This window comes from Anolis sagrei, chromosome 6 (assembly GCF_037176765.1).
Source record: "Anolis sagrei isolate rAnoSag1 chromosome 6, rAnoSag1.mat, whole genome shotgun sequence".
NCBI lineage: Eukaryota > Metazoa > Chordata > Lepidosauria > Squamata > Dactyloidae > Anolis > Anolis sagrei.
This window is the reverse complement of record NC_090026.1, coordinates 9,416,465-9,560,209: the sequence shown is the minus strand read 5'-3', so window position 1 is coordinate 9,560,209 and position 143,745 is coordinate 9,416,465. Positions and strand designations below refer to the sequence as shown.

The following is a 143,745-nucleotide window of genomic DNA, read 5'->3' as shown; positions in this document are numbered from 1 at the left end:
TATTTCTAACATCCATGGATTCTTTTCCTTTTTACCAGCTAATGGAGGAATTTCCCATAATCTGTACCACCATTTTGGTAAAGGTGGGAAGGAGCCATTTTATTCCTCACTACCTGTCTTTCAACTGTTGTTAAGAAGTCTGGTGGTGCAGTGGGTTAAACCACTGAGCTGCTGAACTTCCTCACTGAAAGGCTGCCAGTTTGAATCCAGAGAGCGGGGTGAGCTCCCGCTCTTAGCCCCGCTTCTGCCAACCTAGCAGTTAAAAAACATGCAAATGTGAGTAGATCAATAGGTACTGCTTCTGCGGGAAGGTAACGGCACTTCATGCAGTCATGTTGGCCACATGACCTTGGAAGTGTCCAAGGACAATGCCGGTGCTACGGCTAAGAAACTGAGATGACCACCACCCCTCAGAGTCAGACAAGGTACTGCTTCTGCGGGAAGGTAATGGCACTTCATGCAGTCATGTTGGCCACAAGACCTTGGAGGTGTCTACGGACAATGCCGGCTCTTCAGCTTAGAAAAGGAGATGAGCACCAACCTCAGAGTGAGACACAACTGGACTTGATGTCAGGGGGAACTTTTACCTTTACCAAATGAGACAAGATACCTGGCTACATTTGGTGACTTTTATTATTCATTTATAAGCAAAAAAAGAAAAAAGAAAGAAACAAAATTGAGAGAGATAAAAAGAAAAACCAAAATACATCTTTGAAAGTTGAGAATGGGGGGGGGGGGGGGGGAGGAAGGAGAAGAGGTGGTCGAAGGGACTCCGAGGGAAGGTGCGGTGGAAAAATGGGAACACCAAGAACAGGATACAGACCCAAGAAAAAGGAGGGATGTGGGGAAAGGAATGGGGTGACATTCCCACACTGTATGCAACCTCTTTACAGATGGGGAGGGGGTAACAAAACACTGCTTGGGAAGGAATGGGGCGTCCCTCCCCCGGACCAGAGCTCCCAATCCAATGCTGGCTCAGAAGACTTCCTTCTATGTACAGCGCACAGACTCCTCCTGCGATGGAGCCCCTTCCGAAAGCCGTCCAGCAAAGAACCCACAGAGAGCAGAGGGTGGGAAAGAGGAATGGCAAATGTACATCCTGACACGGCAGCCCCGTCAGGCTCTGGCCAGAAGGAAACAAAATTATATAAGAGATGCTGAAATCCCACATCAGGGGGGAATGGGTCCCCCGGTCCCTCTGAGGCTCCCACGCGGGGGTGAACGTGGCCCTTCCGATTATGATTCCAGAACCAAGGGGGAGAACAAAGACCCCTCCCCAGCAACTGGTGGGAGGGAAACCAGAGTAAATCAGTTTGTGTTAAGAAGGTCCCCCAGGAAGAGGGTCCCTTCACAGTCCGTCCCCCTGCCTTGGATCCAATGAGGGTGGTGAGGTGATGGCATGGAGATGACAATCCCCCTCCTGGCTCCGCGGGAGAGGAAGGGCAGGGGGGAACCAGGTGGCGTTACCTGCAACGTTAAAAGAAATGGGGAGAGACAAGGGTTAGGAAAGGAAGGCAACCACTTTCCAGCCTAAACCTTCCCACACAAGCAGACACACAACTCTATCCACACCTCTAGTTTGGAATAGCAGCATCCATTTCAGTCTCTGCTTAGAACGCTCTAATCCAAAAAGTTGCAGCGAGAAGGCCAGATATGTTTCTTAGCTTCAAATTATTGATGTCGCCTGAAAACCGAACCCTGCTCCTCTTACATAACAGTCTCAAATATGCTACAGGTTTCTTAACTTTTTATGAAGAAACAGACTAGCTTGGATAGTTCTTTGAATAACATCAACTTTCCACATTTGCAGGTTTTACTTTTATGGATCTGGTTACTAGGTTCTCTTTAAGAATCTCTAGATCCTCCAGTATGCTCTGTCTGGAAACTGATCACAGAAAATGTGCTGAAAGATCTGGGGAGAACACTTCTTTAGGCCTTTGAGGTCCTCCAGTATGATTATAGGACAGATATGGCCAGACCCAGACCCAGGGGTCAGGTGCGGCCCCTTGGGCTCTTTTCTCAGACCCTCCTCTCTCTCATCATCCTAGCCTTCCTTCCTTCTCTCCCTCTTTCTCCTTACCTTCCAGCCTTTCGTCCGTCCCTCCTCTCTGCCCTTCCTACTTTCTTTTGACGCTTCCTTACCTCCCTCTTTCTCCCTCCCTCCTTCCATTTTGTCTCTCCTTCCTTGCTTCCACCTTTCCTTTCTTCCTCCCTCCCTTCTCTTTCTCCTTCCTTCCACACCTCCTCCTTTCTCCCTCCCTCCTTTCCTTCCACCCTTTCATTCGTCCTTCCTTCCTCCCTTCCCTCCCTCTTTCTCCTTCCTTCCATTCCCTTCCATCTTTTCGTCCTTCCTTCCATTTTGTCTTTTCTTCCTTATTTCTTTCCTTCCTCCTTCCCTTCCTTACCTGCCTTTCTCCTTCAATCCTTCTCTTCCACCCTTTTGTCCTTCCTTCCCTTTCTCCTTCTTTCCTTCCATTTTGTCTCTCCTCCCTGACTTCCACCTTTCCTTTCTTCCTCCCTTCCTTCTCTCTTTCTCCTTCCCTTCCTTTCACGCCTCTTTCTTTCTCCCTCCCTCCTTTCCTTCCACCCTTTCGTCCTTCCTTCCCCCTTTCCTTCCTTCCATTCACTTCCACCTTTTCATCCTTCGTTCCTTCTCTTTTGTCTTTTCTTTCTCCTTCCTTTCCTTCCTCCTTCCATTCCTTACCTCCCTCTTTCTCCTTCCATCCTTCCCTTCCTCCCTTTTGTCATTCCTTCCTTCTCTGTTCCCTTACTCCATCCCTTCCTTCCATCACCAGGTAGCCAGTCCTCTTAGCAGGGAGCACTAGTTAGAAAGTTTGCCCATGCCAGTTATAGGGTCAATTCTAGACAGAAGCTGACAACATAGTTGTGCCAGAGGATCTAGAGATTCCTGTAGAGGTATCCTCTCAGGTTAAAAAAGAAGTATTTTTAATAATGATAATAATCATAATAAACAACTTTATTTATATCCTGCCTCCATCTCCCTAAAAGGGTCTCAGGGCGGCTTACAAGGCACTGCAAGTGCAGTATAAACATAAACAGTACATGAGTATAAAACAGTATCACATAAAAGTTATAAACAGCTACTACCAACACATAAAATACACAAATTAAAAACACATTAATTCCACACACACACACCCCCAATGTGGGAGTTTTGGAGTAAATGCAGAGGGCTACTGTAGGCTGATCATTTAGGAAGAGACTATCAACAATACAAATTTGTGGACATTTGTCTCATGTAAAGTCAAAGGGTGGGCTGAAAGAACAGCTTCAGAAGTCGAGACGATGTGGGGAACGGCTAGGAGATTTGCAAATTAATTTAGATGACCACTTGCAAGCCTTTACTTTTAAACACCAGACATAATAAACAATTTTACTAGAAAGCACGTGTTGCTTGTTTCCTCTATCTACCAAGTTTCTGTGATTCAGACACTCACATTGTTTGGGGAGTGAAGAGACCCGAAAGCTGGAAGCACTGAGAGGCCAAGGTCTGCGAAGCCAAGTTCAGTGCTGGGCTGAGAGCTGTGGGCAGAAAAAGAAAAGGCGTATTGTAGGATTTTAAAAAGAAATACTACTAAAACAAAACTGAAGACCTGACCAAGGACATTACATATACTTCTTAGCAAAGACTGCAAAAAGCAAAGAATCCCAAGGAAAGCACCCCCCCTCCAAAAAAAAATCCATTATCCTGAGTGCAGTTGCAGGATGTATGGTTTGCATACAGGACACTACATGTTTCATCCCAACTTAAAAAGTGGTGTTTAACCAGCAGAGTCTAGAGGGGAAAATCTTTCATGAAACACAGGGTTTTTCTTTTGTTCGGCTTCAGATGCAATCCAGTTGGCACTGTATTATTGGGCTATATGTGAAAATGGCAAATTTATTTATTTATTCACAACATTTATATGCTGCCCTTCTCACCCCGAAGGGGACTCAGAGCAGCTTACAAGTTATATGTAAATATATTATTAGTATAGCATAATATTAGTAAAATACATTCCCATAATTGTACTATGACATTATACTGTAATATTATTAGTAATATTACATGTAGTATAGTATAAATTAGCAATATTACATATGATATAAAATATATAATTATTATATTGTATTACTATTATATTGTAATACATTATAACATTATCAATATATTAGCACAGCACAATATTAGTATTATATATTACTATATTGTACTATACCACTATACTGTAATATTATTAGTAATATTACATATAATATAAAATATATAATTCTTGTATTGTATTATTAATTCTCTCAATAGAAAAGATTAGTGTGGGTTTCTCAGGGCTGGAACCCATGTTGTGCATACAATCTTTTCATCATGCGAAGTCTCATCTGGGACATTCGCAAACAATTCCCTCCAATCCAAACTGGCCCCTTTCTCCTCCTACCTGTCAGGGCTGCTGGGTTCAATGCTCCCAGGGGGATCGCTCCGTTGAGTTGTAGGGCAGCCTGAGCTGCAGCTGTGGTCGAAAGGGGGAGTCCAGAACCTGCTGGAATGGGGGGGGGGGGGGGGGGACAAGACAAATTAGCACAGGTGATACTTTTGACCTATCCTATATAGACACTCATGTATATGTCAAAAATTTTAGTAAACAATTCAACACCCAAAACCTGAGTTGGCATATCAACAGGTCGGAACCATCTCTAGGGGTTTTCTCTTGGATGCTCCCTTGAGAATCAAGATCTAAGGACGTGGCTCTATTGCAGGCCAGGCTGATGTCTACTAGCAGCAGTGCCTTGCTGGCAAATGCTGCCATTCAGTAACTCCCTTCCTACCCTTTGTCTACATGCCATTTACATGCTTCCTCTGGGTGGTTTTATTATACTGACTGTTATTTTTCCCAGAATTTTAAAATTTACAGTTGCTTCTTGAGGAATTGCAAACTTCCTTGTTCATTAAATGAAACCGAATTCAAAATGGAGCACAATTTAAAACCATCTTAACGGATTAGAGAGAGATGATTGGCCAAAAATCACAAAATGAAGTTCAACAGGGAAAAATGCAAGATACTCCACTTAGGCAGAAAAAAAGGAAATGCAAAGATACAGAATGGCTCGACAGTAGTACGTGTGAAAAAGATCTTGGGCGTACTTGTGGACAGGAAGGTGAACATGACCCAACAATGCGATGCGGCAGCTAAAAAAGCCAACGGGATTGTGGCCCGCATCAATAGGAGCCTAGTGTTTAGATCCAGGGAAGTCTAGCTACCCCTCTGTTCTGCCTTGGTCAGACCACACCTGGAATCACAGTGTGTCCAATTCAGGGCACCGCAATTTATGGGAGATGCTGACTCTAAGCTAGATTGTGTCTAGAGGAAGGCGACTCAAAGGATAAAGGGTCTGGAGAACATGCACTATGAGGAGCGGCTTAAAAAGCTGGGCATGTTTGGCTTGCAGAGAGAAGACTGAGAGGAGACATGACGAGGCCCATGGATCAAGATGTGTGAGGAAGTCAAAAGGAGGAGGAAACAGGCTTGTTTTCTGCCGCTCTAGAGGCTAGGATGCAGAACAATGACTTCAAACTACAGGAAAGGAGATTCCATCTGAACATGAGGAAGAACTTCCTAACTGTGAGAGCTGTTCAGTAGTGGAACTCTCTGTCCCAGACTGTGGTGGAGGCTCCTTCTTTGGAGGCTTTATAACAGAGGCTGGGTGGCTATCTGTCAGGGGTGCTTTGAATGTGATTTTTCTGCTTCTTGGCAGAATGGGGTTCAACTGGATGGCCCATGAGGTCTCTTAATACACTAGGATTCTATGATCCTACTAGCTGTTCCCTGCCACGCATTGCTGTGGCCCAGTCTGTGAAAATGTGTTTTGTGTGTATATATATTTGTGTATATGTGCAATGTATTTTTTTAATTTTTGGCTTTTTAAGTCATTTCCGCTGTTTTTTCCAGTGTTTTTATAAGTGATGGTCACTCATTGGCCTAATAGAGGTACTGTGTTCAAATTTGGTGCTGATTTGCCCAGTGGTTTTTGAGTTATGTTAATCCCACAAACGAACATTACATTTTTATTCATATAGATGTAACAATGAGTCACTTCAGAGAAAAGTTCCCACAGATATAATGCGAGGAGTCTTTTCCAGCTTTCCCTTCCTTCAGCTTCTATCAGGACACCCACCTTCTGCCAGTTTGGCCATGAGCTGCAGCTGGGAGCCAGTGGCGCCAAGATTCAGGCCAGATCGGTCGGGTTCGTCAGCTCCATCAGGGAAGGTGATATCGGTGGTGCCATCCAGGCGTTCAGTGACTTGCCCCACCCGCATGGGCCGTCCGGCCAATTCGAAACCGTTCAGTTGCTCTAGGGCACGCCGGGCGCATTCTGCCTCTGAGAACTGAGGGACAAAGATTTCATGTCCTCAATCAGTTATGCAATTTAAGAGGAAAGTATTAAAGACACCCCCCTGACCTCTTCCAATACATACTGTGATGAAGCCGTAGCCCTTGGACTGCCCAGTATCCTGGTCACGCATCAGAACAATGCTGTCAATCTGCAGGCAGAGGAAAAGAGCCCAAAGGTTAAAACTCCGGAGGCTCCCATGCTCACCCCACCATTTATTTCTCTTGGTGAACCCCAACCTTGCCAAAGGGCTCAAAGATCCCTCGCAGCATCTCTTTGGTGATGTTGCAGTGAAGGGAGCCAACGTAGAGCCTCATGGGACCCCCGCTGCCTTTCTGAAGGTTGTTTGCCATTGCAGCTAGTCGGTTCTTTTCCGCCTAAAGCCACAGATACAGAGGGAAAAGCAGAGAGATTAGGGTCAATCATTATTGTATGGCAACTAATTAAAAAGTTATTATTTCAAAAATTATTCACCTTAATTGAAGACATTTAAGAAGTCAAAACAAAACAGCCATAATCCAGAGAAGCCAACTTATGCATTTTGAAACCCATTTTCTTTTCCTAATATAAATGTGTGGGCAGATAAATATATACAGGTACGTATTTTTAATCCTAAGATTTAATGTTACATGGTTTGCGTTCCTTCCCTAAAACCCAGCTTCCATTTTTTCTCAATATGCCCATGTCTACATTGCTTTCAATCCTATCTCACACAACTACCTCAAGCCAACACCCTTCCTGCCTGAAACCTACTCTTCTTAGTACACCCCCTTTCCTTACCCCCTCCCTGGACCCCCATATAGCAAGACAGTTTATATGCTGACTCTTACCTGGGAGGCCTGGACAATGATGGGCACGCCAAGGAGACGCTGCCCTGTCAGCCCAATGGCCAATGGGACTGACTGGATCTCACAGAACTCCACATAGGCAATGCCCTTGGATCGGCGGGAGTTTCGGTCAGAGATGATCCGCACATCACGCACCTGCCAAAGGGGAGAAGGCACACCAAGTAAATGACGGGGCAGCTAGAGGAGCTAGTTAACAGCAGAATGCTAATACTTGTTCCTGATCAGAGGTAACACAATGAACGGAACATACAAGTGAAATCAGAAATCTAAGTCTGAAGGAGTAAAGTAGGGACAGGAAACCTGTAACTCTCCACTTGTTTCTTTACTAAAAACCATCTCTGAATGTAGGCAATACCAGTTGGAAAAGGATGTAAGCCACCACCCTGCAATTTCTGGAAGCCCACTAGTCACCCACCTTGGGGGTGCTTTGAATGCAATTTTCCTGCTTCTTGGCAGAATGGGGTTGGGCGGGATGGCCCACGGGGTCTCTTCCAACTCTAGGATTCTAAGATAGGTACAGTCCAGTCGTGTCTGACTGTGGGGGTTGGTGCTCATCTCCATTTCTAAGCCAAAGAGCTGGCGTTGTCCATAGACACCTCCAAGGCCATGTGGCCAGCATGACTGCATGGAGCGCCATTACCTTCTCGCCAGAGCGGTACCTATTGATCTACTCACATTTGCATGTTTTCAAACTGCTAGGATAACTAGGCAAAAGGCAAATCTGGAGGGAGAGAGGCCATACTGAGGATTCTCAGGTGGCCTTTGAACTACATCTTCTAGGGCAGTGGTTCTCAACCTGGGGTCCCCAGATGTTTTTGGCCTACAACTCCCAGAAATCTCAGCCAGTTTATCAGCTGTTGGGTTTTCTGGGAGTTGTAGGCCAAAAACATCTGGGGACCCCAGGTTGAGAACCACTGTTCTAGGGTATTCTTTCCTGAATTGGCCTGACATGGCCCTTTGCTAGTCACATCACAACTAGGCTAATGCAATATGCTCTACAGATGGCTACCCTTGCTGAGTTTCCAGGAGGTTCAACTGATAAAAATATAGCAGGGTGCTGACTGAGTTACACTATTAGGATCCTAGCACTCCTAGAGGATTTCCATTTGCTTTGTTTGGGAGTTGGGTTTTAACCCTCTGCAAAGTCTGGGGCCTGTTCATCCAAAGGAGCTGCCTGATTCGTTATAAGCCTCCCTTTCTGTTAAGTAAGATCTTCAGGAGAGGCCGTCTTGAACATACCATTACCTGTGGAGACCCACTTGACCGCCACGGGTAGAGGGTTTTCTCCTGTCTTGTTCCCAGACTGTGGAATGCACTCCCCTTGGAGCGGTGGATCAGGCCCCACTCTCGCTGCCTTTAGGAAGGGTGTGAAGATGCATCTTTTCAATTTGGCCTTGCAAACTGTTTGGTTTATTATAACGACTTTTAATGGCATTACTGTTTTAATTGCTTTAAAGATGCTTTTTAAGCCGCCTTGAAAGCTTTTTCATTAATCTAATTAATTTTGGTGGGACGGCTGGATAAAAAACACAACACAGCAATGCACCGACAAACGTTACCTTGCCAACGGCAGAGAAAAAGTCCTCAAGGTCACGTGGGCGAATACGGGCAGCCAACTGCATGCAGAAGACTGTGCGGGCATCGCGCTCTTCTGGGCTCAAGCTGCCTAAGGGCTCTCTGTGGGAGACAGAAGGGGTTACTCAGGTGGAAAGAGAGCTTAAACCTGGGAAAAGGCACATAACGTTGCTTTGGTCAAACAAATAACCACTCCCAAGCTAATGAGAACACTTACCGGAGGGGGCTCTTCTCTCTGTAGAGGGGGCTCTTGCTGTGTCCAAAGCGCCGCCTATTGAGGAAGGGAAGCAATATAAATCAGCCCTTTTCAACTTTGCACAACATGCCTTAGCCACCAAACAAATTCAAGGATGGGGGGAGGGGGATAACAGGAGAGAAAGCTTCTTGAACATGGCCGAACAGTGCAAAAAACTCACAGCAACCCAGAAAACTATACTATGTAGATTCCACCTCTCTCATCAACCCAGAGTATGGAACATAGGGGCAAAACATCCCACTTCAATTCTGGCACAATACAGTAGTACAGTGGTTCTCAGTCTGGGGTCCCCAGATATTTTTGGCCTTCAACTCCCTGAAATCCTAACAGCTGGTAAACTGGCTGGGATTTCTGGGAGTTGTAGGCCAAAAACATCTGGGGACCCCAGGTTGAGAACCACTGCAGTAGTACTGTCAGAAAACCATGGAAGACAAGACCTAAAGTCAACTGTTTCTGACTAAAGCCAAAATGAATTATTTCATCTCAGGTAACACCTGCTAACTGCCAATATAGTCTCGTGACCCGTGTGTCCCTTACCCAGGGGGTGGGGGGCTGCGATAGCGCACTCTCTCATCCCGTCGGCGCTCTCTGCTGCGGGACCTGCTGCCTCGCCTCCGATCCCGGCTGCGGCTCCTGTGGCGGCTTCTGCTCCGATGACGGCTGCGGCGATCCCGGCTGCGGCTGCGCCTACGATGGCGGTCTCGGTCCCGGCTGCGGCTAGAAAAGAGCCAGAGAATGAGATTCTTCAGATGGTATCCAAAAAACTCGTTTAGGTTTTGTATATACATTATATACATAGCCCGTAAGTGATTTTACATTATTTTAATAATTCTGTACACAGAACAAAAATTATATACGTTGATCCACCAGAAAAATCAAGGGTGTCACTATTTCAGTCAGCCATGTGAGCAATTTTGCATTTTGGGGGATTTCAAATTTTGGAATTCCAAATAGAAAATGCCCAGTGCCTGTTTACTAAATGTTATGAGGCCAGTTTTCCCCAACTTTGGTGCACTCTAAGGATGCTGAGACTACAACTCCCATATGCCCAAACCCAGGAACCTCCCTTGCTTTCTCCGCCCATCCTTCTCTCAAGATTCAACCATTATCTGCCCTAAGTCCCCTCGGGGAGATAGGGCAGAATATAAATAAAGTTTTATTATTACCTGTGTCTGTGGTCACGGCTCCTGCTCCGACTCTTGCTCCGCTTCTTTTTGCTGCAACCAGAAAGGAAAGAGATGAGGAGAGGGCGATGGGAGGAAAAGAAGAAAGAGAGGGTTGAAAGAAGCCCCACCCCAACTCACCTACTGCTTTCTCCACTGCTGCTGGGGGCACTGTCTTTCTTTGTTTCCTTTCCTTGCTGCTCCTCCTGAGGTGGCTGAGAAAAAAAAGGAGGGCTCAGAGGAAAAGAGGCTCAGAATGCTAGTTTCCCCCACAGCCACCCCCTTCTTTTCCTAAAGATCAATCTGTGTCCTGTTCCCCAGTTCCACCACTCCCGATCGCTTTCATACGTTACCTGTGCTGTGGGGGGATCGGCTGGTGATTTTGAGGGTCCTGGCTGGGCCTGGAGCAAACACAGGAGGGGTGGGCCCAGCAGGAAAGGTTCACTGAGACACACAGGGAGAGGGGACATACACACATACACTCCGCACCCCCAGCCCATTCAGACCAAAGAAAACCCCAACCAATGACCCGATTCTCTCTGATCATCCACTACAGTGCAGTGCATGTAAGGGAGATGGGAAAATTATGGGAAGGACAATTCAAAAGACAACTCTAATAGCAAAGTTTATATTGACCATAATATGAAGAGTAAAGCAGCCGGTTTTTCTACTTTCTTGTAAAGAAAAATGTTCTTAAAATCTCATCTTTTATATCTCGGATGAAGCAACAGCTAGGTTCGAGTAATGAAGGCACCTTGCAGTAGCAAATATAAAAACCTACGTCGTTCAATATGCAACGGAAGGGCCACAGTGCCATCTACAGGTCGAATCCAGGGCTCCTTCACAGGAAGATTATCCACTTAGAGGAGTTTTAAAGGCATCCCAAAATCGTTAATTCTTAAAATTGTGTACTTTCAGAGGTACTTCTGCATAAGGTGAGTAGTGTTAGGTTGAGAAATACGATGGCACTGAAACCACTGCATGACAGGTGGGAAAAAGCCTCAGTAACATTCCAGTGTGTTGGTGCATATTTAGAAAAACTATTCATAACATTGGAATGTTATGAATGGTTTTACTAAATATGCACCCACACACATAAAGCAAGGCTGTTTTCTAAATGATTTTTGGGACTTTTTTTCTTTTTAAATACAGTTAATCAAACCTGGTTATACACGTTTTTGAACTAGATGCTATTTTGTCATCTTAAAAATCCCACTGTAAAAAAAGCGGAGTTTCAGCCATTGTACAGCATTCTTAAAATACAAGTGAGTGCTCCCCTACTATTAAAGAATGGTCTTTGAGACACATTGATTTGGAAAACATTCTTTCTAATTTTTTAAAAGATTAAATCAGAACTAGTAAAATATCACAAATACAAATATATATTCTCAAGCAGATAATTTTACCTTAATATGGAAATGCATGGTTGTTGTTGTTGTTTTTTTTTTGTTGCTTTTTTTAGGTTATTGTTTTGTATTTTGTTTACAACTCCAGGACTTCATACAGAATATTCTGCCGTGAACACAAGTCTAAATGGGTTTAAGTGAACCATACAAGAGCAAAAGAGAAAGCTTTTCACTGGGAAATGGCACACAGTGCTTGTGTTTCCATAAACAGGTTACAAATAGAATTTGCTTCCAAATAAATTTAGTCCAGAATGTCTGTAGAGCAGCCCACTTAGGGAACAATTAACATATATGCACAAAACATACTTTATATTGTTGCAGTGTTTGGATTTATGCTGGTAAGAGGGGGAGACAATGGCTCAGAAATTGACACATTCTTCGAGTAATGTGAAGGGAACAAGGAACTATGACAAGTAACTAGAAAATATTTTGATCAATTTCTTCATGGGAAATTCTCTCTGGAGCTCTATTTTTCTCTAGTGAAGGCCAGATTTTTTTGTTAAGAGGCCAAATTCCCAGGTTTCCATAAAAGATACTGGATTTTTATGCTCATCATATTTTGGCTGCATGGCTGAAACTTTTCACACAGGTTAGGCGCTGTCGTTTCAGAATTCTAATCCTCACCTCTTCTTTCTTGTAAGGTGCCTCTAGCATGGCCTCTATGACAATGTCAAAGTCGTCCGCAGCCATGCCGTCTTCGTGGCCCTGAAAAGAGGAAGAAAAGGAAAAAAAATGTTGAAACCAGGTATTCTACCTTCCCAAAAGCAAAAAAAGAAAAAAAAGCGCCTGACGGTGGTTACTCACTGGGTCCTGGGATGGATGGGGGAACGCCGGATCCATGGCTGGCCCAAACAGGTGGGCTCCCCACCACCCCGAGATGCAGGGGCTGCTAGTGAAGATGGGTGTCAGGCAGGAGAAGAATTTGATCACAGCCTGGAGGAGATGGAGGCATGAGTGAAATTGAGAAGCAGGCAGAGTAGGAGGGGGGTTAGACTGTAGATGTTGCTTGGCTACAAATGCATTCTAAATCCCAGAACAAAGCCTGTTCTAGAGCTCTGCTGGAAACCAACTGAAGCCCAACCACCGACCTCTGGGATTCTGGAACAGCCAAACACAAGCATACAAGCTCCTTTGTCTGCCAGCTTCCCACAAACTGCCCTGTCCTCTATCTTCTATCCTAGAGAAAACTCTTTTATATTCAAGAGATCCTATTACTCACCGGGCCTACAAGCCACATCACCTCTGGGGACTTAACACGCTAAAACATCCCTCAGAGTCCAGAACAGAGGTACTCAAATCTCTTTCACTAGACTACAGTATGCCTCCTAGATGTCTTTGAAAAATACTGTTCATGATTTGCTTTGATCAGAAACCACATTGGAATCCCAGGTGCTGTATGCTTTATTTCAAAAGAAGGAACAAGCAAATCCATCTCTTGCATATTCATTCCTAAGAAAACCCTACAAAAAGGGGTCACCAACTTGAATGCACATACGCAACATGCATTTAGTAGCAATAGGAGTCCTTAACAAAGCAAATGAAACCTTCTTAAGAAAGACTAGCCAGATAGTATTGGTTTTAGATTTTGTCCTGGGAAATCATCTTAAAACTTTTAAAACACTGGCCTTCTTCCACCCTCACTCTACCCATGTGAGCCATTAGCAGTCCCCTCTTACACAACAAAGAATGTGGAAACCCTACCCATGATCCCATGTATGCTCCATGTGCTCTGGTTTGAAAACTGATATATCATACAAACATTGGCAATAGAAGGACCAAAACTGGGAATCTCTTGTTTCCTGGCTAAAATCAGCAGCCAATTAGCTAGTCAAGGAATTGGGACAAGAAAAAGAAGCCTTTGTGGTCAAAATCAATGTATATTCCCTTCCCTTTTGAAACGTTCTCTGTTAGAACACTTTCAAATGCTACAATACTAGACCCCTGTAGCTGAAAGGAACAAATGCTATGCTCCCCCCCCCCACAACCCACTCTCCCGCCCTCATGAACCACTGCAATAGGCAGATGTCAAAATAGGATCAAGCAGTCTAAAGGTTAAGAAGAAGCTGGTTATTTGGGATAAGAATGATTAATACCATTTGCACACTGCCACAAAGATGCATGGATAGCAAGACATTGCTAGTGAACACATGGGAGTTTTATGAACTGTTTACATTGGTATTCCCACGTGGACATATAACAAGGAAATATTTACAATGCTCCTAAACAAAAGCTATCAAGCAGTGCCACATTTTATAAAAAGGCTGTCTCTAAGCAATTAATTTTACCACTTTTCAGAAGTTCCTACTACCTCTAGCTTTGAGTCTCCAATAAAAGGAATGGGCAACCAAACAGCCCTTATTTCAGAACAGCAACATAAAATTTCTTGGGGCACAGCAGGAACCCTAACTAAGTAATCTCTTTCCACCTTTCAGTGATTTATTCAGACAGAAAGAATTATGGAGAAGGTTGCACAAGGGACTTCTTGACCTCTCTTGAAATTGTTCCTAAGAGTTTTATAATAAGACATGAAAGGGCACACATTATACTGGAGACAAGCATCAGGACACCAAAGAGCCAGATATAGCTTGCACAAATGTCTCATGCGTAAGCTTATTACCTTCAAGTCACCTGTTGACTTATGGCAACCTGATGTATTTCTTAACATAGGCAAGGAATGCTCAAAGATGGTTTTGTCAGTGCCTTTCTCTGAAATAGAGCTTACAGCATCTGAAATTCTTTGGTAGTGTCCCACCCAAATATTAACCAAGGTTGGCCCTGTTAGGTTCCAAAATCAGATGGGATGCAGTGCCTTTAGAATATTCAAGCCATTAGTTCATTAATCCTATAGGTTCTCAAAGAAAAGTCTTTTCAGAATCCTCAAATATAGGGTTTTACCCTTACGCTTTTATCTGCTTAAATAAACCAGATGATAGAAAAATGTCAAAAGCCATGCAACTTAAGAGCACATGAAGATTTGCTTAGGTTATGAGTTCTTTTGACACAAATGGCCTTTTGAAATCTCCCAGCCTTAGCAAGATCTCATAATCCAGGATAAAGCTGTATTCTGATGCAGCAAGACCTGTTGTATTTGGTAATTAGCATTCCAGACCAAATATAGATATTGATCTTCTTGCTACAGTACCACTTTCATGCCTAGTTATAAACTTTAGGACACTACAGACAGGAGCTAGCAGGCACTGGAGTCAGATAGCTATCAAAACCAGAAGACAGGATCCAACTAAACAATGCTGCAAAACATCACATTTTAGAGGGGGAAAAAGAAAGTCAGTGGCTCTTCAAAGTTTTTTTGGAACTACGTTTTCCCTCAAGTTCAACACCACCTGGAGGGTCAAAGAATCCGTAACCTAAAGATCAAAATACATTCAAAGCCTGTAACAATCTTGCCATGTTAAGACTTTACTCCTTTCCCAACAACTCTAAATTCTAGATGAGCATTTTTCTCTGCTCAAATCAATTAACTACAGTTGCAAAGTTTCTGTGCTTACATGCACCATGCAAGTATCTCTCCCAAATGCCTGGAGGTGTCCTTAACACTGAAACAAACATTCAACTTCAACTTCCTCAACTGTTTACTAGACTTTGATCAGGGAAGTCACATGGGCCCATTCCGTGCCTTATGCTGTTCTGACTAGTAGGCCTTAGGGCCCAAACTGGGAAAAAGAAGGCATATACATTAAATAAATAACTAGGATCACAATACCAGTCAGACATTTTCATAGCAGGCAGTGTAGTCCCAACAAATCAGAGTAGTCTCTGATAAAGGAAGTCTCCCTAAAATAAGGTCTCAGTTCCACATTTTTCCTAATATAAACCCAGGAGCCTTATGAACTCCTATCTAACCAAGCCCAAAGACCACATCTCCAGAGAACTCTACCCTTCCCAAACAAGCTTCTTACACAATTCTTTCCCGATTCCAAATTACTGAGTTCGGCCTCCATATCCATGGATTATGTACTAATGGATTCAACCACTCATGGTTTGAAAATATTGCCAACAAAGATCCACAGTGAGTCCTGGAACCAAACCACTGGATACCAAGAGTCCTTCAATGTATTTTGTTCTTTCCATGGGTCTCTCAATGCACAATGAGGGTCCAGTACTACCCCTCACTATCTACACAACCCAACCAAAAAAAAATAATCTTGATGTCTTGGTTTTTAGGCCTGTTCCTGGGGTTATTTGGGGTGCTGCTTCATAAAATTGCATTGGATAGACTGCATCAGTTCGTTTCTTAGATATGCTTATTATGGTTTTCTATGGGGAGAGGATGACTGGTATATGATATGTTTTGAATCTCAAAACCTAGATGGGGGAAACTGGTGAATTTTGGGAATCAACCAGTCAAATATACCCAGAAACAGATCTAACATTTGAGGCACCAAAATGTGTGTTGGCCAGTGTTATTTTATATATTATTAAAATTTTATATATTTAATTATATTCTGCTTTCCTCTCTCAAATCACTCAAAGCAGTTTAAAAAACGCTAAAAACAAAACAAATTACAACTGAAAAGCTACAGAGTAAATTGAGTGGGAACCATGTAGAATTTGGATGAAAACCAGACCAGTCTAACAGTTGACTTTGTTTTTTGAAAACAAGCTTTATGGATCTTAGGGCTGAACATAAATGCCTGAAATAGGCTTTGAAATTATATGAGAAATGCCTGGTGACATCTCAGGGCCCTTCCACACAGCCCTATATCCCAGAATATCAAAGCAGAAAATCCCACAATGTTTGCTTTGAACTGGGTTATCTGAGTCCACACTCAGATAATGTGGGATTTTCTGCATTAAAATTCTGGGATAGAGGGCTGTGTGGAAGGGCCCTCATTATCACACATTATGTGGGCTCGGATAACCCAGTTCAAAGCAAATATTGTGAGATTTTCTGCCTTGATATTCTGGGATATAGGGCTGTGTGGAAGGGCCCAAGGATTCTTCTTGAGAGGAATAATGTTTTCCTACCAAGAAAAAAGTGATAAATAATTATATGAAAGAAATTGCAGGGAGCTAGGATTTCATGGGCCTGAACACAATAGGAAAGGCAGCTTTGTTTTGTGCTTTGGCCTGCAAGCTTTTTTTCTCCAAAGGAAGTAAACAGAGGGCCCTTCCACACAGCCATATAACCCAAAATATCAAGGAAGATAATCCACAATATCTGCTTTGAAATGGGTTATCCGAGACCACACTGCCAAATAACCCAGTTATTTAATGTTGTTCAAAATGTATATGGCTCTACACTGATCATCTAATGCAGTTAAACAGTGTTACATGGTAGTGTAGATTTAGACATAGACTACTCTTTTCTTCACCGTCACAATTTTAGCTAAATCATATGGTTTTCTAAAGCTAATACAGAGTGAGTATCCCTTATCTGAAATTCCTGCAGACCAGAAGTGTACTTAGAACAGGGGTCCTCAAACTTTTAAAACAGAGGGCCAGGTCATAGTCCCCAAAATTGTTGGAGGGCCAGATTACAATTTGAAAAAAGCACGAATGAATTCCTATGTACACTGCACATATCTTATTTGTAGTGCAAAAACACTTTAAAACAATACACGAATTAAAACAAAAAACAATTTTAGCAAATATAAACTTCTTAGTATTTCAGTGGGATGTGGGGCTGCTTTTGGCTGATGAGACAGGATGTTGTTGTTATTGTGTAGTTTCAGACTTAGATTGACCCTGAGTGAGGGCCGGGTAAATTACCTTGGAGGGCCACATCCAGCCCCCGGGCCTTAGTTTGAGGACCCCTGACTTAGAATATCCCCCACAAAAAAATTAAAGCATAAACATGAAACTTTTAAATATACACATTGCCTAAAGGTCGTTTTATACCCAGTTCAATAACCCAGCTCAAAGCAGAGAATGTGGGATTTTCTACAGCTGTGTGGAAGGGATCCGAGCATAAACTTGTAACTTCTAAATATATACATATTGCCTAAAGGTCATTTTATACCCAATTCAAAGCAGAGAATGTGGGATTTTCTACAGCGGTGTGGAAGGTATCTGAGCATAAACTTGTAACTTTTAAATATATACACATTGCCTAAATGTCATTTTATACCCAGCTCAAAGCAGAGAATGTGGGATTTTCTACAGTGGTGTGGAAGGGATCTGAACATAAACTTGTAACTTTTAAATATATACACCTTGCCTAAAGGTGTATATATTTAATTGGGTATATTTATACCCAGTTCAATAACCCAGCTCAAAGCAGAGAATGTGGGGTTTTCTACAGCTGTGTAGAAGGGATCTGAGCATAAACTTGTAACTTTTAAACATATACACCTTGCCTAAAGGTCATTTATACCCAGTTCAAAGCAAAGAATGTGGGATTTTCTACAGCTGTGTGGAAGGGATAATAACCCAGTTCAAAGCAGAAAATGTGGGATTTTCTAGGGATCTGAGCCACCGAGGAAAGGAGGACAAAACTGGGGCCTAAAGAGGGAGATGCCATCTTGATCTTGGCGGCCAAGGAGGCCTCTCGCGTGGGTTTCTCTCCCAATCGTCGTCACGTTGGAAGCAGCAATGGAGTCCCCCACGTTTTACCCCATCCCTGCCATTTTGTTTGTGGTTAGGCTCCTGGATCTCCTCGCCAAAGTATAATAATAATAACCCTTGCACGTTTTACCCCATCCCTGCCATTTTGTTTGGTTAGGCGCCTGGATCTTCTCGCCTTGCATGACAAAACAACACATTCACATACACAACAAGGAAGGAAGGAAAGAAAGAAGGTAGGCCATCTTCCCCCTCCCATTCTCCCATTCCCCGCCATGTTCAATCTCCAAGGCACCATCTTGTTACCTGGCTTCAAACCCATTAGAGGATAAGAAAAAAAAACCAACAACACACCTCCCTGAAGGGAAATTATTCCGGTCAGGAGGCGATTATGACGCCTACCTGGTCTCCTTGGCTCTCCTCCTCCCTTCCCTCCCTCCTTTACAACAGCAGAGGGAGGGGGCGCTGAAAAGAGAAGAGACAAGGAAGCGCGAAACCACGCCCCCTTATCCCAAAGCTCCGCCCCCTCGGCGCATCGCTCTTCCAAAGCCCGCGCTCCCCCCCTCCGCTGTAAAAAAAAGTATCTGAGAACATTCGAATCCCCTCGCGGTGACGTCATCACCGCGGCCATGACGCACCGCCATTACCGCTCGGTCACTTATCTCCTTCATCACACTCACCCGCCTCCCGCTTCCTTTCGGCAGCCTTTCTCAGCCCGCCTCGGCTTCGGGCCTTCGCGTCCCCGCTTCAGAAGCGGCAGCCAACAGCAGCCGTAGCGGTCCCAGCGACCCTAAGATGGCGGCCTCCCTTCTCCTTCCCCCTCCCTTCGCCTTCTTTTCCGTGAGGGCTGTACTGCGCATGCGGGAAGGGCCTCCGCTGTGCTGATTGGCCGAGCGGGGAAGAGGGCGGGGGAAAGCCAGACGTGTGGATTGGAAAGCCAGGCGGTGATTGGTTCGGCGTCCACGTCGTTCAACTCCGAGGTTCTCTTTCTCCCTCTGCAGATGACCCAAATGATAAAAGACGGAGGCGGGCTCTGCTGATATCTGATTGGACGATCCAATCGAGGGACTTTAAAGCCGTCTATTGATTGGGTGAGAGAAGAGAAAGCCTAAAGCAGGTATTTGCTACAGCGATTATTATTGGCTGACGTTGAGGAAGCGTCGTCTTCGCTACAGCTGATGTTGAGGATGCGTCTCAACCAAGCTGTACTTCTTTTTGTCACACAATGCAAACGAAATTCTGATTGGTTGAAGCTCTGATTGTTGTGGATAGCTTAACGTTTTGTCACACAATGCAAACGAAATTCTGATTGGTTGAATCTCTGATTGCTACGTTCGGTGAGGCGGGACTAAGCGTCTCAACCAAACGGTACTTCTTTTTGTCACACAATGCAAACCAATTTCTGATTGGTTGAAGCTCTGATTGTTGTGCACGACTTTACATTCGGTGAGGCGGGACTAAGCGTCTTCTCTTTTGTCACACAATGCAAACGGAGCTCTGATTGGTTGACTTGTTGTTGTGGTGTTGTTGTTGAGAAAAAGGCTTTTTTTTTCCATCTCCGAGGCGAGAGGGCGAAGGTCACCGCGCGCTGTTCCCATGGCAACAGCAGACAGGCTCTTCCTACTGCTAGGCCAGACTTGCTCTCGCAGGAACCAATCGCTGGCAGATAAAGAAGAGGCCTAGCAGCCGCTTAAGCGGCTGAGGGGGAAAAGGAAGGGGCCTGAGGCTGTGAGGAATGGTGGGAGTTGGAGTCCAAAACACATGGAAGGCCAGAGTTTTTCCTTCCCTGTTACAGAGGCTGGCCAGCCAACCATAAACACTTCAATCTCTTCTGAAGGTTGAGTTTGGCACTATGGATGAAAAGTCTGAGAGACCCCTCAGTGTGAGAAGGCCTCAGTGGGTAAAAGGCCTCAGTGTGAGGTAGACCTCGGTATGAGTAAGCTTGGTGTGAGAAGCTTAAGCAGCTGAGGGGGGAAAGGAAGGTGTCTGAGGCTGAGGAATGGTGGGAGTTGGAGTCCAAAACACTTGGAGGACCAGACTTTGTCCTTGCCTGTTACAGAGGCTGGCCAGCCAACCATAAACATTTCAATCTCTTCTGAAGGTTGAGTTTGGCCTCAGTGTGAGGTAGACCTCAGTGTTAGTAGGCCTTGGTATGAGTAAGCTTGGTGTGAGAAGCTTAAGCAACTCAGGGGGAAAAGGAATCTCTTCTGAAGGTTGAGTTTGGCACTATGGATGAAAAGTCTGAGACAACCCTCAGTGTGAGAAGACCTCAGTGGGTATAAGACCTCAGTGTGATGTAAGCCTCAGTGTTAGTAGGCCTCGGTATGAGTAAGCTTGGTGTGAGAAGCTTAAGCGGCTGAGGGGGGAAAGGAAGGGGCCTGAGGCTGTGAGGAATGGTGGGAGTTGGAGTCCAAAACGCCTAGAGGGCCAGAGTTTGTCCTTCCCTGTTACAGAGGCTGGTCAGCCAGCCATAAACACTTCAATCTCTTCTGAAGGTTGAGTTTGGCACTAAGGATGAAAAGTCTCAGAGAACCCTCAGTGTGAGAAGGCCTCAGTGGGTAAAAGGCCTCAGTGTGAGATAGGCCTCGGTATGAGTAAGCTTGGTGTGAGAAGCTTAAGCGACTGAGGGGGAAAAGGAAGGGGCCTGAGGCTGTGAGGAATAGTGGGAGTTGGGAGTCCGAAACACTCAGAGGGTCAGAGTTTGTCCTTGCCTGTTACAGAGGCTGGTCAGCCAGCCATAAACACTTCAATATCTTCTGAAGGTTGAGTTTGGCACTATGGATGAAAATATGGATGAAAGGTCTGAGAGAACCCTCAGTGTGAGAAGGCCTCAGTGGGTAAAAAGCCTCAGTGTGAGGTAGACCTCAGTGTAAGGTAGGCCTCTGTGTGAGTAAGCCTGGTGTGAGAAGCTTAAGTGGCTGAGGGGGAAAAGGAAGGGGCCTGAGGCTGTGAAGAATGGTGGGAGTTGGAGTCCAAAACACCTGGAGGGCCAGAGTTTGTCATTCCCTGTTACAGAGGCTGGCCAGCTAGCCATAAAAATGTTAATCTCTTCTGAAGGTTGAGTTTGGCACTAAGGATGAAAAGTCTGAGAGAATCTTCAGTGTGAGAAAGCCTCAGTGGGTAAAAGGCCTTAGTGGTAGGTAGACCTCAGTGTTAGTAGGCCTCAGTATGAGTCACCTTGGTGTGAGAAGCTTAAGCAGCTGAGGGGGAAAAGGAAGGGGCCTGAGGCTGTGAGGAATGGTGGGAGTTGGAGTCCAAAACGCCTGAAGGGCCGAAGTTTGTCCTTGCCTGTTACAGAGGCTGGCCAGCCAGCCATAAACACTTCAATCTCTTCTGAAGGTTGAGTTTGGCAGTATGGATGAAAGGTCTGAGAGAACCCTCAGTGTGAGAAGGCCTTAGTGTGAGGTAGACCTCAGTGTTAGTAGGCCTTGGTATGAGTAAGCTTGGTTAAGAAGCTTAAGTGGCTGAGGGGAGGAAAGGAAGGGGCCTGAGGCTGTGAGGAATGGTGGGAGTTGGAGTCCAAAACGTCTGAAGGGCCTAAGTTTGCCCAGGCCTGGGATATAACTCTCAAGCCAGAAACTACATTCATATGGAATCTACTAATCTTAATATGTGCCAGTTAGTTGAGAGTCTATTGTATATTGTTTTTATCCCAGTCTCCAAGATGCCTGCCATAGATGCTGGCGAAACGTCAGGAGAAAATGCTTCTGGAACATGGCCATACAGCCTAGAAAACTCACAGCAACCCAGCTGCATCTGTGTTAGATGCATGGGAAATTGTGTATCCTGAGGTTTCTCTTGGGTTCCAAGGAATAAAAGAATAAAGCAACTTGGCTTGAGGGAAGCTGGTGGGCTGCAATTTTTCAAGCCGAGGGGTCCTGGAGAAAGAAGCTATTTAATCATAACTTAGAAGGAATTGAATGTACATTGGGCTGGAAGAGCTGGCCATGAAAGGAAAATCCTGAAGCAACCGCTTCCTTTTTATATAAACGTATTGTTTCTGCTTTTTGGGGAGGGGGACCTCCTTGGAGATCCCTGATTGAGAACACTTCTTGAAATCCAAGACCTCTGGGTCCCACTTTGTCTTACTGGGAGGAAGATTTTACATGTTGGATACAGGGCAGTGGATAAGAAACATGCATCTTGGGTTTTGTTCTTATGTTGTTTTGCTGGTTTCAGGCAAGGCTGTCTTGTATGCTCTTGGGAATCTAACAAAAGACTCGGTCTCGTGCAGGAAAGAAAGCACTAGGCTATTACTATTTTTTACAGGCAATAATTCACTTAAAATGTGCACTACTTTAAAATGAGTCTTGTGGTATCACTGAGACAAGTGGGACATTGTAGCCTTAGGTTTTTGATTGTACAATCTTCTTCCTCAAATGCATCAAGTAAACATCTTCTTTGACCAGCATTGTGGCTGAATGCTAACCAGAATGGCTTGTTTAAATCTGGCCATGTCTTAGCCCAGGCATGAGCAAACTCTGGCCCTCCTCCAAGGATTTTGGACTCCAACTCCCACCATTCCTAACAGGCTCAGGCCCGCTTAAGTGGCTGACGGGGAAAAGGAAGGGGCTGTTAGGAATGGTGGGAGTTGGAGTCCAAAATCCCTGGAAGAGGGCCAAAGTTTGCCCAGGCCTGGGATATAGTATTAAGCTTATTTTGAATAGTCACTCTCAAGCCACCAGAAACTACATTTATACAGAATCTACCAATCCTAATATGTGCCAGTTAGTTGAGAGTTTGTTGTATATATTTTTATGTCAGTCTCCAGGTACACAGGCACAGCGCTGCTGCGAGTTTAAACCAGCTTGCAATTTGTTTCTCTGTCATGCCTTTGAAATCTCATTAAAGGTGTGTGAGAGAGAGCGCAGAAGATTTAGCCATGAAATCTAGAGTCTGGAGGACGGTTCAGAAAGCATTAGGCAAGGACTGTTCTGGCAAATTGGGCCAATGGTTCAGAAAATCTTACAAAAGGCCTCAAGTCTGTGTGTTGTGGAAGGCTTTCATGGCTGGAATCAGTGTGTTGTTGTGCATTTTCTGGGCTGTATGGCCATGTTCCAGAAGCATTCTCTCCTAACGTTTCGCCCACATCTATGGCAAGCATCCTCAGAGGTTGAGGGGTCTGTTAGAAATTAGGCAAGTGATGTTTATATATCTGTGGAATGTCCAGGGTGGGAGAAAGAACATGAAAAGCACTGCAAACTATTTCAACCTAAGATGTCAGCCGTAGCAGAGCACCTGATGAACCAACCTGGACACAGCATATCATTAGAGAACACAGAAATGTTGAACCATTCTAACAACTACCATGTCAGACTACACAGAGAAGCTATTGAAATCCACAAGCATGTAGACAATTGCAACAGAGAGGAGGAATCCAATAAAATGAACAAAACCTGGCTACCAGTATTAAAAAAAAACCCCTAAAATCAGGACAGCAAATAAAGAAAAAAGCAGGGGAAATCCAGACATGAATCAATCAGGGCCAGCTAACACCTTCCAACAAAGGATTCCCTCAGGCAGCAACCAGGCTGGCTTTGAAGCTGCAAGGCCATTAAATGCTAATCAAGGTGGCCATTTGCAATGTTCACACTTGTCTCAAACATATAAGAGTTCTTTCTTCCACCCTGGACATTCCAGATATATAAACCTCACTTACCTAGTTTCCAACAGACCCTTCAACTGTCTGCCATAGATGTGGGTGAAACATGAAGAGATAATGCTTCTGGAACATGGCCATGCAACCAGGAAAATGCACAGCAACCTGGCCTCAAGCCTCCTGATCATAAAACTGGACGAGACCCAGAGGGCCATCCTGTCATTGCAGGAACATACAGAGCCCTCCTGACAAATGGCCACCCAGCCTCTGCTTAAAACCCCCCCGAGAAGGAGACTCCTCCACAATGAAGAGCAGGCAGGATTTTTCCTTTTAATATTTATGTGTTGTTGGGTAATTCCATGCTTACGTTGCTGTTACTGTTATTTTTTGTTAGTGTTGTGACTCTGTATGTTTTGATGTTGTTGTTTGGAAACTGCCGGGGAGATAGAGTGGTATATAAATAAAGTATTATTATTATTATTATAATCCCAAGGCAGCATATTCCACTGCTGAACAGCTGTTATTGAAATGAAGCTCTTCCTCATGTTTAGGTGGAATCTCTTCCTGTAATCTGAATCCTTTCCTCCATTATGCCCTTGTCTCCAGGGCAGCAGAAAAGAAGCTTGCCCCTCCAGTCATGTATTTAAACATAGCTATGTCCCTTCTTAGCCATCTCTTTTCCAAACCGAACATCCCCAGATCCCTAAGCCCCTCTTGTTGGCCGCAATAGTCAAGAGGCATCCTACGTGGAACTTCTATTTACCTCTCATGGCTAAATTGCACTGCTAATAATAGGTTAGACAACAAGAGATCTTTCTATAAATAAATATGAGAGTGATAAATTAGACACACGGGGTGAGCAAATATTGTTAGCTGAGAAACACTCCTGTCTGGTTAAACACAAGCCCTTTGTTTAAAGAAAAAAAAAGTTACCAAAAACAAGGGCATGTAGGTAAACACCTGGCACGAAAGATGCACAGTTTACGCATATAGAAAGTAGGACAATAGCCAATTAGAAGATAGGAAACAATAGCCAATTAGCAACCTCACGCAAGTGCTTAAAAATACTAATAAAAAGATTCAGTAAGAATTCACAAAGCTTTGTTCCTCTTTGTGCAAATAATACATAACGTTCTTGTTTCTTCCTCCCTAACCTGTCTCTTTTTTGGATTGAGACCGGGACAGTTTTGGGTTACCAAAGGCTTAAAGGGCCACTAAAATGTAAGTCTCCCAATATTTCTATTTTTTTTTTAACATGACTTAAATGAACATTATGTGTCAGTGGACTCAAGAAAAACTGTATCCCTTTTCATGCACATCTGTAACCAAAACCTTACTTCTCCATTGACAGCAGGTCCAAATACACATTTCAGTCACTTTATTGAAATGCCACAAATCAGAAGAACATAGGAGGAAGAATCCAAGCAAAGGACCTTCCTCTGACCTATACCCAACAGACGCTGGGAGATCTTTTGCCTCTGTATTGAGTCTTTCATGCTATTCCAAAATGCCTCTTTTGCATCTCAGTGTTAGAGGCAAGGGGAAATACTGTTCAAAGGGAACGAATAGGACTTCTGTTCACAGTCCAATGGTGTAGGAACGTCCTGTGGGATTGTGGATGACAGAGCACATAGGGGAGATGACGGCCCACTCGTACCAAACCTTCTTGGAAGTGCTGCAACGCCAGAAGGCCACCTGGATGCGCTCACCTGCCTGGATGTTCATGGGGTGCTGTGGGCAAAAGAGTGTCATGAGCAGAGATACTATGTACTGGGCAAGAATACAACATCCAACACAGCTTTCCAATCTGCAGAAACCCTGGTACTTAATACAAACTCTACACCTGAGAGTCCTAAGTAGACTCTTCTTTGTTCATGACAATTTAAGTTTAAGAAAAAACACAATTATAGTTCTATAATTTTTTTTATTCTGCTTTCCCTACTCCAGCATGCCTTGCTTTTATCACTCAAGTAAAACTAATTTGTAAGAATCCTTCCTCCAAATATTCCAACTAACTAGCACATAGCAAAAGGAGGAAGAAACAAAGAGATACCAAATGGTGAAAACAAAACACAGCTATGCATAAAGCATGGCAGAAATAATGGAAGGGAAATACATGGCATGACTCAAATTTTATATTGTTTTGTGCATATAAATATGTGTATTTTTATTAATGTTTATGGTTATGTTTTAGAGGTGGATAAAAAAAATAACATTTACTATTGTTATTATTTGACACATAACAAGATTAGTATTTATTTATTTACACTTTTTCTATCCCGCCCATATCAGCCTGAAGGCGACTCAGGTCGGCATACAACGTCGGCACAATTCGATGCCATATATAAAATACATACATTGATAAAAAGCAATAAAGAAACTGTACAGTACATTTAGAGACATAAAAACAATGAATAATAAAAAAAATTAAAAACTATGTCCTCTCGTTCAAATTAATACACAGCAAACAAGATCACCATGCTGGCTTTTGTATTTGACCACACATCAGACACTTCCCAAATGTCTAGGACTGTGTGATGTATTGGCGAATAATGTGTACAGATCCGAGTAGGGTGGCCTTTTGCAGCTGACAGATGGTAATTTTGTCAGCACAAATTGTTTTTAAGTGTAGGCCAAGGTCTTTAGACACCACCCAGTGTGCTGGTCAGGACTAGGACCACCTTGACTGGCTTGTGCCAGAGTCTTTGCAGCTTGATCTTTAAATCCTCATATCGTGTAAGCTTTTCCATTATTATTATTATTGAGATGAGAGAAACATACATAGCTGCCATTATCTCAGAAGATAATACAGAGGCAAGCTATAATTTTACCACAATATGAGATTTGCTGGGTAAAAAAAAAGTTACAACCAGGATGTAACTGTTAATGCAGGACTGAGTAAACAAGAAGAAGGATTTAAGAAGCCCTTACCTTGATTGGGAAAAAAATAGGGAACCACGAAAACATGCCTGGTGAGTGGGTTTCAGGCCGAATACCTAGGTGATGAAAACATGAAAAGCACATGTTTTGAATCATCTGGACTATGTCATGTCCTCTTATTCCTCAACCTGAAAGCTTTTTCTTTCTTATTAAACTTACTGAGAATGACGTCGCCATATAATGTGGTCTCAAAGTAGCCAGCAAAACCATGAAGCACTGTGTTCACATCTACCTGGAATTCTAGCGTCTGGTAGCGGTTGTTGTCTTTAACAGGACCTACATAATGGAAAAGATATGATGAGAGGGTGGGATCAGGCAAAGTTATAGTCCTATAAGGATGGCATCTATGAAAAACACACCCTGTATTTTGTAGGACTAAAGGATTTAGTCTGACTATCCATTGTGTGTGAACACATATTATGTAGCAAAGGAGGTGGTTTTTTTAAAGCATCTAGAAGTCTCTGCCCCACCCACATCCACAGGTATAATCAAACCGAGTCCTAACCATAGCAATGAACATGCAGTTGGCTCCACTGCAGCATTTTTCTTACCTGGGCTGGGATGCCTAAAGGTGAAGCAGGCCTTTGGGGGTGCTAACTGGTGGAAGTTGTGAAGCCGAACAACATATGGCATTTCAAACTGAGCCTGTAGAGAAGAACAGACAGGAATTTAAATATATATATGAGAAAGACATATTTCTAAAACTCATCTTTAGGGGAAAATCTCTTATAGGGGATTTATCATTATTTTCTACCTTCAAGCTTCCATTGGAGTGGGAAAATACAGCACAACAATACCTACTTATAAGATAAATTAAATTAAAGTTATAGCTTTATTTCAACCACTGATTCGAAGATTACAGTCAAATTTAGAATAGCTTGCTTCAATTCATTGATCTCCCCTGTTGTTATGGTCTGTTTCACCCAACACTCTAGGTTTTCAATCTGACTCCTTCACAAATGCATCAATGTCAAGGTGTTTTGTGCAAGTTATTGATCTGCAAGTACTCTCAAAGCTGGGAAGAATTTGTATGAAGAACGGGCCATTCTAATCACTGTTGCTTTTGCTTTTTGATAAACAAGTTTCATAGAGCTGCGCATTTAAGACCGAAATAGTCTTGAAAGAGTCTGAGTGATGCCAGGTGACACCTCAGAACTGAAAGCAGAAAGAAAGAAGGATAGGTGAAGTCAAAGAGGATTTCCAGAAATTGGCATGCATAGATCTTTGCACCCTCCTCTGTTCAAAAGAAAAAGAATCAATTCTGCAAAATCTATACATATCTAATTAGTCTGCACACCTTTGCTGGGTTTATGTTTACTTATTTTAAAAGATCGCATGCACTCACGGTGCTATAAAAATAAGTGCTAACACCAACATAAAGGCATACTTTCCTGGTTTGCATGATTCACAGTAATCTCTGCCAATATGGTGGCATAATAATAATCATAATCATATTAATACTTTATTTGTAATCCATCCTATCTCGGATAGTGTGGTTTTAATAATGTATATTAGTCTTTATATGATTTTAAATTCACGTTTTAATGTACATGTTTATTTTCTGTCTGTTGTGTATATGGCATCGAATTGTTGCTTTTGTAAGGCTGCTCTGAGTCCCTTTGGGGGTGAGAAGGGTGGGGTATAAATACTGTAAATAAATAATAAATAAATATCTCCACAAGGAGAGTTCAGTACAGATATATTGATCTGTAACTACTACTTCATTCCAATGCCTCCAGAGGGGCATCTGTCTAGGAAAGCCAGAATTATATTGAGAAATGATAAAAACACGAGGGTAACGAAGTACAAACCTCAAAGCCTTTTTGTGGCCATCGATGCCCCCAGAGTCTACTTTCTGATCTGGAAGCTTCCAGAGTATTTAACTGTATTACCCTATACAGTGATAACACTTTGATACCATCTCTACTGCCATGGCTCCATCCTATGGAAAACTAGGATTTGTAGTTTTCTAAGGTACCAGGATGTAGTTCTGGTGAGGTACCTTTCAAAGTAATAATTCTGTTCCACCTCCATGAGATTTTCTTGCAACACTGAATACTGAAAACTTCACTTAGGCGATCCCTCGTAGTCCGAGGATGATGGTCCTCCAAGTTCGGTGTCCTGGCGCTGGGTCCGTAGGTGACTGTGGAGCCCTATTCTTGATCTGCATCTTCTTCCGCAGTGAGGGCATTGGTTTCCAGGTGGAAGGCGGCCTCGGTTGGGGGTGGCTTGATGCGCCTTCCTCTTGGCACATTTTTCTCTTGCACCCTCCATTCGCGCCTCTTCAAATTCTGCAGCACTGCTGGTCACAGCTGACCTCCAGTTGGAGCGCTCAAGGGCCAGGGCTTCCCAGTTCTCAGTGTCTATGCCAGAGTGTTTGAGGTTGGCTTTGAGCCCACCTTTAAATCTCTTTTCCTGTCCACCAACATTCCGTTTTCCGTTCTTGAGTTCAGTGTAGAGCAACTGCTTTGGGAGACGGTGGTTGGGCATCTGGACAACGTGACTGGTCCAGCAGAGTTGATGGCAGAGGACCATCGCTTCAATGCTGGTGGTCTTTGCTTCTTCCAGCACGCTGACGTTTGTCCGCCTGTCTTCCCAAGAGATTTGCAGCATATTCCGGAGGCAGTGCTGATGGAATCATTCCAGGAGTTGCATGTGACGTCTGTAGACAGTCCACGTTTTGCAGGCATATAGCAGGGTTGGGAGGACAATAACTTTATAACTGAAAACTATTCACATCTAGAATTCATGTATTGTGTATATCTTGTGTTTACTTGGTAATTCTGCCTGCTTCTAGTCTGTGGATGCCTTGTTTGTTTGTTTATTTATTTACAGTATTTATATTCCGCCCTTCTCACCCCGCAGGGAACTCAGGGCGGATTACAATGTACACATATATGGCAAACATTCAATGCCAAAGACAAACAACAGATATAGACAAACAGTCAGAGGCTATTTAACTTTTTCTGGCCGCCAGGGGAGCTGTTGCTTTCATCGTCCATCTGTGATGCTGATGAACTACTTCTGCATTCCCCGCATGCTTTTGCTGGAGTGCTTTGCTGGAGTCTTTTTTATGGCCCCGTAAATTTTGTTAAATTAGCCTCCCCACACATAGGTGGTACCTAATTTTCCTACTTGGCAGATGCAACCGTCTTTCGGGTTGCAAAGGTCGACAACAAGCTACACAATTGGTTGGAAACTCACCCTGACCTGGGCTGGCTTCGAACTCATGACCTTGTGGTCAGAAGTGATCTTAATGCAGCTGACATTCAGACAGCTGCGCCACAGTCCCTTCTTCCCTAGATATGTGAGAGCCCAATTTTGGGGGTGTGGGGGGGGTGTGGGTGGGAAGAAACAGCTTTTTTCTGGAACATTTGAAAGAAAGGGATTGCAGAATATTTTATTTTAGGCTGATAAACAAACTGTTCATATTCATATGTTCACTCCCTCAAAATCTGTATTTCTAAATACTCGGCTGAAATTTTAAGTTACCGCAGTGCTAAAAATTTGGGGACTGAAGTATAAACCGTTTCAAAATTAATTACACTTTAAGAGCAAACACAATGATACAATCTTCTCCTTTGAGCATATTAATATGCTGCCTTGTGAGTCATAAATGGTTTTAAACTGAAATCAGTAGACAGAAAATCTGGCTGAGTGTACTTGTGACAAGAATCCGTTATTTCCGAAGGAATTTACATAGAGTTGAGACATTTTAAAAACTGAAATCAAACCAATTTTGCAGCACCTAAAAGATTTAACAGATGATTAACAGGACACATTGGGTGGGCTAGAATTTTCTTGGTACAAACATATGCTGCAATAAATGGTGAGCCTTTCAAATGTGGCTTTCTTTAGATTCAAATGCTTGATCTTAAAGGCCTGCAAAGTCCTTGTGTGTACATATCTGATAATGGAATATTTCAAGGCTTTTTACAAACCCTGTTTGCATCTATTCACTGTTGATGGTTGGGAATAGTTCTTTCTTCCATTTTTGTAATTTTGAGAGCTCATAAGTAATCACAAAGGACCCTGCTTTTACTGAAGCATACAAATGTGATTATTCTTTAACACAGAACAGCTTCAGAGCTCCAAAGGTGTCAAGCGGTAAACCGTGTATAGAGAAAGCCTCACCTCTGGATCGCGGTCTTTTTCACGACAGGCACGAACTTCATTGTAGAGCTTTGAGGAGGAGATTGGGCCCAAGAAGGAGGTATAGTCACAGGGAATACTGACACCCCCCTCTGCGTAAGGACAGAAGGGAAAAGACACAAGGCAGTTAGAAATATCTGAATACAACTTGAGGATCCTTTAAAACAGGGCTTCTATCCACAAAGGACCATCTAACCAGTCTGCTTTATGTTTTAATACACCACCTTCCCTAGGTATGTGAGAGCCCAATGGGGAAAAATGGGAAGAAGCAGCTTTTTTTCTGGAAAATTTGAAAGAAAGGGATTGCAGAATAATTTATTTTAGGCTGATAAACGAACTGTTCATATTCATGTGTTCACTCCCTCAAAATTATTTATCAGACTAGCTTGGGTACCCGGCATTACCCGGGTTATCTGAAAGTCAATTTTGTAGTTGTACAAAATGCATAAGGTTGTGGGTAAACTACAACTCCCATCATGCCAGGTTAACCCCAAGAAACTCCATCAGTACCTAAAGTTTGTTATGTTGGGGCAAGTTTGCTCTGGATGCATCATTGGTGGGATCCAGTGTGCTCTCTGGCTGTAGGGTAAACTACAACTCCCACTATGGTGAGTTAGTCCCCTCAAATCCCTCCAGTAGGTTGAATTAGTCATGGGAGTTCTGTGTTCCAAGTTTGGTCCAAGTCCATCATCTGTGGAGGTCACAGTTTCCCTGGTTGTGGGTGGACAACAACTCCCAGAAAGAACAGTCAGTTCCCCTCAACCTCTCCAGTAATCAAATCTCAGCATGTCCATGGTTTGAAGGCAACCATGAGGCTGATATGGTCCCTAGATGAAAATTAGTTTGACACCCCTACTGTAAAGGATCCCTGCTGTTCCGGAAGCTCTGCCCTCACCTTTTAGACAGTGATCTGCCCCATCCAGACACTCGGGGGAAAGCTCGTTGTCAGCAAAGGATCCCAGCAGTTCCGACACCATGAGATCCGCCTTCTCTGGAGCCTCCCATTCCCGCATGTCACCAGAAACCACGGTCACCTGGGAGCCCCACTCCTCATACTGCCAGCTCTCCAGTCTATGGGGGGAGAAACAAAAGTGAAAGAAGCAGTCAAGATCCAGGGGCTGATCTCTTCAACCTAAGCAAGGGTTTATGCCCTCACTAAAACATTGCTAAAATAGTAGATGTGGCTCTTAATGAGACATGCCGCATTATCACGGGGTGTCTGCACCCTACACCACTGGAGAAATTACACCGTTTAGCCAGTATTACACCTGACATCCACCGGGAAATAGCAGCCAAAAGTGAAACGACCAAGGCAGTGACATCTCCAGCTCATCCCTTGTTTGGGTATCAGCCAGCACGTCAACAATTTAAATCAAGAAATAGTTTTCTAAGATCTACAGAGACACTTGCTGGAACACCTCAGCAAGCGAGAGTCCAAAAGTGGCAGGCTCAAACCCAGAGCCTCAATCAATGGCTGACACCAGATGAGAGACTCCCCCCTGGGCACACAGAAGACTGGGCGACTTGGAAGGCGCTGAACAGACTGCGCTCTGGCACCACGAGATGGAGAGCCAATCTTAAGAAATGGGGCTACAAAGTGGAATCCACGACATGCGAGTGTGGAGAAGAGCAGACCACTGACCACCTGCTGCAATGCAACCTGAGCCCTGCTACATGCACAATGGAGGACCTTATTGCGGCAACACCAGAGGCACTCCAAGTGGCCAGATACTGGTCAAAGGACATTTAATCAACTACCAAGCTTGCAAATTTTGTGTTTTGTCTGTTTGTTTTATTCTGTTAGAAATATAATACAATTGTCTGGTTGCCCCTGACATGATAAATAAATGCCCTCACTACATAATTGGCATATCCATCAATTAAAAACATCAAACACAACTTTCCAATCAGCAAAACATCAGGGATTTTGGTTTCCTCGGACATCTCCCACCATGCTTCCTACTCAGGGGCATTTTGTCCAAGGCGGCTCCAAGCGAGCAATGAAAACTGCGAGCTCATATTTCCTAGTTATCAACCAGTAACCATAGCGACAACACAATTACTACAAAGGTATGATCTTTTGTCCTTAAGATTCAAGAGTTGGCTCTCCTGTAACTGTCACTTAGCAGTGGCCATTCTGCCCAGCTGCAAAGCAGGAGAAAAGAGAAGTCAGGCCAGCTACTTTCCTCACAGAAATACCATCTGCCTTTGACCGGGGGGAGGAGAAGCAGAACTCTTGATTTGGGGGCTTGTACACAGAGGTGATGGTGATGTTATTAAGCTCTACTATTAGAACCTTGATATTGTTTTCTTCAGTGTTGTGGGCACTGCTGACTTGGAGGCCTGGTTTGACAAAGACGGCACTTCCATACTGCGCACGTGGTCTTTCCGCTACTAAGACTATTCCTGGGACTTTTGGTCGTTTCTGTTGTTCATCCCTGTGTGTTTCTTGGACACACAGCACATCGCATTTCTTATCTTGGCACAGTTCATAGAGCAGTTGTTCTTTGGCAGCTGACATGCCTTCAATGTTGATTGAGATTATTGTCATGGTTGGTCCTGAAAAAGTCCGTTGGTTGTTTTGCTTGCTTGCTTGCATGCTGCAAGTCGCTTCTGGTTGCTTCTGGATCGAGAGAATCAGCCGTCTATGAAGACGTTGTGGAACACATCTCACCACACTAAAACAGTGGATGTGGCTCTTAATGAGACATGCGCATTATCACAGGGTGTCTGCGCCCTACACCACTGGAGAAATTACACTGCTTAGCCGGCATTGCACCACCTGACATCCGCCGGGAAGTAGCAGCCAATAGTGAAAGGACCAAGGCAGGGACATCTCCATCTCATCCCTTGTTTGGGTATCAGCCAGCACGTCAACGACTTAAATCACGAAATAGTTTTCTAAGATCTACAGAGATACTCGCAGGAACACCTCAGCAAGCAAGAGTCCAAAAGTGGCAAGCTAAAACCTAGAACCTCAACCAATGGCTGATACCAAATGAGAGACTCCCCCCTGGGCACACAGAAGTCTGGGCAACTTGGAAGGCGCTGAACAGACTACGCTCAGGCACCACGAGATGCAGAGCTAACTTTAAGAAATGGGGCTACAAAGTGGAATCCACGACATGCGAGTGGGGAGAAGAGCAAACTACAGATCACCTGCTGCAATGCAACCTGAGCCCTGCCACATGCACAACGGAGGACCTTCTTATAGTAACACCAGAGACACTCCAAGTGGCCAGATACTGGTCAAAGGACATGTAATATAATGCCAATTTTCTCATCTTTGTGTCTTTTAAAAATACATTACAACTGTACCCTTGGTTCACTCCTTATACGATAAATAAAAGTAAATTATTATTATTATTATTATTATTATTTACACAAAAGCACAGTATGTCACAGCAAATGAGATCTATATGCTGGATTTCGTATCACAAAATCACAAGTCGGATTATTATTATTATTATTATTATTATTCCTTTCCCGCCTCTCCTCACGGTTCGAGGTGGGTTATAACATTGTAAAACACACATTCACCTAAAACAGTCTTTGAAATACACATTTTAAAACATATTTCCACAAATTAAATATTAAAATACACAAGTCAGAAACTAAATATAAGATGCAAGTTTAAAAATTCATCTTTAAAAATAAGCTGTGATCCTGTGAATTACTTTTTTAACAGAAGATCTAATACTAAAAATAGGAACAACATGGACTGCAAAAGGAGAAGTCCCAACACCACCAAAAAAAAGTACAATGTGTTTCAGCAAATGTGTTATTTAAAACGTACAATATGCACACGTGAAACTAGGTCAGGTAAGCCTTGCATAACATAACAAATTTGAATATTTTAGAACAGTCTTCTAAAATATTCAAAAAGCTTCTTCTAAAATGAATGCAGGGATAACTTTTTTAGCCTCTACTTTTGTTACAATTTTCATTTTGATGGCTAAAAGTATAGAATCATCTATCTATGTATCTTTACATACTGGAGGTAGCTAGTGGGGCAGGCTTAGCTGTTCGATCCCTTTGGCTTCTCTGTAAGGAATTCTGGAGGCAGCTGCTGTTTACTTTGCCTATTGTGGACAGGCACATTAAAAGTACAATAAGGTCAATTAGCATAGCATTATTTCCCAATTTAGGTTTTATTGAAATGCTTCCTACAAGTCCTCTTCTGCAACCCAATATTGAAATCTGTGTCTCTCCAACCTTCCATTCTCATGCTCTGCATATAGATGCTGCTAAAAAAACTTCCAGCTAAAGAATGAGGAGGGGGGAAAGCCATGTTGGGTGGGAACAAAATGACCTATTTTGGCTGAGGTTTTGTTAAATGTAAATAGAAACATACAACAACAACAACAACAACAACAACAACAACCAAAACTTTATTTACATACTGCTCTATCTCCCCAAGGGGACTCAGAGCAGTTTCCACGTGACATAATCAATACATACAAACAGAACAGCATGAACATAAAATTAACAAGACAAAATAAACATTAAAAACCACAATAGCACATATATTTGAAATAATCCTGCCTGTTAAAACATAGAGCTGGTAGAGCTCCCCTTGCTCATAGAGTCAGACACATGGTTTTGAGTGAAGTGGCAATTGTGTTGCTGTGAGTTTTCCGGGCTGTATGGCCATGTTCCAAAAGCATTCTCTCCTGACGTTTTGCCCACATCTATGGCAGGCATCTTCAGAGTTTGTGAGGTCTGTTGGAGACTAGGCAAGTGGGGTTTGTGTATCTGTGGAAGGTCCAGAGTGGGAGAAAGAACTCTTTGTCTGTTGGAGGCAACTGTGAATGTTACAATTGGCCACCTTGATTAGCACTGAATAGTCTTGCAGCTTCAAAGACTGGCTACTTCCTGTCTGGGGGAAATCTTTTGTTAGGGGCTGTTAGCAGGCCCTGGTTGTTTCTTCTCTGGAATTCTCCTGGTTTTTGAGTGTTGTTCTTTATTTACTGTCCTGATTTTGGAGTTTTTCAATACTGGTAGCCAGATTTTGTTTATTTTCTGTTGAAATTGTTTAATTTCTGTTGAATTTGTTTAATTTCTGATGAATTTTTTGTTTAATTTCTGTTGAAATTTTTGTTTAATTTCTGTTGAAATTTTTGTTTAATTTCTGTTGAAATTTTTGTTTAATTTCTGTTGAAATTTTTGTTTAATTTCTGTTGAAATTGTCCACTTGCTTGTGGATTTCAATGGCTTCTCTATGTAGTCTGACATGGTGGTTCTTAGAGTGGGCCAGCATTCAACAAAGAATTCACCCAGGCAGGAAGCAGCCGGGCTTTGAAGCTGGAAGGTCATTCAATGCTAATTGCAACATTCACACTTGCCTCCAACAGACAAGAGTTCTTTCTCCTACCCTGGACATCATTCCACAAATATGCTTACTTGTCCAAACGCATCCACCCCTACTTCCCACCTCATAATCTGAGATCATCCGGGGCCCTGCTCTCACTCTCGTCAACAGCACAGATGCATCTGGCGGGGACAAGAGACAGGGCCTTCTTGGCCGTAGCACCCCGCCTATGGAACACACTCCCAAATGAGGTAAGATCCGCTCCCTCCCTCCTGGCTGTTAGAAAAAAATTAAAATCATGGTTTTGGGACAAGGCCTTTGGGCAGTAGAAGTAAATGTATGCAGCATTTCGGAAAACCAATGACCGGAATGGCGATTCAATAGACGAGACTGTTTTATTGTTTTAATTATTGTTTATTGCTTCTGGATGTACTGTTTTTAACTTGATTTATGTCTAATTGTAGTGTATAATTGTAATTGTTTGTACTGGCATTTTGCCAGTACAAACAATGGCATTTTGCCATTACTTATATGTAAACCGTTTGAGTCCCCCTCGGGGTGAGAAAAGCGGTATACAAGTACTGTAAATAAATAAATGAAATAAATAATTATATAAACCCCACTTGCCTAGTTTCCAACACTCACAATATCTGAGAATGCCTGCCATTGATGTGGGCGAAACATCAGGAGAGAATGCTTCAGGAACATGGCCATATAGCCTGGAAAACTCCAGCCACCCAGTAATATCAGCCATTAAAGCCTTCGACAACATGGAGTGACAATTGTTTTGTCACAAAGCCATTACCACAGTAAATTCCTTTTAGTTCCTTTCCTCTGCAGAAAGCGATGCACGAGGGAAGGATTGACGACGGGAGCCGGAAAGTACTCACGTCACAACGGCATTGGGGTTTTTCTCTACAGCATAAATCTTGATGTGCCGGTTGGCCTGCCGGGCAGCTCGAAGGGAGGCGTTCACAAGGGGGCCCCGGCCTGCCCCCAGAACCATCACAACCCTGAGGATCAGGAGGAGAAAGAAATAAAACGGAGAGAAAGGCGTAAGACCCCAAAGGGGATAAAAATCAACGGGACACTTTGAAAGCTTGTTTTCAAGCTGCGTTGCATCCTGCTGGGAACAACGCTTCTAAAATTCACATCCCAGCTGGAGAGAGTTATAGCCACGTCCCCAGAAAATACATCAGCACTCGCCATAAACTAAGCTCATCTACATACTGCAAGTAAATGAAGTGCTGATAATGAGTCGCCTCGCGATATGCAGATGGGCCGCGGTTTATGGCAATCGCTGATGTGCTTAATGTGCGTCATAAAAGAAGGCGATTACTTCAAATCGGTAACCAATTCCTGATAGGCTAGGGTGGCTTCATTTTAACAACCGTGTGCATCCCAATCTTGCTGGTGTTTATTTGGAGGAAAGTCCACTGTATTCAACAGAGTTAATTTCAATTGAGATGGACATATTCACATCTTCTCAATGAGGTAGAAGACTACAGATGCCTCTTAAAATGGCAACACACGTTCCTTACGCTTTCATTATTTGCGCTCGTTATTTTCACATAAGGTGCATCCGTTTAAAAGTCAGACAAATGACATCATTAAAGAAGAAAATGGGAATGCATTTATCAAAGAACACATTTTGCTGGATGTTTAGTTTTCCTTTTACGAACCTACACGAACCCTTCGATCTTCTGGAGAGGCCCTTCTCTCGCTCCCGCCCCCATTGCAAGTGCAACTTGTGGGGATGAGGGAGAGGGCCTTCTCCGTGGTGGCCCCTCGGCTCTGGAACTCGCTCCCAGAGAAATTAGGCAAGCCCTCACCCCGCCAGTCTTTAGGAAGGGTCTGAAAACTTGGTTATTCCAGTGTACCTTCAATGAATGAGTGATAATCCCTGATCTTGACCAAGCCCTGTATAAAATGTCCCCAGAAGCACTTTATTCTATTTTCTAGTGCAATTAAACCTTACTTTCATCCCTCTGATCCTCTTCTAGATACACTACAAGGCCTGCTTATCCAGTGTTTAAAACTTTTAATCATTGCAACTTGCTCTGCCCACTGTGATTACTGTGATTTTATATTGTTTGGTGTGTTCATTTATATTGTTTTGTATTTTATTTTTTAATTTTCATTATATTTTACTGTATGTATTTATCTTGTATATTTGCTTTGCTGTACTGTTGGGCTTGGCCTCATGTAAGCCACCTCGAGTCCCCGAGTGGCGGGGTATAATAATAATAATAATAATAATTATTATTATTATTATTATTGTATTGTCAAAGGCTTTCATGGCCGGAACCACTGGGTTGTTGTAGGTTTTTTCGGGCTATACGGCCATAGTCTAGAGGCATTCTCTCCTGACGTTTCGCCTGCATCTATGGCAAGCATCCTCAGAGGTAGTGAGGTCTGAGATGCAGGCGAAACTTCAGGAGAGAATGCCTCTAGACCATGGCCATATAGCCCAAAAAAACCTACAACAACTCTATTATTATTATTATTATTATTATTATTATTATTATTATTATTATGTCAAAGGACTCCCAGAAGAATCAGCAGTAAATCTATTCCTGTTCTTATTGGAAGGCAATGCAAGACTATCTGGAGTTGCACCTACACTTCAGAATGAATGAACCCTTTAACTGCCATAGCTGAATGCTATGGGGTCCTGAGAGCTGTAGTTTTACAAGCTCGTTACCTTCATTGCTTCACCAAACTACAACTCTGAATATTCTGTATCACTGAATGCAGTTTAAGTGGTGTCAAACCGCATTCATACTACAATGTATATGCACCCGAAGATAGAAATATATATACATCTTCCTAAGTAAACATGAATTTCAGAGAGTGCCCGTTTAATTAATTAAAAACCAATAGGAGCAGTAATGTTAAGCAACCATCATTATATTCCCATTAAGATGACATTATTAGTCAAAGAGGCATGAATTACCCTATTATGAAGGTTAAAATTGTTGAGCAAGTGGGCTTATTAACAAAAGACCCTCCTCATAAGTGTACAGCAGAGTAACTTATTAACACCAGTAATCCAAAGCCTAAATGATTTCGGCACAGTTTACCGGTCCAAATATATCTCCCTCTACAAACCACCAAGAACTTTAAGATCATATATAATATAATAATATACATATGCATATAATATACATATAATAGCTATAATATTATAATGTAATACGATACTAATGATAACAATACAATATTATAATTATGTATTTTATATTACATGTAATATTACTAATAATATTACATTATAATGGTGTAGTACAATATAGTAATGTATAATACTGATACTGTAGTATGCTAATAATATAATATATTGTATATACATATAATATTTATATTATAATGTAATACAATATACTACTACTACTACTACTAATACAATGTTATATTTTATATTACATGTAATATTACTAATAATATTACAATATAATGGTGTCGTACAATATAGTAATGTATAATACTGATACCGTAGTATGCTAATAATATAATATATTGTATATACATATAATATTTATATTATAATGTAATACAATATACTACTACTACTACTACTACTAATAATAATAATAATAATACAATGTTATATTTTATATTACATGTAATATTACTAATAATATTACAATATAATGGTATAGTACAATATAGTAATATATAATACTGATATTGTACTATGCTAATAATATAATCTATTGTATGTACATATACCTTGTAAGCCGCTCTGAGTCTCCTTTGGGGTGAGAAGGGCAGTATATAAATGTAAATAAGTAAATATAAATAATCCGGGGAGGCTCTGCTCTCAGTCCCACCACCATCGCAATTGGTGGGGACAAGAGACAGGGCCTTCTCTGTGGTGGTCCCTTGGCTATGGAACTCTCTCCCTAATGAGGTCGCCCCCTCTCTCCTTACCTTCCAGAAGAAACTTATACCCTGGCTATGGGATCAAGCATTTGCAGAATAAACCAATTATTTAGCAATAATGTAGTATTGTGTAGTACTGGTGTTGTGGATGATGTAATAGTACTATGCTAGTTATGTATTATGTAGTATGTTGTATGTACTTGTGAGCCGCTCTGAGTCCCCTTCGGGGTGAGAAGGGCGGCATATAAATGTTGTAAATAAATAAATAAATGAATAAATTTACTGGTGAAAACAACATTTGATTTGACCACAATGGATTGATTCGGGACAACGATTTTAACTTGGCAAACTTTTTAATGTATATTTATAATTGTTTAATGTAGTTAAACTGCATTTTATGCTATGTTTTATTGTGTCAATAGTGGCCTGTTGGAAGTCGTCCTGAGCCCCTCTTCGGAGGTTGAGAAGGACAGGATAGAAATGTTCTAAATAAATAAATAAAGTGTAAAAAGAACAAAAACACATAAATTGATGTTATCTCTTTCATTGGAGGCTTTTCTTTGTAGTAAAATAATATGATTGCACTATTTATAAGGTTTTATAACACAAATAAACAAATACATAGTAGCTTTACACACAGCATCCTTCACACTGGAGTTTTCTTACATGAGGCTTCTCTCACACAGCCTCACACTCGTCAGGATGACACTAGTTTTGGCCCACTGACTCTAACAGGCTTTGGCCTACTAACTCTTTCAGTGCTTGACTCACACTTTTGTAATCAAAATTACCTAGTTAATTTTTTAATATTTCTGACAAAAATGTGGCAAGCAAAAGGAAGTGCCAAAGTGTCTCCGAAATCTTATAATCCTTTGCAAATAATAATAATAATAATAATAATAATAATAATAATAATAATAAACAATTTTTATTTATACCCCTTTACCATCTCCCCAAGGGACTTGGTGTGGTTTACATGAGGCCAAGCCCGCAGTATATCAATAAACAAAAGCAATAACAAAAACAATCAATACAATACAATTAGTATAAATCACATAAACAAAAATAAACAATAAACAATAACCAGTAACACACAAGCATTTAAAAACCCATGGCCAGGCCAAATGTAATAGTTTAAAATTAAAAAAATTAATGCTGGGCATAAACAAGGTAGGATATAACTGGTACAGGGTTTTCAAAGAGAGATGAGGGAACGCAATCAGTCCTAAATCAGTGGTAAAGTGCATTTTGAGGGCATATTGCTGAGAGTTTTCCTTATTCTGGGAAGGCACACTGGAACAACCACGTTTTCAGGCTCATCCTAAAGACTGCCAGAGTTGGGGCATGTCTGATGTCCTTGGGAAGTGAGTTCCAGAGTTGGGGAGCCACCACCGAGAAGGCCTTCTCCCTCGTCCCCACCAATCTCGCTTGCAAAGGAGGTGGGAGCATGAGCAGGGCCTCTCCAGATGATCGAAGAGATCGTGTGGGTTCGTACACAGAAATGCGGTCACACAGGTAGGCGGGTGCCAAACCGTTCAGGGCTTTGTAGGTATTAACCTGCACCTTGAATTGGGACCGGAAAATGAACGGCAGCCAGTGGAGCTCCTGAAACAGGAGGGTTGACTGCTCTCTGTAAGATGCACTAGTTAGTAACCTGGCTGCCGCGCGTTGTACCAATTGAAATTTCCAGGCAAAGCAAACAGTTGGGATTAGAACCTAGTATGTACTCACTGGACGTTGGTTTCTTTCTCCTCCTCAGGCACACGGTCTAACAGGCACTTGTATATAGCCTGGAGGAGGAAAAAATACAGATTGGGATATATTTGCAGAAGCTGGCTTGTTGTTCCAAACAATCCCTGTAAATAAATCCTAAAGGAGTGCCTTATTAGGTTTTGTGGTCCCAAACAGTTCTGAGGAATGTGCATTCCCCGTGAAACCGGACAGGTTACCAGCAAGATATTGCCCCATCTTTCTAACGCCGTCTTCCTCAGACAACCTGTTGCCCCCTTGCATCCCCTCCACTCATACTTATTTCATCTATGCTGTTAAGAACCCCTCCCTTCATGCACCCAATTGCTGCTTCTTGCTCCGTTCTCAGAGATGCTAGACACATCTCAGCAAACCTGACCCACACTTTTCCAAATACACACTCACTTGTTGGTACAGAGAGTACTTAAAGGGGTCCTTCTCAAACACCTCGTACGTCTGGGCCTCCAAATTGTCCATCAAGGGCTACACAGAGAAAGCACCAAGAAGTTGATTTGTAGAAGGAAAATACAGAGGAAAAGAAGAACAGTGCAATACCAGAATTAATCCCATCTGATTGAATATTATTCCCATTTCACAGATGGGAAAAATCAAATGGCTCAAGATCATTTCACAGCAGAAGTTGGCCTTGAATCCAGACCTTGACAGAGAGGTGACTGACCTGAAGAGGGGACTGGAGGTAGTCTTCATAGCCTTTTGCAAAGAGTTCATAGGCCGAGGGAGGCGGGCGATTCTGGCTGAGATATTCCAGGTACTGCAGGTAAGAGCAAAACTCCTTCTCCGGGTGATGATGAGCACCCGTGATGATGAACTGTACCTCAAGCTGATGAGTAGGAGAAAAAAGGGGTCAGTCCAACCTAAGATCACCTCCCTGTGACACACCAATAATGATACTATCAACTACCATTGTGTTGTTGTTGTATGCCTTCAAGTCATTTCTGACTTATGGTGACCTGGAGGCAAACTATCATGGAGGTTTCTTGGAAAGATATGTTCAGACAGACTTGCCAAAAATAGGTTTCCACAGTAAGCAGGGATGTCTGTAATAATAATAATAATAATAATAATAATTTATTGTTGTTGTTGTTATTATTATTATTATTATTATTATTATTACAGAATCATAGAGTTGGAAGAGACCTCATGGGCAATCCAGTCCAACACCCTGCCAAGAAGCAGAAAAATCTCATTCAAAGCACTCCTGACAGATGGGCATCCAGCCTCATAGAATCAAAGAGTTGGAAGAGACCTCATGGGCCATCCAGTCCAACCCTCTGCCAAGAAGCAGGAATATTGCATTCAAATCACCCCTGACAGATGGCCATCCAGCCTCTGTTTAAAAGCTTCCAAGGAAGGAGCCTCCACCACACTCCGGGGCAGAGAGTTCCACTGCTGAACAGCTCTCACAGTCAGGAAGTTCTTCCTCGTGTTCAGATGGAATCTCCTCTCTTGTAGTTTGAAGCCATTGTTCCGCGTCCTAGTCTCCAAGGAAGCAGAAAACAAGCTTGCTCCCTCTTCCCTATGACTTCCCCTCGCATCTTGATCCTTGGTCCTCATCATGTCTCCTCTCCGCACCGGGACTGTGGAGCAGCTGTCTGAGTGTCAGCTGCATTAAGATCACTTCAGACCGCAAGGTCATGAGTTCGAAGCCAGTGCAGGTTGGAGTGAGCTTCCGACCAATTGTGTAGCTCGTTGTTGACCTTTGCAACCCGAAAGACAGTTGCATCTGTCAAGTAGGAAAATTAGGTACCACCTATGTGTGGGGAGGCTAATTTAACAAAATTTACGAGGCCATAAAAAAAACTCCAGCAAAAGCATGCGGGGAATGTGGAAGTACTTCATCAGTGTCGCAGATGGATGATGAAAGCGACAGCTCCTCTGGCGGCCAGAAAAACTTAAATAGCCTCTGACTGTTTGTTTATTTCTGTTGTGTGTCTTTGGCATTGAATGTTTGCCATATATGTGTACATTGCAATCCGCCCTGAGTCCCCTGCGGGGTGAGAAGGGCGGAATATAAATACTGTAAATAAGTAATTCTCTTCTGCGGGCTAAACATGCCCAGCTCCATGTTGATGAGGTTGAGGACAGCTTTCTTTATGTGGGTTTCCATAGCAAGCAGTGATTCAAACCCTGGCTTCCAGAGCAGTAGTGCAACGCTCAAACCACTATACATTACCGGCTTTCCCCTGCTTCTATAATGCTATACAAAGAACCCATTTGACAAGTTCTTACCCCAGGGATTTATAATCTAAAAATAGACACAGGGAAACATCAGAAAACGGGGAGGGAAACAGACCGGAATAAAAAGGCAAAGACTACAAGATTAGTTGAATTACACGTACTTTAAAAATAATTACACCTTACAAAAGGATGTTGGGGAAAATCTGTCTGATGAATTTCATGGCTCCTTGCCTCAACCTCACTGATCCCATGTTACTTGGGAGTTAGCTAGCAGGCAGCTGCCCTAGTCCTGCTTCTCCTTATTCTTCTTGATAGACAGATATAATACATTCTTTTTAAGCAGATTTAATTTATTGAAAGCACTACAATAGCTTCTACAGAGCTGTTTTGCAGTTTTGTCTTTCTGGAAAGACATTTCTTTCCAGGTAAGAGAAACAACATCCCAGAGAGGCTCTGGCTCTCTTTTCACCACCAGATAATGTAGTTCTTCCAGAGCTGTTGTTATATCATCTTGGACAGAGATGCTGGTGCCTCCCTCAACTACAGGATTTCACAGGAGGGAACCATGGCAGATAATAATAATAATAATAATAATAATAATAATAATAATAAACCTTTATTTATACCCCGCTAACATCTCCCGAAGGACTCGGTGCGGCTTACAAGAGGCCGAGGCCCAACACATCAAAAAACAACAGCATAACAAATACAACAATAAATAAACTCATAAAACAGGCAATAAACATTAAAACAATAGCAATTAACATTAGACAATAAGACATGACACATTTAAAACTAAGGCCGGGCCAATGTAATGATTAAAATTTTAAAATGCTGGGCATGACAGGTGAAATAGATAGAATTTTAGAGATAAGTGCGATGTGCAGACAATCTTAAATCTCTAGTAAAGTGCATTTGGGACATGATGCTTGGAGTTTCCTATTCTGGGAAGGCACACTGGAAGAGCCAGGTCTTCAAGCTCTTCCTAAAGACTGCCAATGTTGGGGCTTGTCTGATGTCCTTGGGGAGAGAGTTCCAGAGTCGGGGAGCCACCACAGAGAAGGCCCTGTCCCTCGTCCCCGCCAATCGCGCTTGCGACACAGGTGGGATCGTGAGCAGGGCCTCTCCAGATGATCGGAGAGATCGTGTGGGTTCATATACGGAGATGTGGTCACACAGATAGGCGGGTCCCAAACCTTGAATTAAAATGAAGTAGTGCTAAAAATGAAGTAGTGCTATAACTGCCTAGTGCAGTGTTTCTCAACCTGGGGAGGTTGCGAGGGAGTTTCAGAGGAGTCACCAAAGACCACGAGAAAACATAAATTTCTGATGGTCTTAGGAATCCTTTCGATAGAGAAGGCTGAAGATCTCTCCACCTGTCCTTCTCTTCCTTTTTGGAAACAGGCAGTGAATCCTCCCACCAAAAGCCCTCCTCCGCTGTGATTGGCCGGCCTCTCAGCCAAGGGGAGGGCTGTTTCTGAGACTCCAAGCAGGGAGGGGAGAGCAGATGTGCTAGGCGCATGGCAGCATGGTGTGAATGTGCAGGTGAGGGAGAGCGTGTGAAGCTCAAGGGAGTTTCATGCCAGTGAGTCCCTTCAAGGCATGGGGTTTCTATGTGTGAAGTTTGGCTCAATTCTATCCTTGGTGAAGTTCAAAATGCTCTTTGATTGTAGGTGAATTATAAATCCCAGGAATGTCATCTCCCACATCTCAAGGTCTATTTCCCCCAAACTCCATCAGTGTTCACATTTGGGCATATTGAGTATTTGTGCCAAGTTTGGTCCAAATCCATCATTGTTTGAGTCCACAGTGCTCTCTGGATGTAGGTGAACTACAACTCCCAAACTCAAGGTCAATACACACCAACCCCTTCCAGTATTTTCTGTTGATCATGGGAGTTCTGTGTCCCAAGCTTGGTTCAATTCCATCATTGGTGGAGCTCAGAATGCTCTTTGATTGTAGGTGGACTATAAATCAACTCCCCACCCGCCCAATCCCACTGGTATTCAAATTTGGGCATATTGGGTATTTGTGCCAAATTTGGTCCAGTGAATGAAAATACATCCTGCATACCAGATATTTATATTATAATTCATAACAATAGGAAAATGATAGATATGAAGTAGCAACGAAAAATATTCTATGGTTGGGGGTCACCACAACATGAGGAACTGTATTAAGGGGTCATGGCATTGGGAAGGTTGAGAAACACTGGTCTAGTGTGAATGAACCCCTTAGTGGCCAAGGTATCTCAACAGAACCACTCTCACACAAGCTGCAAAATAAAAGAAGAGGAAACAGGCAAGGAAGAGGCTGACCTTGAGGAGGCGAAAGATGAGGCGCTGATGCATTTTGGAAAGAACAGGGAAGCCTTTCTTATTGGTCAGGAAGATGCTGGTGGGCAATATGGCAGCTTTGATGGGCTCTCCCAGCCAGCGGTCCATGACATGGTTGGAAGGTAAGTCAGCTCCCACTTCTAAGGCTGAGGAAAAGGGCCAAAAAGGAAGTGGCGTCAAAAGGAAAGGAGGGGGGCCAGTCTCCCCACAGCAAGGTTGTTATGGGGTGTGAGCCCACAACATCTCCATTGTGATATTCTCAGTTTTGGCATGGCAGCACTCACCCACAGCAACACGTTTGTTATAGTCACACAGTGTCCGGAAGTTGTGCCACCTGTGAAAATAAGAAGCTCATTTGGACAAACAGGAAAGCAAGGAATATCAGGAACAAGCTATTTATATTTGTTTTCTAGAGAGTCAGTAATCACTGACATACTGGAAGTATATTTGGGGCGGATTGGGGTTGTATGAGCAGTTTTGCAGTGGGTTAGGCCCATTTGAGGTGCTTCTCAATAACAACAACGAAACTTTATTTATATACCGCTCTATCTCCCCAAGGGGACTCAGAGTGGTTTCCAAGTAGCATCATCAATACATACAAAGAAAACAGCATAAATAATGGATTCTGATTTTACTGTTGAGGCACTAATGATTGTTATTCTGATGTTAATGATTTATGTTACAATTGTTTTTAATTGCCCTATACTTGTCTCATGATGTTTTGTATCGATGTTGTTCTCCGCTTTGAGTCGCCTGAGGGCTGAGAAAAGCGGTATATAAATAAAGTAAATAAAATAAATAAATAAATAAACATAAAATTAACAAGACAATATAAGCATAAAAAATCACAATAGCACATATATATCTATTTAAAATAATACTGCCTGTTCAAGGCAATTTAAAAGGCCAGGCCAAGGCTAGTGCAATTTGTTAGAGCAGTGGTTCTCAACCTGGGGTCCCCAGATGTTTTTGGCCTACAACTCCGAGAAATCCTAGCCAGTTTACCAGCTGTTTGGATTTCTGGGAGTTGAAGGCCAAAAGCATCTGGGGACCCCAGGTTGAGAACCACTGTGTTAGAGGGTTCCTTGCTACTTCACAGTTTGCTTATCGCAGACTCGCTGTTTCGCTGGTTTTTTTTAAAAAAGGAAAAAGAATTTAAGTAGTGAGAGAACATTGAGGATGCATTCTGGAGCCCAAGCAGCAACAAGAGGCTCAGGCGGTGGCGAGGAGGAGGAAGAGGAAGGTAAGGAGGGCAAGGAGAGAAGGTGAGAGGGCACCCCTACTTTATGGAATTTCATTTATCGCAGGTGGTCCTGGAACGCAACACCTGCGATAAGTGAAGGACCACTGTACTGTTAAAAAAATTAAGATCTTCAGGAACTGCACATTCTTCCCAGTTTATTCCATCAACTTTCGCTTTCTGCTGCTTTAAGCTTGGAGCTGGATAAAACAAAAATGGACAATTATGGACTTAATTTTGCAATTGCTTTCTGCTCACTGGAACCTGAAGAGCATGACTAGAAAACGGTATTACTCGGTGGCTTTGCTCAGCCCCCCATTGCCTTCACTCACCATTGCCACGTCTTTTCCTCGCCTGCGCACTCCTCTTCTGCCTCCTGTATGGCCTCGTTTTCAATCACATCATCCCTCAAGTCTTCCGGGGCCAACAATGGCACTCGCATCCAGAACTGTGGGAAAGGAAGCAAAGGAGCAGATCTATGAGACAGGAGGAAGAGCTTTTAGCTATATACATAGAATCATAGAATTGGAAGAGACCTCATGGGCCATCCAGCCCAACCCCCTGCCAAGAAGCAGGAATATTGCATTCAAAGCACCCCTGACAGATGGCCATCTAGCCTCTTTTTAAAAACCTCCAAAGAAGGAGCCTCCACCGCACTCCGGGGCAGAGAGTTCCACTGCCACGCTGAACCTTACAGTAGACTGCAAATTAATCTGTATATATTTTTGAAGGTTTTCTTTCAGATCTGTTGCTATGTTGATCCCCTTGTAGAAGGAAAAGGAGCTGTGCAGTATGATGCAACACCCCAAAACAGTTATTTCAGATGGGGTCTGCAAGCTCCCTCTAAATATGTTGGACTACAATCCCCACAGCCAGCTAATTTAGTGGAAGAATTCTGAAGTTGTGTTAAGTTCAGTATAGATTTCAGATTTTTTTCCCCTTCCAGATTGCCTAATAAACCAAAGTTTTGTTTACATGACAAGACTAATTTTATACAAAAATCTCAGAACCTATTACTCTGTGATTCCATACCCATATCTGCCTGATGAACATATCTGTACATTCACCATTTGGAAATAAATCCATAATGGAAATGGAACTAGGTGTCTACTCAGAGTAAGGGGAATAGCTAAGTTGATATCCCACAACATTCAATATAGGTGAGGTACCACACATACCATGGATGTATGATGTCCAGTACTGATATGGTTACACAGAACATGCGCCAAATTAGGGTTGTCTGCCTGGGTCAAGGGTATGAGGAAGGCTGGGAGCCCCAAGTATGCACCAAAATTCAGTTCCTCCAACATGGCCTGCAAAGAATAGGAAAAAAACCAAGTCTTCATATGCTGACATATATTACAAACAACAAAGCCTACATTGAATTTCATCTGGGACATTTTTGAAAATAATGAATTGTTCCACACTAGACTGGATCCAGACTCAGTCATACTCCAGGTAACTCCTCTGATACAAACTTGGACGTCAGGGGGGGAAAAAAAACCTTGAGTAATGCTAAGTCTCGATCCAACTTGTTGTGTTTAATTCTAGATAACCCAATCTGACTAGACAGAGACAGATAAAGTTGAGGAAGGATGAAGATATTACCAGTATACATTCCTAAACTATGAAAGATCTATAAGAAGATCACAAAAACTGTAGAAAGCATTCCCTCCCTCCTGAAATGTCCTTGTTTATAAACGTCTTTACAGATGTATGCCGTTTGCAAAGAGTGAGACAAAGGAAGACCCTCCTCTTCCAAAGAATACAACCAAACGTGTTTACAATGCAAGACCAACACCTTTCAAGCTTTCCCATGCCAGGCTCACTCACCGCCTCCGAATTCCTGCGAACCTTCTCGACTTTGGAATCTGTTCGGATCCATGGGGACAGTTTGCCCACAATCAGTGTATTCCAGTCTAGATGGGAGCAAGTTTACAACGGGATTAGCCAAACATCATTAGGCGTAAGTGAGTTACAGCCAAACGCTATGATGAAAATATGGCATGCCCTTTCAACCAAAGTAATTGTCTTTTTTTAAAAAAAACAACAGAATGATTTATGTACCAGAGAGTAAGAAAGCAGACAAAAGCATTCTAAGTCACATCCACATGACTGAGAACCAAACATTTACTGATTTTAAAAAATCAGTATATTTACAGGGCTTGCTAAACTGGCTGATTTATTTTTTTTTATGAAGCACAACTGAAGCATCTCCTTCAGAGTCCATTGTAAGAACTATAAAACAGATTTGTGTAAATGTCTAAAAACAGCCACTTAGGTGGCATTCAGAATTTTTCCACTGATGCCAACTTTTTCGGGACCCCAACGTTGACCCAAGGGGACCCCACAGTTTCAGAAGCAGTAGTTTCAACTGGCAGAAAATAAAATAGACAACTATGGATTATAGGATTTTAATGTTTATATTAATCTGTTTTTAACTCCATGTTTTAACGTCTAAATGTTGTTACATTTAGTTGTTGTTTTATGTTGGGAGACAATGCCTGGCTCGAGAGCAGTACGTGTGAAAAAGATCTTGGGGTCCTCGTGGACAACAAGTTAAACATGAGCCAACAATGTGATGTGGCAGCAAAAAAAGCCAATGGTATTTTGGCCTGCGTCAATAGAAGCATAGTGTCTAGATCTAGGGAAGTCATACTACCCCTCTATTCTGCTTTGGTTAGACCACACCTGGAATATTGTGTCCAGTTCTGGGCACCACAATTCAAGAGAGATATTGACAAGCTGGAATGTGTCCAGAAGAGGGCGACTAAAATGATCAAGTGTCTGGAGAACAAGCCCTATGAAGAGCGGCTTAAGGAGCTGGGCATGTTTAGCCTGAAGAAGAGAAGGCTGAGAGGAGATATGATAGCCATGTATAAATACATGAGAGGAACTCACAGGGAGGAGGGAACAAGCTTGTTTTCTGCTTCCCTGGAGACTAGGACGTGGAATAATTGCTTCCAACTACAAGAGAGGAGATTCCATCTGAACATGAGGAAGAACTTCCTGACTGTGAGAGCCGTTCAGCAGTGGAACTCTCTGCTCCAGAATGTAGTGGAGGCTCCTTCTTTGGAAGCTTTTAAACAGAGGCATCCAGGCCATCTGTCAGGGGTGATTTGAATGCAATATTCCTTCTTCTTCGCAGGGGGTTGGACTGGATGGCCCATGAGGTCTCTTCCAACTCTATGATTCTATGTTAGGTTTTCATATGTTTATGAGGCATTAAATTTTGCTGTGAATATGTTGGAAACCGCTTTGAGTCCCCCACTGGGGTGAGGACAGCAGTATACAAATAAAATAAATAAATAAATAGATAAACTAAAATGTGGCCACCACATTAAATACACTCTTGTTTAATGTTGGCTGTGAATGCTAGCCAAATAATAATAATAATTTTATTTCTTACCCGCCTCTCCTCATGGCTCGAAGCGGGTTACATCGCCAAAACACATAATCATTCAAAAATACTCCATAAAATACATATATTAAAAATATTTCCATAAAATACGTATTAAAATACACAAAACAAAGCATTGAGCTCTGGAGTCAAATAGGAATAGAATTTCTCACCTCTCCCTGAGAGCAAGAGGTCAGAACGGGTTTGGGGGCCTGGCCGTTTTTTAGCTGGTTCTTGGAAAAACTCCCTCTTGTATCGTGGGTGGAAAATGGGCATGCAGAGGAAATCAAACCTGTTGGAAAAGGTATGAGATAAAGTTGGCTGGAAGAAACAGAATGGTTGAAGATCCTTCTGTTATGAGACCAAAAACTAAGGACGCCTATCCTCCAACGTTGCAGATGTAGGCCTTCTTCTCTGTTGAGCGTCTTCTCTATTCATGGCCATTTCTTGTCATTTGTCCTGTTAGAGACCATGAAACTGAACTCCCATGCCCTTCAACACATTAGATTACATCTTTCCTCTGTTGTCTCTCCCCTCTTTTGTGACTAAATACTTTGCATGTTATTATTTAATAGGCCAATTAGATTGTAATCCACCTTGACCACTTCTAAGTGTGGAAAGATGAGATAAAACCACTTTGAATAAATAAACTAATTGTCTATTCGGTTTTTCTGCTTAACTATTCATCAATTAATTAAACCATCAATCAATTAGAATCAAAATATGATGTATCAGTACAGATTTCACTTTATTCCCCACGCTCCCATTCAATTACTGTATCTTCATAGCGGTGATAAAGATTATCTCTGTTGAATTCTTGAGGGTTTCTATAGAGAAGAGAATTTTGTATGTAAATTCAAAGTGCTGGCGTTGGCCTTTAAAGCCCTAAACGGTTCCGGCCCAAGCTACCTATCCAACCGCATCTCTGCCTATGAACCCACCAGGACTTTGAGATCTTCCAGGGAGACCCTGCTCTCAATCCCGCCTGCTTCTCAAGCTCGGCTGGCGGGGATGAGATAGGGCCTTCTCGGTGGTGGCTCCTCGGCTGTGGAACGCCCTTCCTACGGACATTAGACTAGCACCATCTCTAATGGTATTCCGCAAAAAAGTGAAGACCTGGCTGTTTGAGCAGGCGTTCGAATAATTAGTGCAATGATTGGTTAATGAACACTGGAATGGAACAATGGATGACGAATCTGGAACATGTTTTTGATGATGAGATGACAGTGAATGGGTATTGTAGTAACTGTTTATTAATTGTGTAACGTGTTAGGTTGTTAACTGTTTTTATACTGTAGCACTGAATTTTTGCTGTTCGTATTTGTTGTGAACCGCTGTGAGTCGCCTTCGGGCTGAGAACAGCCGTATAGAAGTAAGGTAAATAAATAAATAAATAAATAAATAGTGACTATCTTAAGCGGGAATTGCCTCCAGAGATCTATGGAAATGTTCACCTGCTGGAAAAGTTAGTTCCTGCCTTTCTTTTTTCTTCCCCTCCAAGCCATCAATATGCAAGAACACATCATGCTTTTGATATAGTCCCAGAAAATATATGCCATAATAAATCTTCTTTTGACATGCAAGAAGGCTCTTGATTGCTTTCACTGCGTGAGATTAACAGAGTTACTTCCCTGGAAACCTTCACCATAAACTTCTGGACTAACTCCAATTATGAATCCCAACTAGCATAAACTCACCAAATTAGCGGAAATTAGGGGGTACTTCATACTATTATAAATTCTGCTTATTTAACAGATTTACTCTAGATGGGGGAGAAAATTGAATTGAGGCAACTTTGGGTGCCTACTTTGCAATACTGTCACAGTGATGGATCTCTTCTCGCAGCCCAGTTGGGATTTTGCAGCTACAGGAATTTGGTGGAGAGCTGTACAATACACAAAGCTTTCTGGATCTGTTATTACATTGGGTGGGAGGGGGGGGGAGGATACAGTTTTGTTTGTATTGCTTCTCTTCTTGGAAGCTGCTCTGAGTTGAATGGAAGCATTTCAGAACTGGGTCTTTCCCATTCCATTAAGCACCACCAGAGCTTCTATTTATCTTCCGGCCCAGCTTATCTATCCAAATGCATCTCTCCCTATGAACCTTCTAGGAATTTAAGATCATCTGGGGAGGCCTTGCTCTCGATCCCGCCTGCCTCACAGGCATGTATGGTGGGGACAAGAGACAGGGCCTTCTCAGTGGTGACCCCTCGGCTGTGGAACTCCCTTCCCAGGGATATTACATCGGCCCCCTCCCTCCTGACCTTTCAGAAAAGAGTGAAGACCTGGCTCTTTGAGCAAGCGTTTGGAGTTTAACAAACATGGAATGGCTAAGGCGATGTAAACGGATGAGGAATGGGATAGGAAGACATTATTTTTTAATGGATTTTTATAGTTTTTATAGTTTTCATGGATTTTATATGTATTTATTATGTGATTTAACAGTAATTGCTTTTAACTGATACACATGTGCGTGTATATATGTATATGTATATGTGTGTGTGGTGTGTGTATATGTATATATGTGTGTGTATGTATGTGTGTGTGTGTGTGTATGTGTGTATTTATTTATTTATTTATTTCCAGCATATAAAATGACTGGGCGTATAAGACGACCCCCAACTTTTCCAGTTAAAATATGGAGTTTGGGATATACTCGCCATATAAGACTACCCCTCTTCAATATGGTAATTTTCCTATTACTGTACCTCCTTCTCTGCCTCTCAGATCTTGCACATGCGCACCTGCATGATCTTACACCTGCACCACTTCACTGCAGTTTTCAGGAGAGAGATCTGAGAGGTAGAGGAGGAGGTACGGTAATAGGATACAAGGGTGGGCCAGACAGGTAAAAGAGGTGTGTTTTTCTGTGCCCAGAGCCACTCTATCTCTTTTTTCCATACCCTGGGCGCCCCAGATGCCTGCAGCTTGCTCCACCCTTCACTTACACGTTCCCGATGAGGCGCCCTTTCACCTCACCATCGGGACCACATTAAGTTCACGAATCCTGATGGATGGATTTTCTTCTACCATACTTGTACAGCGTCGCCCTTAATGCTTTCATACAGTCATTGCATACGGCAGGGACGCGGCCACTGCCATTTTTGAGCTCCCCCACAATTTGCAGCAACCACAGATTCTCCAATCCGGATTGGAAGTTTCAGCACCCGCTCTATAAGACGACTCCCAGCATATAAGACGACCCCCATGCATAAGGCTACTCCAGCGTATAAGACGACTCCCGCGTATAAGACTACTCCTGCATATAAGACGACCCCTGACTTTTGAGAAAATGTTCTTGGGTTAAAAAGTAGTCTAATACACCAGAATATACAGTACATAGGTGGTTGATTGATTGATTGTGATTGATTGTACATATGTGGCATCTAATTGTTGCTGGTTTGTACGCCGCCCTGAGTTGCCTTCGGGCTGAAATGGGTGGGATAAAAATGACGTAAATAAATAAATAATATATCTGAAGTAACTGCAGGAGAAAGAGCAATAAAATCAGGAACAGGTTCTCTGCCATGGGATAAAGAAGCATCCGTCTTTCACACTTGACGTCTTCTATGAGATATCATATATAAGACAGGAGCAGAGAAAGTTATTCCTGCTGGTGGAGTAGAAGTTCAGAACTACTATCATTTTATGACAATTGTATCCTGCAGAAACCTAGAACACGCTTTCTTTATAAGCAAAGGGTACACTGGCAAAGGGGTTAACTGGATCCCGAGACCACAAGCCTTGTCCTGGAATAAGAGAGGCAAGTACATATCGCAGGAGGCAATCACATGTAAACACATAATTATCTTTGGCAGACTAATAAAAGATTCTACTTCCAAAATCCCACTGTGAGCTCTTCTATTATAACTTTAGCAAAGCTGAACACACAAGGTTGTGACTTTTATCACCAGCATCATTAAAAATAATAATGACAGGTTACCTAGTGTCAATCCAGTTACTTTCTGCTGGCACCAACAGTCTTAAGACTCCCTAACCGCTTGCCCAGAGGAGGCAATGCCTTTACTGCCAGGGAAGACAAGCTGCGTTCCTCATAACAATCTGACTGGTTAATGTGGGAACAGAATGCAGGGTTTACAATGGGCTTCAATCGGATCTAACAAAGCTGGGTTCTTAAGGCTTTAAGACCATGTCTTAGTGTGCAGTTACAGCATAGAAGTAACGTAGTTTGATGCCACTTTCACTGTCCTGGCTCAATGCTATGGAATCCTGGGAGCTGTAGTTTGACAAAGTCTTTAGCCTTCTCTGCCAAAGAGTACTTTTGCCTCACTAAACCACAACTCTCAGAATTCTATAGTAGTGATCTATGAGTGAAAGTGGTGTCAAACTGCATTAATTCTACACTGAAGATGCACCCTTAACTGATATTTTCTATATCCACAGAGAGCAGTGAAAGAAGAAATCAAGCAGGTCTGTCAACAAAGTCTGAAGAAAGATTCCTCTGCAGAATGGACCTTCTTCCATTACACCTCTGTGAAGTTTGGCCTTTGGAGCTCTCCAATCTTTGCACTTATTTAAAAACACAGGAGCCTTGCTGGGAAAATACGGGGTTAAATATCCTTAGCTGAAAGGCTTGGGCCCAAAAGTGTTTTCGATTATATATACATACTACCGCATATACTCAAGTGTTGCTCAAGTATAAATTTTCTTTCTGGCTATGTCTTTCCTTCCTCCCATAATAATAATAATTTTATACTCCCCTGCCTCTCCTTGCAGCTTGAGACGGGTTACAACATTGTTAAACCTGCCATCAGGTGCTCTGCTATGGCTGACTTCTCAGTTTGAAGTAGTCTGCAGTGCCTTTCATGTTCCTTGATTTGTGTTTGGGCGCTGTGTTTGGTGGTCCCTATGTAGACTTGTCCACAGCTGCATGAAAGGCACTGCAGACTATTTCAACCAGAGAAGTCAGCCATAGCAGAGCACCTGATAAACCAGCCTGGACACAGCATATTATTTGAGAACACAGAAATGCTGGACCACTCTCACAACCACCATGTCAGACTACACAGAGAAGCCATTGAAATCCACAAGCATGTGGACAATTTCAACAGAAAGGAGGAGACCATGAAAATGAACAACATCTGGCCACCAGTATTAAAAAACTCTAAAATTTAAACAGCAAAACAACAGAGAGACCAAAACAACCAGACACATCTTAACACCTCTCAACAAAAGAGTTTCCCAGGCTCAGCCAGGCCTTCAAATGCTAATGAAGGTGGTCAGTTGAAACATTCACACCTAGCTCCAGCAGAGAAGAGCTCTTTGCTCCACCCCAGTCATTCCACAGATATATAAACCCATTTTCCTAACTCCAACAGACCTCACTACCTCTGAGGATGCTTGCCATAGATGCAGGCAAAAGGTCAGGAGAAAATGCTTCTAGAACATGGCCATATAGCCCAAAAAAACCCACAAGAATCTAATAAGGTGTCTGTGTATATATGGGTTTTGCACATGCATTATAATGCATTTTTTTGTTTTGTTGGCTTTTTAAGCCTCTTCTATGTTTTTCAGTGTTTTTATGAGTGATGGTCACTCACTGGCCTGATAGGTATCTTGTGTCCAAATTTGGTGTCAATTTGTCCAGTGGTTTTTGAGTTATGTTAATCCCACAAAGGAACATTATATTTTTATTTATATAGAAGACTAGCTGCCCCCCTGCCACGCTGTTGCTGTGGCCCAGTCTGGTGATCTGGAAAATAAAATAATGAGAAAGTATTGGTTTCTAATATATGTAATTCCTTTATGCTTGTGGGTAAGTAGTATTTCTTGGTGTTTCTTCATCAGTGTTGATGTGGAGAATGTCTGGTTTGCCCACCCTGGAACATGCAACATATCATAGTCCTTCTTTAAGGGTCCCTTTCAAATCTATGATACTATATCTGTGTGTATGTGTGTGTGAATATCATATCTATCTATCTATCTATCTATCTATCTATCTATATCTTTGACTGGATGGCTCTTTGTCAGGAGGGCTTTGATTACGTTTTCTTGCCCTAGTGAAGGGAGTTGGACTGGATGGCCTTAAGTATTATCTGATAATCATGGGAGTTCTGTTTGGGAAATTTTCCCCAATTCTGTCATTGGTGGGTTTCAGAATGCTTTGACTGTAGGTGAACTATAAATCCCAGTAACTACAAAACCCAAATGTCAAGGTCTATTTTCCCCAAACTCCATCTGTGGTCATATTTGGGCATATCATAGAATCGTAAAATCAAAAAGTTGGAAGAGACCTCATGGGCCATCCAGTCCAACCCCATTCTGCCAAGAAGCAGGAATATTGCATTCAAATCACCCCTGACAGATGGCCATCCAGCCTCTGCTTTAAAGCTTCCAAAGAAGGAGCCTCCACCACACTCGGGGGCAGAGAGTTCCACTGCTGAACGGCTCTCATGTTCAGATGGAATCTCCTCTCTTGTAGTTTGAAGCCATTGTTTTGTATCCTAGTCTCCAGGGAAGCAGAAAACAAGCTTGCTCCCTCCTCCCTGTGGCTTCCTCTCACATATTTATACATGGCTATCATATCCCCTCTCAGCCTTCTCTTCTTCAGACTAAACATGCTCAGCTCGTTAAGCCACTCCTCATAGGGCTTGTTCTCCAGACCCTTGATCCTTTTAATCGCCCTCCTCTGGCTTGTCAATATCTCTCTTGAATTGTGGTGCCCAGAATTGGACACAATATTCCAGGTGTGGTCTAACCAAAGCTGAATAGAGGGGTAGCATTACTTCCCTAGATCTATACACTAGGCTCCTCTTGATGCAGGCCAAAATCCCATCGGCTTTTTTTTGCTGCCACATCACATTGTTGGCCCATGTTTAACTTGTTGTCCACAAGGACTCCAAGATCTTTTTCGCACTGCTCTCGAGCCAGGCATTGTCACCCATTCTGTATCCTTGCATTTCATTTTTTTCTGCCTAAGTGGAGTATCTTGCATTTGTCACTGTTGAGCTTAGTTTTAGCCCATCTCTCTCATCTGTTCAGATCGTTTTGAATCCTGCTGCTGTCCTCTGGAGTATTGGCTATCCCTCCCAATTTGGTGTCGTCTGCCAACTTGATGATCCTGCCTTCTAACCCTTCCTCTAAAACATTAATAAAGATGTTGAACAGGACCATACTCAGGACGGAACCCTGCTTATATGGCACTCCCGAGGAAATACTGGGGAGCAGCCATTGGGTTCGTTCCCTTAACCAATTACAGATCCACCTAACCATAGTTTTGTCTAGCCCACATTTGACTAGTATGTTTGCCAGAAGGAAATGGGAGAACTTTTTGAAGGCCTTACTGAAATCCAGTTACGCTACATCCATGGCATTCCCTGCATCTACCCAGCTTGTAACTCTCTCAAAAAAAGAGATAAGATTAGTCTGACATGAATTATTTTTGATAAATCCATGTTGACGATCAACAAAGTGGAATAATAATCTTTTCATTCTTTTCAACGTGTTGCCTTAGAAGAACTTTGGTGGGGCCAAGGGCAAGGACCCAGCCAGGAAGACAAACACAAAAGTCCCCTCCCTCAGTGATTTCATCCTCTGATGAAGAGGACCTGTTGGAAGGGGCACTGTAAGCACTAGCAGCACATGATCATCAAGTTTGATCATCAAGCATGATCATCAAGTTTGCAGACGACACCAAATTGGGAGGGATAGCCAATAGTCCAGAGGACAGGAGCAGGATTCAAAGGGATCTTGACAGATTAGAGAGATGGGCCAAAACTAACAAAATGAAGTTCAACAGTGACAAATGCAAGATACTCCACTTTGGCAGAAAAAATGAAATGCAAAGATACAGAATGGGTGACGCCTGGCTCGAGAGCAGTACGTGTGAAAAAGATCTTGGAGTCCTCGTGGACAACAAGTTAAACATGAGCCAACAATGTCATGGGGCGGCAAAAAAAGCCAATGGGATTTTGGCCTGCATCAATAGGAGCATAGTGTCTAGATCTAAGGAAGTAATGCTACCCCTCTATTCTGCTTTGGTTAGACCACATCTGGAATATTGTGTCCAATTCTGGGCACCACAATTCAAGAGAGATATTGACAAGCTGGAATGGGTCCAGAGGAGGGCAACTAAAATGATCAAGGGTCTGGAGAACAAGCCCTATGAGGAGCGGCTTAGGGAACTGGGCATGTTTAGCCTGAAGAAGAGAAGGCTGAGAGGAGATATGATAGCCATGTATAAATATGTGAGAGGAAGCCACAGGGAGGAGGGAGCAAGCTTGTTTTCTGCTTCCTTGGAGACTAGGACGCGGAACAATGGCTTCAAACTACAAGAAAGGAGATTCCATCTGAACATGAGGAAGAACTTCCTGACTGTGAGAGCCGTTCAGCAGTGGAACTTTCTGCCCCGGAGTGTGGTGGAGGCTCCTTCTTTGGAAGCTTTTAAGCAGAGGCTGGATGGCCATTTGTCAGGGGTGATTTGAATGCAATATTCCTGCTTCTTGACAGAATGGGGTTGGACTGGATGGCCCATGAGGTCTCTTCCAACTCTTTGATTCTATGATTCTATGTGCACAGTTTAGAAGGTGTGCGGGAGGGCCTGTTCGCAGAGCACTTAATGCTTTTTTTCCAGAATCTTGCCTGGTATTGACGTGAAGCTGACAGGACAGTAATTGTTTGAGTCATCCTTTTGCCCTTCTTGAAGACAGATAGGGACCACATTTGCGCTCCTCCAATCTGCTGGGACATATCTGCGTGTGGACTCCGATAACAAAGCAGATATTGTGGGATTGTCTACCTTGATATTCTGGGATTATAGATCCACCTAGCCAATTACAGATCCTTTCTTTCCTCACCTCCTATCTTTTCCCCTTTTCTTTCTCTCTCTCTTTTCCTGTTTTCCTTCTTTTTTGCTTCCTTCCCTTCCCTTTACACACATGTCACTTAGCAGCAACCAAGCTACTTCACTCTTTTCCTTTCCCAGTGACATTATAGGGCTAGCAACAGATTGATAGATGATAGAGCAGGCCTGGGCCAACTTTGGGCCCTCTAGGAGTTTTGGACTCCAACTCCCATCATTCCTAACAGCCTCAGGCCCTTTTATTTTCTCCCTCAGCCGCTTAAGCGGCTGAGGGAGAAAATAAAAAGGCCTGAGGCTGTTAGGAATGATGGGAGTTGGAGTCCAAAACACCTGGAGGGCCCAAATTGGCCCAGGCCTGTTCTATAGTATGAAGCCACGTGGTTCTCCTCCTCACCCCTGCCGGGCGACCGCCCCCAGAGTGCTGGCCACTTCCGGGACGCAGTTGAGGTCTCTCCCGCAAGAGACGCGAGCCGCCGCCGAGCCGGGCCCGACCGAAGGCGCCGCCGCTGTGTTCGCCGCCATGTCCCGCCACACAGAGAAGCCAGAACCGTGAGCCCGCGCCCACTCTAGCACTTTAACCAATCCGCGGCCGTTTTACAGAAAGCAGCCAATCCAATGAGGCCTTTCAAAGCCAGAGTGGAGGGGGCGGAGTCAGCACCGGCCTAGCTAAACCAATCAAAATCCGAGCCGGAGTCAGTGACTGAGAGAGCATGAGGTAAAGGTTCTATTTCCCATCATGCACTCGGGAGGGGGAAAAAAGGCACATGACGGTGGAAGACTACACTTCCCAGGATGCATCGCGAAGCAGGCAACGCTATGGAATGCCTTATAAGGGAGGAGGTGGAATGCTCTGTTTGTGTCTGAGGGCCAGTGGCGCAATGGATAACGCGTCTGACTACGGATCAGAAGATTCTAGGTTCGACTCCTGGCTGGCTCGAAACAGACTTAACTTTTCTTCATTGGAAACTTTAGCAAGAGTAATTAAGATTCTGACCTTCTGATCTTCCAAACACATATTAACAGTTAAACTACAAGGAGGTTGAGTGCATTCTTAAAAGGGGGGTTACCACATTTACAATGTATTTCAAATGAATTTATTTCCAATTTTATTTATTTATTTACACTGAATTTATTTCCAATTTTATTTATTCATAATTTATTTACAATTTTATTTACTTATTTATTTACAAAATATTTACAATGAATTTATTTCCAATTTTATTTATTTATTTAAAATTTATTTACAATGAATCTATTTACAATTTTATTTATTTATTTATTTACAATGTGTTTAGAAAGAATTTATTTACAATTTTATTCATTTGTTTATTTACAATTTATATACAATAAATCTATTTATAATTTATTTATTTATTTATTTACAATTTTTGTATTTATTTATTTACAATTTACTTATTTACAATTTTATTTATTTATTTACAATTTATTTATTTATTTATTTACAATTTATTTACAATTAATTTATTTACAATTAATTTATTTACAATTTATTTATTTATTTACAATATATTTACAATGAATTTATTTACAATTTTATTTATTTATTTATTTACAATGAATTTATTTATAATTTTAGTTATTTACTTATTTACAATGCATTTATTTACAATTTTATTTATTTATTTACAATATATTTACAATTAATTTATTTACAATTTTATTTATTTATTTATTTAAAATTTATTTACAATTTTATTTATTTATTTATTTAAAACTTATTTACAATGAATTGAGAATGAAATTCTTGTTTATTCACATTTGGTAATACAGTTTATCCCTTATCTGAAATGCTTGGGATACAAAGTGTTTTGGATTTTGTTTTTTTACATATACAAGATAATAATAATAAGAAGAAGAAGAACTCAAGAATGGAAAATGGAACGTTGGTGAACAGGAAAAGAGATTTAAAGATGGGCTCAAAGCCAACCTTAAAAACTCTGGCATAGACACTGAGAACTGGGAAGCCCTGGCCCTTGAGCGCTCCAGCTGGAGGTCAGCTGTGACCAGCAGTGCTGCAGAATTCGAAGAAGCATGAATGGAGGTTGAAAGGGAGAAACGTGCCAAGAGGAAGGCGTGTCAACCCAACCCAGACCAGGACCGCCTTCCACCTGGAAACCAATGCCCTCACTGCGGGAGGAGATACAGATCAAGAAGAGGGCTCCACAGTCACCTACGGACCCACCTTGGAGGATTATCCTACTCGGACAGCGAGGGATGGCCTAAGTAAGTAAGTAAGAAGAAGAGTTCAAACTACTCTGGGACTTCCGAATTCAGACAGACAAGAGTTTTGGAACACAACACTCCATACCTCACGATCGTGTTAAGAAACAAAGTATGGATCATCAATGTAATCCTGGGTGATAGCAGGATTGAAGGGAAACAACTGGAAAAGTTGGAAAAGCTGACACGATATGAGGATTTAAAGATCGAACTGCAAAGAGTCTGGCACAAGCCAGTCAAGGGGGTCCCAGTGGTGATCGGCACACTGGGTGCAGTGCTTCAAGACCTTGGCCTGCACTTAAAAACAATCGCCACTGACAAAATAACCATCTGTCAGCTGCAAAAGGCCACCTTACTGGGATCTGCACACATTATTTCTATTTATTTAGGGCATTTATATCCCGTCCTATCTCATCTCCGCAGAGGGACTCAGGGAGGCTAACAACCGGCACAGCACAGTGCCCACAATAAGAAAAGCATAAATATACATAATATAATATAATAAAAACAGTTTAGTACCATTTAATATTTGTATTGTTGACTGGAATCACTGGGTTGTAGGTTTTTTCAGGTTATATGGCCATGTTCTAGAGGCATTCTCTCCTGACGTTTCGCCTGCATCTATGGCAAGCATCCTCAGAGGTTGTGAGGTTGGAACTAGGAAAATTGGGTTTATATATCTGTGGAATGACCAGGGTGGGACAAAGAACTCTTGTCTGCTGGAGCTAGGTGTGAATGTTTCAACTGACTGCCTTGATTAGCATTTGATGGCCTGAATCTGGAACTTCCAGATTCAGATTTGCAACCATAAAATTATTTTTGTTCCTACTTCATAACTGTAATTTTCCTACTATTATGAATTGTAATGTAAATATCTGATATGCAGGATATATTAATTAACTGGATGGAATTCGGCACAAATACCCGATAGGCCCAAATTTGAATACTGGTGAGGTTGGAGTGGGGATTGATTTTGTCAATTGGGAGTTGTAGCTGCTGGGATTTATAGTTAGCCTACAATCGAAGAGCATTCTGAACTCCACCAACAATGGAATTTAACCAAACTTGGCACATAGAACTCCCATGACCAACAGAAAATACAGAAAGGGTTCAGTGGCTTTGACCTTGAGTTTTGGATTTGTAGTTCACCTACATTCAGGGAGCACTGTGGACTCAAATAATGATCGATCGGACCAAACTTGGCACAAATACTCAATGTGCCCAAATGTGAACACTGGTGGAGTTTGGGAGGAAATAGACCTTGACATTTGGGAGTTGTAGTTGCTCGGGTTTATAGTTCCCCTACAATCAAAGAGCAGTGTGAACTCCACCAACAATAGAATTGTTGCCCAGCTTACCTGTCTGAACATATCTCCCTCTATGAATGTTCTGTTGCGTGCTGGACCTGTAAAGAATTTCCTTTTAGAACAGGACGTGCAACCTTTGCCCAGCGGGAAGCCAGGGGGCCCAAGGAGAAGTTCTCAGAGGTTTTCCACCACAAATGATCTTTAGATGGCTTGTGAAGTATAACAAAGTATTTTATTAATGAAGAATCAAACAGAAACTTCTCTTGTCTTCAATAAAGCTAAACAAATGATTCCAGACTTTAATGCAACTGGTAGCTTCCTAAACTTGCCCATGAAGGACAGGCAACTGCCTTCAATAACTTCTTCTTTACTTTAAAGGAAAATCCCCTTTTTAACTTCTCCCTGGCTGACTGTAATCTAACCCTTACTGATGTGGGCTCCGCTACCGGGTTGAACTGCTTCTCGAACGCCGAGTGAACCTACCAGTAAAGGTTTAGATGTTCTCCAGCTGGAGTTCTTTGGTCTTTAGGGCTGTTTCCCTGAAAATCTTTGGAGACTCTTAAGACTGTTCTCCCGGAAAGTCTTAAGGGTTGAAGCTTTTGTACAGGGGAAGCTTGCACACGTCCTGTACATTAGCTTTCCTTGCTGAGACTAACTAAAATTGGCTCCCTTCCCGATGATGGACAGGTGACTTGCCCTACGACTGCAACCAAAGAAAGCCACCTATCTGCAGAGTCCCTGCAACCTTGGACTGCAAGCAACATCTAATACAAAGTAAATACAGTTGGAGCTCCTGGTATAGCTGTACCAGCACAATGAACCATCTCAGAGATTAAGGTAATTTGGGGAGGCCCTGCTCTTGGTTCCACCTTCCTCGCAAGTGTGATTGGTGGGGACGAGAAACAGGGCCTTCTCAGTACTTACTTACTTATTTAGCGATCCCTCGTTGGACGAGTAAGATGGTCTTCCATTATGGGTTTTCCTGTGGGTCCGCGTGTGGCTGCGGCGCCCTATTCTTGCTCTGCATCTTCTTCCGCAGTGTGGACATTGGTTTCCAGGTGGAAGGCGGTCCCGGTCGGGGTTGGCTTGATGCGCCTTCCTCCTGGCACGTTTCTCTCTTTCACCCTCCACTCGTGCCTCCTCAAATTCTGCAGCACTGCTGGTCACAGCTGACCTCCAGCTGGAGCAGTCAAGGGCCAGGACTTCCCAGTTCTCAGTGTCTATGCCAGAGTTTTTAAGGGGCCATCTTTAAATCTCTTTTCCTGTCCTCTAACATTCCGTTTTCTGTTCTTAAGTTCAGAGTAGAGCAACTGCTTTGGGAGACGGTGGTCAGGCATCCGGACAACGTGTCCGGCCCAGCGGAGTTGATGTTGGAGGACCATCGCTTCAATGCTGGTGGTCTTTGCTTCTTCCAGCACGCTGACGTTTGTCCGCTTGTCTTCCCAGGAGATTTGCAGGATTTTCCGGAGGCAGCGCTGATGGAATCGTTCCAGGAGTTGCATGTGACGTCTGTAGACAGTCCACGTTTCACAGGCATATAGCAGGGTTGGGAGGACAATAGCTTTATAGAGAAGCACCTTGGTCTCCCTACGGATGCCTTCTCAGTGGTGGGTCTTTGACTATGGAACCCCCACCAACAATAGAATTGGGCAAAATTTCCCACACAGAACCCCCATGACCAACAGAAAATACTGTGTTTTCTGATGGTCTTTGGTGACCCCCCGACACCTCCTCGTGACCCCCCTCAATGGTCCCGATCCCCAGGTTGAGAAACACTGATCTAGCCCAACTACATAGAATTCAGGAATGTAGATAACTAAAGCATTCCTTTAAAAGATACCATTTGTTTGAAGACCTTCAAATATGGAGAGTTCACCACACTCCAAGGAAATATATTTTTTCTGCTGAACAGTCCTTACAACAACAACAAAAACAACAATAAAAAAACCAAACTTCTGAATGTTTAGGCAGAATCTTCCCCCCCCCCCCCCCCTAATTTGAATCCATTATGTGGTGTACAGATTCAAAGATTTCTGCATGGAAAAATTACATCTGAGCAACCTTTTAAAAACTCCCCAGTTTTCCGTATTTGAATCAAACATCTGAACCTTCCTTTTGGAGGTCAGGGTCGTCCTTCCGATTCCCAGGCAATGAATATTTGATCGCAAACCCAAGAAAAACCCTTTAGCAAGTGCAGAAGCTGAGACAGAACACTCGCTCTCTTTGATCCCGCAAGAATTCATATTTAAGTAATGCGGGCAGAATATCCTTATTTATTTTTCTTCCATTGTGCAGGAGCTGAGCGTGTTATCGTTAGGAAAAAAGCATCTCCTCCAAAGGATCTTTTTAAAGAAGCGCAGTTAGTCTCATCAATATGCATTAAAACAGTTTTAGTCATTTAAAAGCAAAAATAAAAGGAATGAAGGAAAAGCAAGTTTATGAAAGACATTAGCTCTGCCAAGCTACTTAACTCAGCAATCTATAGCAAGTCTCTGTTACTAAGTAAAACATTCGCCTCCTTTTTTTCTTTTTTTTGCAAGTGTGTGCTTGCCTACAAATTTGTACAAAACGTGTGCAGCGTGGGCTGTTTTGAACATATTTTTATCATATAGTTAGCACACTCTAAAGAAACTTGATTTAACACAAGTCTGGAACCAACTGGATATTTTATTCATTGTTCCACTGAAGATTTGGGCAAAAAATTAAATCTACACAATACTATTATTCAGGGATAAGTCAGTTTTTCGGATCCTTGGAAGCTAATGCCATGCTCTAGAGAAGTTGGTCTAATAAGAGCCGTAAACAAGCTTTGGCGGAGGGTCAAAACACAGTTAGAACCATATTTTGTTGGAAGAACACATTCCAACCAACAAAACACAGCACTTGGAGTGCAAGAGCGTAGCCTGTTCAGTGTCTTCCAGGTCATCCACTCTGTCAGATGTCAGGTGGTGTGCCCAGGAGGGAGTTTCTCATCTGGTCTCAGCCACTGATTGAAGTGCTGGGTTTTAGCCTGCCACTTTTGGACTCTCGCTTGCTGAGGTGTTCCTGCAAGTATCTTTGTAGATTTTAGGAACCGGTTTCTTTATTCAAGGCATTGGCAGGCAGGCTGATGGCCAAACAGAGGTTGGGTGAGAGATGTCAATGGCTTGGTCCTTTCATTAATAAATAATAATGGGTTGTTGTAGGTTTTTTAGGGCTATATGGCAAGCAACATCACCTCACTACCTCTGAGGATGCTTGCCATAGATGCAGGCGAAACGTCAGGAGAGAATGCCTTTAGAACATGGCCATATAGCCCAAAAAAGCCTACAACAATCCAGTGATTCTGGCCACGACAGCCTTTGACGATAATAATAATAATAACAACAACAACAACACTTTATATATATTCCCTCCTCGCCCCGAAGGGGACTCGGGGCGGATCACAGTACACATGCATGGCAAACATTCAATGCCATTTTTGTATAGACCAGGGGACCTCAAACTTTTTAAACAGAGGGCCAGGTCACAATCCCTCAAACTATTGGAGGACCGGAATATAATTTGGAAAAAACAAACAAACATGAATTCCTATGCACACTGTACATATCTTATTTGTATTGCAAAAACATTTAAAAACATTACAATAATTAAAATGAAGAACAATGTAAATAAAAATAAACTTATTAATATTTTAATAGGAAGTGTGGGCCTGCTTTTGGCTGATGAGATAGTATTGTTGTTGTTGTTGACAGAAGAACAACAATCCTATCTCATCAGAGACAGACAGAACAGAAGGAGGTGTGTTATTTTGACTCAGTGTCCAGCTGTTTTGGTCCCATGGAAGGTTGACTTGAATCCAGCCACAGGGGGTGCTGTTGCTCCATCCTCTGTTACGAGGAGCCATCAGGACTTCCTCCTTCCTTTTGGTCACCCAGCATTTTCACTGCTGGCTGCTACTTCCCAGTAGATGTGAGATGGTGCAATATAATATATCCAGTGGTGTGGGGCATAGACATAATGTGATAATGCAGCATGTCTCTTTAAGAGAAGCATCCATTGTTTTAAGACGGCGATATGTATTCCATACTGGGCATGCTTATTCAGCAGCAGAGTAGCAAAGCGCAAGGGCAATATATATAGGCTTTGTTTGAAAGGTTTCTTGATTGAACATGTATCCCTGAAGCCTATATATTGGGATCTATCAGTCTTACGACTCTTATGTTTGAGAGCGGTTGCTCCTTTTCACTTTGCTTAATGCCACTGTATTGAACTGTATACTGGAAATTATATACTATATGCTCTTTGGATATTATACTTTTAAGTTTGCATTAGCCTCGGCCCGGCCTTTTAATTGCTCTGAATAGGCAGGATTATTTTTTAATACATAAGTGTTATTGTGATAATTTTATGCTTATGTTGTTTTGTTAATTTTATGTCATGCTGTTTACTCTGTATGTTTTGGTGATGTTACTTGGAAACCACGCTGAGTAACCCTTGGGGAGATAAAGCGGTATATAAATAAAATTTTATTTATTATTTTATTATTTATACTCAAAATTATATACTATATGCTCTTTGGATATTATTGTTGTGGCTCAGCTTGATTCTGAGCCTGAAACCGAACTCTCTTGTGAGCCTGAAATGTTTCCTGATGAAGAGGATGATGGGATTCCGATTTCTGGGCCTGTTCCTATGCCTTTTTCTGTGCCTTGTTCAGACAGTGCACCAGAGGAGTCAACAAGTCAGTTCTCATGGGAAAAGAATGCCAGCGAATTAGATAACAACCAGGTGCAGAGGCCTTCACTTGCTCAGCCTTCTCATGCTGATACTGATAGAGAAGAGAGCCTTGATAGTGATTTAATGAGCAGGCAGAAACGTTTAGATTGGCGGGTCAGGAGGAGTTCGCGGTTAGCCAGCAAGATAGAAGCCAGGTCGGTGAAAGGTCACCGTAATGCTTTCATGTTGGCAAAAGCGTAATGTTTTCATGTTGGCAAAAAGATATTTAGGCTTCTGGTTAACAAAGGGAAGGTGTCAGTTCAATGTGGCTTTTTGCATGAAAGCTTCTATGGAATAACCTTGGCTTTAAAGCAGCACGCTTTGGGCTTCCTGAATCGGAATTCTTGGGGCTTGCGTTTCACTGTTTTTACCATGGACTCTTGGTTGACCATTGCTTAAAGGACTATATTTTATGTTCTTACCTGAGGATCTTTGGAACTGTGTTTTGCATTTCACCTTTGTCTTTGGAACTTTGCATTGCTTATGCTATGCTTTGACTTTTTCCTCAATTTATTTATTTATTTATTTCAAGCGCTTCTACCCCGCCCTTCTCAACCACCTGGGGGGGGGGGGGGACTCAGGGCGGCTTACAAAAGGCACAATTCGATGCCTAACAGTTCACAAAATACAATATAACAACAACAATTATAACTAGTTAAAACAATCAAATTAATACAATAGCAGCAATAAAATCATCTTGTGGTCAACGTTCACCAATTCATAAATCCATAGTCCATCCAGCATTGTCATAGTCCTTTCCTATTCTGCTCGTCATTGTCCTTTATCCATCTGCCAGCTTACCCAAAGGCCTGGTCCCATATCCAGGTTTTTAACTTCCTTCTGAAAGAGAGGAGGGATGTTGATGACCTAATTTCCCTGGGGAGTGCATTCCATAGGCAAGGGGCCACCACTGAGAAGGCCCTGTCCCTCGTCCCCACCAGTCTCACTTGTGATAAAGGTGGGGCCGAGAGCAGAGCCTCGCCAGAGGATCTTAAACTCCGAGGTGGGATGTAGAAGGAGATACGTTTGGACAAGTACGCTGGGCCGGAGCTGTATAGGGTTTTGTAGGTCAAAACCAGCACGTTGAATTGTGCTCGGAACTGGATCGGCAGCCAGTGGAGCTGACATAACAGGGGGGTGGGTATGATGCTCCGGTGAGTAATCTAGCCGTTGGACTAACTGAAGTTTCCGAACAGTCTTCAAAGGCAATAAACTATAAAATCTACAGCTCTTGTGTGGCGGTGTTTGGGAGTAAGGTGAAGCCTACTCTGAGTTGCAACAATTAGATTTTCTCCTTACATATATTGCTTTGTGTTTGTTCTGACATCCAACAAGTATTCTGGGACAGGGTATAGGAGGCAGGAAACCAAACCTTAGTCCAATGGGAAGAAAGAAATAAGAATATGTGAACAAAATGATTGTTTTGCTACATGCTTTATTATATAAAGTGACCATTACACATAAATTGGACAGTATTCAATTGATATAGAGCATCATTTTTCCCAACCCAACCCTCATAGTGACCTCAGTCTTTGTTGAATTCCTTCAGCATCCATTGCCTGTTGTGAATGGTGCCCTTAAGTTGGGCATACTCTTTTACCAATTCCTCAAACGCAGAGCCCAGCATCTCATAGTCGGAAAGGATCTTGCGGGACGTGGCTAGGTTTTGCTCCTCTTGGCTTAGCTTCGCCTGCAAATCGTCCCTGGAAAAATAATAGCTTGCATGAGCTGGGGGAAAGATAGGCATTTGCCAAAACAACCACTATGAAAGGGACCTTTCTTCCTTTCTTCCCTATCCATTTGGCTTCTTTGCACTGTCTATCCAGAATGATCTTCTCAGAGATTGCAAAAAAAAAAAGGACGGATAGCTACTGAAGTGTTGCCATGCCCAGACTTTCAGCTTACGGATTCTGCAATCATCCTGAGTGGGCACCAGAAGAAGAAGAAAACCCCACATAGTCCTTTCCCTTTAATCTGTCACAGAAGCTCCAGTTAGCCAGAAGGAGCCTTTTTGCAGTCACCTCCACATATCACATCTAAGCCTCAAGAACAAAGATGGAATTCGATATGCCGGTCGGCACAAAACCCCGCAAACAAACAGATTGAGAAACGGAGTGTATTGGGCCTCAAAATTCAATACCGGGCTTCCATTTTCTTTAACCTGACTCCTCGTACTACCCCCTGGTGAGGATGTGAGTCACCAGAAAGCTCTATGAAAGCTGACTCTCGCTGACTTAAAGTACCTCAGAGATTTTTTTTAAAGCACTGCCTTGACAACAAAACACCATTTGCTGCTAATCACCTTCCAGCTGCTATCGGTATTCACACCTGCCACAACATTCGGGCCCCTGGGAACCCCTGCTCTCAATGCGTAGCTTTATCACCAGGAGCAAAATCCAATCGCACGTCTGGGCAGAAAAAAACCTTTATTGCATCAACACAATGTCATTAAAAGACAAGCTTTCAAGTCTGCAAAAGTACAAGCATTGTCCAGCGGTGAAAGGACCACTAAGTAATAACCAGGGTTTGCCTTTAATTGACTGTTTCTCCCAGAGCACGAGTTAGATTCAATCTCCCGCTTTTATGAAATGGGGATAGCTTAGCTACCTTCCCTAAAGTGTTGTCGAAGGCTTTCATGGCCGGAATTACTGGGTTGTTGTGAGTTTTCTGGGCTGTATGGCCATGTTCCAGAAGCATGGAAGATGGCCATGCAGCCCAGAATGGAACATGGCCATACAGGCCAGGATATAACACAGCTGGTTTATCACCAGTAGCAATAAGATCACACCAATCAAAAGGTTGGTAGTTTGAAGCCTGGGTCAGAGTGAGCACCCAACCTTCAGCCCAGCTTACTATCCACCTAAGCAATTAAAAAACAGCTGTGGCCTGTGGGGAGGCCCTGCTCTCGATCCCGCCTGCAACACAGGCACGTTTGACGGGGACGAGGGACAGGGCCTTCTCAGTGGTGGCCCCTCGGCTGTAGAACGCCCTTCCTATGGACATTAGATCAGCCACCTCATTAATGGTATTTTGGAGAAAAGTGAAAACCTGGTTATTTGAACAGGCGTTTGGATAGGCAGTGCAATGAATATAGGAAAATGGAACTACGGATGACGAGCTGGATCATGACTCTAGTTATGAGATGCTAATGAGTTGTTTACTGATGTGTAATTACTTAGTATATTATTGTGTTGTTTTTAAATGGTTTGTATGATGCAAACATTGACTTTTTGCTCCTGCTGTTGTTAAGTCACTTAAGGGCTGAGAAACTGCGGTATACAAATAAAGTAATGTAAAGTAAATAAATAAATAATAGCAACAATAATAATAATCTATATAAATAAAAAGGGTCCCCAGTGGCGCAGTGGGTTAAAGCACTAAGCTGGTGAACTTGTTGACCGAAAGGTCGCAGGTTCGAATCCGGGTAGCGGCATGAACTTACTCACATTTGCATGTTTTCAAACTGCTAGGTTGGCAGAAGCTGGGGCTAACAATGGGAGCTCATTCCACTCCCTAGATTCAAACTGCCAAACTTTCGGTTAGCAAGTTCAGCAGCTCAGCAGTTTGACTTGCTGTGCTACCAGGGGCCCTTCCAAAAGGTTATGCCTTTCCAAAAGCCTTAGAAACCTATGGATTGCCTTGGGCAGGCCACACTCTCTCAGCCTCAGACAAAAGCAAAGACAAACTTGTCTCTGAACAATTTTTGTCAAGAAAACCCCACCATAAGTCAGAAACAGCTTGAAGACACAACAATAATAAAATAGCCAAAAGACACAAGAATCATGGAAATGAAATTTGCTATGTTCTGAAGAAAGCTAAAATATTTTTTCTGTCGGTTACTAGTTAAACAAAGGCATTCAAAAATGAAATAGCAGAAGATAGAACCCCCGTGTTTCTATTATTTGCAGGAAGCCTCTAGACGTTTATCAATCAGATGAATGTACAAATGGAAGCTGAAGGGATAGTTAAAGGAGTTTATCAGTGCCAACAAAGGATTTCCCAGGTAGCAATCAGCCAGGCTTTGAAGCTACAAGCCCATTCAATGCTAATCAAGGTGGGCAACTGCAGCATTCACACTTGTCTCGAGTAGACAAACGTTCTGGATATTATTCCACAGATATATAAACCTCACTTGCCTGGGTTCCAACAGACCTCACAATCTGTGAAGATGCCTACCATAGATGTGGATGAAACATCAGGAGAGAATGCTTCTGGAACATGGCCATACAGCCTGGAAAACTCACAGCAACCTACCTTCCCTAATGTTTCTGCTTCTGATTGCTTTGAATGAACACAATGGAGGGTTCACCGAGTGACTGGCAACACTTTGTCCAGAGCAAAGGCAAGGAAAATGCAACCCTTGGGATGCACACAGTCCCTGAAACCCTCCGAAGCCCCCCAAAGCCCTCCCAACTTCCACATGTTTTTGTTTTTAGATTTCCCAGGTCAATTTTCAGACTATTATCAACTCAAACAGCAAAATGTCCCCTAAGTGCCCACAGTTAACACAGCCATCAGAACCATCACCAAAAGTCCCCAGTGCCCCAGAAACCATGAAAATAATGGCTGAAATCAACCAAAAGTGGGATCTCAAAGAGACATCGCATCTGTTCTGGTGTGACTAGGATATATGGGTATGGCCTGGGAGGGGAAAAGTTCCTTGGATGTGGTTTAGAAAAAAAAGAGAGTTGTTTCTATCTACAGCTGAGATAGAACTGGATATCAGCGTATCTCAGACCAAGTCTTCAGGTATGCAAGCTCGGTCTAACTACATTTCTAGATTGAACTGGGATGAGTCTGGGACAATGGCGTCATTCAGCTGGTTTTACTGGCTTGCCAGAACTAGTTGTTGAAATATGCAAAGGCTGGGAAGGTTGAAAGGGAAGTTAAGGGTAGCAAAGGGAAGGAGGAGAAAAAGTCCAGTGCAAAGGAGGAAGATGGAAAGGGAAAAGGGCAGGAAGAAGAAAAGGACAAGATCAGGCATGGGCAGGAGAAATCCAAACAGGTTAACTTATGCATGTGTGAGATACATCTATATAAATAAAAATGTAATGTTCGTTTGTGGTATTCACAGAACTCGGAAACCACTGGGGGAATTGACACCAAATTTGGACACAATACACCTAACAGCCCAATGTATGTCCTTCACTCCAAAATTTTGATTTTCTCGTTTGAGAGTTGTAGTTGCTGGGATTTATAGTTCACCTACAATCAAAGAGCATTCTGAACCCCACCAACGATGGAATTGAACCAAACTTGGCACACAGAGCTCCCATGACCAACAGAAAATACTGGAAGGGTTGGGTGGGCAGTGTCCTTTGGTTTTGGAGTTGTAGTTCACCTACATCCAGAGAGCACTGTGGACTCAAACAATGTTGGATTTGGACCAAACTCTACACGAATACTCAATATGCCCAAATGTGAATACTGGTGAAATTTGTGGAAAATAGAATCTTGACATTTGGGAGTTGTAGTTCCTGGGATTTGTAGTTCACCTGGAGCCATAGGAGCAAGGGTTGTGAACAGCAATCACCAGATGGCACTGTGGGTGCTCACCATGTATTTAAGTAGGGGTGCAAAGTATAATTGAGGTCCAGAAATTATGTATAACAGTTGTACAAATTTGGTTCATTCAAACCATGTGGGTGTTCTGTCTTTAAAATCCAGTATGCTTCTCTCCGTAGAAGTTTATTGTGGAAATCAATTTGTAGTTCACCTACAATCACAGAGCATTCTGAACCCCACCAACGATAGAATTGGGCCAAAACTCCCACACAGAACAGCCATGTGGGCCACAGCAACGCGTGGCAGGGGATGGCTAGTGGATAATAATAATAATAATAATTATTATTATTATTATTTATACCCCGCTACCATCTCCCCAAGGGACTCGGTGCGGCTTACATGAGGCCGAGCCCAAAGTACATCAACAGTAAAAACAATAAGAAAATAATCAATACAAACAAAATTAAAATAAATCTCAAAAACGAAAATAGACAATAACAATAAGCATTTAAAACCTATGGTTGGGCCAATGTAATCATTTAAAATTTAAAAAATAATGCTGGGCATGGACAAGGTAGGATATAACTGGGATAGAGTTTCCAGGTAGAGATGGGCGTGCAGTCAATCATAAATCAGTGATAAAGTGCATTTAGGGACAGACAGACATTATTGTTACCAGTATATTTACTTTCCTCTCTTAATCGAGACTCAAAGCAGACAGAATAGACCAGCTTTGAACCCTCCAGGTGCTTTGGACTTCAACTCCCACAATTCCTAACAGCCGGTGGGAGTTTTCCTGTCTGTACGGCCATGATCCAGAAGCATTCTCTCCTGACATTTCACCCACATCTATGACAGGGATCATCAGAGGTTGGGAGGTCTGTTGGAAACTAGGCAAGTGAGGATTATATATCTGTGGAGTAATGTCCAGGGTGGGACAGGCCCTTTGCTTAAGTGGCTGAGGGGGAAAAAGAAAGGGCCTGAGGCTGCTAAGAATTGTGGGAGTTGATGTCCAAAACACCTGGAGGGCCAAAGTGTGTCCTTGCCTGGACTAGATCCATTGGAGCTACCAGGGATGCAAATGGCTGTTAATTATTTTGAATGACATTTCTGTCCTATCCACCTCCCAAAGGGACAAGAAGTCCTGGAAGACATGACAGCCATCATTTTTATGATGTCTCAGTGGTCGGAATAGTTATTAGCTGATACTGATTTCTTTTTTATGGACCATGCAGTTGTTACTTTTTGTTGTATAATAAACCAGGTTCAATGTGTTGTTGAAAGCTTTCATGGCCGGAATCACTGGGTTGTTGCTGTGTATGTTTTCTGGGCTGTGTGGCCATGTCCCGGAAGCATTATTTATTTACAACATTTATATGCCGCCCTTCTCACCCCAAAGGGGACTCCGAGCCGCTAACAAGATATATATACATACAATATATTAAATTATTAGCATGGTACAATATCAGTATTATAGATTACTATATTGTACTACACTGTTATATTGTAATATTATTAGTAATATTACATGTAATCTATATAAATAAAAATGTAATGTTCGCTTGTGGGATTAACATAACTCAAAAACCACTGGATGAACTGACACCAAATTTGGACAGAATACACCTATCAGGCCAATGAGTGTCCATCACCCCTAAAACACACACAAAAAACCCACCAGAATGGACTTAAAACCCCCCAAAATAAACCATATATACATATACACTTATACACATGCACACATACATACATAAACACACACACATATATACACACAAGCACGCACAAATATACACATACATATACACAAGCACACATAATATTTACATATACATATGCACACTTACACACATATACATATAGACATACATACACACATATATACACAAGCGCACACATAAACACAATATACATATACACATATAAACACAGAAATACACAAATATATACACACTTATACACACAAATATACACACACATATACACCCATCTATCTATATCTAGCCAGCTGCGCCACACCGGGATTGTGGCGCAGCTGGCTGAGTGTCAGCTGCATTAAGATCACTCTGACCAAGAGGTCATGAGTTCGAAGCCAGCCTGGGTTGGAGTGGGTTTCCAATCAATTGTGTGTAGCCTGTTGTTGACTTTTGCAACCCGAAAGACAGTTGCATCTGTCACGTAGGAAAATAAGGTACCACCTTAAAGTGTGGGGAGGCTAAATTAACTGATTTATGAGGCCATAAAAGACTCCAACAAAGCATTCCAGCGGGGAAGCATGCGGGAATGCGGAAATGCTTCATCAGCGTCGCAGATGGACGATGAAAGTGACAGCTCTCCTGGTGGCCAGAAAAAGTTAAATAGCCTCTGTGTAGGTCTGTATATGTTTGTGTGTCAAAAATTGGCATTGAATGTTTGCCATATATGTGTACACTGTAATCCGCCCTGAGTCCCCTGTGGGGTGAGAAGGGCAGAATATAAAAGCTGTAATATATATATACACATATACGCAAATGTACATGCACACATAAACACATATATATACACACACAAAACATATACACAGACTGGGCCACAGCAACGCGTGGCAGGGGACGACTAGTATAAAATATATAATTATAATATTTTTATTAGTAGTAGTATTATATTGTATTACATTATATTATATTATATTATTAGTAAAGTACAGGAGACAAGATGGAACTGTCTTCATCTGTAGCCTCCTCTCTCTTCACTCTCACCAGAGAGTGGGGGGGGGGGGGGCTCCCAACTGATGATATAAGCAGGAGACAAGATGAAACATCATTCTCTCCTGATGTTTCACTAACATCTATGGCAGGAATCCTCAGAGGTTGGGAGGGTGCCTGCCATAAATGTGGGTGAACCGTCAGGAGGGAATGATTCTGGAACATGGTCATACAGCCTGGAAAACTCACAGCAACCCAAACAAAGGTTCCTAGCCCAACCCCCACCCCCCCATTCACACAAACACCAGCTTACCTTATCATTCGATGCACATCCACTTTCTCAGGGGTGTATGTTTCCAAAAGGATGCTCAGTTCCTCAAGCCTACGAGAGAGTTAATTGAAGGAAGAGATTGAACAAGTTCTGTTTCTATTACACTTCAAACACTCAGCATCTCGACTGCCCTTCAATGACAAATGGCTGATCAGCTCCGGCACTGAAGAGTCCTTAAGAGTCCTGACCTAACTCTTAAAATTAAAATGCCATTGATTCACTGTGGCTCCCTCTCGTGAATGACAGGCGACCTCTGATTACCTCTCTGTGCTTAAATACAAGCACTAACACTTACTAGAAGAATGTAAGGAGGCAGCTGATCACTCCCACATAAACACAACTTTCGCTTGTTGGGATTCAACCCCACACTGCCCAAGTCTCAAGTCCTCAACGAGGAGCAGTTAGTTAGTTTAGTATGGTTTCCCTTCCCGCATGTTTCCTGAATGGCAGCTGGAATATGTTTACTTCTTCTCTCCTCTCTATTTCTGTTCTCATTCCGATTGATTGTTTAAAAATCAATACTTTTCTACTACAAGCTTTTTGAATTGGACTTCTGCTTTCTTACACTTTAGGATGGAGAGTATGTGCTGTGTGCTTTGAGATCTCTCTCTGCTTGTGTGTCAGGAGAGATGTACTGCTTGGATGATTTTCCCTCTCTCTGAAACCTCAGAAGAGATGGGTGTTCGAGTAGCTCAGACTCAGTTCTTGATTATTAAGAAATGCAGTCATTCCTTATTATCTATATAAATAAAAATGTAATGTTCGTTTGTGGGATTAACAGAACTCAAAAACCACTGGACAAATTGGCACCAAATTTGAACACAAGACACTTAACAACCCAATCTATGTCCTTCACTCGAAAAATTGATTTTGTCATTTGGGAGTTGTAGTTGCTGGGATTTATAGTTCACCTACAATCAAAGAGCAATCTGAACCCCACCAACAATGGAATTAAACCAAACTTGGCACACAGTTCTCCCATGACCAACAGAAAATACTGGAAGGGTGTGGTGAGCAGTGTCCTTTGGTTTTGGAATTGTAGTTCACCTACATCCAAAGATCACTGTGAACTCAAGAAATGATGGATCTGGACCAAACTCTACACAAAAACTCAATATGCCCAAATATGAATACTGGTGGAGTTTGGGGAAAATAGAATCTTGACATTTGGGAGTTGTAGTTGCTGGGATTTATACTTCACCTACAATCAAAGAGCAATCTGAACCCCACCAACAATGGAAATGAACCAAACTTTGCACACAGTTCTCCCATGACCAATAGAAAGTACTGGAAGGGTTTGGTGGGCAGTGTCCTTTGGTTTTGGAATTGTAGTTCACCTACATCCAAAGATCACTGTGGACTCAAGAAATGATGGATCTGGACCAAACTCTACACAAATACTCAGTATGCCCAAATGTGAACACTGGTGGAATTTGGGGAAAATAGAATCTTGACATTTGGGAGATGTAGATGCTGGGGTTTATAGTTCACCTACAATCACAGAGCATTCTGAACCCCACCAACGGTAGAATTGGGACAAACCTCCCACACAGAACCCCCATGTGGGCCACAGCAATGCGTGGCGGGGGACGGCTAGTTGTAGATAAACCTTTTGTGATTTTTTAAAGATTGCACTCTGCATGTCTGCCTCCTAAGCTCTGAATTCTTTACAGCCACATCAAACGGCACTTCATGCTCTGCTCACTAATGAGCTGATGCTCAACTTTTGTATCCTTTTTGTTTTTGGATGCTCTGCTTTGTTTAGGGTACTTTTTCCATAACATTGCTAAGTTTGGGTTCCCACCTTATCTTAAGAAACATGGCACTGCACTTGATCTCTAGGTAGTGGGTGTTGAGACGGTCCAGTTCAGACTGGGTGCCGAGGCGATACTCGCGGGCCAAGCGTTTCAGCATGGCTACACAACGTAACAGGACCTGTAACGAATGGGGGGAAAGAGTTATGAGCATGGTCCTTGGACATTTCCTGTTATAGCAGAAAGGAAACCTCTGCTCAAGCAGAAAAAAATCAAGACATGGCTACTTGAGCAAGCATTTGCAAATACTGAGTAACAGACATAGGAATTGGAACAACTACATCAGGGGTCCTCAAACTTTTTAAACAGAGGGCCAGGTCACAGTCCCTCAAACTGTTGGAGGGCCGGGTTATAATTTGAAAAAAGCATGAATGAATTCCTGAGCACACTGCACATATCTTATTTGTAGTGCAAAAGACACTTAAAAACAATACAATAATTAAAATAAAGAACAATTTTAACAAATATAAACTTATTAGTATTTCAATGAGAAGTATGGGCCTACTTTTGGCTGATGAGATATGATTGTTGTTGTTGCTGTGTGCTTTCAAGTCGTTTCAGACTTAGGTTGACCCTGAGTGAGGGCCGGGTAAGTGACCTTGGAGTGACCCTATGTTTTATTGTTATTGTTATGATTTTATGGATGTTCATGCTTTTTTATATTGTACTTGTGCTTCTATGGTATTGAATTTTGCCTTATAAACCGCCTCGAGTCAGCAGAAGGCTGAGAGGGGCGGTATACAAATACAGTAAATAATAATAATAATAATAATAATAATAACTATTATTATTATTATTATTATCATCATTTGGAGAAGATGTTCCAGCTGTACTTCATAAAAAGAAAAATGGAGCCTCCGATGGCGCAGTGGGTTAAACCCCTGTGCCGACAGGACTGAAGATCGACAGGTCGCAGGTTCAAATCAGGGGTGAGGCGGATGAGCTCCCTCTGTCAGCTCCAGCTCCCCAAGTGGGGACATGAGAGAAGCCTCCCACAAGGATGATAAAAACATCAAATCATCCGGGCGTCCCCTGGGCAACGTACTTGCAGACGGCCAATTCTCTCACATCAGAAGCAACTTGCAGTTTCTCAAGTCGCTCCTGACACGACCAAAAAAAAAAAAAAAAAAAGGAAAATCAGCCTGTTTTGGAAGCCTAGCAACAGCTGATTTGTTATCAGTAAATGTTTGATTTTAATCCCTATTTTATATACTTATATATGTAAAAATGTCTTCAGTGGGAAAGTTTAAGAAGCCCTGCTCTAGATCAGACATACCAAAAGCTCCAATTTGAAGCTAACGACGTTGCATATGGGAAAAAATTACTTGTTAATGATCCACTGCTTTCTGACCACTGAGTTCTTACAACTGAGACGAACATGCATAACATATATTTGACAAATGTCGAAAAGGATTTCCATGGGAAGGGTCTTCAGTTATCTGCCAGTGGGGGCCAGTGTAAAAATCCAAGTGGTATCTCCACATCTCCAGAATGACAAACAGTACTGTCTATTACAGAGCAGAACATGAGCCTTTATCCACTGAGCAAGAGTAGCTTTCAGTACACAACGGTCCATCAGAGACAGTCGGAATTAAACAAAGGGCCTGAAATATCTCAGACAGATCTTAACCGCCCACAGAACGCTCAGCTTGTTCCACTTCTTTTCCAAAGAAAAAGGCAAAAGGAAGACAAGATAACCTTCTGTGCCTGATGAAAAAGAAGTAGTAGCAGCAGCCACCTGAGGAAGGAAGAATGGGTCCAAAATATGCACAAAATGCCAAATTTGGGTCTGGATGACAGAACCCTCAACTCCCACACACTCCTGGATAATAACACAGCAACCCGAGGAGAAGACCCTTCCACAACAAGACATGAAACACAGATTCTTGGGGCAGGGGGAGGAGGAGAGGGTTAAGCAAAGCATTCAGAGGCACTGCAGGAAATTTCAACACAATGCAAGCCTCAGAAATTCCTCAACACGAGGGCAAGAAGTAAAGGAACCCTCACCCCTGTCATGAATGACTTTTCAATAACTTTGACGCATAGGTTCTTTTTATTGCAATTTCCAGTGTAAGAGGGTATATCAGATTACAGAAAAACATTTAGACAAAAAATGGCATTGGACATACAGACATATAGATTCTATGCAACTACATTGGATTAACAATTACATTGGTTAACAAACAAACAAAGGGGAATTACATTTTCACTCAACATTCACACACACGTACACGCATTTATCCGCATGCATCCAAATATTACCATATCATTTTCTCCCTCCTTGGAAAAGCACCTGCCAACGCATAGTTCCAAAACTTCCATAACGCCATAACTTCAAAACGCCAAAATGCATCCTTTCCCTAAGCACAATGCCAAGGGCGAGATCTCTGTTTTCCATACAGCAGAACCTGACTCCCTGCACAAAAGCTAAGACTCCAAAAGCGCACTTCTTCCTCTTCCCTTGAGAAAGAAGTCCCAAAGTGACCAGAATCATGCTTTCCCATAGCATATCTGACACTCTCCTTAGGGACACTATCTCTCTCCTTCCCATGGAGAAGTGCATAGCGGGTGAACAGCGCCTCTGTCTGTCATACTTTGAGCATTATTAGACTGAGTCTTTTATAGAAATATTCTGCTGATATCATCCCAAAGTTGTTTCGGCGGTGACCAGGGGAGCATTTGCACAGCTAAAGCTTGTGCGCCAGCTGCACCCGTACCTTGGGAAGTCTGACTTGGCCACGGTAGTCCACGCTCTGGTTACATCCCGTTTAGACTACTGCAACGCTCTCTACGTGGGGTTGCCTTTGAAGACGGCTCGGAAGCTCCAACTAGTCCAACGCCCTGTTGCGCCAACTCCACTGGCTACCGATCTGCTACCGGGCTCAATTCAAAGTGCTGGCGTTGGCCTTTAAAGCCCTAAAGGGTTCCGGCCCAAGCTACCTATCCGACCGCATCTCTGCCTATGAACCCACCAGGACTTTGAGATCTTCCAGGGAAGCCCTGCTCTCGATCCCACCTGCTTCTCAAGCACGGCTGGCGGGGACGAGAGATAGGGCCTTCTCGGTGGTGGCTCCTTTGCTGTAGAACACCCTTCCTACGGACATTAGACTAGCACCATCTCTAATGGTATTCCGCAAAAAAGTGAAGACCTGGCTGTTTGAGCAGGCGTTCGAATAATTAGTGCAATGATTGGTTAATGAACACTGGAATGGAACAATGGATGACGAATCTGGATCATGTTTTTGATGTTGAGACGACAGTGAATGGGTATTGTAGTAATTGTTTATTAATTGTGTAATGTATTAGGTTGTTAACTGTTTTTATACTGTAGCACTGAATTTTTGCTGTTCTTATTTGTTGTGAACCGCTGTGAGTCGCCTTCGGGCTGAGAACTGTGGTATATAAGTAAGGTAAATAAATAAGGTAAATAATAAATAAATGAATTATAGACATCTTCCATCCTGGATCCATCTCAGTTTCCTGGCCAGATGTTGATCTTCTTGATTGGTGTTGACAAACACAAGGCTTGTGTTGACTTCCTTCTTAACATAAGGAAGGTTGCAAACATTTCCTTTATCACTGTCCCAGTTCTTATCACAGCTTCTCATTAGCAAGTCCAGCAAGCAGGTAGTTAGTCATTGCAGGCCTTAATATTATACTGGTGTTTCCAAAATTATTGACTCCATCCATACAACTCCCATTCTTCCATTCATTCCCACACATCATATTAAATTCACATTTATCAAATCTACACATTGAATTTCTTATTACATCCCTGTAGCGGGCACCAGTCTCTCCAGACTGTTAGGCACGGGCCCTTTGCTAACCCGCCCTGCAGGGCCAGTAATAAAGTACAAACAGAACCCATTCATGCAAAATGACTTTTCCTTCCGCATCAACAGCTACCCTCCAGGATGACTCATAAATCCTCCGAGAAGAGCAAGGACGAGGGAAATGAACCCCAGAGTCCTTTCGCAGCCTCCCAAGAGACCCCAATGCCCCAGAACTTCAACCCCCAAATCTTCACATATAGGAACATGCACAATTCCAGACACAGATACATTATGTTGTTATAGGCACAGACCATTGTCACAAACATTATTCTCTGTCCCTTACCTGTGGGTATGTGGCTTTCTGCTGCTCCAGCAGCCCTACAAGTTCTTGTTGTCGAGCCTTGGCCTCCTGCAGACGCTGCTTCTCTTCGGCAAGCCTTTCCGCCAGGGTCCCAGACATGGCGACCCGGACAGTCTCATTAGCACTGTCTGCAAGAGGAGAAGATCCCAGTCGCTAAACCTCCAGTGCCAGCGCCCGACGAACCCTTAACTCTCCTGTTTCTTTCCCCTATTTGTAGGGGCTTCCTCTCAGTCTAGAAGTCATGGAATTGAGACAGCCTTGGTCTCCATAGTGGATGATCTACACTGAGAGATTGACAGGGAGAGTGTGTTCCTGTTGGTTCTCCTGGACCTCTCAGTGGCCTTCGATACCATTTTTCAACCTCGGGGTCGGGACCCCTGTGGGGGTCGCAAGGGGGTATCAGAGGGGTCGCCAAAGACTATCAGAAAATACAGTATTCTGATGTTGTGGGGGTTCTGCATGGGAAGCTTGGTCCAATTCTCTTGTTGGTGGGGTTCAGAATTCTCTGTGATTATAGGTGAACTATAAATCCCAGCAACTATAACTCCCAAATGTCAAGCTCTATTTTCCCCAAACTCCATCACTGTTCACATTTGGGCATATTGAGTATTTGTGCCACTATTTTGTCCAGATCCATTATTGTTTGAGCCCACAGTGCTCTCTGGAGGTTGGTGAACTATAACTCCCAAACCCACCAAACCCTTCCAGTATTTTCTGTAGGTCATGTGTGCCAAGGCTGGTTCAATTCCATCATTGGTGGAGTTCAGAATGCTCTTTGATTGTAGGTGAACTATAAATCCCAGAAACTACAACTCCCAAGTGACAAAATCAATCCCCCCAACCCCACATATTGGGTATTTGTACCCAATTTGGTCCAGTGAATGAAAATACACTTGGCATGTCGGATATTTACATTATGATTCATAACACTAGCAAAATTACAGTTATGAAGTAGCAATGAAAATAATGTTATGGTTGGGGGTCACCACAACATGAGGAACTGGATTAAGGGGTCGCAGCATTAGGAAGGTTGAGAAACACTGCCATAGACCATGGTACCCTTGTGGATGCCTCACAAGAATGGGACTTGGGGGTACTGTTCTGCAATGGCTCCAGTCCTTTCTGGAGTATTGCTCTCAGGTGTTGCTAGGGGACACCTACTCAGCCCCACAGCCTTTGTCCTGTGGGGTCCCATAGGAATCAGTATTGTCCCCCATGTTGTTTAACATCTACATGAATCTGTTGGGAGAGATCACCCGGAGTTTTGGAGTTCGATGCCATCTGTATGCAGATGACATCCAACTCTATCACTCCTTTCCACCTGTGCTAAGGAGGCTGTTCAGGTCCTGAACCGATGCCTGGCTGCTGTGACAGTCTGGATGAGGGCAAACAAATTGAAATTGAATCCAGACAAGGCTGAGGTGCTCCTGGTCAGCCGTAAGGACAAACAGGGTATAGGGTTACAGCTAGTGTTGGATGGGGTTCCACTCCCTTGAAGACGTAGGTTTGCAGCTTGGGAGTGATCCTGGAATCATCACTGAGCATGAAAACCTCTGGTTTTGGCTGTGTCCAGGTGACCTTTTGCACAACTAAAACTTGTTCGCCAGTTGCGCCCATACCTTGGGAAGTCAGACTTAGCCAAGGTGGTCCACACTCTGGTTACATTGTGCATAGATTACTTCAACGTGCTCTACGTGGGGTTGCCTCAAGCTGGAATGTGTCCAGAGGAGGGTGACTAAAAAGATCAAGGGTCTGGAGAACAAGATCTATGAGGAGCGGCTTAAAGAGCTGGCCATGTTTAGTCTGAAGAAGAAAAGGCTGAGAGGAGATATGATAGCCATATATAAATATGTGAGAAGAAGTCACAGGGAGGAGGGAGCAAACTTGTTTTCTGCTTCCCTGGAGAGTAGGACACGAAATAATGGCTTCAAACTACAAGAGAGGAGATTCCATCTGAACATGAGGAAGAACTTCCTGACTGTGGGAGCCGTTCAGCAGTGGAACTCTCTGCCCCGGAGTGTGGTGGAGGCTCCTTCTTTGGAAGCTTTTAAACAGAGGCTGGATGGCCATCTGTTAGGGGTGATTTGAATGCAATATTCCTGCTTCTTGGCAGGGGGTTGGACTGGATGGCCCATGAGGTCTCTTCCAACTCTATGATTCTATGAACAGGTGGCAGCCAGATTATTAACCAAAGCAGCATTCAGTGAATGTACAATGTCTCTGTTATGTCAGCTCCACTGGTTGCCAATTTGCTTCTGAGCACAATTCAAAGTGCTGGCCTTAGCCTATAAATCCCTAAATGGTTCTGGACCAGTTTATCTCCATTCATTCATTCATTCATTTATTTATTTGCTATACTTGTATACTGCCTTTCTCAGCCTATCTGCATCTTTATGATCTGGTGTAATTGTTAATATCTTCTTGGGAGGCCCTGCTCTTGGTCCCGCCTCCATCGCAGGTGCAGTTGATGGGGACAAGAGACAGGACCTTCTCAGTGGTGGCCCCTTGGCTGTTGAACTCCCTCCCCAGTGACATCAGAACAGCCCCCTCACTCTTAAGCTTCAGGGAAAAATCCTAAAGACCTTGCAAGCCTTTAAGGCAGTGGTTCTCAACCTTGTGTCCCCAGATGTTTTTGGCCTACAACTCCCAGAAATCCCAGCCAGTTTACCAGCTGTTAGGATTTCTGGGAGTTGAAGGCCAAAAACATCTGGGGACCCCAGGTTGAGAAGCACTGCTTTAAGGGATTAATATGACCCACAAGTATGACAGAATCTGTATAAGAATGACGAAGCAATCAGTTTAATGTTTACAAAGCTCAGTTGGGTGCCAGAACTTTGGTATATTTTTATCATTTGAAAGATTATTATTGTGTATATGTTTTTAGAGTTTTAATATTGTGTTTTATTGTTATTCTTATTGTCGGAATCTGGCATTGAGTTATTGACATAGTTTGTAAACCACACTGAGTCATTGCCCACCCACTCCCCCACCCCCAGCCCAGGTGTGAGAAGGGCAGGGTATAAGTACAGTAAATAAATAATAAAATAAATAGCTTACCACTTTCAGGGCGGTAGTAGCTGAGCAGAGCCAAGCATTTGGACTTCAGATGTTTCTCCAACTCTGTGGGGAGCCGCTTCTGTATTTGTTCCACCTCCTGTAAAGAAACACAGAAGTGGCCAAATCAGCACCTCGACGTTCGCATGTGCTAGAAAACACTTCACATTTTAGAGCACTTTCAAGAGAATGATGGAAACCAAATATTCAAAAATCAATGCCTGATGAAATATATACAACATTACAGTTACAACCAGAGAGAAAAGATTTAGCACCAGGCCCTCTCAAAATCACACATCCCTGCATTACAGCGATTGACTCCATTTGGAAAACTCAGATCTCCCAACGGTTCCTGAGAAAAAGCATGACATTTAAGCCCTTTTAGTTCATGTAAAAATAATACGCTCTGGGCTACAAAGGTGTGATGAGGCCTGACTGTGATTTAATTCGGAGCTGCAAACCCCTGGGCAGAATTTATCACACCTTTTCCCCAGCCCCACAGGTGCATTTGAAACATGGAAATTGGAGTAGCCAAAAATAAATAATGCTGAAGCACAGAATGATATTCCACAGATATTGTCAGGAAAGGCAAAGTTTAAAGGAGTGGAATGCATTTTGTCAGAAATATTAGAAGGTATTTTTGATTGTAAAGATGTGAGTCAAGCACTGAGGGGGTTGGGTGGGTGCCGTGACTCAGCAGAAGCTGCAGTTCAATATACCGTATATACTCGAGTATAAGCCGACCCGAATATAAGCCGAGGCACCTAATTTTACCACAGAAAACTGGGAAAACATATTGACTCAAGTATAAGCCGAGGGTGAGAAATGACGCCGCTACTGGTAAATTTCAAAATAAAAATAGATATCAATAAAATTACATTAATTGAGGCATCAGGAGATGAAATGGTGTTGAATGTTTACATAAAATTGTAATTTGAGATAAGACTGCCCAACTCTGATTAAATCATTATTATAACCTTCTTCAATGTAAATGTATTTACGTATCCTTCCAACAATAATAAAGACAGTAAAATAATGAATGTAATAATGACTCCGGCCCAATTTACCTGTCCGAACGTACCCTCCCCTATGAACCATCAAGATTGCTAAGATCGTCTGGAGGGGTCTTGCTCTCGATCCCACCGGCCTCACAGGCGCGGCTGGTGGGGACGAGAGACAGGGCCTTCTTGGTGGTGGCCCCTCGACTCTGGAACTCCCTTCCACTGGAGATCAGAACTGCCCCTTCTATCTTAATGTTCAGTAAACAGGTGAAAACTTGGCTTTGGGGATTGGCATTCAACGAATGAGCCATGATCCTGTGATATGGATGGATGACGACGAATAATGATTTTTGATGACGACTGACCACTGTAATTATATGATTGTATTTTGCTATTTTAATGTTTTAGTGTGATTTAGAATATGATCTTTTAATGACTGTCTGTAATATTGATGTTGGAAACCGGCCTGAGTCCCTCGAACGGAGGTGAGAACACCGGTATACAAAACTGCAAAATAAATAATAATAATAAAGTAAAATAATGGAAATGCAATAACAGTAATAATAGAGTAAAATAATAAATGTAATAATAGAGTAAAATAATAAATGCAATAATAATAAAGTATAATAAATGTAATAATCATAATCATAATAATAGAGTAAAATACTGTAAATATAATATAATAATACATGAAATAAAAATAATACTAATAACAGAATAAAATAATAAATAACCTTGACTCGAGTATAGGCCGAGGGGAGCTTTTTCAGCCTAAACAAGGGGGCTGAAAAACTAGGCTTATACTCGAATATATACAGTAAGTAGGTATGCCTGTAGCTTGGTAAAACCACAGTGTTAGTAGGCCTCAGTGTGAGGTAGGCCTCAGTGTGTGAGAAGGCTTCAGTGAGAGAAGCCCCAGTGTGAAGGCCTCGTGTGTAAGGCTCCAGTGGGAAGGCTGCTGTGTGTAAGAAGCTACTGTGTGAAGCTTGAGACTTGAGATTGTCGAAGGAGGCCCTGCTCTCAATCCCGCCTGCTTCGCAATCACATTTGGCGGGGATGAGACAGGGCCTTCTCTGTGGTGGCCCCCTAGCGGTGGAACTCCCTGCCTAGAGATATTAAATCAGCCCCCTCCCTTCTGACCTTTCAAAAAATCCTGAAAACTTGGCTCTTTGAGCAAGCTTTTGGCACCACGTCATAATTAGATAAACTTTAATCGGAAAATGACCCAGGAAAGGCTAAGGACAACGGAACGGATGAGGATGATGACATAGTTTTAATTTTTTTAGTGTTCACTGTTTTTATGCTTTTAAATATATTGTGACATTTTTCTTTGTTTTATTGATGTATGTATTTTTATATGGCATCAAATTGTGCCGACTTGTTCGATGCCCCGAGTCGCCTTCGGGCTGATATGGGCAGGGAAGAAATAATACTAATAATAAAACTTTATTTATATCCCGCTAAACATCTCCCCAAGGGACTCGGTGCGGCTTACATGAGGCCGAGCCCACAATACATCAGTAATAAAAGCAATAACAAAACAGTAATACAAAACAATAATATAAAACTCATAACAGAAGAAATGGAGTAAATAAATAAATATGTTCGGTGTAAGAGGAAGCTCAGTGAGAGCGAAGCTGTTTATCTGCATGAGAAAGAAGCCCAGAGTGGAAGCAAAGAAGGAAGTATAAAGAACTTTATTTGTATTATGGACACCTTATTCTTGTAAATAGTGCAACCATATTATTTTGCTATAAAGAAAAGCCTCCTATGGAAGAGATAACATTGGTCTGTGTATTTTTTGTACTTTTTATCACTTTGGACTACTGGTGCTGGGTCATGCTGCTGCTAATAAGTTGCTCTGCTGTACATTTATGAGGAGGGTCTTTTGGTGTTTTTTAAATTATAATTTTCATTCTGAAGAAAAAAATCTGTAGTGATACAATAAAAGAGGGGGAACATTTCATGAGTATAGAAAAGTAGGAAATAAAGTGAGAAATAAAGAAAAAAACTAATTTCTAAAAGAAAAAGAGAGAGAAAAAGAAAAAAAAGAAAAAAATTCCTAAAATAGAGCAAGAGTGGAACAGAAATTTGGCACTTCCTATCTTCACCTCGAAGAATATCTAAGGTAAAAGTAAAAGAGAGTTATTTATATAGTTCTAGTCCTTTTAAAGTTTGAATTCAATCATTCCGTGTATTTCACATAATAGCTTCTTCTACTATTATTTTCAGATTTTCATTTTTCGACGTCTTTTGTTAATAAGGCCACACACCCAACACATTTCTGCCTGTATATATTCTAAAATGCCTTCTTCAAGGGCTACATAATGAAAAGCTCAACCTATATACATTTTAATAACTCACACATTCACTCAAGATGTATCCCCTATTTTTGCTGATTGTATTGGGAGCTCCCCGCTTTTTTGTTTATGTGTTTTGGTCTCCCTACAATAATACTATTAGCAAAAAGAGAGAACACCCTGATCTCTTAAGAGGAACAGCAGTGTATTAATCAAATAGATGGTGAGGACGAGGATTTCTGTCTTACTTGTTTTGGGGGAAGAAGCTCCAGCACATGTGAAGGCTCCAGACCTAAGAGAGACGACTGTGTACTTTGCAGAGAAGGGTCAACCTCAAGCATTCGTTTCAGTTCGCCTACCAAAAGCTGCTGTTCCAAGACTTCCAGAAACTGAGGGCAGGAACAAGAAGGATTAAGGTCAGAGACAAACCTCTCTCTTAAATTCTAACAGACTTTCCACTTCACATAACACTGACAGCTTGATAATGTCCTACATAAGTGATTCTCAACATGGGGGGTCATGACAGGGTGTCAGAGGGGTCGCCAAAGAACATCAGAAAGCACAGTATTTTCTGTTGGTCATGGGGGTTCTGTGTGGGAAGTTTGGCCCAATTCTATCGTTGGTGGGGTTCTGAATGCTCTTTGATTGGGGGTGAACTATAAATCCCAGCAACTACAACTCCCAAATGTCAAAGTTTGTTTTCCCCAAACTCTACCGGTATGCCACATTGGGCATATTGAGTATTCGTGCCAAGTTTGGTCCAGATCCATCATCATTTGAGTCCACAGTGTTCTCTGGATGTAGGTGAACTACAACTCCAAAACTCAAGGTCAATGCTCACAAAACCTTTCCAGTATTTTCGGTTGGTCATGGGAGTTCTGTGTGCCAAGTTTGGTTCACTTTCATCGTTGGTGGAGTTCAGAATCCTCTTTGATTGTAGATCAAGGTTTTCCCCTGACATTAAGTCCAGTCGTGTCCGACTCTGGGGTGTGGTGCTCATCTCCATTGCTAAGCCAAAGAGCCGGCGTTGTCTGTAGACACCTCCAAGGTCATGCGGCCAGCATGACTGCATGGAGCACCATTACACAACTCCAAAACTCAAGGTCAATGCTCACAAAACCTGTCCAGTACTTTCAGTTGGTCATGAAAGTTCTGTGTGCCAAGGTTGGTTCAATTTCATCATTGGTGGAGTTTAAAATGCTCTTTGATTGTAAATGAACTATAAATCCCAGCAACTACAACTCCCAAATGACAACATCAATCCCCCTCAACCCCACCAGTATTCAAATTTGGGCGTATCGGGTATTTGTGCCAAATTTGGTCCAGTGAATGAAAATACATCCTGCATATTAGATATTTACATTACGATTCTTAACAGTAGCAAAATTACAGTTTGCAATGAAAGTAATATTATGACTGGGGGGTCACCACAACACGAGGAACTGTATTAAGGGGTCGCATTAGGAAGGTTGATGAATGGGAACAAGGTGACACTCGGGTCAAAACAAGTCTTGTGTGGATTAGTTATGAAGTAACAACAGAAATAATTTTATGGTTGGGGGGTCACCACAACATGAGGAATTGTATTAAAGCAGGCATGGGCAAACTTGGGCCCTCCAGGTGTTTTGGACTTCAACTCCCACAATTCCTAACAGCCGGTAGGCTGTTAGGAATTGTTGGAGTTGAAGTCCAAAACACCTGGAGGGCCCAAGTTTGCTCATGCCTGTATTAAAGGGTAGCAGCATTAGGAAGGTTGAGAACCACTGTCTTGCATCACTCTTATCACCATTTCCATGTTTTCCCCATATTTATGTCCCAGAGTTGATTTATCAAATTACTTCTGACTTTGGCCAATTTCCACCTTTTTGGGGGAAGTTTCTGAAGTATTGTGAAGTTTACTACATCACAAATTGGGGTTGCTTCAGCCCATAAATTTTAAAAAATATGAGGGGCTTTCGTGTGGGCTTCAGAAGTTACATGCACTTTGCATCTTAACCTCTCCCCACCCATGTGCTAAACCAGTGGTTCTCTCTCCCCACCCATGTGCTAAACTAGTGGTTCTCAACCTGGGGTCCCCAGATGTTTTTGGCCTTCAAATCCCAGAAATCTAACAGCTGGTAAGCTGGCTGGGATTTCTGGGAGTTGTAGGCCCAAAACATCTGGGGACCCCAGATTGAGAACCACTGTGCTAAACCCTTTAGCCAGTCTCTGTCAGGTTTCCTAGGCTTCCCAAAGCCCTTGTTCATCCAACATTACTCCAAAGACATTTCTTTCCCAGCATTACTTTTCTGTCTTCTGGGGGAAGGCCAGTTCCCTGTTCTCTTAGTGCCTCCTGCAGAAGCCGGTGCAAGGTTTCCCATTTTAGCCAGCTTGCTTTTCGGACCTGCAGTTCTTTCCTCGCCTAAAAGGCAAAGAAAAAGAGAAAAGGGATGTGTACTTAACGGATAAACTATTAAAACAACCCATTGTCGTGTGTATTTAGCAGCAGCAGGGCAGAAGGAGCAAATGTGCAAAAAGGAATGTTACATTTCTCGACCTAGATTCGAGTTATATTTATTTTATACAGCACAGTCTAGTTCTACTATCTACAAGTGAAAGTAAATAGATATGTGGCATGCTGAGCCTTCGTAGGCTTTCCCATATCTCTTTTGAGGCTCTGCAACACACCGCCCACTGCTTTCAAGACACATCTTTGCTCTTCTGTACCATCATCAAAAAAAAGAGGTGGGGGAAGCAAGAGAGCAATCTTGCAGTCTCAGGATGATGCCTTTCTCCTGCAAGAGCTCAACATCCACACTGGTGCAATATAATCATGAAGTAAAAAACACAGAAATTCAATTTTTTTCAGTATTCTCAGTGGCAAAGTTGCTATAAAATTCAATATCTTTTGAACAATCCTGATGCATTCTTTTGTGATACTGTTGCAAATTTTATTATAGAGATTAGTAATTTTTAAGTATGTTTTATTTTTATCTGTGACTTCCTCTTGTTGTATATATTTATTTATTTACTGTATTTTTATCCTGCTCTCTCTCACCCCGAAAGAGACTCAGAGCAGCTTCCAAACTGGCAATAATTCAATGCCATACACACATAACATATAATGTACACATACATTAAAATCAATAAAAATTAAAAATCATAAATATATTAATTATATATGAACAATGGTGCAACTACTGATCAAGTCTGCCTAGCCCCCGTCTTTTGGTAGGGTCTCTGTCAGGTTTTACAATGTATTGTAATGTAATATAGCTGAGTCATGCACTGCTAATAGGCTTCTATTGGAAATGCTGAGTCATACATTAACTGTATATAGAACTTCATTTGGGGAATGTGTTCTGGCCTAGTCCAGGTGATTGTGAATGATGCAATCCTGGGTCTGAGTTAAGTCAATGAGTTGGGAACCAATCAGAGATTGCTATGTGTAAATGAATTGTATATAAGGAAGTCATGTACAGTGTATTCTCTCTCCTTGTGCTGTGATGTTGTTCGTCGAAGGCTATATGTAATTAAAAGAACCTGTCTGCTAAGACAAGATATAACTGTATGCTGTGGTAAGTTTGTAATATCATCTAGACTGGGGGAAAGACAATGGTAAAACTGACAATGGCCGGGCATGTGCTCTAGTGTCTGTAAAAGATTCCAGAGTGACTGCAGGCTGTGGGAGCAGTTGACTGAAAATACTGTGAAGGAAGAAGCTACTGGAAAGCACTGAAGTTGTGCAACTGATCTGCTGCTGAATTGTGAAGTTAATCTCAACAGTCTCCAGCACTTTATTCCCAGCCCTTGGCCTTACAGTTTATGTTGCACTAGCCCTGTCCTGCCCTATATTAGTCTCAAATCTGCACACACACACTTTTCTCGGCCATTGGTTGTGTGTTGTTTGGTTATGTTTCATGATGTCTTAGATTTTATTGGTGTAATATAGTTGATTGTGATATGTTTTTAATTGTGTTACTTTGCAATCTTGTTTATATTGGGCTTGGTCCCCATGTAAGCTGCCCCGAGTCCCTTCGGGGAGATGGAGGCGGGATATAAGAATAAAGTTAATAATAACAAGAATAATAAAGATAATAAACCTGTGATTTTGTTAGTATATGCCAATAAAGGCTGTGTGTACCCAAGATGGCAGCCCTCTTTTTACCTCTTCCAATTGCTGGGCCAAGTTGACACTCAGCCCAGTGGAGTCCATGCGTTTAGTCAGACCCATAAGAAGATTTGCCAGGCCAGGATAGGCAGTCAGATCCTCTTTGGTGAGTGAGCAGGGGGGCAGGCAGCTCTCATGACCTGGAGGCAGATGATGATAACAATAGCCATAATAATGTTTACTTGTTACCCACCTCCCCTCATGGCTTGAGGCAGGGTACAACACAGCCAAAACACATATGCTAAATTACATAGTAGAAAGATTAAAACAAGATACCAACAGAATGCACATTTAAAATGTTATGGTTCAAAATCGATGGGGTAGTCCTGCTGGGAGAGTTAAGTCTTTACTTTATCTTAAATTGTGATAGCTTGTTTAGCTGTCAGATTTCTTCCAGTAGGTCATTCCACATTCCACTGGACAGCCAATGAAAAGGTCCTCTGGGTGACGGTCACCAGTTGGGTTCTGGCTGGTTGAAGTAATAATAATAATACTAATAATTTCAGACTGACAGAGTTTTGGAGCACAAGACTCCTGACCTCACAATCTTGTTAAAAAACAGAGTGTGGATCGTTGATGTTGCAATTCCAGGCAACAGCAGGATTGAAGAGAAACAATTGGAAAAGCTGACACGATATGAGGATTTAAAGATCGAACTACAAAGACTCTGGCACAAGCCAATAAAAGTGGTCCCAGTGGTGAGCGACACACTGGGTGTTGTGCCTAAAGACCTTGGCCTGCACTTAAAACACAATCGGTGCTGACAAGATTACCATCTGCCAGCTGCAAAAGGCCACCTTACTGGGATCTGCACGCATTATTTGCCGATACATCACACAGTCCTAGACACTTGGGAAGTGTCCAACATGTGATCCAATACCCCATCCAACACAGGCTGTAATTCCACACCCTGATCCACCTTCTGACTGACCAGGAGTACGGTACCTCTGTCTTGTCTGGATTTAGTTTCAACCTATTGACCCTCATCCAGTCCATCACTGATTACAAGAATTGGTTTAGGGGCTGGACGGCATCCTTGGTAGTAGGTGGAAAGGAATAATAGAGTTAAGTGTCGTCCGCATGAATTTGACACCGAATTCCAAAACTTTGGACAATCCCAGTGGTTTAATGTAGCCACCCCCAAGACCTAAGTGTCCTAAAGGGTGGATTGTACAGGAGAAGGTGATCCTGAAGGTAACCTGGCGCAAACCTTGTAGGGCTTTAAAGGTCGAAAACCAGTGGAGTGACTTTAATATAAATATAATATAATATGTTCCACTTTAGATGGTCCTGTAACTAGTCTGACTGTTGGGTTTTGAACTAATTGGTGTTTCCAGACTTGGTATGCAGGTAACCCAGTGTACAACCCATTGCAGAAGTCCACCCTTGAGGTTACCAGTGCATGAACCACCATATTTAAGTTCTCTAATTCTATGAAAGGGCACAGCTGTGTGCCAAATGAAGCTGGGAATAAGCACTCCTGACATTTCTCTGGCTGACATTTCAAGAGACTAATCCAGAATCCTCCCAAGCTGTGAACAGGTTGACACACCTCTAACCCCAGATTAGGACCCTTAATGGCAAGCACCTCTTGTCTTCTCAAGATTCAGCTTCTATTTGTTGTTATTCATCTATCCCAACCTTCTCCAGGCATTCATTCAGAGGAGCCACGTTATCCTTAGCTAAAGCTGTGTTTGAAGGCATGGAGAAATATCTTTGGGTGTCATCAGTGTATTCATAGCACCTTGGCCCATGAGAGAGAAAATGAATCCCCTTTGGACACCTTAATTCACCTCACCCTAGTGATATTACCTTGCTGCAGCAGATCAGTAGCTATGGTCCTTGGAGCAGAGGCCATGGGCACTTTGGAAGGAAAAATCGCCTACAACAAAACACAAGATGTCAGGAAGGGGAAGGAAGGGGCCTGAGGCTGTGAGGAATAGTGGGAGTTGGAGTCCAAAACACCTGGAGGGCCCAAGTTTGCCCAGGCCTGTACTACAGATAAAAAAATTACATGAAAAAAGGGGAGAAAGTAAACAATAACAATAAAAAGGATAAAGGGAAAGTGGGAATTGCATCCTTGAACTATGTACCTCTTGGGCTCCTTTCCCTGTAACCACACTATGCTGTTATAGCGCTATGATTCCGCTTTCACTCGATTCCCCCTTGCTTGGACTGTTTCCGGAAGTTCGATTTGCGCGCGCCCGGTAAACAGCAGAAGCCACTGTGCGGCCAAGGGAGGGAAATGAATGGGCAAGGCAGAAGAGATAAGCCCGCCTCCTAGAGAGAGGAAGCCAATAAGAAGCTGGGAAATTTAACAAACAGACCAATGGAAGGAAGGGAAATTTAAAGGCGGGTCTTCACTCGCGTTACGGTGTTCCCATTGGACAGACATTGCAAACACGCTTATTAATATTCAAAACACAAGGAGGGTGTGGGAAGGGAGCTGTTTGAACTGTTGCTCAGCTGCTCCCTTTATCTGAGGTCAGGGATGTGGGTGGAATTGGTGAGACCTCATGTGCCATTCAACTCCATTCTGCCAAGAAGCAGGAATATTGCATTAAAAGCACCCCCAACAGATGGCCATTCAGCCTCTGTTTAAAAGCCTCCAAAGAAGGAGCCTCCACCACACTCTCAGACAGAGAGTTCCACTGCTGAACAGCTCTCACAGTCAGGAAGTTGTGGGTGGAATTGGTGGGCCCTTGAGATGTTAAGAAGGACTGAGAATCAGAGTTGGAGGAGACCTCATGGGCCATCTAGTCCAACCCCCTGCCAAGAAGTAGGAAAATCCTATTCAAAGCACCCCCAACAGATGGCCATCCAGTCTCTGTTTAAAAGCCTCCAAAGAAGGAGCCTCCACCACACTCTGAGGCAGAGAGTTCCGCTGCTGAACAGCTCTCACAGTCAGGAAGTTGTGGGTGGAATTGGTGGGCCCTTGAGATGTTAAGAATGACTTAGAATCAGAGTTGGAGGAGACGTCATGGGCCATCCAGTCCAACCCCCTGCCAAGAAGTAGGAAAATCACATTCAAAGCACCCCCGACAGATGGCCATTCAGCCTCTGTTTAAAAGCCTCCAAAGAAATAGCCTCCACCACATTCTAGGGCAGAGAGTTCCACTGCTGAACAGCTCTCACAGTCAGGAAGTTCTTCCTAATGTTCATAGAATCATAGAGTTGGAAGAGACCTCATGGGCCATCTAGTCCAACCCCCCTGCCAAGAAGTAGGAAAATCGCATTCAAAGCACCCCCGACAGATGGCCATCCAGCCTCTGTTTAAAAGCCTACAAAGAAGTAGACTCCACCACACTCTGAGGCAGAGAGTTCCACTGCTGAACAGCTCTCACAGGAAGTTGTGGGTGGAATTGCTGGGCCCTTGAGATGTTAAGAAGGACTTAGAATCAGAGTTGGAGGAGACCTCATGGGCCATCCAGTCCAACCCCCTGCCAAGAAGCTGGAATATCACATTCAAAGCACCCCCAGCAGATGGCCATCCAGCCTCTGTTTAAAAGCCTCCAAAGAAGGAGCCTCCACCACACTCTGAGGCAGAGAGTTCCACTGATGAATAGCTCTCACAGGAAGTTCTTCCTAATGTTCATAGAATCATAGAGTTGGAAGAGACCTCATGGGCCATCCAGTCCAACTCCATTCTGCCAAGAAGCTGGAATATCGCATTCAAAGCACCCGCAACAGATGGCCATCCAGTCAGTTTAAAAGCCTCTAAAGAAGGAGCCTCCACCACACTCTGAGGCAGAGAGTTCCACTGCTGAACAGCTCTCACAGTCAGGAAGTTCTTCCTCATGTTCAGATGGAATCTCCTTTCTTGTAGTTTGAAGCCATTGTTCTGCATCCTAGTCTCCAGGGCAGCAGAAAACAAACTTGCTCCCTTCTCCCCATTACTTCCTCTCACATACTTATACAAGGGTTGAATGAAAACTAATGCCTCCACCTTTGTAACTCCTCAACAGATGGCAGTACTGGTTTGCGGCAGGTACTGGCTTCTTCAGTAGACTCTCCTCTACAGTTTCATTTTGGTGGGAAGCCTTAGCATTGAACGGTTGTGTTGTTAAAGTGCAAAGTATGGAACCCTGCGCAGATAGTCGGTCAATGCAACAGATTCAGGATGATTGTCATATCACCTCTAGAATGGATTACTGCAATGCGCTCTACGTGGGGCTGCCCTTGAAGATGGCTCAGAAACTTCAATTGGTCCAGCGGGCAGCAGCCAGGATGCTAACCGGGGCTCATTATCAAGAGAGGTCTACCCCTCTGTTTAAGGAGCTCCACTGGCTGCCATTTATTTTCCGAGCCCAATTCAAGGTGCAGGTGCTCACCTACAAAGCCCTGAACGGTTTGGGACCACCCTACCTGCGTGACCGCATCTCCATCTACGAACCCACACGCTCACTCCGATCATCTGGGGAGGCCCTGCTCGTGATCCCACCCACGTCGCAAGCGCACTTGGTGGGGACACGGGACAGGGCCTTCTCTGTGGCGGCCCCCCGACTTTGGAATGCCCTCCCAAAAGATCTCCGACAGGCCCCTACTTTAGCAGTTTTCAGAAGGAACCTAAAAACTTGGCTGTTCCGATGTGCCTTCTCAGATTAGGAATCCCCCATCCCAAGTCCTAGAAGCACTTTAGCACAACCGATGTTACTGCACACCGCACCTTTAATCCTACGTTCCTCCTGCCACTTCAGCATTTTAACCCTGTACCCCATTGCGCCGGCCGAACCAGTTTTAATAGTGTCTTGATGTAGTTATTGTTGTTATTTTGCTTAATTGTTTGATTTGCTTTGTTTATTATTGTGTTATGTTTCTTTGTATTGTGTTTTGAGGCTCCGGCCTGTGTAAGCCGCATCGAGTCCTGCGGGAGATGCTAGCGGGGTACAAATAAAGTTAATAATAATAATAATAATAATAATAATAATAATAATAATATCACTCAGAGAGAAATTTGAAGCATAATCGGCAATTCACAAGAATGTGTGGGTCACATTATTGCTTTGCTTGGCTATCAAAACATCTGTGCACGATGGGTACCCAGGATGCTGATGCCTGAAATGAAAGCGCACAGACTTCTTCCGTGACAGCTTCAGAAAACTTATTCATTGTTGGCAGAATTGTATCCAATTGTCTGATTATGTTGAAAAGTGAATAGTGGTAATTAAAGAGCACATTCTAAGATTATTTCTGCATTTGATTTATTAAAATATTCCCATCCAAACCGAAGTAACAAAGGTGGAGGCATTACTTTTCATCCAACCCTCGTATATGGCTATCATGTCTCCTCTCAGCCTTCTCTTCTTCAGGCTAAACATGGCCAGCTCTTTAAGCCGCTTCTCATAGGACTTGTTCTCCAGACCTTTGATCATTTTAGTCGCCCTCCTCTGGACACATTCCAGCTTGTCAAAATCTCCCTTCAACTGTGGTGCCCAGAATTGGACACAGTGTTCCAGATGTGGTCTAACCAAGGCTTCAACTCCCAGAAGCCTGTCCAATACCAAGGGAAACTGGGAGATGTAGTTGAAAAGCATATAGAGGGCCACCCCCAGCTTTAGGACGCCTCCCAGTGTGTTTTCTTCTTCCATCAAGGAACATCAAGCAAAAGCAGGGGATTTTCCTTGTATGGTATTGCTGTGATTTTGTGAAACCCAAATAGTGTCATTGCCTAGTGGCAGGGCTACATTTCACTGCTGAAGTTTGCAGAAAAACTGTCAAATTTGCCACTGTCCCTTGGCCCCTTCTAACACTGTTCATAATACTCCCAAAATCAAGCTCTGGGCTCAATCAGAGAGGGAAAGAAGCAGCCATTGTTGTTTGTACTACTTAGGAAAGCCGCTAGAGGACAGCGATGGCTCATGAAAAATTATCTAGCTAAGCTTCTACTAGAATAGTCTCCAGCATCACATTGAATTGTTGAGTCCCTGGAATCTCCACATCTAGGACTGTATGCTATAAAACTAGCATGGGCAAACTTTGGCCCTCCTCCAGGTGTTTTGGACTCCAACTCCCACCATTCCTAACAGCCTCAGGCCCCTTCCTTTCCCCCCTCAACCGCTTAAGCGGCTGAGGGGGGAAAGGAAAGGGCCTGAGGCTGTTAGGAATGGTGGGAGTTGGAGTCCAAAATTCCTGGAGGAGGCTAAGATGTGGCTAGATTTAAGCAAGCCAATGCTAGTCAAAGAAGACATTTACTTGATACATTTGAGGAAAGAGGTTGTACTCTTGCAAACCTAAGGCTACAATGTTCCACTTGCCTCATTGATACCGCAAGACTGTCATTGTAAAGTAGTGCACATTTTAAGTGAATTATTGCCTGTAAAACATAGTAATAGCCTAGTGTTTTTCTTTCCTGCACGAAACCGAGTCTTTTGTTAGATTCCCAAGAGCATACAAGACAGCCTTGCCTGATACCAGCAAAACAACGAATGAACAAAACCCAGGATGCATGTCTCTTATCCATTGCCCTGTGTCCAACATGTAAAATCTTTCATCTTCCTCCCAGTAAGACAAAGTGGGACCAAGAAGTCTTGGATTTCAGGAAGTGTTCTCAATCAAGCATCTCCAAGGAGACCTCCCTCCCCAAAAAGCAGAAATAATACATGCTTATATAAAAAGCAGGCAATTGCTTTAGGTTTTTCCTTTCATGGCCAGCTCATCCATCCCAATGTACATTCATTTCCTAATAAGTTATGATTAAATAGCTTCTTTCTCCAGGACCCCTCGGCTTGAAAAATTGCAGACCACCAATTTCTCTCAAGCCAAGTTGCTTTATTCTTTTATTCCTTGGAACCCAAGAGAAAACTCATGACATAGTTTCCCATGCATCTCAGGGCCCTTCCACACAGCCCTAAATTCCAGAATATCAAGACAGAAAATCCCACAATATCTGCTTTGAACTGGATTATCTGAGTCCACACTGCCATATATTTCAGTTCAAAGCAGGTATTGTGAGATTTTATTCAACTATGTGGAAGGGTTCAAACACAGATGCAGCTGGGTCACTGAGAGTTTTCTGGGCTATATGGCCACGTTCCAGAAACATTTTCTCCTGATATTTTGCCTGCATCTATGTCTGGCATCCTCAGAGGTTGTGTGGTCTGTTGGAAACTAGGGAAGTGAGGGTTATATATCTGTGGAATGTCCAGTGTGGGAGAAAGAACTCTTGTCTGTTTGAGGCAAGTGTGAATGCTGCAATTGGCCACCTTGATTAGCATTGATTAGCCTTTCAGTTTCAAGGTAAAGCCCACTTGCATACCTTCCCTGAAAATAAGAACTGTGGTATAGACGCCGAGAACTGGGAAGCCCTGGCCCTTGAGCATTCTAACTGGAGGTCAGCTGTGACCAGTAGTGCTGCAGAATTCGAGGAGGCCCAAATGGAGGGCGGAAGGGAGACACGTGCCAAGAGGAAGGCGCATCAAGCCAACCCTGACCAAGACCACCTTCCACCTGCAAACCAATGTTCTCACTGTGGGAGGACTTCCAAGTGACCCTCCCTTGCCTTTCTCTTATTGCTTGCAATGGGACAGCACCTTTTCACCAAGGAATGAATAACTGAATAGGGCTCCACAGCCACCTACGAACCCACTTGGAGGACCATCATCCTTGGGCTACGAAGTTTTTCCCCTATCCCCTGGTGTTTGTGTGGGGTGAGAGAGACCCACAGACTGTTGCTGGTCAGTGCTGGGGAGCAGCAGCTTTACCCGTGTTTGTGAGGTGGAGGGAAGAGACCCACAGACTGTTGCTGGTTGGTGCTGGGGGAGAGAGACCCACAGTACTGAGTTCGGAGTAGTTGCTCTACTCCGAGCTCAAGAACGGAAAACGGAATGTTGGTGGGCAGGAAAAGAGATTTAAAGATGGGCATAAAGCCAACCTTAAAAACTCTGGCATAGACACTGAGAACTGGGAAGCCCTGGCCCTTGAGCACTCCAGCTGGAGGTCAGCTATGACCAGCAGTGCTGTAGAATTAGAAGAGGCACGAATGGAGGGTGAAAGAGATAAATGTGCCAAGAGGAAGGTGCATCAAGCCAACCCCGACCGGGACCGTCTTCCACCTGGAAATCAATGCCATCACTACGGGAGAAGATGCAGATCAAGAATAGGGCTCCACAGTCACCTACGGACCCACCGCCAGTACACCAATCTTGGAAGACAATCCTACTTGGACAACGAGGGATTGCCTAAGTAAGTAAGTAAATAAGTAAGTAAGTAAGGCAGCCACAGCTTTACTTCTCCCCCATGAGGACACACACAATACCTAAAGCAGAGTGTCCTGCTCCTCACTTCACTGAGGAGACTTTTACTTGCACGTTCTATGTTTCCATCTACATCTCAGCTTGCAGCATGCACAAAATGACCAGGACCTGACATGCCCATCACTATATCTTATTTTCAGGATATGGCTTATATTACGCAAATGCTCAGAAATCCTGCTATGGCTTATTTTATGAGTATGTCTTATTTTCAGAGAAACAGGGTCATTTCTAACAGACCTCACAACCTCTGAGGATGCCTGCCATAGATGCAGGTGAAACATTAGGAGAATATTCTTCTGGAACATGGTCATACAGCCCAGAAAACTCACAGCAACCCAGTGATTCTGGCCACGAAAGCCTTCGACAACACAGATGCAGCTGAGAGCAGTTGAGTAACTTCAGTAAGGACTGTTTGTCTTGGTTCTTGAATATTCATGAAGACGTCTAGCAAGAGACCCGCAGTATTCTCCTAAGGGTTAGCAGGTTAACCCATGGTCCAAAAAACAGCTCCACCAAACAGAAAACATTCCCTATCATTCCAGCAACTTCTCCACAGATGGTTTTCTGCTACATAAAGAAATTGTGGGGTTAGAAGAGTTGTCCCAAGTTTCTGATCCAAACACCCCCCATGCAATTAGTTTTTATGACGATTCTTACTTTCTTGTGCCTTAATCTGGGCTCAGAGGAGAGGCTTTTCCCTTCCATAATCCTATACCACTCGTGTTCACAGTGGCTGTGTATAGATCAGCCATTTTAATAGCAAAGGCTTCCCTTTTCCAGTGTTATCCACAAGGTTTTCCTATGAAGAGGCGTCTTAGTCCACAAAACCTGTTTGAAGCGTGGCAGTTCGTTTTGTTTCCCTTTTCAGCTGGAGGAAGAAGCTGAGCTCAGCTATAGCCAGGAGTGCTTCACCTGACCCTCTCATTCCCTCCCCATTACTCTGGCTGACATATTAGACCAGATCAGCCGTTGACGGTCACTCATCCTTTTCCACTTTGATCTCCACAAAAGAGCTGAGGTCAGGGCAGAAGCTTTTGTGGCTGGGAGGGTGAGGGGATGTGCCAGCCTTAGACTCGTCCTCTTGGAAATGGGGATTATAGAGATGCTGGGGAAGGAGCTGGACTTCCGCAGAGGGCAGGCGATCAGAGGGCGTCCCATACACCCGGTTCGCTTTGGTCCCGTGCTTTGAGTTGGCGTCCAGTCTGTAGCAGAGGCGAGTGAGGGGCGCCGCACGAAACCGTGGGGGCCGTGCTACCCACACGCCTGGCTCGCTCATGCTGTCTTCTTCGTCCGACATGAGCTCCTCGGTTACACTTTGCCACATACACTGGTCTTCGGGGCTAAGCAGGCGTGCCATCCCTGAACGATTTGCAAAAAGCTATTTGATAAGATGAAAGAGGAAGTTCGTTAATTATATTAAAGAATATCGTTTTTGCCTTCAGCCTTGCAATTGCTCACCCCATTAATCCTCACTTTGTCCTTTCAACAGCTCCTCTATCATGCCGTGTCATTTTCTCCCCTACTAATCCTGGAGGACAGCAGAACCTTGTCCTTACTCAGGCCAGGAGAACTTACCATCTCAGGACAGATTCTAAGGTTTCTATATGTCAGAAATATTAAAAAATCACTACCCGTATATTCCGGCATATTTATTTATTATTTATTTATTTTGAACATTTCTACCCCACCCTTCTCAACCCCTGGGGGGACTCAGGGCAGCTTACAATTGGCAATAATTCAATGCCGCATCATAAAATACAGAATAACAAATATAACAATTAACATGAACATTAATAAATAAAGATTAAAACAGTATAATTACACTCTGATTAGCTATTGCCCGTCTGCTGGCTGTTTAGCTAGCCATCTACTAATGAATATTCCGCTTAACTTATCCAAATTCTCTTCCATGCCATAGTCAAACATTAGCAATTGTCCTTTAACCTGATTGCCCAAAGGCCTGGTCCCACAGCCACATTTTAACCTTTTTTTCTAAAGGTGAGGAGGGATGACGATGACCTAATTTCCCCGGGGAGCAAATTCCACAGGTGAGGGGCCACCACCGAGAAGGCCCTGTCACTCATCCTCGCCAAGCGTGTTTGAGACAAAGGCAGGGCCGAGAGCAGGGCCTCCCCAGGCGATCTTAACCTCCAAGGTGGGAGATAGAAGGAGATACGTTTGGACAGGTACGCTGGACCAGAGCCGTATAGGGTTTTATAGGTCAAGACCAGCACTTTGAATTGTGCTCAGAATTGGATCGGCAGCCAGTGGAGCTGGCACAGTAGGGGGGTAGTATGCTCCCTGTATGACACTCCAGTGAGTAATCTAGCTGCCGCCAGTTGGACTAATTGCAATTTCCGAACAGTCTTCAAAGGCAACCCCACATAGAGCGCGTTACAGTAATCTATTTGGGATGTGACAAGAGCGTGGACCACCATAGCCAGATCCGACTTCCCAAGGTACGGGTGCAGCTGGTGCACGAGTTTTAACAGTGCAAAAGCTCTCCCGGCCACCGCTGAGACCTGGGGCTCCAGGCTCAGCGATGAGTCCAGGATCACTCCCAAGCTGTGAACCTGCGTCTTCAGGGGGAGTGTAACCCCTTCCAACACAGGCTGTAACCCTATGCCCTGTTCGGCCTTACGATTGACCAGTAGGACATATAAGACGACTGGACATATAAGACGACCTCCAACTTTTCCAGTTAAAATATAGAGTTTGGTATATACTCGCCGTATAAGACTACCCCTCTTACAACACACACCAAATAATTTTTTTAAAAGCATCAGATTTGATTTCAATTTGGTAATTTTCCTATTACTGTGCCTCCTTCTCTGCCTCTCAGATCTCGCACATGCGCACCTGCACCACTTCACTGAAGACTTCAGGAGCGAGAGCTGAGAGGCAGAGGAGGAGGTACGGTAATAGCATACAAGGACGGGACAGACAGGTAAAAGAGGTGTGTTTTTCTGGGCCCAGAGCCTCTCTCTCTCTTTTTTCCATACCCCGGGCGCCCCGGACGCCTGCAGCTTGCTCCGCCCTTCACTTACACCTTCCCGGTGAGGCGCCCCTTCACCTCACCATCGGGACCGCATTAAGTCCACAAATCCTGATGAATGGATTTTCTTCTACCGTACTTGTACAGCGTCACCCTTAATGCTTTCATATTATTATTATTATTATTATTATTATTATTATTAACTTTATTTATACCCCGCAAAATCTCCTGAAGGACTCGATGTGGCTTACAAAGGCCGAGGCCGCCGACAACAGCAACATACAATACCCAGTAAAACGGCATACGGCAGGGACATGGCCACTGCCATTTTTGAGCTCCCCTCACAATTTGCAGCAACCACAGATTCTCCAATCTGAAACCCTGAGCGAGGGCTGGGTAAATGACCTTAGAGGGCCATATCCGCCCCCAGGATCTTAGTTTGAGGACCCCTGGATTAAATAAATGCAATGACTCTGCAAAAGCTGCAGTTCTATATAAGCAGGTGTGCCTGTAGCTTGGTAGCGTCAGTCTGAGAAAAACCTCAGTGGGAGAATAGGTCTCAGTGGTAGTAGGCTTCACTGTGGGAGAAAGGCCTCAGAGTGCGAGGTAGGCTTTGTTATGAGAAAGCCTAGTGTGTGAAGCTCCAGTTTGACGGCTGAACTTTATTTGTGTCATGGAAATGTAATACTGTAATAACAGTAATAACAGTAATAATAGAGTAAAATATATGTAATAATAATAATAACAGAGTAAAATAGTGGAAATGTAATAATAACAGTAATAATAGAGTAAAATATATGTAATAATAATAATAGAGTAAAATAGTGGAAATGTAATAATAACAGTAATAATAGAGTAAAATATATGTAATAATGATAGAGTAAAATAGTGGAAATGTAATAATAACAGTAATAATAGAGTAAAATATATGTAATAATAATAATAGAGTAAAATAGTGGAAATGTAATAATAACAGTAATAATAGAGTAAAATATATGTAAATAATAATAGAGTAAAATAGTGGAAATGTAATAATAACAGTAATAATAGAGTAAAATATATGTAATAATAATAATAGAGTAAAATAATAATAATAATAATAATAATAATAACAGAGTAAAACAATAAATAACCTTGACTTGACTATAAGCCGAGGGAGACTTTTTCAGCCTTAATAAAGGGCTAAAAAAATAGGCTTATACTCGAGTATATACACAATATAATGGTGTAGTGCAATATAGTAATATATACTGATATTGTACTATGCTAATAATATAATATATTGTATGAAAATATATATTGTAAGCCTCTCTGAGTCCCCTTTGGGGTGAGAAGGGCGGCATATAAATGCCGCAAATAAATAAATAAATAAATACAGTACTCTGCTGTACATTTATGAGGAGGGTCTTTCGTTAATAAGCCCATTCACACAACACTATAAACATTTGCATCTTGTCCTATTTTCAAAGCCAGAACCTGCCGCACGCATGTGTGTAAACAAGCTGGCATTTGATGGGTCAGCTCAGAAATTGGTTTTGCAGCAGAAAACAAGCACATACTCCACAAACAGCAGTTTATAATGCAAACGTTTCTTGGCAGCTGAGCCCTGATGGCTCATTCGCTCAAACTGCTCCCGCTCCCCGAACCTCGGTCTCTGCCCCCCTTCGTGAAAGAGGATCCCCACTGCTTTTGCAGGGAGGTCTGAAAGAGTAAGGCTCCAGCCTGAGACAGGTTTCATTTTTCTTCCCTTTTAAAGGAAGACTAGCAGTGCTTTGATAAATGAGATTGCAAAACAAGTGGGATGCAGACATAATGATCTGGTTTCCTGTTATTACATGGTTTTCTTTCTTTTCTTTTCTTGATTTTTTTGCAGAGAACCCTCCTAAATTCAGTGGTCTTTACTTTCATGCTTATATGCATAGCATACAGTCGCTAAGTAGAAGGCTAATTAGATTTAGCGGTTTTCTGGTGGTTTTTTTTTTATCAGATGTCATCTTTTTCATTAACAGCCTCTTGTTCCCATCACATTTTCTGCCCTACATTGCAATCTTATTCCTATTTACTCAGAAGTCAGCTCCGTTTTGTCCAGCCGGACTTCTACATCTTAATGAGATTGTACCCTTTTAATATGAGCATTTCCTGATTAAGGATTATGCCTGTTAAGCCAGCCATAAAACATGCTTAAGATTTTTGTACTGTCATCACTACTTTCATTTATGGACTTTCCATGAAGCAAGTTATGACAGTCTTTGGCATGCACCATCCAGAGGTGATTGGGTTCATTTTCTAACAAAAAATTACAATATGTTATTAATTAAACAAATTATTCACAATTAAAACCTTTAGTTAGAAAAAAGTAAGTAAATCTATCTATCTAAAAACATAATAAAAGGTGTTTTTTTCATGTCAGGAGTGACTTGAGAAACTGTAAGAGAATTGTGTGAGAGAATTGGCCATCTGCAAGTTTTAATGTATGTTAGTTCACTATTATGGGAGTCTTAGGATAGTGATTATTGTTTCTTTGTGTGAGACAGGAAAGCCTAGAGAAGACAATGATGCTGGGGAAAGTAGAAGGAAAAAGGAAGAGGGGCCGACCAAGGGCAAGATGGATGGATGGCATCCTTGAAGTGACTGGACTGACCTTGAAGGAGCTGGGGGTGGTGACGGCCGACAGGGAGCTCTGGCGTGGACTGGTTCATGAGGTCACGAAGAGTCGGAACGACTGAACGAATGAACAACAACAATGGTCAGTGGACTAATCAATAAACTTTGCTTTGCTTTGCTTTGCCATCTGCAAGGATGTTGCCCAGAGGACACCCTATGTTTTGATGTTTTTACCATCCTTGTGGGAGGCTTCTCTCATGTCTCTGCATGGGGAGATGGAGCTAACAGAGGGAGCTCATCCACACTCTCCCCAGATTCAAACCTGTGACCTGTTGGTCTTCAGTCCTACCAGCACAAGGGTTTAACCCACTGCACCATCGGGGGCTCCTATAATAAAAGTGAAAGTTTGTATGTGTGTATGTGGTGGAGGTGTCCACTTGCACAGACAGGCTCCTGCCTCCACAAACAGCTTTAACCCACAGTGCTGAGGAGCCACCAAAAGCACTCCCTCCAATGGCATTGCAGGTTATAGTGAACGCTATGAATTTGTAGGCCAAACCTTGCCAATGTCCTCCACCAACAACATACTGCTCACCACGTAAGTGAAGGCTTTCATACAGGGAAATTTCCTCCTATATTTTATGTTTTTCCTCCAGAATGGAAATCCCAGGATTACTTACTCTCTCCATTGCTGTGGAATTTGCATGACCCCGCCCACTGCCTCTCCCTTAACCCTTTCCTATGACAAACAGCAAACAGGAATTCATCAGCAACTGAACAAGAAATTTTTGGACAATTCACTATGATTTATAGGAGTTGTAGTTCACCTACATGCAGAGAGCACTGAACCCAGCCGATGATGGACCTGGACCAAACTTGGCACACAAACCCAACATGGCCAGTTTTGAATACTGGTGGGGTTTGGGGTGAATGACCCATGATTTTGGGAATTGCAGTTCACCCACATTCTTATCCATTTTCTAATGGGAGCACTCATTAAAAACAACAGGAAAGACTGACTTTTTCTAAGAAATAGACCTACAAATCACCAAACTGATATTACCTAACATCCAAAAACAAACAATGCCTTTTCAAATAACCCAGGCACCGCTGGGTCCCCAAATTAGTATGAAATAAAACTATTTTAGTTAGAATATATTCTCCTGAATTCTATTATCCTGAACAAAAGTTTCAAGGATATTGTCATGTTAGTCTGTTTCAGCATAAAAAGGAAACAGGCGTGGAGTCTGTGCAAGCTTATGCTTCATCTGTCAGTTAGACCCCTTTCTCACAACACAATTTTAGGGCTTTTACCCCACTTTATGCTCTTACTTAGTGCCATTGTTTCATAGTTTACCAATCCAACAATTCCATAAGATGAATCCATGGCTGACAAAATGAAATTGCAGTGCGATACCTGGGCAGTGGGAACAGGCCTTTAGTCTCACAGGTGCTGCAAAATTCATTCCCCATGACTTGTTTATTACTCCAAAGATCAAAGATATTCAAGTGATCAGGCTGTAATACTGAACAGAAGCTTGCACCTATTAATTTGGAGGTAAGCCTCACTAAATTCAATGGTTTGGATCTGGACCCAGTAAAATTTAAGAGTAGTTTCCTGAAATAAATGGGTCTTAACGCAGTTTTGTAGCACAGTGGGTTAAACCGGTAGTCTACAAAACTTGCTGACCAGAATGTCAGTCGTTCGACTCCGTGGGATGGGGTGAGCTCCCGCTGTTAGTCCCAGCTTCAGCCAGCCTTGCAGTTCGAAAACATGCAAACGTGAGTAGATCCGGTAGGAAGGTAACGGCCATGTAGTCATGCTGGCCACATGACCTTGGAGGCGTCTACGGACAACGCTGGCTCTTTGGCTTAGAAATGGAGATGAGCACCACTGATGCCGAATCAGTCCCAGACCCCTGCTTTCCAGTTGATCTGACCAGCTGCAGGGAGTTCCGCAGTTCCTGAATGCCCTGTTGGGCCAACTCTGATGAAATGTGTCCCAGCAGCAGCCTCAACCAGGGACTCTTTGCAACCTTGAGCTCTCTCCTTTTGCTTTTCTCCCCAGCCCAAACATTGTAACAAAACCCCCAATAAAGACTAACTGAATTGTAACCTTCACCTCTCCATAGTGATACATTGTGTCTATTTCCTGACTCACAAGTATCAAATGCATGAACTTACCCTTCTCTGGGCAGCGGGCAACCACCGGCCCACCTGGGATGCCTTCCAGGTGTCCTAGGGAGGCCTAAACTGCGTTTCTTTAAACCACGGATACGGAAACCCCTCGGGCCCCCGTATCTGTGAGTTAACCAAACGACTCCGTTTTGGTGCTATATTTTTCCTAGCTCAATTCTAACACTATCTTGCTTTTTGCATTTCGGGCTCCTGTGCTCTGGGAATAACCTTTTTATTTTTGAGAATAAATTTAAAAGAGAAAAAGCTGGTTGTCAATCATAGAATTATAGAGTTGGAAGAGACCTCATGGGCCATCCAGTCCAGCCCCCTGCCAAGAAGCAGGAATATTGCATTCAAATCATCCCTGACAGACGGCCATCCAGCCTCTGTTTAAAAGCTTAAACTGAGCTTCCTGCTGCTGTGCTGCTCCCGCCGTTGCTATTTCATCCTTCTGGAGCCCCAGAACCCGGAGAGCTCCAGAAGCATCCCATGAGACCTTCGGGGAGTGGATCTGCCACCTGGTTCCAGCCCTTGGAGGGAATTACAGTTCTCCAAGGACCAAAGGACAAGCTTCATCCCCAGTGAATGCAGAGCTCCATATCTTGGCTCAGTGGAATCGCTAAGCCTCTCCTTATGATTTTTTGAAACTTTTTGCCCCACATCAAGTACTTTCCTCCCTTTTATGGACATACTTTCATCTATGGACTTACCTATAATGAACTATGGACATATATTGAGCCTCGACTTCACCACTCCCCAGAGTCGGACTTGACTAGACTCAATGTCAATATTCTTGCTTCTTGGCAAGGGGTTGGACTGGATGGCCCATGAGGTCTCTTCCAACTCTATGATTCTATGATTCAAGGGGAAACCTTTACCTTTAAACGCAGTTTTAACTACCTTAAGTATGATTGATTTCAATTACTTCACCCCTAAACATAACTACTGATCCAGTCCCATGGGATTAATGCCAAAGTCCTATTCCGGACTTAAAGTATAAGTTCCATTTTTAGCTTAATAGTATTTAATTTTGAGTAAACAAGGTTAAAATCTAAGAGTAATTCTCAGCTGCCCCATCTACATATAAAATCCAGATTATCGTCTTTGAACTGGGCTATATGGCAGTGTAGAAGGGGGCTTAGATGTTTTGGAGTTTACTTCCCAAAAGCCAACAGGGACAAGGATTCTGGGAGCCAAAGTCCAAAATATCTGGAGGGCCAAAGAACTACTGAGGCTGGATCCACACTGCCATATATCCCAAGATCTAATCACAGGCCCCTTCTACACTGTCCTTATATCCTAGGATCTGATCCCAGATTTTCTGATTATCTTAAATTATATGGCAATGGAGACTCATATAATACAGTTCAAATCAGATAATAGGATCAGATCCTGGGATATAGAACAGTGTAGATCTAGTCACAGATTATCTGCTTTGAACAGGATTATATGAATCTTGAGACCATGCCTCTAGACCATGGCCATATAGCCCAAAAAAACCTACAACAACCCTATATGAGTCTTCATTGCCAGATAATCTGGGATAAGAAGATAATCTGGGATCAGATCCTGGGATATAAGGGCAGTGTAGATCCATCCTGAGCTAGCCACAGAAGCGCAATGAGACTGCATCTAGTTTGAAGAGGAGTGCTTAGAACCAAGTTCAAATTAGTGTGAGTGTGTGTGGTTCAGATTAGTCCAAATAAATATAGTTAAAATTAGAAGTCAAATACTATGAAATTCACAGCTGAGGAGTCTATTCTGTGTGTATTAATTAGAATACCCAAGTTATTTAATATCTTAGCTGCTTTTAAATTAGATTTGGTATAAAGACGATGATGGAGTACATTTGTGGCGCTTTGCTTTAATTTAATTTCATGACATTTGTAATTTCAGCAGCCACTGTTTGACAGAGGCATAGCCTCTTGTAAGCAAACATATTACATTCCGGTTACTCCTCCATCTAATGAAGAGCATGTTGTTTCTTTATATGTCTGAGTGAGAAAACAGATGCAATTTCCTCTTCCCCATCAGTGTGATTTTAAAAGCATTTTATTTGTTTCCAAATGTCCTGCAATAAAACCGATGGAGGAATGTGACCAACAAAAAGGAAAAAGAAAAGCTTTTCTGCAGATTCGGTACCACTGTGGTAATAAACACGGAGAAGTACGCTTCGGGATTGTTAAATTGTGGCTTACCCGATAACGCCTGCTGCGGAGTTTCTTCTCCTCCTTCTCCTTGAGCCCTTTGAAAGGGTTGAGAGAATTGCGATATTCCCGTCGCTTGGTCAGAAAGTAGGCCACACAAGCACCTGATGGAACACAAAGTGGAAATGGCAGTGATCACAAGCATTGGGAGGGGGGGGGGGGACCCTAAAGGAATGATCAGAGGATAAGACATTTGTCCATATAGAAGCCACCAATATTTCTGGTTCCACAGAAAATATTAAGAGAGATGGTTCTTTTCAAAGCTAGAGACATCTCCACTCTCAATGTTATTTTTCTCCTTGGGAAACGTTAGAAATAGCAACCTTCTCAAGCCTCCACTAGTTAATTATTATGTACTAGCTGTCCCCTGCCACATGTTGCTGTGGCCCAGTCTGTTGATATGGAAAATAATGAGAAAGTGTTGGTTTCTTCAGGGGTCCCTTTCAAATCTATGATACTATATTTGTGTGTGTGAATCATATCTATCTTTATCTATGGCTGGATGGCTCTTTGTCAGGAGGGCTTTGATTATGTTTTCTTGCCCTGGTGAAGGGAGTTGGACTGGATGACCTTAAGTATGGAGGTTCTGTGTGGGAAGTTGCCCAGTTCTTTGATTGTAGGTGAACTATAAATCCCAGTAACTACAACTCCCAAATTTCCCCAAACTCCATCTGTGTTCATGTCTGGGCATATGGAATATTCATGCCAAGTTTGGTCCAGATCCATCATTGTTTGAGTCCACGGTGCTCTCTGGATGTAGGTGAACTACAACTCCCAAACTCAAGGTCAATGCTTACCAAACCCTTCTAGTGTTTTCTATTGGTCATGGGAGTCCTGTATGCCCCGTTTGGTTCAATTATTATGTTTTGAGGGAGAGTAGATGTTTTGGGGCAACTAAAAAGGAACACTACTGAAATTCTGCTATATACATATATGTGTGTTTTTGTGCATTGACATGTCTTTGTCCCTAACAGTTCAAAGACATACATCGGTTCATTGGTTTAACAGCTGAGAGGCCTAGTTGCCTTGCATGAATGTCATTTTCCCAAAAGGTTATGACTTTTAACAGGTCATGCTTTTACCAAGAGGTTTTGCTTTTTTGCCATGTCAGGAGCGACTTGAAAAACTGCAAGTCGCTTCTGGTGTGAGAGAATTGGCCATCTGCAAGGACGTTGCCCAGGGGATGCCTGGATGATTTTTCATGTTTTTATCGTCCTTGTAGGAGGCTTCTCTCATGTCCCTGTATGAGGAGTTGGAGCTGATAGAGGGAGCTCATCCACCTCTCTCCAGATTCAAACCTGCGACCTGTCGGTCTTCAGTCCTGCCGGCACAGGGGTTTAACCCACTGTGCCACCAGGGGCTCCTACCAAGAGGTTATGACATCATTTTCAAAAGGGTTATGACTTCTAAAAAGGTCATATCTTTCCAAGGATCATAAAATCTCCAAAAAGTTATGGAGATTTCAATTTTCCAAAAGAAAAATTTAAAGTTGCCTTTATAAGAAAAGAAAACAATGCTCGGGGGATGTTCTATGTTTTAGATCCATCTCAGAAATGACATACGCCAAGAAAGCATATTTATTCCCCTCTCCTTTACCTTTTAGTTCTTTGTCGGTATAATTATGCTGATTTGATACCAATTCCTGCTTCAGTTTTTCCAGCAAGAATTTCACGACAGAGATATTCCATGAAGATTTGATGCTACAAGAGGAGAAACAAAAGAACAGCTGTCAGTACCAGGCGTATCCTGGAAATGTCACCTTCTCGCCCACAAAATTTCTGATGGATTAAACTAAAAAATGCAAAGACAGCACACCAGATTTCCCAATTTTACATAACAAAACAGCAGGATCCAATCACACATGGTTACCAGATGCAATTCCTACTGGTTAAAATAGAATTTATTTTGTTTCAGGTGCAATTACAGCATACATCCCTGTGCCTATTTACGGTATGTAGTAGCAGGCACCTCTGAACTCTCTCTGAGCCAGACAAGGGGCCCTTCCACACTATGCACCTATAGCACCACGATTCCATTTAAATTGCTATGGCAACATCCTAAATAATTGTGGGATTTCAAGTTTAATGACGGACATTTAGAATTCTCAACCAGAAGCTCCAGTCTCTCACCAAAACGCATGCAGCTCTCCACTTTCATGAGTTTCACACTCACAGTTTTGGTTATTTGCAAGTGTGAAACACTGCCAAAGTTGGGGTTGCCGCAGGAACTTCCACATGGCAGTCCCATCCTCAGGAGGTGAGTGCAGGGATTGTTCAGGAAGACTGCATGTTACTGTTTTTTTGTTTTGCGCAGATCTTCCTTCCTTTCCCAGGCAAAACAGAGACTCGTGCCACACAGGAAAGAGGAGAAGCCAGCTCCACACTTCTTCATTTACCCCACAGACCCAACTCCCCTTCCTGGGTTCCACAAATCTCTTTTCCACCTGGACAAATGAAGAGGAGTATCAGGGAGAACAGCGACATGTGGTACATAGGAAGAGGAGTCAAATCTTCCAGTTATTAAGTAGGCGAAGTAGAGGCTGGTTCCTCCGCTTCATCCTGCCTGCCACAATTCTCTGTTCTGTCCAGTGTCTTCTTTTCTTTCCCAGGCAGAACAGAGACTTGCATACACAGGCAAGAAGAATCGACCCTGGACCACTTACTCTGTGGATTGAACTCCTCTTCCTCTTCCTTCATTCTGCAAATCTCTGTTCCACCCAGGCAAAGGGGGAGGCATACCAGGGAAACAGGAACACATTGTAAAGTGGAAAGGTGCTCTGTGCTTTAACTGCTCAAACAGAAGACAGGGCGCTTCCAGACAGTGCCATAATCCGGGTCAAAGAAGTGGGGCAAAAAATCACGGGGCCTGACAGCTATTACAAACACAGAGCTGTCAGTCCCAGTAAATCCTCTCCCATTGCCCTGATACCTTCGTTTGTAGCAGATTTTAGAAATCTGCAAGATGGACAGGGAACATCTGACAAAAAATTACTTTAATTTTTGTTTAATTGACTCCTCAAGATGCGCTGGCTCTCATGCGCTGATGTGGATATCTAAATGTGCATACAAGCAGATTTTGTATTATTTCTTCTCACCCTACTGTAAATTCAAGCTCTTTAATTTCATAAAGATCAGAACAAAGGTATTGTTGCAGAGTTCTCATTGTAATTGCTTTCCAATTGTCCTTCCATTTAGCCACCTGTATGTCCGTGGCTCCATTTGTTTACAGCCTTCATCAGCTGTTTTGGGATTTTAAAATGCAAACATGCACTGGAGTAGTCCACACTATCGTATAGGAACAAAGTTAAGTGTTTTCCTTAACAGCAGGAATATACAGTCATACGAATATGCACATTTTTCAGCTGAAATTGGGTTTTAAGTACATCTTTTTAACACGTGTTTTTTAGCTGTTTTAGCACATATTTTCCACAAACGTCATTTACCCACTGCTCCCCCTCCTTTATCCTAGTTTCTTCCGCATTTTAGGGTCTGTGTAGAAGGGCCCACAGTTTTGAACCATGCATCTTCGCCCATGAAGATGTCATGCCTGTTCTCCTTTCTGCACCACTGCTGAAAAATATGAGAAAAGTGTTCCATATCTAATAAAGTAATCTGGACCAAAACTCACCTCTCAGAGCCATCAAATCTCTTGTCATTAGTGACATGGTTGTGGACATTATGAACCAGTTTCTGAGAGAGGAAACAGAAAAATGAGAGAAAAGAGAAATGACCCTTCGCATTAACTTCCACAACCCCCAAGCTATTAAAACGAAGCAACCCTGTCTCTTAAAAGTTCATTAAAAGCAGCCTGGAGTGCCTGAACTGCTGGGTCTGTGCCAAAGTCCTTGCAAGACACAAGTTCGTGTACCAGTAAGCTACGTAAGGCAACTCACTGAAAGGACTAAATCCCTCTTGCGCCTCGCGTTCTTCTGTCCACTACTTCGGCTTCTAGAAGGAAGACTTGCAAAGCCCAAAGAGAAACGTGGCTCCCCATGCATGGAGTCCTCCAAGGTAGTGCTGTTAGGGGAGACCTCCGCGTACGAGAGAGAATCATCCAGTGACTGTAGAGCTGACTGGTGAGGGGTTGGCGAGGAGGGTGTAGCGTAGACCCGTTGGATGGAGGCATCTCCTGCGGGAGAGTCTTCTGCTACCTGAGAAGGAAACAAAGGCTTGACAATCTTCTTCCAAACCATAGATTCCATGGAAGCTAAACCACCTCTGAGTATTCATGGCCTAAGGAAGCCTTATGAAACTCATGAGGTTGCCACAGGCAACTTGAAGGCGCACACACATTTCTGTAGCTCGGGACTTTATACACTAGCTCTAACCATAATCGTATAATTTTTAAGCACATGCCATCATTGTAGTCACTCATTTGGCATTTTTGTGAGACCTCCCTCCAATTCGCAATATCGGTACTGCAGTGAAGAAAACTATCACACAAAGAAATAATGGCAGGACAACAGCGATATTGGATTCATCGGCAGTTTTCCCCCAGTAATGAAAAGCGAGAATCCAATCATGATCCAAGCACAATGCAACTACAGAACAGACACTACATCTTGTGACAAGCCAGTGGTTCTCAATCTGTGGGTCCCTAGATGTTTTGACCTTCAAATCCCAGAAATCCTAACAGCTGGTAAACTGGCTGGGATTTCTGGGAGTTGTAGAGGTTGAGAACCACTGCCTTAAGCAAAGGTGCTTTTATTTTGCCACTACTGCAATTGATTAGCCTTGTGTGATAAAGGCCTCATTCTCAATTTGGATCCGTTGATGGAGTTTTCCCATCAGTAAAAAGAGACAATTCAATCCTCAGTCTTAATTTGGATCCAACAATGGTGTTTTCCCACCAATGAAGAGATAATCCGGTCATGATGCAAAGAGCAATGCAACTATGTTGTGTGATAAACCTCAATTTTGCTTTATCACCCTTATGTGATAAAATATTCAGTCTCCATCTGTAACCATGGAATCTTAAGACATAGATGTCTAACTTGGACTTCTAACTCATCCTTGCCCTATTGCTATTCCTTAAAGCCCCCCTAACCTTCCCAGGTAACTTTCACAAATGACTAATGGAGGAGATGGCTTTTTTCTTTTATGAAATTGATCTGCATTGCAAATGTGAAGCCTACAATAGCCAGGAGATACATTTGATGTTAAAGCCTCTTTTTTATCTCTCATTGACAAACTTCAGACTGGGCTCAATTTGCAGAAGTGGCTCAAAGGCAATTTTTAAGCCTCGCATCTGAACGCATTCTAGCACTACAGCGTTGCTAGAATTTCCTCCCAGTCACAACCTTGCCAAGGCCACTTAAATCACCATCCGCCGTTCCAGGCCTGAATCCCATACCAGCTTCGGTGTCATATATACAAATACACATATACTTTTAGCTCTTGCCATGCCCCCTCAACCCCAGGCCACAATAGCGGAGCGCGAGGTTGGCACGGCTCCCAGAATGCCTCTCTCCGGAGCTGGTCGTTGGCAGAGAACATGAGAGATACCATCAAATATTCATGATGCCATCTGCGCCTGACCGGAGGGACCTGGTGATTGTGTGTGTGTTTTTGCAGGGCGGGAGGGCAAAGAACCCTTTTTGTTTCAACCTACGCACCCCGGCAAGCCCTCCGGAACCAGTTCCCAGCTGCACCGGCGAGAAACCCAAGTGTCCTGGTGGTCCAGCCGCGGCACCCAACTGCCGCAGTTCTTCAATGACCACCTGGACGCCGTTCCCAAAGCCTTCCGCCTCTTGTTCTTCCTCTTCTTCTCCTTCGGCATCTTCTTGATGCTCCTCAGGAACGCACGCCGGGCTGGCTTTGACACTCGGGGGTGTCCCCCGGCGCAGGGCTCCAACGTCCTCCTCCAGGCGCTTCAGGGCTTCGTTGTTGGCCTTTGCCAAACTCAGTGCCACCTCCGCAAGGCTGGCAGCTTTCTCCACACGTTGGTAGATGATGTGGAGGAGCTGGTCCGGAGACTGCAGTGCTAGTCCAGTGCCCGTAACCGTGATGGGAGTACATGGCGGGGATGGAGGCGGCGGCAACTGCGGGGCGCTTGTCTGAGCTGCTGGTTCTTGCTTGCAGGTGCAGCAGCAGCATTTGGCTTCCTTGGCGTTAGGAGGAGAAAACAAGATGGTGGCACTGAATGACATGGCAGCCCACTTCTTTAGGCATAGGGTTCAGGCATTTCTCAGTGAGACAAGTCCAGCTTATTTTGCATCTCACTCATACATAATGGCACTAAGAATGAATAAGAAACATGACATTAAGGAAAATCAGTTTAATTTTTTTACAGTACACTCCAGTTAACCATCATCCATGGGAATTGGTAGTGATGTCGAGCACCCCCCCCCCCCAAAATAAAGGATAGTGACTTATAGTTCTGCAAAGGGCAAGGGCACCAGACTACACAACAAGGATTAAGTCTTGGTCACATTGCCAAGGCATTGACAACAACAAGGACCCCACGAGGCTTTTGGGAAATGGCTGGATCTTGGGACTTCTGCCCTTTCTGAGAGTTGTAGTTTCCCAAGGACCAAAGTGTGAATCAGTTGCAGCACAGCTGGGGTTTCATCTGCCAGCCTTCTCAATTATCATGGACTCTCTGCCTGCATGTCTTGGACTTCAGTACATACTATCTCCCTCATGAACTTTCCTCAAAGACCTTTTAAAACATTGGACTTCAGGCTTCTTCCTGAAAATTAATCCTCTTATTAAATATACTTGGGATGTGGGACAAAGATGGGGTTTTGTTGCTATGAAATGCTTATGATTTGAATGTATGTATCTTGCTATGAAATATTGCCTGCCCCTTTGCCTTTCCCTTTCCCTTTGCCCTTTGCCCTAGAAAATTGCGACCAGAGATTGCTCACTCCCTGAGGGAGAGCCAAGTTCCCCCGAAACCAACCAAATCATCAAGCCTTTTGCATGGACAATAGCAAGCTGAAACTTCCTCTTGTTTGCTTTCCGAGTTTTGTCTGGCAGGCAAGGAAGCTTCTCTGGACACTTTGATTGAACCACAAAAGGACAAGGACGACCCCCAGGGTCCCGTCTGGGCTCTGTTTGTCTCTTTTGCCAAGGCCCATCAAGGACATTCCTTATCAGATCCGAAACAGGAAAACCTTTCTTAAAATAATTAAGCTTTGCCGGCCAGCGATAATCCCATCATTTCCCCCATTGTCAGCAATCGTCCCGCCTCCTCTCTCCTGATTCGTCCATCTTCGGAAGTGAGAGGAGCGCGCCCATTGGCTACTCAGAGGCGGAGAAGCTTCCTGATTGGCCCAAAGTGAGGCGGGCCGCCAAGCCTCCTCCCAGCTGTTCAGGCCAGCAGCCAATCAGCGTGAGGCCGGGCGGGGAGGAGAGGGTGGAAAATTTGAATTGTTTCTCTGTATTTTGCCTATAAAAATGCCTGTAAATCTTGTATTGGTATGCTTGTAGTGGAACTATTCCTGCAATGCATCCGATCTCAGTTGAATCGCTAATAAAGACACTTCGGTCGCCAACTTCTTCCGCTTTGGTGAGGATTTATTATTTTAAATATTTTTACCGCTGGAATTGGCTTCGCTGCCCTCACCAAGGTTCAAGGACCCTCAAGATCTCCTCGGCTGGGGAGATCCTCCTAAAAGTGGCTCGATATCAGTAGATGTCACATAAATATTGTTTCTGGTTGCTTGAGATTTACTATTTAAAAAAAAACCTAAAATTATATCTCATACAGGCATGGACAAGCTTTGGCCCTCCAGGTGTTTGGACTTCAACTCCCACAATTCCTTTGGACTAAACCAGGCATGTTGGAGTCCAAAGCACCTGGAAGACTGAAGTTTGCCCACGCCTGTAACAAGAAGATATCCCATTTAGATTACTGCAACGCTCTCTACGTGGAGTTGCCTCTGAAGACTGCCCGGAAGCTCCAACTAGTCCAAAGAGCTACTAACAAGAGTAGGGCACAGGGAGCATACTACTCCTCTGTTGCGCCAGCTCCACTGGCTGCCAATTAGCTTCCAAGCACAATTCAAAGTGCTGGTGTTAACCTATAAAGCCCTAAACGACTCCGGCCCAGTTTACCTGTCCGAACGTATTCTCCCCTATGAACCATCAAGATTGTTAAGATCGTCTGAAGGGGCCCTGCTCTCGGTCCCACCAGCCTGTCAGCCGCGTCTGGTGGGGATGAAGGACAGGGCCTTCTCGGTGGTGGCCCCTCGGCTCTGGAACTCTCTTCCACTGGAGATCAGAACTGCCCCTTCTATCCTGACGTTAAGAAAGCAGGTGAAAACTTAGCTCTGGAAACTGGCATTTGACGAGTGAGTCAATATCCTGCGATATGGATGGATGATGATGAACAATGATTTTATTGTGACGACTGACCATTGTAATTATATGACTGTATTTTGCTATTTTAATGTTTTAGTGTAATATGGAATATGATGTTTTTAATGATTGTTTGTGATATTCTTGTTGGAAACCAGCCTGAGTCCCTCGATGGAGGTGAGAAGACCGGAATACAAAATCTCTAAATAAATAAATAAATAAATAATAATAATATTAACTCTGTACTGACCCTGAAAACAGCTCTGTGAATGCAACCGTTTTTTTTCCTAGTTGTTTGAGAGTTCTGGTTGCTTAAAGGTAAAGGTAAAGGTTTCCCCTTGACATTAAGTCTAGTTGAGTCTGACTCTGGGGGGTGATGCTCATCTCCATTTCTAAGCCCAAGAGCCGGTATTGTCCACAGACTCCTCCTAGGTCATGTGGTCAGCATGACTGCATGGAGCGCCGGTTGCTTACGTTCCACTTAACTGAGAGTCTACTGCATTTACAACTGTTTGGCCAGATCTAAAATATTAGACCTGCCACATATCATCCAGTGGATACTGTATGTGATTTGCAGTTTGCCACCCACTTGGGAAGACAACACACCTTTGACTGCTATGAGATTCATCTCTACACTGTAAAATTAATGCAGTTGGAACCGTTCGATCCTATGGATTCTTGGGATTTGATGGTCACCTGTCAGGGGTGCTTTGAATACTATTTTCCTGCTTCTTGGCAGAATGGGGTTGGACTGGATGGCCCATGAGGTCTCTTCCAACTCTATGATTCTATGATTCCAACTCAATTCTATGATTTCAATGCTCTTTGGCAGGGAAAATCTTGGCACGGAAAGACCTTGCAAAACTACAGCTCCCATGACATGACAGCATTGAGCCATGGGATTTCAAGCGGAGTCAAACTGCATTAATTCTATGCTGCAGATGCTCTGTTAGGTATGCTTTGAATGCTATTTTCCTGCTTCTTGGCAGGGGGTTGAACTGGATGACCCACAAGGTCTCTTCCAACTCTATGATTCTATGATTCCAACTAAATTCGATGATTCCAACTCCGTTCTATAATTCTATGATTTCAATGCTCTTTGGCAGGGAAAACTAAAGACCTTGCAAGACTACTATTCCTATGACATGATAGCATTGAGCCATGGCAGTTCAAGTGGTGTCAAGCTGCATTAATTCTGCACTGTAGATGCATCCTTTGCCCAAGTGCAATATGCCATGCTGGACGTTGCGCTAAAGAATCTGTTTCTGAACAAGCACATGACCTAAATTCGGCCTCCTTTTCTCTTTTTATAAGTCTGTCAACTCTTTCTGACCTGCGTGGAAGAACTAGGCCAGGTCACTGGGTACTAACTAAACAGATGCTCACTTTGGTATTAAGCATTGCGCTGTTGTCTTGATGTGCTTGTACACTACAGTGACCTACATCTGGCCTCTCATTACTCCAAAGAAATGTTTACCAAACTCAGGTCTTCCAGATGTTTAGGACTCCAGTTCCCAGAATTCCTAATCATTGGCCAAAGTTATTGAGGCCTCTGGGAGTTTAGTCCAGGCATGGGCAAACTTCAGCCCGCCAGGTGTTTTGGACTTCAACATGCCTTGTTTATTTATTTGTATTTATTTACGACATTTATATGCCACCCTTCTCACCCCAAAGCGGACTCAGAACGGCTTACAAGTTATTTGTAAATACAATATATTATATTATTAGCACAGCACAATATTAGTATTATATATTACTATATTGTACTATACCATTATACTGTAATATTATTACTTCAACCAGAGAAACCAGCCATAGCAGAGCACCTGATGAACCAACCTGGACACAGCATTTTACTTGAGAACACAGAAATGCTGGACCACTCTCACAACCACCGTGTCAGACTACACAGAGAAGCCATTGAAATCCACAAACATGTGGACAATTTCAACAGAAAGGAGGAAACCATGAAAATGAACATAATCTGGCTACCAGTATTAAAAAAAAAAACTCTAAAATTGCAACAGCACAACATCAGAGAGGAAACAAACAAGGACATCTAATCACCTCTCAACAAAGGTTTGCTCCAGGCACTGTCAGGCCATTGACAGTGCCTGGAGCAACTATCTCCTGCCCCCCCCCCCTCTTCACTTTCGCCCAAAGTGGCAGTTGGTGCTGGGGGGAGGGGGTCCCCAACTGATGACCTATGCAGGAGACAAGATGGAACTGTCCCCTAGCCCCCGCTCTCTTCACTCTGGCCCAGAGCGGCAGTTGATGCTGGGGGGAGGGGCCCCCAACGAATGACATATGCAGGAGACAATAAGGAACTGTCCCCTGGCTCCCTCTCTCTTCACTCTGGCCCAGAGTGGCAATTGGTGCTGGGGGGGAGGGGTCCCCAATTGATGACATATGCAGGAGACAAGATGGAACTGTCCCCTGGCCCCCTCTCTCTTCACTCTGGCCCAGAGCGGCAGTTGGTGCTGGGGGAGGGGTCCCCAATTGATGGCATATGCAGGAGAGACAAGATGGAACTGTCCCCTGGCCCCCTCTCTCTTCACTCTGGCCCAGAGCGGCAGTTGGTGCTGGGGGGAGGGGTCCCCAAGAGATGACATATGCAGGAGAGACAAGATGGATCTGTCCCCTGGCCCCCTCTCTCTTCACTCTGGCCCAGAGCGGCAGTTGGTGCTGTGGGGAGGGGTCCCCAAGAGATGACATATGCAGGAGAGACAAGATGGAACTATCCCCTGGCCCCCTCTCTCTTCACTCTGGCCCAGAGCGGCAGTTGGTGCTGAGGGGAGGGGTCCCCAAGAGATGACATATGCAGGAGAGACAAGATGGAACTGTCCCCTGGCCCCCTCTCTCTTCACTCTGGCCCAGAGCGGCAGTTGGTGCTGGGGGGAGGGGTCCCCAAGAGATGACATATGCAGGAGAGACAAGATGGAACTATCCCCTGGCCCCCTCTCTCTTCACTCTGGCCCAGAGCGGCAGTTGGTGCTGGGGGAGGGGTCCTCAATTGATGGCATATGCAGGAGACAAGATGGAACTGTCCCCTGGCCCCATCTCTCTTCACTCTAGCCCAGAGCGGCAGTTGGTGCTGGGGGAGGGGTCCCCAACTGATGACATATGCAGGAGACAAGATGGAACTGTCCCCTGGCCCCCTCTCTCTTCACTCTGGCCCAGAGCGGCAGTTGGTGCTGGGGGAGGGGTCCTCAATTGATGGCATATGCAGGAGACAAGATGGAACTGTCCCCTGGCTCCATCTCTCTTCACTCTAGCCCAGAGCGGCAGTTGGTGCTGGGGGAGGGGGTCCCCAACTGATGGCATATGCAGGAGACAAGATGGAACTGTCCCCTGGCCCCCTCTCTCTTCACTCTGGCCCAGAGAGGCAGTTGGTGCTGGGGGAGGGGTCCCCAACTGATGACATATGCAGGAGACAAGATGGAACTGTCTCCTGCCCCCCGCCCCTTCACTCTGGTCCAGAGTGGCATTGATGCTGGGGGGAGGGGTCCTCAATTGATGACATATGTAGGAGACAAGATGGAACTGTCCCTGCCCCCCCTTCACTCTAACCCAGAGTGGCAGTTGGTGCAGGGGGAGGGGGGGCTCCCAACTGATGACTCAAGAGACATGGTGGAATTGTCTTCCTAGCTCCCCTCCTTCACTGTGGCCTAAGAGTGACAATTGGTGCTGGGGGGAGGGTTCCCCAACTGATGACATATGCAGGAGACAAAATGGAACTGTCCTCTGCCCCCCCCCCACTCCCCTTCACTCTGGTCCAGAGCGGAAGTTGGTGCTGGGGGGAGGGGCTCCCAAGAGATGACACAAGAGACATGATGGAACTCCATCTTCCTGGCTCCCCTTCTTCACTTCACTTCACTTCAAAAAGGAATTGTGGGAGTTGAAGTCCAAAACACCTGGAGGGCTGATGTGACAGGTGATATGTAAGGATTATAGGGTAAGTGCAGTGTGCAGCAATCTTAGTTCTAATAAAGTGCTTCTGCGACTTGTTATTGGAGATTCCTATTCTGGAAAGGCACATCGGAACAGCCAAGTCTTCAAGTTCTTTCTAAAGACTGCCAATGTAGGGGCTTGTCTAAGATCTTTGGAGAGGGTGTTCCAGAGTCGGGGGGCCACCACAGAAAAGGCCCTGTCTCACGTCCCCACCAAACGCGCCTGCGACGCTGGCGGGATCACGAGCAGGGCCTCTCCGGATGAATGAAGTGAGCGCGTGGGTCCATTAACGGCGATACGGCCACGCAGGTAGGGTGGTCCCAAACCGTTCAGGGCTTTGTAGGTAAGCACCTGCACCTTAAATTGGGCTCGGAAAATAAACGGCAGCCAGTGGAACTCCTTGAACAGGAGGGTTGACTGACAAAGAAACAGCAAGAAATTCTGTTTATCCACAATCATAAAGAAATTACATATATTAGAGACCAACACTTTCTGTTGAGACTCAGCATTCTGGCACCATACCTACTACTAGTAGGTCGCGACACTTTCCCATTACTTTATTTTCCAGATAACCAGACTGGGCCACAGCAACGCGTGGCAGGGGACGGCTAGTAATAATCTTTATTTATACCCCGCCACCATCTCCCCCAATGGGGACTCGAGGCGGCCTACATGAGGCCAGGCCCAAACAGCATGGTTTAGTCCAGTGGTTCTCAACCTGTGGGTCCCCAGATGTTTTGGCCTTCAGTTCCCAGAAATCCTAATAGCTGGTAAACTGGCTGGGATTTCTGGGAGTTGTAGGCCAAAACAACTGGGGACCCACAGGTTGAGAAGCACTGGTTTAGTCCAAAGGCTGTTTGGAATTGTGGGAGTTGGAGTCCCAAACACCTGGAGGGCCTAAGTTTGCCCATGCCTGGGCTACATCTGTGTCACTAAGCTTTAAAAACGACTAAACCAAAAGAGACAGGAATCCCATCCTGTTGTTTTCCCTCAGCTGCTGCCCTATTTCCCTTGGTGGCTCCCAGAAGAGGTTATGCAAAGTGCGCCTGTCCCGATTTGCATATTCAAATCCCGCGCGCCCAGGGGCACTCCCCAACGTTCCATCCCGCGTGTGCAGCTCAAAGGGAGGAGGGCGAGAGCGCGCGCGCCCTGCAAACCGTGTACGAACACAGGCTCCCCCCCCCTCCCCGCTGCCGCTCAGTGATTGGCTGAGGCGCAGGAGGCGGAGGCAGCCGATTGGCTGCGACGCAATGGAGCCTTGGCTTGAGGATGAGGAGAAGGGGCGGGGAGAAAGGGCAGAGAGGGAGAAAGGGGCCTCTGTGAGGAGATTTGTGAGGCCAGGCTCTTTTCATGGCCCCTTTTCAAGGCTGTAATAGCCTCTCTAAAACTCAAATCCAGTCCTTCCTTCATAAATGCCACCTCAAGTGCCTGGGATGTCAAAATAAACAAGGCATCACCTCAACACAGCTTGCCACAAAGAAAGGTTGCCTTGATATTGTGGCAGGACCTTTCAAAATGGCTGCCTAGGGCATGGCTGTCAACATTTCAACTCTCCATTCCAAATCTTTGGCTCTTCAGGTGTTTTGGACTTCAACTCCCACCATTCCTGGCCTCAGGCCCCTTCCTTTTCCCTCTCAGCCGCTTAAGCAGCTGAGGGGGAAAAGGAAGGGGCCTGAGGCCAGGAATGGTGGGAGTTGAAGTCCAAAACACCTGAAGGGTCAAAGCTTGCCCATGCCTGCTATCCAGTCTTTTATCTATTATGTGAAATTTCACTTCAAGAGTAGGCCCTCCAGATCCACAGATTCAACAATCCACCGCTTGAAAATCCAAAGGGCAAATCTTAATATAAATGACACTATTTTCCCATGTGGAACTTGTGCATCTAAGAGCTATGTTCCATATTCTGTTTATGTTGTATCCCAGAGCAGGAACACCTCTGTCCTCAAAAGCCACACCAGTATAGCAAGATCAGCAAGCAGTTTATTGAAGGATATAAGTAAGCAAAGCAATATAAATGCTAGAAAGAGTATTGTCCAAAGGTTTTCCGAACTCAAGAACGGAAAACGGAATGTTGGTGGGCAGGAAAAGAGATTTAAACATTTAAAACTCTGGAATAGCTACTGGGGGACATGAGAGAAGCCACTGAGAACTGGGAAGTCCTGGTTCTTGGAGTGCTCCAGCTTGAGGTCAGCTGTAACCAGCAGTGCTGCAGAATTTGAAGAGGCATGAATGGAGGATGAAAGGGAGAAATGTGCCAAGAGGAAGGCACATCAAGCCGACTCTGACCGGGACCGCCTTCCACCTGGAAACTAATGCCCTCAGTGCGAGAGAAGATGCAGATCAAGAATAGGGTTCCACAGTCACCTATGTACCCACCGCCAGTACACCGATCTTGGAAGACAATTCTACTCAGACAACGAGGGATCGCCTAAGTAAGTAATGCAATATAATACTAATACTACTACTACTACTAATAATAAGGTATTGTAATTATATATTTATATTACATGTAATATTACTAATAATAGTACAATATAATTGGTATAGTACAATATAGCAGTGTTTAATGCTGATATTGTACTATACTAAATAGTATAGTGTATTGTATGTATATATACCTTGTAAGCCGCTCTGAGTCCCCTTCGGGGTGAGAAGGCTGGCATATAAATGTCGTAAATAAATAAATAAAATAAGTAAGTAAGTAAGTATTCCAAAGGTAACAAATAGCTTCTGTCAACCTAGCAGTTCAAAAACATGCAAATGTGAGTAGATCAATAGGTACCGTTCCCGTGGGAAGGTAATGGTGCTCCTTGCAGTCATGCCAGCCACGTGACCTTGGAGGTGTCTACGGACAATGCCGGATCTTCGGCTTAGAAATGGAGATGAGCACCAACCCCCAGAATCGGACACAACTGGACTTAATGTCAGGGGGAAACCTTTACCTTTACCTTTACCTAACAAATAGTCCATGAACTTCAAGGTACAAAGGTAAAAACACAAGATCCAAGGATACAAAATCCAAGAGAGCAAGACAGCATGGAGATCCAATACCCAGAACAGGAACCTGGCAAAACTTGAAACATGAAGCTACAAATCCACTTGGAAATAAGATGGTCATGAAAATTCAACATTGACCAGACTGAGCTAAAATCCTTTCCCCGTCTCATATAAAGCCTTTCCTGTCTCATGAAATGAAAGAAAAACATTCTGTTTGTCTTTACAACCAGATAAAGATTTATTATCTGTCTTTTCCCCTTAGACAGGTTGACCTTCGGTGATCTTGAGAATTTTCCCCTAGTTTACAAAAGTCATGTCTTCTATCTTCAATCTCATTAACTTCTGCACCTGACAAATCATCCTCAGAAGACAGTTTCTCAGAGAAAGGCTGGTTTGGGCCCCTTTCAGGAATTTGCCCTTGAGAATCTACTGGAGATGCACTCTGTTCATGAGAACCTTTGGGCCTCTCAGCAAAGCCAGAACCAGGTCTTTCAATAAGGCCAGGACTTGACAACTCAAGCCTGGGAAAACCATCATCCCCATTGACATCAGACACAAGCCCAGGAAAACCATAATCTCTATTGACATCAGACACAAGCCCAGGAAAACCTTCATCCCCACTGACATCAGACACAATCATAGGCTGAACTACAACAGTTTATTCAATTTTATATGGAGAAAAATATCTAAATTTTGCTATATTATCATCATGGGAGGCCCCACTATATTCAAAACAGTATAAGTTAACCCTTCTTGTTAAGATTTTGTTAGGGAAAACTCCCAAAATACAGCAGAGCATCCCAAATACAAACAGGATACTGAAAGTTGAGTGATCAGCTCACAGTGAGCAGAGCATGAAATGCCGTGAGATGTGGCTGTAAAGAATTTAGAGCTTAGACTGGGAAAGAAGCAGAGTCCAATCTTAGAAATCACAAAAGGTTTATTTACAATAATAAGAACTATCTACATTCCTTAATAGTTAAGTAACTGGGTCTGAGCTACTCTAACACCCAACTCTTTTCAGGTTTCAAAGAGAGGGAAAAAACACCACTCACTACATTTCTCTGACACACAAGCAGAGAGAGATATCTCAAAGCACACAGCATACTAAGATGTAAGAATAGATAGAAGTCAGAAGTAAAGGCTTCCGGTAGAAAAGTAACCATTCTATACAATCAGAATGAGAGCAGAATCAGAGAGGAGAGAAGAAATAGAAACCTGGCCTTTAGCACAGCAGGTTAACCGCCAGCTAGAGTAAATCTTGCAACCAAAAGGTTGACAGTTCAAAGCCCAGGTCAGGGTGAGCTCCTGGTCTTTAGCCCAGCTTCTGCCTATTTATTTATTCATAGCATTTATATTCCGCCCTTCTCACCCTGAAGGGAACTCAGGGCGGATCCTAGAATTCATGCACAGCAAACATTCCATGCCGTTAAACAGACAGGACAGACAACAGATAGAGGTATTATGTCTGCATTTTTCTCAACTTCGGCGTCCTGGAAGCTGTGCTCAGTACCGGCCACAGGGGGTGCTGGTGCTCCATCCTCTATGACTAAGAGCCCTTGATCACATACTTCTGCCTTTCTTTGATCACTGGCATTTTCTGGCATTTCTTTTATGGTGCCGTAAACTATCTCCCCACTTAAGCGGTGCCTAATTTCTCTACTCACATCTCACAACTGTTTTCGAACTGCTTAGGTGGACAGTAAGCTGGGCTGAAGGTCAAGTACTCATCCCAACCCAGGCTTCAAACTGCCAACCTTTTGATTGGTAAGATCTATTGCTGCTGGTGATTAACCAGCTGTGCTAAAGCCCAGCCCACCTAAGTAGCAGTTTCGAAAACAGCAATATGAGTAGATAAATAGATACCACTAAGCGGGAAAGTATTTAAGTCACCCATAAAGAAATACCATAAAAATGCCGGTGATTCGATCAAGGAAGAAGTTTACAAAAAAAGCTCTTTGGCGGGGAAAGTGGAACAACATCACCCCCTGTGGCCGGAACCGAGCACAGCCTCCAAGATGCTGAAGATGGGAAAGCCTATATATACCTCTATCTATGTACAGTTATCTGTTTTGTCAGTGTATAACGGCATTGAATGTTTGCCGTATATGTGTTCTGTGATCCGCTCTGAGACCCCTTCAGGATGAGAAGGGTGGGATATAAATAGTGTAAAAATAAAAATCCAACTGTCATACAGAAGACATAGGGGAAGGAAAACCCTCAGCCTACTCTAAGCTAATTAACTTGTTCCTCATTCAGGACTGGAGACTTGAGCAGTGTGGGGCTGGATTCCAACATTACCCAGAGTTTGTGGTAAATATACAATTATGAATAAAATTTCATGCATCTGATAAAATGGGCTTTAGTTAATGAAACCTTATGCTATAGTTAAGTCTTTGAGGTGCAGCAACAGTCTTCCTGCAAAAAGCTAAGCGTTACAGCGCTGAAACTTGAGAAACCATATCCAGGGTTTATTTATTCTCATTTTAAAACTCTGCCAGCCTCAAGCAATCTGTTCCCAAACTTGAGAAAAGCTTCTTGGCCCAAATATCAAATAAAAGGACAAACAGATCCTCCAGTTTGTTAGTCCGCACTCCTCTGAACCTTGGTTCCCATGGCTACGCAGGTGTTATTCCGCTTGTAGGTTACACAGAATAACCTTTCCTAGCCAGGTTAATTTAAATTGGGAATGACTAGCCATTTCTGGACTCTTAAATCACTGAAATAAGCTGGAAAGAGCCAAACCGACCCTTTCGCTGCTGCGATTTAGCCATGTGAACAAAAGGATGATTAATGCATGTGAGTGCAGATGTCGCCTCGCCTGGTATTGAATAAGCCCCAGTGAAGTCTCTCACCGTCGTCTTGTTCAAACAAAAGCAAGACTGAGCCAAAAAAAGGTATCCTTGATTAAACTTCCCACGCAAAGGCACACACACCTCTACAAACCCCAGCTTGTAAAAGCAATCCCTGTGTACCTCTGGTATACTCACATCAGCCACTTCTCCCCTTTGTTTTTTTCTGCACACATCCTCTTCTGCACATATCCTCCGTAAGTAATATCACACACATATTATTGTACACAGGGTTAAGTATCCTGGAAAGACTACCAGTATTACTTCTTATTCCAATTAGATTCTCTACCTTACCCATAATAAAATATAGACCTGGAAGGAATACCAACTTTACTTATTACTTATTCCAATTAGATTCTCAGCCTCACCCACAACAAAACATAAGACAATTGTTTCCTCCAGTCTATAAAACCCCAATGGACAGATAAAAGGATACTCAATCCATCATATCTTTTCAAGCTCCTCAATCTATCATATCCTTACACACTTGCAATATATATACCCTCCTGCTGTCATCACTAATCCATGTGCATAAAGTTGCATTATACCTGCCCTGTACATCTTGATTTTGTCTGGTATATCTTCCCTCTGTCACCTCTAATCCCCCATCTTATCAAACATAGACAATGATTTCCTCTATCATTACACTATAAAGCCCTAAGGGACAGTTAAAATACTTTGAGAGGTAATAAACCCATCATCTCTGCTCAAGATATTGCGTTTGCCATATCCTTGCACACTTGCAATATATACCTTTCTACTATCTTTACTAATCCATGTACGTAATGGTAGATAGCTGCTTCATACCGGCATGTACATGTCTTTTCTGTCTGGTATATCTTGCTTTTATCCTCCCCTTGCCATCTCTAATCCTCCATTTTATCCTTGTATATTTCCCTGGCAAGGCCTAACAGACAAGATAAGGCTCCCATCCCTGCCCCTGCCCCCCATTCCCCAGCCTTCCTCCCCTTTTTTCCACCTCCCTCCCACACAGTCCCTGGGAAAAGGATACTGGAAGGTCGTGGTGCAGCTCTTTGTGTATTCGTTTGTGTGTGTGCAAAGTGGGAGGATGTGCACCCTGCTGCCAACCGCCACACCCCCATGCTCCCCCCTTCCTTGCCCGGATTGGCCAATCTCCTGCACGCACACAAACACACGCCAAGGCTGCACACGCATTCCTGAGCAGGGCCCCGGCAGGGGACACCTAGAGTGCCTGGGCCATGCCAGTTTCCCCCAATCCTGGGCATGTACAAGCAGGCTGCCTTTTCTCATTCTTCCTCCTGCACCTCTAGCCAACATCCTTTGCATATTCGTGCTGTTTTGCTTCATGTTTAGTGTTTATCCGGCTGCCTTATCATCCTCACCTGATTTTATTCCTGCACATCACCTTGGTTCATGTACTATGTTTGCTGCACACACGGAGTACCCCTTTTTGCTTATCTTCCCCCTTTCTGCTTACTCTTCCTTCCCAGATGTACAAAAATCCATTTCGCCCACCATTTGTGGCCCTTACTATGGCTCTTTTTCATTCTTTTCCAATGAGCACAAAGACCCGTGCTTGGAGAAAGGGCACCACTTATCATCCTCTTTCCCATTTACTGATCCTTCCCAGATGTACAAAAACCCATTTCCTCACTGTTCCCAGCCCTTACTGCAGCTCTTTTTTCATTCCTTTCAGTGAGCATAAAGAACCACAGCTTGGAGAAAGGGCATTTCCTCAGCTTTCCCCACCACAGGCACATTCTTCTTCCCAACCACACCTCCATCTTGGCCTCCCTCGTTCCTCCTCTCTCGGCTGCCCTGCAGCTGGCAGTAACCTTTTCCATTCGCATTAGGTTCCATACATTGCACACACAGTCTTCGCGTCAATTGGGTGGGAACCGGAGAATGCAACAGTGCGTAAAAAGCGAGGGAGGGGTGTATGCATGATAGAAGGGCTCGAAAGGGTTAAAGGCAACATGTAAATATAGAGAGGCACAGATGAGATTGATCCCTGTAAAAGGTAGGGATTGGTGTTACCAAAGGTGTATTGAAAACAGATGGGAACATGGGGTACCACACAACGGGAACCAGTGGCAACCGTCGGGCAAAGGAGGAATTCATTTAAAAATCATTTGACTCCCTTTCCTCAGTATTACAGACACGTATGCTTTGGTGCCTGTGGGGATAGCCGACCTTCTGCTTTTTTATCTTTACAGATTTTTGCCTAGAAATGAAACTTTCAAGAGACATTTATCTCCCAAGCGTCTAGGCCCGAATCGTGCCCGCCCACACAGCCCGCTTGCCCCTCCAGGCCAGCCCTGCACTGGAAAGGCTCCAAAGCCAACAGTACACCTCTGATAGGACTGGAGTAGCCAAGATTTATCTTGATCACCCTTGTGCTTCAAGCGAGGACACAAAAACTGTTTGGACAGTAGCGGATTAATTTAGAAGCAAAACACTTTTATTACATGGATCACGGGTCACAAGCACAAAAACAGTTAACTTTCCCCTTTGCAATGGCCAAGCTGTGGGTTGCAGCTTTCTTCCATCATTTTGGCCAAGCATTCCCCATGTGCCTTATGGTTCTACAATCCCATTTATCTCTATAGCAAATATAGACCCAAGTTCAATGCTACCCTTCCTCCCAGCGTCCACAATTTCAAGCCACTGTCCCTGGGGCTTTGTCACAGAACAATTCATGGAGTTTGGACACGTCGTCACTGGAGACACGAATCCAGCCATCCTGGCGCACATGGTAGAGGTTGACGGTGCCCCCAGAGTAGGCATCGCGGTAGGTTGCTTGGTAGATGGCACGGCGGGCCAGATCATAGGCTTCTTCCACTGAGAGATTGTGAGAGTAGCCACGGTCCATCACCCCATAGGCATAGACCGAGCCAGAGCCCACTGAGAAAACTGTGCCTGAGATACGGTTCCCTTCGCTGTCAACATAGTACAGGCCTGAAAGATAGGACAAATCAGGGAGTTATTGGGGTCATCTACAGATTGTTTCTTTATTTCGCATATCTGTATCCCGTCCTTCTCACCCCCAGAGGGGGACTCAGGGCAGCTTCACAACAGGCATTCATTCAATGCCAACAACAGTAACAAATAATAATAGCAATCAAAACATTAAATTACTAAAACAATTGTCTAAAATCACGCAGGTTTAAAATCATAGTCCGGATCAGTTCATTGTCATTCACATAAATTGGTTCTCATTCTTAGTTGCTACCTCTACTGTTCGAATGCTTGGTCCCATTACCAAGTTTTGAGTTTCTTTCTAAAGGACAAGATGGAGAGGGCCAATTTGATATCATTGGGAAGAGAGTTCCACAGGTAAGAAGCCACCACTGAGAAGGCTCAGTCTCTCGTCCCCACCAGTCAGGTTTGTGAGGATGGTGGGACAGAGAGTAGGCCCTCCTTCATCGATCTTAAATTTCACGATGGTTCATAGCGGGAGATATGTTCAGACAGGTAAGGTGATCCAGGACCATTCAGGGCTTTATAGGGTTAAAGCCAGCACTTTGAATTATGCTTGGTAGCAGATTGGCAGCCAGTGGAGCTGGCGTAGCAGACAGGTTGTACGCTCTCTATGCCACTCCGGTGAGCAACCTGGCTGCCATCCATTGGACTAGTTGGAGCTTCTGAACAGTCTTCAAAGGCAACCCCACGTAGAGTGTGTTGCAGTAATCTAATAGGGATGTATCAAGAGTGTGGACCACTGTGGCCAAGTCCGACTTCCCAAAATATGGGTGCAATTGGCGTACAAGTTTTAATTGTGCAAAAGCTCCCTTAGCCACTGCCAAGACCTGGGGTTCCAGGCTCAACTATAAGTCTAGGATCACTCCCCAAGCTGCAAACCCGTGTCTTCAGGTTCCTTACTAATCCCCTTCCCAACGCCTGCCCTTCACTCTTCCCAAATGGGAAGTTACATGTTCTGAACATTTATATTATCACACTGCATCATCTTTTTCAAATGGTTGTCTGCAGGCTCACCAAGTCCTTTGAGTTTCTCTAATCCCCTGCAAGCATTATTCTTCTCTCAGCACGATACAGTGCGTATGTATCTAAACAAGCAGATGTGCAACAATAAAAGGAAATGTGGCAATGGAGAATGCTGAGTTTTGTTTTGATGGAGCTACAGAGACACATATTTCACCAAACCCTAGAATAAATTTGGACACAAGACCAGGTGCCTTTGTTCCCAGTGTTCCCTGATGTAATTCATCTTCTACAATTGTTGAGAGACCCAAGGGGACTGACCCTTCAAATTCATCGGGTTTTTTGGCCGGCTGCCCTTCTATTGTTCTGAGCAAACCACCTTGCTCAGAAACCTTAAAAATCTGAATACTTTTTAAGTTTGCTTTCTCTATGAATTAGCACAATGCACAGGTCCAAATCTTGTAACCTATATAAACAGAAAAAGAATGTGATTTTAAGAACCCAGAATTAAAAAGAAATTTTAGAAAAGGCAACACATGGAATATCCTGAAATGATGGACTCTGATTTAGATGGAAATGAGGGAAGGTTAATACAATATCCGATGTAAATCTGGAATGGGGAGAGAACATGAAAATACAGGTTTGTTGTATGTATGTATGTGTGTGTATGCCTTCAAGTAATCTGTCAATTGATGGCAACCCATGAATTTCATAGGGGTTTCTTAGGTAAGGAGTCCTCAGAGGTTATTTTGCCAGTTCCTTTTTCTGAAATATAGCCTACAGCTTCTGGTGGGGAAAAAGGAAAAAGAGCCCCATGGCAGTGTCTAAAGCGGGGTGGGGAGACAGAATGATATATATGGCTTGTATTCCATTTCCAATCACATTCAACTAGATGAGATGTTTCCTGGTTTCGGTGTAATTCACTCCCAGACTTGTGCGTTTTATGACTGCAGCCTTTGCATCCCAAGACCCATAAAGAGTTACTGCTAGAATTCAACACAGAGTTTTAACAAATAAATGTTTTAGAACAAATAAAAATAAAAATAAATGTGAATAGTACTTAACAAAGAAACTGCAATCAGAACAATACAAGGTTGTACAGTATGTAAATTCTCTAGTACTTCCTTCAGATTACCAGCCTAATGGTAGAATTGGATATATTGGCCACTACTGCAATTCTTTATCACATAACAGGGCTATATTAAGGCAACACAATGTTCAAGATTATAGCAGTGATGGGCAAGTGTGGCCCTCCTTAAGTTTTTAGGCTACAGCTTCCATCAGACCTAGCCAGCACAAACAACTGTAAAAGATTAAGTCATGCTCCCCATGCTCTATTCTGCCTTGGACAGACCACACCTGGAATCACACTGTGTCCAATTCTGGGCACCGAAATTGAAGGAAGATATTGACTCTAAGCTGGAATGTGTCCAGTGGGGGTGACTAAAATGATCAAGGGTCTGGAGAACAAGCCCTAACAGGAGTGGCTTAAGGAGCTGGGCATGTTTAGCCTGCAGAAGAGAAGGCTGAGAGGAGACATGATGACCATGTATAAATATGTGAGGAGAAGTCATAGGGAGGAGGAAGCAAACTCGTTTTTTGCTACCCTGGAGACTAGGACACAAAACAATGGCTTCAAACTACAGGAAAGGAGAGTCCACCTGAACATTAGGAAGAACTTCCTAACTGTAGGAGCTGTTCAGCAGTGAAACTCTCTGCCCCGGAGTGTGGTGGAACCTCCTTTGATGGGGGCTTTTAAACTGAGGCTAGATGTCTATCTGTTGGGGGTGCTTTGAATGCGATTTTCCTGCTTCTTGGCGGGGGTGGACTGGATGGCCCAGAAGGCCCCTTGCAACTCCGTGATTCCATTATTATGAGCACTGATGTCCAAAAGCACCAGGAGAACCATAGCTGCCCACCTGCTTTAGAGAAAGGGCTCTGTGATGAGCATGGAGTGCCAACAATCTACATGGATGTTGCAATTATTTGTTGCTTATCAGAGGTGGCCCAAACAAACTAGGAGCATCAACTCAGTAGGCATAGCAATGGCCAAAACCAAGCTCTCGGTTCCAAGTCCTTACTTTATCATCATACCTAAGAGTGCATTGCCTTCCAGCTCTTGTAGCACCCTTTGTACAATATAGGCACAAACAATCTGAATAGAAGCTGTGTGAAGAATAAGCACATTTGGGCCTAAAAATAGAATTTGAGAATCTAATGGACACTGTTTTAAGATCTATGTTGTCAAGTTACACATTTAACAGAAGATACACAAATTATAACATGTCAAATGGGCTTGTGAAATAGATCAATAGGGAAGTAATCAAATTGTATCTACAGAAATCAGAAACATTAGGTGAGTTACACTATGATAAATTGTGTTTTACATTAACTATGGTCTGTTGCTTTAGCTATCAGCTGTACAAACAAATAAACCATGGCTTGTGTTCTCTATTTCAGTTTCTCTCGCATTCTTTTTATCTGCTTGTTTTATAGTGGGTAGCTGGGGAAACAAATCAGAGCCAAGCCACTGCTGCAAGAATCTGTGGGTTATTGCATCACTGCCAGCCAGATTTGAACAACCTTCAACATGGCTTCTTGTGATGCATGGATGGGGTCAAAATGTGATGGTCATAACAAAGATGCAAGTCCTAAATAGCAATTCAGCAAGCCTTAAGTAATGTGAAATGGGGCAGAGGATGAATAGCTAAATAGCAATTAACTGTTATGGTTTAGCACAGGGGTCCACAAACTTTTTAAACAGAGGGCCAGTTCACAATCTCTCAAACTGTTGGGGGCCAGATTATAATTTGAAAAGAATGAATGAAATCCTATGCACACTGCACATATCTTATTTGTAGTGCAAAAACACTTAAAATACAATAATTAAAATTAAGAACAATTTTAACAAATATAAACTTATTAGTATTTCAATGGGAAGTATGGGCTTGCTTTTGGCTGATGAGACAGCATTGTTATTGTTGTGTGCTTTCAAGTCGTTTCAGACTTAGGCAGACCCTGAGCGAGGGCCGGGTAAATGACCTTGGAAAGCCGTATCCGGCCCCTGGGCCAAATATTTGAGGACCCCCGGTTTAGCATTTCTGAGAAGGTAGGTATGAATAAGGAGCCCCCGGTGGCGCAGTGGGTTAAAGCACTGAGCTGCTGAGCTTGTTGATTGAAAGGTCGCAGGTTCGATTCCGGGGAGCGGCGTGAGCTTCCGCTGTCAGCCCTAGCTTCTGCCAACCTAGCAGTTCGAAAACATGCAAATGTGAGTAGATCAATAGGTACCGCTCCGGCAGGAAGGGAATGGCGCTCCATGCAGTCATGCCGGCCACATGACCTTGGAGGTGTCTACGGACAACGCTGGCTCTTCGGCTTAGAAATGGAGATGCACCACACCCCAGAGTCAGACATGACTCGACTTAATGTCAGGGGACTACCTTTACCTTTACCTTAGGTATGAATGATCAGAAGAGAAAAAGAATGATCTCACTCCCCAGGTAGAGAATTCTGAGGAACAGCAAAGATTATATATGCAACCACAGGTTTCATACAATGGTTTCTCTCCAGCTACATAGCACTTCACAAAGCTAGCATTCATATAAATGTAGCCAAGGATTTCAGCTGTGTCAGGTGTCAGCATTGTAAGGAAACTGTGGAATACACTGCCTATGCTAGAAGTTCCTCACAGAAGATTGGCCGCAGAACCTCAAAAATAAGGAACTAGAATGCAAGAACAGGCTTTTTCCGTAGCAGAACTTCAATTAAGGAGCTCTCTCAAAAGAGAAAGCAGGCCAACCTCATTTTTACTGAGCGGCTAAAGTCTGTCAGAAGTTTAGCATTTAAAATACTTTAATCTGCTTTTAATTTTCTTTCCTGACATGCTTTTAGATTCTATTCTACATTGCTCGCAGGCCCTGGTGGACGGAAAAGTCATTTATATATACATTTCCTAGCTGCCTTAAGTCCCAGGTTTGGAATGATAATGACTTAAGACACGAAAATAAACTAACAAGCTTCTGGAAGCTAATAAAATATTTCCCTCCTAGGAAGGCATTTGCAATACAATCGTAATATATTGCTTTAATCAGTTTCTGCTTAATATTTTAATTAATTTTGATTGCTGCTGTGCTGTTTTGTGCTGCAGTTTCCTTGCTTTAGGGTTAACTTGGAAACTGATAGCATGTTGTAAAATCTTGGATTATTAACTTTGGCTGAAAGCAGCTTAGAAATCCACAGAGAAAAAGCAGGGCATAGCATTATATTACAACTTTTAAAAAAGAAATAAATATGTGTGAAGTGTAAATGTGGGTAGGTTTTGTGAGATGCCACAAGGGAAGGTGTGCCTTCCAAAATCACATAGTGTCCTCACCTGGCCCTCGCTTGTCCCAGCCACAGATCATGGTGCCCATGGAGAGACCCATTCCCTTATACTGATACACCATGTTGGCCAAGAGCTTGGAGGCAGCCGCAACCGAGATCCGCTCCTTGTTGCGGAGTTCATAGATGCGGCATTGCCTGGCCAGAAGCCGCTCCCAGAAGCTGCAGTCGGCTGCACCACCAGCCATGGTCCCCAGGAGGTAAGGGTTGATTTCGATGACCTTCTTGACTGTTTGCGAAGCAATGTAGACACCTGCTGTTGCCCGCGAATCCACTGCGACAATCACACCATGTTGAAACTGGAGGGGAAAAGCAAGAAAACAAAGAGATCAAAGATCAAAAATCCCCTATGAAAGATACCCACAGGTTGCTTGTGATACAAAGCATGTCTTACAAAAACATGTATACTAGGCAGTTTCTGCTAGCTATTACCAGAAGCAGTATATTGCTTGAGTCCACACTAAAAGACCATACCTTCCCTAACTGAGTCTGTGCAGGATTTAAGATTTTTAGTGGACAGCTTTCTCTAAGCCCCACCACGATCACAAGGACATTGTTTGAGCTAAATGAAGGGCCTTCTCTGTGGTTATTTCCAGGCTGTGGAACTCCTTCCCACAAGAGACTAGGGGCCCTTCCAGACAGACCCTATACCCCAGAATCTGTTCCCAGGTTTTCGGCTTTAAACTGGATTATATGAGTCTACACTGACAGATAACCTGGGATCATATCCTGGGATATAGGGTCTGTCTGGATGGGCCCTAGACTAATCTATTCTGTGCTCTCCCATCTGCAAGTAAAGACATGTTTGTGTACATATGCTTTTTACTAGTACAATAGTCTCTCGCTTATCCAACATAAATGGGCCGGCAGAATGTTGGAGAGGCAAAAATGTTGGATAATAAGGAGGGATTATGGGAAAGCCTATTAAACGTCAAATTACATTATGATTTTACAAATTAAGCACCAAAACATTATATTTTCCAACTATTCAACAGAAAAAGCAGTTCAATACACGGTAACGTTATGTAGCAATTACTGTATTTACAAATTTAGCATCAAAACATTGCAATGCATTGAACCAGCTGTGGATCCAGGTGGGAGGAAGACTGCATTGGATAATAAAGAACGTTGGATGAGCGAAGGTTGGATAAGGGAGACTCTAGTGTAATTGGTTGTTGCAGAAGGTTCTTTTAACAGGAGACACTCACTTTTACTTATTATTTGTCTTTTAAATTACTACTGTTTTAAAAGGAAGCCTTATTTTGTTTATTTAAATCCTTTTATTATATTCTTTCAGGTGGATTTGATCTAATTTGTACTGAGATCTTGGGTCTTATATTTAAAGAAAGGTGGAGTAACAAATAAATTAAACGATCAAGATTGAATAGCAACATGAAATGACAAATGTTCAAGCAGATTGCCTCTGTCTCAGAAAAGTTTGCAATCCCAAATTCCACAGGGTTTGCAAAATGCTGTAACACCAGAGGCATTTACAAGGAACTGGGTATATGATCTGAAACTTCCTTTGTGGAAACTTAAGGGATAGTTTTGAAGCAATTCGTGTTCATTCACCATGTAAACGAACATCAGGCAATATCTCAGCATCACCTTATCCAACACTGACATTTAGGAAACACTGTGCGAGCACCAAGCACAAAGTAGCTGCATGCAATAATATCCTGCGGAAACTTACTGATAGCGCATGGGGTGCAGACCCAAAATTAATAAGAACATGAGCCCTGGCCTTGTCTTACTCAACTGCTGAGTATGCCTGTACCATCTGGCATAAATCTGCCTACGCAAGGTAGATGAATATAGACTGAATGAAACATGTAGAATAATCACCTACACCTGCTGAAAGACTTTATATTTATTTATTTATGGCATTTATATGCCACCCTTCTCACCTTGAAGGGGACTCAGAGCAGCTTACAAGATATATATGCATACAATATATTAAATTATTAGCATAGTACAATATCAGTATTATATATTACTATATTGTACTACACCATTATATTGTAATATAATATTGTAATATGCAAATCTCATGGGAAGACAAGCGGACAAATGTCAGCGTGCTGGAAGAAGCAAAGAGCACCAGCATTGGAGCGACGGTCCTCCGCCATCAACTCCGCTGGACCAGCCACATTGTCCGGATGCCCGACCACCGTCTCCCAAAGCAGTTGTTCTATTCCAAACTCAAGAACGGAAACCGGAATGTTGGCGGGCAGGAAAAAAGATTTAAAGATGGGCTGAAAGCCAACCTTTAAAACTCTGGCATAGACACTGAGAACTGGGAAGCCCGGGCCTGTGAGCGCTCCAGCTGGAGGTCAGCTGTGACCAGCAGTGCTGTAGAATTTGAAGAGGCACGAATGGAGGGCGAAAGAGAGAAACGTGCCAAGAGGTTTGGTGGGTGTTGACCTTGAATTTTGGAGTTGTAGTTCGCCTACATCCAGAAGCACTGTGAATTCAAATAATGATGGATTTGGACGAAACCTGGCACAGATACTCAATGTGCCCAAATGTGAACACTGGTGGAGTTAAATGTTGTCATTTGGGAGTTGCAGTTGTTGGGATTTATAGTTCACCTACAATCAAAGAGCATTCTGAATCCTCTGGTTTGTGCAATGAACTCTTACCATATCCCCCGGATCCCCTTCCTGATGTTTTACCCTGCCCTATCTCCCAGTGTTTTAAAATTTTAATCTTTGAACTGGCCCTGCCCACTGTGTTCATTTTTAGTGGTTTAATATCTTGATTTTATATTGTTGTGCTGTATATTTACATTTGGTGGGGACACGAGATAGGGCCTTTTCTGTAGTGGCCCCCCGACTCTGGAAAACCCTCCCAAAAGATCTTAGACAGGCCCTACATTGGCAGTCTTTAGAAAAAACTTGAAGACCTGGCTGTTCCGATGCACCTTTCCAGAATAGGAATCTCCAATAACAAGTCCCAGACGCACTTTCGTAGAACTTGCCCTATAATCCCCACATACCACCTGCCACTTTTAATCCTGTACCCACTACTCTGGCCTGGCCCAGTTTTTATAGTGTTTTGATGTATTGTTTATTGCATGTCGTTATACTGCTTTAACCGTTTTTAATTTGCTTTAGGTGTTGTATTATTGTGTTGTGTTTTGAGGCCTCGGCCTCTGTAAGCCGCATCGAGTCCTTTGGGAGATGCTAGCGGGGTACAAATAAAGTTAATAATAATAATAATAATAATAATAATAATAATAATAATTTGGTATTTTTGTATTTCATGTTATTTTATTTTATGGCTTTCTCTTGTGTTTTTGTGTTATATTGTGTTTCTGTATTGATGGCCATGGCCTCATGAAAGCTGCCTCAAGTCCCCTTTGGGGAGATGGTGGCGGGATATAAATAATGTTTATTATTATTATTATTATTATTATTATTATTATTACCACCATAGAATCATAGAATGAAAGAGTTGGAAGAGACCTCATGGGCCATCCAGTCCAACCCCCTGCCAAGAAGCAGGAATATTGCATTCAAATCACCCCTGACAGATGGCCATCCAGCCTCTGTTTAAAAGCTTCCAAAGAAGGAGCCTCCACCACACTCCGGGGCAGAGAGTTCCACTGCTGAACGGCTCTCACAGTCAGGAAGTTCTTCCTCATGTTCAGATGGAATCTCCTCTCTTGTAGTTTGAAGCCATTGCTCCATTGCGTCCTAGTCTCCAGGGAAGCTGAAAACAAGCTTGCTCCCTCCTCCCTGTGGCTTCCTCTCACATATTTATACATGGCTATCATATCTCCTCTCAGCCTTCTCTTCTTCAGGCTAAACATGCCCAGCTCCTTAAGCCGCTCCTCATAGGGCTTGTTCTCCAGACCTATTATCATTTTAGTCGCTCTCCTCTGGACACATTCCAGCTTGTCAATATCTCTCCCACCAACGATAGAATTGGGCCAAACTTCCCACACAGAATCCCCATGACCAACAGAAAATACTGCGTTTTCTGGTGGTCTTTGCTGACCCCTCTGACACCCTCTTGCGACCCACCCAGGAGTCCCAACCCCCAGGTTGAGAAACTCTGGCCTAGAAGAATCCTGTTTACATATACAAACATAAGGAAATCTCTTGGCAATGGGACCTAAGAGGCAATTCACAGACTTTATACCAGGCATGGGCAAGCTTGGGCCCTCCAGGTGTTTTGGACTCCAACTCCCACCATTCCTCACAGCCTCAGGCCCCTTCCTTTCCCCCCTCAGCCGCTTAAGCGGCTGAGGGGGGAAAGGAAAGGGCCTGAGGCTGTGAGGAATGGTGGGAGTTGGAGTCCAAAAGTCCTGGAGGGCCCAAGCTTGCCTCTCCGGCCTTCTTCCCCTTTGCATCCCCGCAGAACCTCACTTTGAAGGCCAGCGTGGTGGTCCCATGCAGCAGCTCGAGGTTGACATCCTTGGCATTGGCTCCTTGGCTCAGGCTGGAGGAAGGGGCGGCCAAAGCCAGCGGCAACTCCGCCAAGTTCCTCCCTTCGCCGCATGCTCCGAGGTCGGGGGTCCGAAACTCAGTGCCGGCCCCGAAACCGAAGAATCCGGCCTTGTTCACAGGCAGTTGAGGCTCCAGCAGACTGGCCAGCGCCATCTTGGATAAGGGCCTGGTCACCGTGACTCAGGAGCGCTTCATCGCCTGGGTGCTTTATAGACTTCGGGCGCCATCTTTATTGAGGGCAAAACGAAGGGCGAGGCGTAGATACAACACACGGCGGGCGCCATTTTTGGTTTAGCTTCACTTTCCTTTCAGGGCATGCTTAGATATATTTTTTGATGTCGCCATTTTTAGTAAGGGCTGTCTTCATAGATAAAGATAAACAAAGCATTTTAGTCGCCATCTTGGGTAAGGGCAATGCTGTATTGGGAACACAGAAATGTTGGACCACTCTCACAACCACCATGTCAGACTACACAGAGAAGCCATTGAAATCCACAAGCAGGTGGACAATTTCAACAAAAAGGAGGAAACCATGAAAATGAACAAAATCTGGCTACCAGTATTAAAAAACTCAAAATTTACAACAGCACAACAACAGAGAGTAAACAATCAGGCACATCTAATCACCTCTCAACAATAGATTCCCCCAGGCACTTCCAAGCCAGGTTGTTGTAGGTTTTTCCGGGCTATATGGCCATGTTCTGGAGGCAATTTTTCTCCTGACGTTTCGCCTGCATCTATGGCAAGCATCCTCAGAGGTAATGAGGTCTGAGGAAGCTTGCCATAGATGCAGGCGAAACGTCAGGAGAAAAATTGCCTCCAGAACATGGCCATACAGCCCGGAAAACCCTACAACAACCCATGCATTCCGGCCATGAAAGCCTTCGACAATACAGAGAGTAAACAATCAGGCACATCAAATCACCTCTCAACAAAAGATTCCCCCAGGCACTTCCAAGCCATTAAATGCTAATCAAGGTGGTCAGTTGAAACATTCACACCTAGCTCCAGCAGACAAAAGTCCTTTGTCCCACCCTGGTCATCCCACAGATATATAAACCCATTTTCCTACTTCCAACAGACCTCACTACCTCTGAGGATGCTTGCCATAGATGCAGGCGAAACGTCAGGAGAAAATGCCTCTAGAACATGGCCATATAGCCCGAAAAAACCTACAACAACCCTGTATTGGGAAAGCCTGGTGGCCTAACAATAGCCCTCCGTATCCACGGGTTCGTTATCCACAATATAAAGAGCAAACCTTGTTTTTTTTGCCATTTTACATAAGAGACGTCATTTTATTATGCCTTTCGATAAAATTGGACTTAAGTTACTCCAGATTTTGGAGCCAGGCCTTAACAAACTTAGTCCCTCCAGGTGTTTTGGACTTCAACTCCCATAATTCCTAACATTGTGTTAGCCACTGTCATTTTTTCAAGGGAATGTCATATTTGAAACGACAGAAAATCACACGTTTTGCTACAATTGCTGCAGTAAAAAAAAAGCCAAAGATCTAGGATGCATCAGGCATGGGTAAACTTGGGCCTTCCAGGGGTTTTGGACATCAACTCCCACAATTCCTAG

At 43.3% G+C, this 143,745-nt stretch overlaps 5 protein-coding genes and 1 non-coding gene across 14 annotated transcripts; 1 reads left to right on the top strand and 5 right to left on the bottom strand.

Moving 5' to 3' along the window:
* Window positions 1-615: 615 nt before the first annotated feature.
* Window positions 616-18,999, bottom strand: RBM23 (RNA binding motif protein 23). 7 transcript variants are annotated; one of them, XM_067469754.1, is made up of 16 exons: window positions 18,835-18,998; window positions 12,437-12,565; window positions 12,257-12,337; window positions 10,580-10,627; window positions 10,368-10,441; window positions 10,230-10,280; window positions 9,601-9,780; window positions 9,025-9,078; window positions 8,792-8,909; window positions 7,215-7,367; window positions 6,624-6,761; window positions 6,470-6,535; window positions 6,169-6,379; window positions 4,434-4,532; window positions 3,459-3,543; window positions 616-1,467 (listed from the first exon to the last, which is right to left on the bottom strand). In XM_067469754.1, exons 2-16 carry the CDS (start codon window positions 12,470-12,472, stop codon window positions 1,464-1,466), a joined length of 1,398 nt encoding a protein of 465 aa, XP_067325855.1. In that variant the 5' UTR covers window positions 12,473-12,565; window positions 18,835-18,998; the 3' UTR covers window positions 616-1,463. The 7 variants fall into 7 exon arrangements, with proteins under 7 accessions (XP_067325855.1, XP_060636027.1, XP_060636022.1 ...); XM_060780044.2 differs by having other exon boundaries at window positions 4,434-4,535; window positions 18,835-18,997; XM_060780039.2 differs by lacking the exon at window positions 18,835-18,998 and adding an exon at window positions 18,557-18,627 and having other exon boundaries at window positions 4,434-4,535.
* Window positions 19,000-25,116: 6,117 nt separating this feature from the next.
* On the bottom strand, window positions 25,117-60,345 carry PRMT5 (protein arginine methyltransferase 5). The gene is made up of 17 exons (XM_060780038.2): window positions 60,180-60,345; window positions 51,139-51,257; window positions 49,399-49,484; window positions 48,744-48,878; window positions 47,898-48,013; window positions 46,610-46,659; window positions 46,308-46,471; window positions 42,470-42,631; window positions 42,196-42,273; window positions 41,773-41,831; window positions 37,047-37,169; window positions 31,741-31,916; window positions 30,828-30,937; window positions 27,245-27,338; window positions 26,853-26,969; window positions 26,685-26,749; window positions 25,117-25,484 (listed from the first exon to the last, which is right to left on the bottom strand). Exons 1-17 carry the CDS (start codon window positions 60,305-60,307, stop codon window positions 25,332-25,334), a joined length of 1,935 nt encoding a protein of 644 aa, XP_060636021.2. The 5' UTR covers window positions 60,308-60,345; the 3' UTR covers window positions 25,117-25,331.
* Window positions 60,346-60,649: 304 nt separating this feature from the next.
* Window positions 60,650-60,722, top strand: TRNAR-ACG (transfer RNA arginine (anticodon ACG)). Its single transcript has one exon. It is a non-coding gene; the product is annotated as a tRNA-Arg (tRNA).
* Window positions 60,723-69,509: 8,787 nt separating this feature from the next.
* On the bottom strand, window positions 69,510-95,313 carry HAUS4 (HAUS augmin like complex subunit 4). Its single transcript, XM_060780037.2, has 10 exons — window positions 95,158-95,313; window positions 94,877-94,946; window positions 93,062-93,204; window positions 91,199-91,315; window positions 89,163-89,303; window positions 85,617-85,713; window positions 82,542-82,687; window positions 78,416-78,546; window positions 76,594-76,662; window positions 69,510-69,794 (listed from the first exon to the last, which is right to left on the bottom strand). Exons 2-10 carry the CDS (start codon window positions 94,920-94,922, stop codon window positions 69,617-69,619), a joined length of 1,068 nt encoding a protein of 355 aa, XP_060636020.2. The 5' UTR covers window positions 94,923-94,946; window positions 95,158-95,313; the 3' UTR covers window positions 69,510-69,616.
* Window positions 95,314-102,054: 6,741 nt separating this feature from the next.
* Window positions 102,055-130,513, bottom strand: C6H14orf93 (chromosome 6 C14orf93 homolog). 3 transcript variants are annotated; one of them, XM_060780032.2, is made up of 7 exons: window positions 130,416-130,513; window positions 116,915-117,536; window positions 115,193-115,450; window positions 114,928-114,989; window positions 112,897-113,000; window positions 111,292-111,404; window positions 102,055-102,694 (listed from the first exon to the last, which is right to left on the bottom strand). In XM_060780032.2, the coding sequence occupies exons 2-7, from the start codon at window positions 117,446-117,448 to the stop codon at window positions 102,293-102,295; spliced, it is 1,473 nt and encodes a 490-aa protein (XP_060636015.2). In that variant the 5' UTR covers window positions 117,449-117,536; window positions 130,416-130,513; the 3' UTR covers window positions 102,055-102,292. The 3 variants fall into 3 exon arrangements, with proteins under 3 accessions (XP_060636015.2, XP_060636017.2, XP_060636018.2); XM_060780034.2 differs by lacking the exon at window positions 130,416-130,513 and adding an exon at window positions 129,542-130,355; XM_060780035.2 differs by lacking the exon at window positions 130,416-130,513 and adding an exon at window positions 126,337-127,391.
* A 1,311-nt stretch (window positions 130,514-131,824) lies between these two features.
* Window positions 131,825-142,396, bottom strand: PSMB5 (proteasome 20S subunit beta 5). Its single transcript, XM_060780036.2, has 3 exons — window positions 142,081-142,396; window positions 137,700-138,006; window positions 131,825-132,343 (listed from the first exon to the last, which is right to left on the bottom strand). The coding sequence occupies exons 1-3, from the start codon at window positions 142,312-142,314 to the stop codon at window positions 132,045-132,047; spliced, it is 840 nt and encodes a 279-aa protein (XP_060636019.1). The 5' UTR covers window positions 142,315-142,396; the 3' UTR covers window positions 131,825-132,044.
* Between the last annotated feature and the right edge of the window lie 1,349 nt (window positions 142,397-143,745).

Excerpts from the sequence above, each read along its gene's own strand:
- RBM23 (XM_060780044.2), bottom strand. The coding sequence starts at position 12,472 with ATGGATCCGGCGTTCCCCCATCCATCCCAGGACCCA. Across the intron at positions 10,442-10,579 it reads CCGATCCCCCCACAGCACAG|CCACCTCAGGAGGAGCAGCA; the intron begins GTAACGTATGAA and ends TTTTTTTCTCAG. Across the intron at positions 6,536-6,623 it reads TCTTTGAGCCCTTTGGCAAG|ATTGACAGCATTGTTCTGAT; the intron begins GTTGGGGTTCAC and ends CTCTGCCTGCAG.
- PRMT5 (XM_060780038.2), bottom strand. The coding sequence starts at position 60,307 with ATGGCGGCGAACACAGCGGCGGCGCCTTCGGTCGGGCCCGGCTCGGCG. Across the intron at positions 42,274-42,469 it reads ACCTCCAGTCCCCTCTTCAG|CCCTTGATGGACAATTTGGA; the intron begins GTCAGTCACCTC and ends TTCTCTGTGTAG. Across the intron at positions 25,485-26,684 it reads CTATTTTTTTCCCAATCAAG|CACCCCATGAACATCCAGGC; the intron begins GTAAGGGCTTCT and ends TTTTGCCCACAG.
- HAUS4 (XM_060780037.2), bottom strand. The coding sequence starts at position 94,922 with ATGGCCTCTGCTCCAAGGACCATAGCTACTGATCTGCTGCAGCAAG. Across the intron at positions 82,688-85,616 it reads CTACTACCGCCCTGAAAGTG|ACAGTGCTAATGAGACTGTC; the intron begins GTAAGCTATTTA and ends CTCCTCTTGCAG. Across the intron at positions 78,547-82,541 it reads AGAAAGCCACATACCCACAG|GTCCTGTTACGTTGTGTAGC; the intron begins GTAAGGGACAGA and ends CATTCGTTACAG.
- C6H14orf93 (XM_060780032.2), bottom strand. The coding sequence starts at position 117,448 with ATGTCATTCAGTGCCACCATCTTGTTTTCTCCTCCTAACGCCAAGGAA. Across the intron at positions 114,990-115,192 it reads AGAGGGATTTAGTCCTTTCA|AAACTGGTTCATAATGTCCA; the intron begins GTGAGTTGCCTT and ends TTCCTCTCTCAG. Across the intron at positions 102,695-111,291 it reads TCCGCAGCAGGCGTTATCGG|CTTTTTGCAAATCGTTCAGG; the intron begins GTAAGCCACAAT and ends CTTATCAAATAG.
- PSMB5 (XM_060780036.2), bottom strand. The coding sequence starts at position 142,314 with ATGGCGCTGGCCAGTCTGCTGGAGCCTCAACTGCCTGTGAACAAGGCC. Across the intron at positions 138,007-142,080 it reads CCACCACGCTGGCCTTCAAA|TTTCAACATGGTGTGATTGT; the intron begins GTGAGGTTCTGC and ends TTTCCCCTCCAG. Across the intron at positions 132,344-137,699 it reads CTGGGACAAGCGAGGGCCAG|GCCTGTACTATGTTGACAGC; the intron begins GTGAGGACACTA and ends CCTATCTTTCAG.